This window comes from Mauremys reevesii, linkage group 3 (assembly GCF_016161935.1).
Source record: "Mauremys reevesii isolate NIE-2019 linkage group 3, ASM1616193v1, whole genome shotgun sequence".
NCBI classification, from domain to species: Eukaryota; Metazoa; Chordata; order Testudines; family Geoemydidae; genus Mauremys; species Mauremys reevesii.
In genome coordinates, this window is record NC_052625.1 from 53152943 (window position 1) to 53262748 (window position 109806).

The following is a 109806-nucleotide window of genomic DNA, read 5'->3' on the forward strand; positions in this document are numbered from 1 at the left end:
CGGGGCTATATATGATGACGTCATCAAGATAGGCAGCCGCGTACTTTCCATGGGGTCGTAACAGTTTGTCCATTAGCCGTTGGAAAGTAGCAGTGGCCCCATGGAGTCCAAAGGGGAGAACAGTGTACTGATATAGTCCCTCTGGAGTTGCAAAGGCCGTCTTCTCCTTGTCGACCTTAGCCAGGGGGATCTGCCAATAGCCCTTAGTAAGGTCAAGGGTAGACATAAACTGGGCCTTTCCCAGTCTGTCAATCAGTTCATCTATTCTGGGTATAGGGTATGCATCAAATCGGGACACCTCATTCAGCTTGCGGAAGTCATTGCAGAACCTCATACTGCCATCCGACTTAGGCACTAAAACCACGGGACTGGACCATTGACTATGAGATTCTTTGATGACTCCTAAGGCCAGCATCTTCCTGACCTCTTTCCTAATCTCCTCTCTCTTGGCCTCCGGGATCCAGTATGGCTTGACGTTCACCTTCACCCCAGGATCTGTGAAGATGTGATGGTGAACCTCAGTCGTCCTGCCTGGCTTTTCCGAGAACACATCCAGGTTGCGTTCGATCAGGCTGATCACTTCTGATCGTTGTTCCGGAGTCAACTCCGGGGATATTCCCACCAGGTTGGGCTGATTGCTTTTAGGGGATGGTGCCCCCAGTGCAACCACCGGAGCTTCTCTATCCTGCCAAGGTTTCAGCAGATTTATATGGTAGATCTGCTCCAGCTTTTGGCGACCTGGCTGCCGGACCTTATAGTCGACTTCTCCTATAGCTTCCATTACCTCATATGGCCCCTGCCACCTGGCCAGGAGCTTGCTCTCTGCTGTGGGTATGAGCACCATCACCCGGTCTCCTACCTGGAACTTCCGGGTCATCGCTTGACGATTGTAGTACGTCCGTTGTGCCCCTTGGGCCTTCTCCATGTGTTCGCGCACAAGGGGGGTGACTCGGGCTATTCGGTCTTTCATCTGCAGCACATGTTCCACAACGTTTCTCCCCGGGTTCGGCTGTTCTTCCCAGTCTTCTTTAGCCAGGTCCAGTATGCCCCTGGGGTGTCGACCATATAACAGCTCGAAGGGGGAGAATCCAGTGGAAGCCTGAGGAACTTCCCGTACGGCAAACAGTACATAAGGCAGCAGGACGTCCCAGTCTTTCCCGTCACGACTAATCACCTTCCGTAACATGTTTTTCAATGTCCTATTAAAACGTTCGACGAGGCCATCAGTCTGGGGATGGTAGACCGATGTTCTAAGGGTCCGTATGTGGAGCATGGTACATAAGTCCTTCATCAGTTTAGACACAAAGGGGGTCCCTTGGTCCGTCAGGATCTCCTTAGGTATTCCTACTCTGGAAAAAATCTGGACTAATTCTTTGGCTATGGTCTTGGACATGGTATTCCGTAGGGGAATGGCCTCAGGGTATCGAGTGGCGTAATCTAGCACTACTAGGATGTACTGATGGCCCCGGGCTGACTTCTCCAATGGCCCTACTATGTCCATAGCTATTCGCTCAAACGGAACCTCAATAATAGGCAGCGGTACCAGAGGGGCCCTTAAGTATGGTCGGGGCCCATGTATTTGGCATTCCGGACAGGAGGTACAATATCGCCGGACGGCCGCATAAATGCCTGGCCAAAAAAACCTCTGTAGAATCCGATCGAGGGTCTTATCTACCCCTAGATGGGCCCCGAAGAGATGACTGTGGGCCAGATCCATTACCGCTCTTTGATGCTTCTGGGGGACCAAGAGTTGTTCTATGACTTGCTTTTGGATGCGGACTACTCTATATAGCAGATCCTTTTTAATCATATAATATGGCCCTGGGCCCTTAGCTCTCCCCTCCACTGGGACCCCATTTACCTCAACTACTTCCTTATAAATATTGTGATATAGGGGATCATTGGCCTGATCCTGCCCAAAATTCCCACGTGCAGTCCCTATTTGTCCAAATTCGGGGGGGTCTACCTCCATCTCCCCCTCAGGGAAAGCCCCTGGGGGACCAGGTCCAACCATGGGGTTGTTGTTGGCCGACCCAGTCCCGCTGTCCGCTGAGCCCCTTCTTTCTCCTGCCAGCGTAGACTTCAGGTACTGGGTCAGGATCCTCGTCCCTCTCCTTTTATCCGCCCTCCGTTCCTTCCGAGTTTTCCTGGACTTCCCCGGCGGGGAGAACAAATTCTGGCTAAACTCATGGAAGGCGGGGGGACAGTCACCTATCTGGGCCACCCCTTGGGCCCCAGGGTCATTACTTTCTTCTACCTCATCCCCGGGAAGTAGGCCATCAAACCCTGGGAAGTCTCGTCCGATAAGGACAGGGTAGGGGAGTTTCGGAACTACTCCCACCGTCAACTTAGTGGGGTTTCCGAGCACCTCTATGCTTATGGGGATGGTCGGATAATAGTTGACATCCCCATGCACACAGGATATTCCCGAGCGTTTGGTCCGGGATAGTTGGCCTGGCCTGACCAGCTTCCCTGAGACTAATGTGATTGCACTTCCCGAGTCTATTAATGCTGTGGTCTCTATACTGTTCATCTTAACGGGCCTAGTGTATCTATGAGGGACCATCGCAACCCCGACTAGACTTATTAGTTCACATGGTCCCCCTATATCTCCCAGTTCACATTGCATAGGCTCTCCTAGGTTTGGGCATTGGGCAGCAATATGCCCCAGTTCGCCACAGGCATAACATCGGTACCCCGCCCGGGGCAGCCCCCTATTTCTCGGGCTGCTGGGATTTATCCCCCGAGTCTTTCTCCTCCAGTCCTCCAGTCTCTCAGGGACTGCTGGCTGCTCTTCCGCCTCCTTCCTCCCCTCCACTGTCCGGCCTGGCGCTAGGGCAGACCGGGGCCTCGGCACAGAGACTGGTCTCCGATTCTGGCGCCTTCCTTCCCCGGTGCCCCGAGAAAGTTCTTGGGCTGCTAAGTGTCTCTCTACGAGAGCAACCAGTTCATCATAAGAGGAGGAATCATTTTGGCGGACCCATCCTCGTATGTCCGGCGGCAACCCCCTCATGTACCTGTCCAATACCAGGATTTCCACTACCTTCTCTGGCCCATGGGTCTCGGGGCAGAGCCACGTCCGAGCGAGGTGTATCAAGTCAAATAGCTGGGACCTTGGTGCTTTGTCATCCCAGTACTTCCACTCGTTGAAGCGCTGGGCCCTTATGGCTGGCATCACGCCTGTCCTCGCCAAGATTTCCACCTTCAGCTGGGAGTAATCCATAGCTGCTTCTGTGGTCATGTCAAAGTAGGCCTTCTGGGCCTCCCCGCACAGGAATGGAGCCAGGAGACCTGCCCACTGGTCTTGGGGCCAGGCCTCCCGCAGTGCCGTCCTCTCAAATGCAAGGAGATATGCCTCTATAGCATCGTCTGTTGTCATCTTCTGTAAATAGTTGCTCGCCCGTAGCAGCCAGGTCCCTTGGGCCCCATGTGTCAGCGTGGCCAGGGCTTTCAATTGGTTCACTACCTCATTCAGGGTGGCTCGGTCTTGGGCCACCTGGCTCATCAGCAGCTGATTTGTCTCCTGCTGGACACGTACTGACTCTTGCTGGGCTGCCACCTGTACTCTGGTAGCCTCCTGCTGAGCCGCAGTGGCTTGTATCAATGCCTTCACTACGTCCTCCATTTTTTTTTTAACCTTGCCCTGAGATGGCTTGCCACAGAGCCTCACTCACTATGACATCCCACCCCTGACACCACGTGTGGCAAAGTACCTGCTTCTCCTTGGCTGGCTCGGTCCCTTTTTGCCTTGGAGACAGGCTTGGGCAAGGTAAAGTCCTTCCCGGTCACACAGGGTCTGACTGATCCTTTTCTCAGTCAGTCCCCTGCTGTTTTTCTCCCCTTCTGGGGACAGAGTGCAGTCTTCCTTGCTGGAAGAGAGTAGAGTCTTGCTGCACCTACTCACTGGCAGTTTCTCTGCTTCTCACTCCCCGCCTGCTTCCCTGCCAGGAAGGGTTTAAAAAGGTCTCCAGCAATTGGGGCCAGCTGAACCTAATTAGTTCCCTGGTAACCCCTGTTCCAGCTGAACCTAATTTCTCCTTGGCTATATCTCCCCACTGGATAGGGAGAGGCCTTTTAACCCCTCTGGGACTAATTACTACCCCTCCCTTGGTAGCTATTTGTCCTGGGTTTGCCACAAATGAGAATCTCTGCAGAGATCCAGGCCAGGAGAAAGCTTCAGAGGCTCTGAAAACTATACTCCATCAGCAGGAAAAGAAGTCACTTCTCCCTGCCCTCCAGCTAACAATCTACTCTGGGTAAAGAATGGATTCTCACTGCACTGGTCAAGGCTTTAAACATGGCCTAAAACTGGTACTTTACATGTAAATCCCTGGGCATGGGAGAGAAGAATATTAGCGTACATCACCACCTTCCTTTCCAAAATTGACCTACCTCCTCAAAGCTGTTTGCAATAAACAGTCATTTTGAAAACCAACCTAGAGGTGGTCAAACCTTGTAGTGTGAATTTCAAGTGTGACATGGATCATTAGTTATAAAAAAGGGATGATCTTCACCACTGTAAGAGGAGAAGCTGCACTAATACACAGAAAGTCTGTCTGACTTCTGCTACTTTCTAGTGTAGCATTATCCACCACCAGTCTAAAGTTTGCCTGTGTCGTGGAAAAATTGACCACGCCTTTGATTTTGGGTCAGACACACTGAGGCACTTTTATTATAGTACAAGCATGCATGCAGGGAGAGGGTTAAAACTCCTCTGCCTGTTACAAATTTTTTTTGAGCTTATAAAGTTTAAAACGCAAATTAGCATTTACTTAAAAATACCCTTATTTGGGAGTATCAGTTGTGAGCATGCAAGCTACTTCAGTTTTTTCATACATGGTGTTTTTTTTTTATTTGTTTCTGGGCAGTTTTAGTGGTAGTCTGCCTGCCCTGCTCCTTCTCCTTTGCATTGTTGATTGGCTCAAGGCTCAGCATTCTAGCTGAGCTTCTCTCAGTTCCCCTTTTCTCTGGTTTCTTCATCCCCCCCATGCCCAGACAAGAAATTGAGAATTGCAGAAGTTAACTATTGTTTCTATATTAAAGATTGACCTGGGCCTGAAAGGGGGGGTTAGGGGCAGTTTGTTATGATGTTTGCTGGGGGTGACCCTATGGGTGGGTGTTAATAATTGTTAATTACAACTTTGTTTTGCAATTGCCCAATACCAATACTTCTGCACAAATGCACCCCCTCCCAAACCCCCTACCGCCCACCTCCCACAGCTACATTGTAACAATTGCTATTATTAATTTTCTTGCTTTTGCTTATATATATATACTAGGCCATGTTTCACAATTGTATCACATTGTTTCCCTTTCTCCCTTTGGCTTTCTTATGATTTATGCATATCAGCTATCCTATGTCTTAATATCAAAATAAAACCCTATAATGGCTATGCTGCTCTTATGGCTCATATGGGGCAACATGCACAAGCGGGACAGTGTGGGGGGGAAAATCCCTAATCCCCCTAATTCCTTGATGCCTTGATGCCAAATGAATCAAAATCAAATCAATGATATTAATTTGGGTGAATAAAAAAAAAGGCCTGGACCTCAAAACTTGTCCTCCATTTTTTCAGGGTGCAGGGGGGGTTTTTCCAGAACAAGGAACAATTTCAAGGAACAAACAAAGCATAAAAATAAGCAAATATAAACAAGGGACAAATACAAAACAACAACAGCAACAACAACAAAAACAAAAAACAAATACACCCACTATATGTACCTAGAGGTATGGAGACTAGAGGGTTTTGATAATGTAATGTAGGTTTTGATAATGGTGGCTTGATTTCCCAAATGTCTTGGCTTGATCCCAATTGTCTTGGCTTCACAATCTCATATGCATGCTTCATGCTCCCCTGGCAGGGGTAGTATGTGAATGCCGGAAGGTTTTTCTGGTAACTGAGTTTATGCGGAGACTGAACCCTGTGAATGCACAGAAGAGAATTTTCCACAGATGCCTTCATTGACCCTGAGTGAAGACCTGACTCTGATGTACTCCTGAGATGTGCAGCCCGCCGTGGGCCAAGCCTGGTGCTGGTCACTCAGTGGCTGGGCCAGTAGCTGGTCACCCATGCCAGATCACTTCCTCCCAGATCAGTGATTTAATACCACACCTCTACCTTTTTTGGTCATAGAACCTAAGGGCTGAAAATGGCCAATCCACATCCACCCTGCCCTGCTCTGAACTAACCCATTCCTGCCAATAATACTGGGTACTGTATTTTTCTCCAGTTACTTCAATTTACTGCTGTTGGTTTTCACAAATACTTGACAAATAAAAGTTGAGAAAATCTGGAAAAGTAGTAAGTAAAACCTGATAGTTCCTAACATTAAGTAATTTGAATTTTAATGTCCCTTTTCTCTCTTTACAATAAGGGCTATACCACAGCTATTGGATATATATATATACAATACTGCCTGTGGTCTCTGGGTATGAAGTACGCAAGAGAAGAATGCTGGGTGCAGGTGATGTTAGGGAGAATACTGAGATGCAGGAAAGGAGAGGAAAACAGACTATTCCATGCAGATCCAGAAAGATCCATTTTATTTTAGTTGTCATAGAATTCATAGAATGCATATCATATATCTACCTTTGTCACACTTTTCCTTTTCCAGTTTGTTTAGTCCCTCTTTTCCTTCTCCACTCCTGTCCCAAGTTCCCTTGAGCAGTGTGTATGTGCTGCAATACTCATGGTGGAGCATGTCTGCTATGCTGCTGATCCTGTAAGTCTGATATACTTGCTTCACTGTCTATGAAACAAAAAGGAGAAAATTTCAAAAATCTAAAGAAACAAATCCTATGCACATGGAGGCAGCCTCATCTGAACAAGGCAAGGCTCCAATCCATCAGCAGCCCCAAGATAAGCATCTATATATCCAGCAACCGCAGATACTGGGCAACATTCACAATCCAGAGCGAACAGACAGGCCTCTCGAAGTCAGGCAGTAGCAGACCAGCCAGGTCCGGACTGGCTTACCACTATTACGTACTTCTTGTCGTGACACCAGTGTAATCATCCACCTTTGCATCCACTGAAAACCATCCCATTCTGACTGAGGGGCAAGCAAACAAAAAAAGCGCCAGCCATGCTATCCCAAGCCACCATCCAGCTCCATCATCCCACCCCCATCCACCACTAAGTTCATTAAGGAGGAGAGTTTGAGTTCATTCAGGGGTGGCTGCCATTTTGTAGTTTTGGCTAGCTTCATCTTTTATTAGTCAAGATTCAAGGGGCGTTGATTCTTTAAGGCAGCAAGGAGAGCAGCAAGGAGCAGGCAGAGAGCAAGGTGGCTTTGCTTATTTGAGTACTGGGCTTGAAAGGTTGTGTCAGTGTCAAGGTTCAAAGGTCAGTGGCTAGGTCAGCAGACAAATCCAAAGGCCTGGATCTTTGCCCTGTTTACCCACGAACTTGGCCCTGTGTAGGAAGTCCACAAACCCACGATGAGAAACCATTGCATCAGTAACCAGTAGAGTGAGATCAGTCAGTTGTCGGGGTAGGACAGTTTAGTGTTCTCGGCACTCACAGGAGGTAGGTTAAGAATTTGATTGTAGGTACTTTCAAGTAGTAGGCCGGTTCTGGTTCTCTTGTGAAGACTTCAGAGTAGAAAAGCCCTAACACATTTCCATTTATATATATAAAATTATACACATTTCATTTTACACATTTCATTAGTCTCTGAAAGTTATTTATTATTTCATTAGTCTCTGCAATAATTAAGCAGCTAGCATAGTTGTATTAAACACTGTATCTGGCTGGTCAAAATTGGCATAAATAAAAAAATAAAACCATCTGGCCTTTCAAAGTTAGTGGCTGTTAAGGCATTTTTCAGTACATTAAGTTCATAATTGCACAACTTACTCAATAATTTTCAGCAGTTTAAGTTCATAATCACTGTTGCTACTCACAGTTTTTACAGCATTTTTGGCATTTGTTTTTCACAAGAATTATTTTTTAAAACTAACACATACTTACAATTTTCACATTCAAAAAAATTATAACTTATAAATAATTTTTTACTGATTGCAGGCAAAAATTAATTAATTTACTTATTTTACTCCCATATTTTTGTATTTGTTCTATTCTGTATGTCAGGTTTTAATTTTTTTTTTTTTAACTTTTCTCTTTTTATTTGATTTTTTTTTTTTTAAATGGAAAATAACTTTGGCTTTTTTTTGACAATTTAAATTTGATGTTTATTGCAGCCACCTTAAATTTTAGTGTGGGGTTTTACTACATTTTTATTTACTTATTTTTTACCATTACAACATTAAAAACAAACAATAAATATCCATTACATTATATTAATCTTTATTACCATAATTTAATCAAATTTTATTTACCTGTATTAATACTAGTTTCTTTTGTTTTTTTTACAAACACCAAACAATTATAATTTTATTATTAAACCCTTTTAACCTTATTATATATTTATTTTCTTATTCAATTATTTTATTATTGTCAAATTATTCTATATTTTTAATAACTTTTATCTTCCTTTTAACTACTCTTATTGCTTAATTTGTTTCCCTCTTGCTTTTTTTAACTTTTTTTTTTGCTTTTTTTTTTCCATTCTTTTTTCTGTTTACATTTTTAATTTTTTTTTTTTTCATTTTTTATTTTTTATTTTCATGCACTCTCTATTTTTCTTTACAAGGCATTTTGATAGGGCGCCCATCTATTTTTTTTATCTCCACATTATTTACATACACACAGCACATAATTATTAATATTATTTTTTTTTGAAAACTTCTACTACACTTAGTTTGTAAATTCCTCTCTCAGTTTACAAAACAAGAAGGGTTTCAGCACCACAGCAAAGTGCAGTCTGCAGCTTTTGAAAGGTCTTCAGCCAGGGTTTTGGGAAGTGGTCCTGCTGGGGGTTGGAAATTCAGCTCCAGCTTTTTGGGGAGCTCAGCCCAAGGGGCCCATACAATGACCTCAGAACTCATGGTGGGAGGGCAGACAAGCTTCAGGGAGGGATGTTCTGCTCCTTCCAGGAGCTTGCACAGTTAGGATCAGACCAGTCTCATCTCGCCAGGACAAGGGCTGAAAAGTGGATTTTCCTTCATATCGAGCACATGATTTTTTCCAGTACAACAGATTGCACATTTAATTCACAAAAGCAAACAGATCTATTTCACATTCAAGAAGGCTTACTTTAATCTTCCCTTCTTGGGGCATTGCCAACACCTGGGATGCCGTATATATCTGTTTTGAGTGATCTTCTACTGTATAGGGGGACTAGACCTAGCATTTACCAGCCCCTTACGGATATAGGACCAGACATGCCCCCTATCCCAGCTGCAGGCAGACAAAACTAACAAACACTTAACACGCTCAGCACACAAGCCACACATACATGCACTACAGCCACAGAACAACACTGGAACTCTCACATCACAAGTGGGCTACCAATTACCAACAGCCTCACCATTCACTGCCAGTCTGGGGCATTCACAATTCACTGCACAGCCTCTCTAGGCCCCTCTCTAATTACTGACTACTACATTGGCTGATCACCTAAGCCTAGCTCTTTCTTCACAAGGCTTGGCCAACCTTATTCTAGTGGGTTCAGTAGGTAAGCCACTTCACCTACAAAAATCAACCCTCAGGTTCAAACAAACCCAAACCTATAGAGGACCACCCGTTAATTCAGTTTTTCTAAATATTTAATTCAACGCAGTTCACCCTGAGTATTCTTTGGATCAAGCACAAAATAACCTTTTCCATACAGGCATATGATTTACAACGTTCTGCTCACCATAGCCATTTTTCTAAATATTTACACGTCGACGACCTATAATTACAGTTTTGGAACTAGCAGGCATATACAATCTCCCAGGCCTCAATGCAGCACACTTCACTCAAGCCAATCACTCCATTTAGGAGCCTTTAATGGCAGGGTTGGCAGAACTACACAGAGGCAGCCGGCTTGGCCCTCAAACCAGGCACAGGAAGCCAACAAAAGGGTTCCAAGCACCTTTCACTGCAGCAGCTGTGCAGAACTGGGGTCAGTGACAAAACTGAACAACTCAGGTCAAGTTCCCTCCGGCTGAGGGGTCCAAGGCCCTGAAGCTTACAGGCTCCTGCAGAGCGGGAGCTGAGCCCTGGGCCTGGGAGGGCTCTCCTCTCAGGAAGGGACAGAGCAATGGCACTGGGGGAGGTGACTGCTGGAGCCTGCGCTCCGGAGGAGTGCCCTCGTCTCTGTGGCTCTGGGGGAGGTATCTGGGGGGGGGGACACTCAGGACAGCACGCCGCACACACAGGCACCACACCAAACACACCCACTGTTGCCAACGGGATTCAAGCAGCAAGCCTGGGAACCAGGGTTTCAAGCCTCACAACCGAGGGCGGTTGCAGACCTGCACAACAATCAAGCGACGCCAATCTCTTCACACTAACCACAGACAGCCAGCCACACCTCTCCACTTGCTGAAACTACCCCTGGTCCTCCCAACTCTAACACGCAGGCACTCCCCCTCCGCCAGGCCTTAAGGTGCCAGCTCCAACACTGGCCCTAACTATCTCGGGACCATTCTCTTCCCTCCAAAGCTCTAACGCCTCCCGGCGGCCACTCCCCCAAATTCTCCCCCTGCCGGGCCACAGTCTCTCAGCTCGACTGAGACAACTACACTCCTGCCCAGACTGAGACTATAACTCCTGCTGACTTTAACCGCTCAGAGCCTGACCCCAAGTGACCTCAGCCTGATTCATCTCTATCCTCTCTGGATGTTACCTCCTCCCCCTCCGAGGCAGTCTGTCACTGAGCCCAGGGACGTCTAAGTATATGTCGGAGTCCAGCCCAGCTTGTGTAGGAAGATTCATCCTCTCAGATGGCATCTGAGCCCTCCAGAAGGTTGAGAGATCCTTGATCCAAGACCAGGCCCTCCAGATGTGAAAAAAGGTAAAACACCCTCAAATGGGCCAATCTTAAATTGTTTTTTTTTTAAATCAGCATTTACTTAAAACAGTGATATTTTGCACAGCACCCACAGACATTGCATCAAAAAATTTTTAAGCACTACAGCTCTGGGTCAGATAAACTTTAGGCAACTTATTTGATTTACTTGCCTTATATTTTGCATTGAGAGAGTTAAAACTTTGCCTGTTAAAAATTTTTTTATTTTTATCATATTTTATTTTTTTTCTTAGTGTATTTTAGCTGCCAGCTTTATTTGTTTTTATCAGTTGTGACATTTGCAAGCTACTTCAGTTTTTTGTTGCATTCTCAAAGCTCTTTAGCTGGTTCTCTGGCTGCCTTTCCTTGGTTGGTATGGATGATACTCCCCTCCACTGATGTTTTTGACAGTTCTCCTCTATCTTGCTGATTGTCTTAGTTCCTTAGCCTGATCTCTGGTTTCTTCCCCACCATGCCCCCCTATGGACATGCAATCATTGCTGCAGTTAAACTTGGACTTTATATAAAATTGGGGGTTATGTTTACTTGGGGCCTTGAAGCTGTGGTTAGGATGCAGTGCCCTTTAAGCTGCATATGGCCTTCGATTATGCTTTACCACTCAGCTACTACTTTAATTTAAGAATATTGCCAATACTACATGTTCCACATGCTTTCACAGTAGGCCATGTTTCTACACCTGGTTTATCAGAGACTACAGTAATTAATTTCTCATTACTTTCCTGTAAGGAAGGATTAGCCTATTTAAGGACCTGAGGGAAGAGTTCCATCTGCAAGGAGGAGAGAAAAATGTATCAAGCATTGCCCCAGAGACAATACCAAGAAAGCTGCTTACAGAATCTGTGAACTGATATTTCCTGGGAAGTGCACATGAAATCCAGGGAGGAAAGAAGAATTACTGCATGATGTCTTTAATTTCCTAGAATCATAAGCTTGAATCTTAAATACTATACTCAGAGCAAAAATTTAAGGTTCCATGTCCCTCAGAACAACTTTTACCACTGTCCAGGAAGCATTAAAAAAGGAGACTGAATTTATATTAAAAACGGTCAGGAAATTATCCACCAAGGTGAAACCAGGCCAAGGTGTGCATGCGTGAGCCTTGTATAAGGGGCCCACTCTTTGCAAAAAGTTTGGCTGTGATGAAAAGGAAAACTGCAGTGGGGAAGGATTATGTCCCTATGTATCATTGAAGTGACCCACTTGTTTCTGAAGAAGAAAACACCACAGAAGATCTCTATAAAGATGCCAACAGTGGCATCACACCTTTCAACCTCTCCTTTTCCAGGCTTTTCTACTAACATATAGTAGAAGTTTCAGATGGATCTGGAAGTGTTTTGCCCCCTGTGAAAAATGGACAAACTATATTGTTGAAGGATATGTTTGATTGGGAAATAGTTCTACAAACTCTCAATCTATTTATTGAGAGACATAATAGTCCCCTGGACCTTGGTTTTGCTAGGTTAAACAAGCCGCACTCTTTTAGTCTCCTCTGATAAGATAGGGTCTCCATTCCCCTGATCATCCTAGTAGATGTTCTCCATGCCTGGTCTAGTTTGAATTCAGTTCTGGTCACCCATGTTTAAGAAAGATATACACAGTATTCCACATGAGTTCTTACCAGTGCCTTGTACAATGCATTAATACTTTCCTATCTCTACTGGAAATGCCTCATCTGATGCCTTTTTTGCTTCCACATCACACTGGCAGCTCATGGTCATCTTCTAATTGACTAATACATCCAGGTCTTCAGTCTCTTGTGTTTCCAATTGATGACTCCCCCACCTTATAGCTGAAATTCTTGTTATTCACCCCTAAGGGCATGGTCTTGCACTTTGTATTATTGAATTTCATCCAGTTTCTGTTACTCCTGTCCTCAAGGACATCAAATTCTTCCAGTGTAATATTCCCACCCTCCACTGCATTGGTGATGCCCCCCAATTTATTTTCTGTCAAAATATGTACAACTAAATCTCCTGGCCCAGGACACGCATCACTTTATAAATAGACTAGCCAGAGCCACTGAGATCCAGTTAAGTGAACAAGAAGATCATTATTGCAGACATCTAACTACAGGGATAATTGAGTGATGAGCAATGGTATTTTTCATTCCTTTTCACTGCAGAAAAACCCAGCCTATCACTCCGTAATATACTTTACTTTGCACTTACATAATGAACTTGCGTTTTCTTTAGTGCAGTCCCTAAACAGCAGGCAAACACAGCTCAACTGAACAGACTCTGCTGAATCATAAAGACCCTAAACTTGAAGAGGCAGAAATCTAATTATCCCCGGGCCCTCACCACAGATCAAGTCTCTCTGAGTAAAGGTTGATGAGCATGACTAAATGAATATAGAAATCTTTGCTATTCCAATACCTCTAGCTAGTTGCTGCCCAGGGGAGCAAATAATGGACCCAAGCTGCATATTTTACACAGCCTCCGGCGATTTCATAGGAAACAGAGGTGATCCTAATAAGTGGTCATTATATATTGCAGCACCACACAGCTTGTCTACTTAATTCCAGAAACTTGTAACTACCTGGAAGGATGTACTTAAAAATAATTCATCTGTATAACAGTGCTGATAGTCACTCTTGCCCCTTCCTGACGTTGCTCCCTGTTCAGGAGAGAGGCACCTTCCAGTCTGGGAGCTGACGTGGAACTAAAATCTCAGGGGCAGGTTTGGCTCCAGATATTTGGTTCCAACCCCCTCTGCCTGGTAATTTGGAACAGAGGAATTAACGTAGGAAAATGTTAAAATTCTCAAACCCAAGAGCCTGTGGTTGGTGTGCCTTGAAAATGTGGACACAGGCAGTTTTAAGTCAACATTATGCTTCCTGATCTATGGGCCATCTGGCCACTCTGCCACTCTCTGGCCTGGTGTAAAGTAGAGAAGTCTCAGAACTGCTCTTTATTACACCAGCTGTCCATGACCCCAAAGGGAGTTTGCAGCTGGGGATCACTGGGGCACAGAAATGACCTGGACATGCTCTGGTTTCCTCAGGACACACCACCTCTGCTGATGGCCTGGAAGGGAGTGGTGTATGGACTATTATAGTTAGTCTGTACCATCTGGGGTTTCCCCTGTGCATGGGAACTGCTCCACCTGCAGCTAAATTGGCTTTGAGGATGCTTTGTACTGCCAGTAGCACAAAACAGCCTTGCTGGAACCAGGGATCTAGCCCTCCGACTCTGTTTTGCCTCTTGGCGGACCACCCACTAACTTGGACATGTCAGAGTAACTGCAGCAATCCCTAAAAGCACATTCACTTCAGTTTATGCTGCAGCTGCCAGACTGCTCTGATTCAGTGGGGGCCTGAAAAACTGAGAGGGAACTGTACATACTGTGTGAAAGTACAAAGAAGGGCAGCAACTGCTCCATAGAAACACATCTGTATCCCGAGATAATTATGTGGTATGATGCAAGACAACATGGGGTCAACCCAGTCTGCTCCTCCTCTCCAGCCCATCTATTATAAACATACTGGCCTCAGCTAAAATGCCAGTTCCCCCTCACCCCCAAACAAGAACCCTGGGACAACCTACTAATTGTATACCATGCATGTCCATGGAAATACTCTAGTGTGCTGCTTTGGAAGGCTCCTGAGCATATGGGAATTCACAAATAAATCAGATGTCAGCAGAGTTCAAGGAATACAAAAACTTCCTTGTAGGGAAATAGATTCAATTAGTGTAATATATGCCATCATGTGCCAGCAATGCCCCTCTGCCATGTACAAGTGGGAGAGCACTTCAACCTCTCTAACCACTCAGTGGCAGACTTGAAGGTGGCAATTTTGCAACAAAAAAAACTTCAAAAACAGACTCTAAAGAGAGACTGCTGAACTCGAATTAATAAGCAAATTAGATACAACTAACTTAGGTTTAAACAGAGACTGGGAATGGTTGGGTCATTACACTAATTGAATCTATTTCCCTATGTTAAGTTCTCCTCACACCTTCTATGGTCATCTCAATTATCACTTCAAAAGTTCCCCCCCCCTCCTGCTGATGATAGCTCATCTCAATTGATTAGACTCTGCCTGTTGGTATGCATACTTCCACCTTTTCATGTTCTCTGTATGTATAAATATCTCCTGTCTGTGTGTTCCATTCTATGCATCCGAAGAAGTGAGCTGTAGCCCACAAAAGCTCATGCTGAAATAAATGTGTTAGTCTCTAAGGTGCCACAAGTACTCTTGTTCTTTTTGCAGCTTTTATTAGTTGGTTAATTTTATATGAGCATCCTGGAGGAAATGGGCCTGGCGAAGGTATCTGAAGGAATTTATGGAGAGGGCATTCCAAGTGTAAAAGATTGTGTGGAAAGAAGTGCGACAATGGTTGAGGAAGAAGCAGACAAACAAGACATCAAGGCTGGAATATTCAGATAAAAATCTAATGATTAAAAACCCAGCTCTAGACAAAGGCAGCAGCTGGCACACAGGCCTCTGTATATGATTTCCCAGGAGACACAGGATGCCTATCATTTCACCAAGTTTGCTTGACCTTTCACAGCATCCTGGCTCCTAAAGGTCAGTGACCATTTGTTAAACTTCACTGCACATCCATCTGTCACTCCATGTCTCCCCAGCCTTGCCTCCCAGAGGAGCAAGCAGCAGCAGATATTTGCAGGGCAGACAGGCCTTAGCTGCGACATTCAGGATCCCAAACACTCTAAAGTCTGGAGATGGGGGGAGGGGGGTTTGGATTGGTGGTTTGGTTTGGCCCGGCCCATCACAGAGAAAGGGACCTTTAGTGAAATTCAGATGTAGGTCCAGACTCTGACCTAGGATTGGGTGTTGGGAGCCTGTGGAAACTGACTCTGCTACTAAAGTGATTGCTACATGGGTAATGACCAAGGGTAACTGAGGGAGAACAGAGGATCCCCTGTGGTGGAATGTCTGGGATGGGAAGCTGAGTCACTCCATGTGGTGATGTCCCTGGCCCTTCTTGACAACCACTAATTGCTCCAGCTAATGTATCCTCCCTGGCCAGCAAAATGGCTAGAGCCACTCTTCCTCCTGCATTGCAATCTGAGCCAGTGTTAGAACTCCCTCTGTGACCTCAAGCCAGTTTCTGAACATCTCTGAGCCTCAGATGCCTCATTTGTAAGAGTGAGTAGAGGTGCTGTGTGGATTAGTTTATGAATATTTATAAAGTGCTTTGAAGCGGCTTTACAGAGAGTCCTATACCTCAGGACTAAAATAGCCTCTGGAGCACTACAACTCTTCACACAGACACAGGTCACTGGCTAGCAGATATGAATAGGGGTGGATCAGTGCGTGAGCCCCATCACCTCTACAGAGAGGCACAGCTTTGCCATGTTCCTGACGTGGCACCTCACCCCATACAGCAGAACCATGGTGCATCTAGGCAGACAGGTATCTCTGTACCCGCAGGAGAGCGGAAAATTTAGGCTGAATGCAGAAAAATCCAGTTCTTTCACTGTTTTGTACAACATCCCAGCACTTGCATCTAGTTCTGTTTGGTAAGAGATCTCAGGATGAGAATATTCCATATATCATCTCACCAACAACCAACTATAGCATCTAAACAAATCTGTAGGTCTTTAGGTGATCAGATGGGCTGGGAGTAATTTCAGGAGAAGAGAGTTAATTAGTTCAGAGTAAACCTAACAGGGGTCTAATTACTCAGGGCTTGGCTACACTTGCAGCTGTGCAGCACTGGGAGTTACAGCTGTCTTCGGACAGCTGTGTAGGGAAAGCGCTGGAGTGTGGCCACACTGACAGCTACCAGCGCTGCAGTGTGGCCACATTTGCAGCGGTGTTGGGAGTGGTGCATTATGGGCAGCTATCCCAGCGTTCAAGTGGCTGCAACATGCTTTTCAAAAGAGGAGGGTGGGGTGGGGTGGAGTGTGACAGGGAGTGTGGGGGAGAGAGAGAGAGTGGATTTTTGGAGCCGACACTGTCAGCTCCCTGCCTTGCAAATTCCGACCACTTCCCCGACCCCTCATTCACTCTTAAATGCAAATAGCCTTCAGACCAGATAAGCAGCTGCTCTGAGGGACTCCCTTCCCCCCCCCTCCACCCTCCCTCCTCTGCCGTGCTGTTTCGCTCCTCAAGCAAACACTAGCTGTGGACATTCATCCCCCTGCCTGCCTCATTCACAGCAAACAGTAGCTGTGTTTGTTTTTTAGATAAGCAGCTCCGGGAGCCCCGAGTTCACAACAAAAACAAAGAGAGGCATCATAACAAAACAAAGAGAGTTCTTTAGTTAAAAGCATTATGGGGAAATTCTGGAGGTCAGTTACAGCGTAGTAAGATTAATCACTGTTTACACTGGCACTCCAGTGCTGCAGCACCAGCGCTGCAGTCGTTATTCCCCAGGCAGAGGTGGAATACAGCCAGCGCTGTAGCCAGGGAGATACAGTGCTGTATGTGCTTGGCAAGTGTGGACGGTGAGTGAGTTGCAGCGCTGCAACTCTCCAGTGTAGCCAAGCCCTCAGATTGCTGATAGCCAGTTGTTTCTAGAGCACAACTATAGGGCATTACAAAGCTAAGAAAAACAGTCCCCATAACACTCCAGCACATGAGCTGTTGTCACAAAAAAAACACATCGAGTTGTAACAATAAAAAAAAAGCAATTTCTGACCAGTATGTGCAGTGATAATCAGCTATTCATGACGAGGCATGTGTCAGCAGGCTATGCTGCAGCAGAGATTCTCAGTAAGGAAGATGCTAGTAACCCATTAACCCTGGAATTGCCTTCCCTATGGAGTCCAGCTACCCCTCCCCACTGGTAGTCCAACTACCATAAAAGCAAGATCAGTTCAGAACTTTCAATTTCCCCCTCTTCTGTCTGGCAGCAAAGATGCTGTAGCATATATAGATAGAATACTAATATCTCTGTTTTACATATATTGAATTTTAAAAGTTCTAAGAACTCTGCCTGCCATTTTGTTCTCAGAGGTACTGCAGCCTGGTACAGAAGAGGCACACTCTCATAACGATTTAACTTGTTATTGGTTTCCTAAATCTAAAACCACCAACTAAACAAATATCTAGCCATTCAGATTCAAAGTATGTAGTTGTTCTTCGTGTAGGAAGAGATATGTCCAGAGCAAATTCCCTGCTCAGCTCCCGCTTTCTAGTACTGTAAGAGGTGGATCTTATTTCAGCATCTGCATTTTACTAGGGTCGCCCGTGATTAAAATTACTGCTGTATGTGATCAATGTGAAGGCGAATTCATCATTGTGCTGCAGCCACTTTGGTTATTTTTAGGGTTTTCTGTTAGTGTTGCTTTATAATCCAGGTGAGCTAGGATGGTGCTATGCAGGGCTGGCTCTACCATTTTTGCCGCCCCAAGGAAAAAAAGCCTCTCAGACTGTGCCACCCCAAAAATGGGTGGAATGCTGCCCCTTAGCATGTGCCACCCCAGGCACGTGCTTTCTCCGCTGGTGCCTGGAGCCAGCCCTGGTGCTATGAAGGGCTGTTTTCTATGGATTCCAAAATTTAGGGACAAAAATGTATCCATCCTTACTCATACAGAGTTCTCAGAGTTCAGTGTGAAGCTTGCCTGAGTATGGACTGTTGCATTGGGTCCTGATTAACAAGTGTAGATGGCAGATGAGCGGGACTCGGAGTAAATATGCAGCTATAGAATTGTTTCCATTATCAAACAGCATTGGTTTTATAAGGCCAAATCCTGCTCTTAGCTACACCATTGGAGTCAATGGTTTTGCATTAGTGTAACAGAGCAGAATTTAGCCCATATATTAAACATTGAGTTACATGAAACCCATTTCTTAAACAGAACACACTGAATAATTTACATATCATTTGCATAAAGTTTAGGACTACTCAAGCCCCGAAGAGCTCTGAGTAACTTGAAAGCTTGTTTCTCTCACCAACAGAACTTGGTCCAATAAAAGATATTACCTCACCCACCTTATCTTTCTCCTCTCAGTGCTGGTAAGTCAAACATGTGATCTAGACACAGTACCATGTGTGGACTGAATTGCAGCTGCTGCATGCAGTAACGCCCTGCTGAGCCTGTCCGTTCTTTTCTTTTAAGCAGACAGTCTATGAAAATTGACAGGAATCCTACAAGAATCCTATGGTTTGAATCCTGACATTCCCATTCCATCATACACAGTGCTGATGGTTCACAAGAGTGGAGCAGATGGGCATAACAGGAGAAAAGCTTTTTGGTTTAGAGATAAGAAAGTAAGCCCCACAGTTTATGGTTTCAGTGTTACTGTGTGAAATAAAATATGAAGCTTTGAAAGCCTTGAAATATTGCTTTAAAGTGCCAGAGATGATTGCTGCATCACACAGAGACCATTGTGTAACACATTAAATGTGAGCCAAGAACATTCATACAAAGTGACATTGTTATGTAATTTATAGAGGAAGAACTGCATCCCTGTGAAGATGCCAGCATGAGGTATGTGCATCACTTACATCCAGACCTAGTTAAACCCAAGGTAAGTGGAACTTGCATAGGCCTTGAGCTGATCTTTTGGATAAATGTACTGCTTAAAGGGGGGGTGGGGCAGAATCTGCAAAGGGATTGCAGACCCAGCACAAACAAAAATGTTAAAAAACCAAGCAGGGTTGGCAAGGAGCCCAATTTAATCACTGTCTTACCAAAACTGCTGCTCTCAGATTGTGATAGATCCTACTTTTTTCAGATCACTTGAAGCACAATTTAAGAGTGAATTGTATTTATATTAAATTATATAAATCCAGTATATTTAGAGAGTATGAATCATGGATCAGAACATCCCATACTTTACAGGTGATAGGAATGGAGCCACAGTTTGCAAATAGCCCCTTCTTTATAATGGGCCTTCCCAGAACCAAATAACTAGCATTTTGGGGTGTTCAAACTATGGATGCAAATTGCAGCTTGAGCCCACCTCCAACATAATTAGACGCTGGGCTACTGGGACTCAGACTTTTTGTATCTTGTCTGGTTCCTCCTACTCCCAAGTGTGACACAGAGGCCATTGGTACCAGCCAGCAAAGGGCTTACCAAGAACTAAGTTCAGGAAGGATAGGTCCATCAATGGCTATTAGCCAGGATGGGCAGGGATGTTGTCCCTAGCCTTTGTTTGCCAGAAGCTGGGAACGGATCACTTGATGATTACCTGTTCCATTCATTCCCTCTGGGGCACCTGGCATCGGCCACTGTTGGAAGACAGGATACTGGGCTAGATGGACCTTTGGTCTGACCCAGTATGACCATTCTTATGTTCTTAACAAAGAACTCCTGTCTCAGACCTGACAAACTCACTACACCTACTATCGCTTTCATGGTTTTTATCCATGAAGGGTAGCATATGAGGTCTCTACTGAACACTTGTAACTTATCAATACTCAGTCATTGTGAGATGTGTGTATGGGTAATATTTAAGGAATAATGTAACTATACTGGAAATTATGCCTTATGAGTAAAAGTGAGTCACCTGACTCATATGTCTTGAGTGGGAAGGAGTTGTCATCCCTTCCTGGTTGGCCAGTGCTGAAATGTAAGGTTCAGAACAGTCAATGGAAAACCACCAAAGACAACTGCAAACAATCAAAACCACTTGGAAATAAAAAGGAAGATTATAACAGACAGGGGAATTGCCCTGTTTGTGAATCATCACAAAAGACACTCTGCATCCATTTGCTGAGAAGCCAGCTTGTGGAGCAGGGGAGTTTCCCTAAAGACTGGATCCTGGTTCCCGTGAAGCCAGCCAGCTCTGAAAAAGACCAAACTTTTGGGGAAAACCTACTTTATTAGAGAGGAAAGGGTAACCATTGATAAAGTGGAGGCTGTAGTTCACATTTTATTATTTTGTTTTGTATCGTAACCATTTGTTTCCATCACTTTCTCCTGTTTCTAACTGCATCTCTAGTCTTAAATAGATTTTCTTTTATTATAGGTGCTCATAAGTGCTGTACATTATACAGGAGCAGTGAAGGAAGGTAAAACTAGGGCACACTGCTCGTTTGGGGTCAAAGTACCTGGGATTTCTGTGAGCACCAGTGTCAGGGGCTGGACAACATAGTGGAATGCTTCAGGGGAACTCTAGGACTGGGATGCACCTCTTGTTAACCTGCTAGGCAAAGACAGGACTGGCATAGCCCAAAGGAGAGTGCCTAACAAGCTGGTGCCATCAGGGAGCGAACACCAAACTAACACAAGCAAGACTCCCTCATGCTGGAGGCAGAAGATAAGATGACGTGCAGTCCTGGCTACCTCAAGAACCATCCCACAAGGTCACTGTTATTGCTCTATACTGTAGCAAGTCTGGACATTGGAGACTGTTCTTTGGCCTCCCTTTACAAAAGGTGTTTGGCATGCGGGATTTTCACTGAAAATCCTTGCAGGTTAGGACAGTGGAGCCTGAGTGCAGCCTCTGAAGTGAAGATAGAAGTATCTGAATTTGATGGAGAGAAGAATGACTTACAGAGAGCAATGGCCTTCTCCTCTGCGTCCTCCCCCCTCATGAAAGGGCTGCTGCTAATGTCCACTGCCTCTCCCCCTGCTCCACCCACATGACCACTCCTTTGAGCCCCTTCACTGACACCTTCATTTCTTACTTGATCAAATTCAAGAACCTCATGCTTACTTTCAGAGGCCTGCATAGACTTTGTCGCTGCCACGTTTCTCCTCTCATTCCCTCCCACACTCTCTCTAGATTGCACCCAGTTTGCCCTCCTTACCGCTTGCTCTTTGCATTAGTCTTCCATCCAGTCTCAGCAATGACACCGTCATTCATACGTTTGCTTCCCCCTATGCCTGGGACTGTCTCCCACTTCTTTTCTGTCAAGCCCCTCCGAATCTTCCTTTTCTGTCAAGCTGCTTTCCAGCCAAAAAATCCTTCCTGTATCAGTAACCTCAGTCTTGGGGCCCAGCTCTCCACCGCCCTAAACCTACTGGTGTCATTTGCATCAAGGCAATTTGGGTGTGAAATATTAACCAGTCAGAACGCTGGCTTTTTGCACTGTGTCATGATGTAAGTGACTGCATGAGGTGTGGAGTGATGGAGAATCAAGCCCCCCAGCTCTCAGCGTCCTCACAGCTGTTGTCCTGTCTTTCGTCTTGTTTAGATTTGATTGTAAGATCCTGGGGGCAGAGAGACCACATGACATTTACAGCACTAGATCTTCATTTCTCATCCCCAGCATGTAACAGTTAAGATAGACATGCTGCACCCAGTCCTGTTCTGAGGGGGATTTTTTTGGTTCTCTTTTTAAATGAGGTTTCCACAGCTGAGTCATTCTGTACACACCATGAACCAAATCCTCCTCCTGCTGCTGCTTGCAGCCCCATTGAAATCAGCAGGGGGTTGCATCACTATAGTAGAAGAGAATGTGACCTCATTCTTTCTGGGACTAGTGTTCCCAGCAGCTATTTAACCACAGAGTCACCTTTCCAGGCCAAATACAGGTCCAAAGCACCTGCCCAGGTCATAAGCTTTTCATAGAATATCAGGGTTGGAAGGGACCTCAGGATGTCATCTAGTCCAACCCCCTGCTCAAAGCAGGACCAATCCGCAGACAGATTTTTACCCCAGTTCCCTAAATGGAATGCTTCTCTGCTTGGCTTTTTTTTTTTTAATTCTCCAAGACCATGAATGTGACCATGACAGGAATCATTTAACAAGCCATGCAAACTCTGCCCTCATTAGTCTAAATATGGGAGAAGCAGCAGGTACATGCAGAGTGGCTATTTCTTAACAACATGAACTTAAGAATGTAGGGCTGGTTGCCAGCTAAAGAATCCCTTCAACCAAGCACAAATTAAGTGTACAGCATGTGAGTTCTGGCATATTGCAGTAATGAGTCCCCCTGGACTTTTCAATTTGGACTTTTCATGAAATATCTGATCTGGATCTAAATTTTGAACACCCCCAAATCTGGAGGTGCTTGGGCTTGGAATGTTCGTTTAGCCCATTATAAAGATAGGCGTCATTAACAAAATTTGGATTCAAGCTGGCTTCAGATTTTGAACCCCATCCCCACTCAAAGTTTGGGGGCATCCAGTTCTAGGCTATGGCCCCATCTCTATACTTCATAGAGCCTGTGAAATGCTGTGAAAAACCAATTTCTCTTGCCTTGTCCCAGCATCTCCCAGGATAAGAAGTAGAAGACTTGGACCTTGATTCCAAGAGAATTTTTTTTAATCAAATCAGTGTTGCCTTTCTCCTCTTCTGCAACAAAGTGAAGATAAAGGAGTAAGCTAAGAGGTGCAGACCTAACACCAAGATTTTCAAAAGTAACTAGTGATTTTGGGTGACCAGCTGGAGACATCTTAAATGGGCCTGATTTTCAGATGTTGCTCAGTATTCACTCTTGAAATCAGACCTATTTAAATACTCTGCAATATCTGAAAATCAGGCTTCTTTCAGATGCCTCCAGCTGGTCACCCAAAAATCACTAGTTACTTTTGAAAAATCTTGTCCTAAGCCCATAAGAACCCATAAACATGTGGATGAATAGTGTAAGTCCGCTCTTAGCTACTATGACAACAGGTGTCTAAGATACCTAGATACGATACGCGAGTTAGAAACAGAGGGATAAAGACACATAGGCAAAGAAAAAATTTGGAACTGGAACCAGGTCCAATTTCTTCAAAGCATCAAGGGTTTGCTTTTGGCCCATCTCTTGCTTTGGATGGTCATTTTTAGGCTTGTATCCTGAAAAGGTTGCTTGATTGTAAGTATTATGAATGGTCCTGGTATGCAATTCCCAATGCTCCAAGCAAGGACAGAAGAACCCTTTGCAGTCATTGTGGATGTCACCTCTGTGTTTGCTGGAAACTAGGCATTGCACCATGGCTCTTGGAAAGTACCTCTAACAGAAGCCTAATTTATTGAGTTAGCCAATGTAGGGGAGAATGTTGCCCAAGAAATAATTTCATTAAATATTTTAGGAGACTGAAATGATGATCACTATGACTAGATCTCTTTAATATTCTGGTCCAAGACCTAATAATTCTGGGTCATCGTTTCTTTGCAGTTATACTGGGCCAATATAATGGAATTCTCATGCCTTGATGAGTAAGAGAGAGTAGACTTTCCCCCTCTGTGTTAACATTTTGTTCCTTTTGCTGGGGGGAAGGAATAAAATTGCTAGCTCAACAAACAAACAAAAAAAAAAGTGGTTTGAGTCTGGCTGAAGGGGACGAAGTGCCCATTCAGTGCCTAAATTTAACTCACTGCTGAGGTGATCAATATGACTTCATTGAAAAAACTTTTAGAAAACAAATATATCTATGATACTTATATCTGATCACCTCACAGTCTAATGAATTTATCCTCTTGACATCCCTGTGAAGTAGGAAGTGCTATTATCCCCATTTTACAGATGGGGGAAATGGAGGCATAGAGAGATTGTGACTTGATCAAGATCACACCAGAATTCTGTGGCAGAAGAGTACTTTGGTTACCTCTTTTTATTCTTTATATTAGCAAAGACATTGCTTGAAAACAGAATAATTCCTGTGACCTTAAACAGGGTGCCGTACTTGAGGGCACTGAAGTAGCTATCCCTTTAAGGATTTCAATTCCTGATTGTTATTCCTTACACTTTCCCCTTTCTCTTCAATTTTCTCCACTGCCATTTATTCATTACACTCCCCTTCTCTGTACTACAAAAACATCTCCCAGGAATAATGCTGCCACGCTATGGTCCTCTGGGGTTTAGGAGCACATGTCTGCACTAATCTCACCACAATTACCTCTCCATATTACAAGATGCAAGTCCAGTCACTATTTTTAGACAAGCTCATGAGGCCTCAGAGGGTGAATACAGCCCTTTGTACTAAGCCATTAAAATAACCAGCTTCTTCCTACTGTGTATTGTTTTGCTTGCAACTAGGTTGTCATAATCTGTCTGGTACACAAGGCATTGGGACCTATCATAAACCCTTCCAGACTACCAATCCCTTTAGGAATGAATGAGGCTAGCTAGAGCTATTCTACACAGTAGTTCAGTGCCTGGCACATGCACACACTAACTTTACTGGGGGAAAAACTCCAAAGATACAGGGCATTATTTCTAAAGAGCTTTGTGTTCTTCTGATTAAGAGCACTATACACCTGCAAAGTATTATTAGATTACTTGCTTCCCATTATAGGCCTCCAATCTACAGGCAGTAATCCAGAGAGGAAGCTATTGCACAAGACTTTGGTTTTCAGTTCTTCACAAGACCGTTGAGACCTGAATCCAGATCCAAGCTATGTGACTCACACCTGTGTAATTATCACTGTGCATCCATTGCATCCTAGGATGATTATCAAAGGCATGGGAAGAATTCCATCTGGGGAGAGAGTAAGAACATTTGTACCATTCAGTTTAGTGAGGAGATGAGCAATGTTATTACTAACAAGGTTTCCTGCCCTCCCTGCCCTTCTGTGGAATGAATGACTGCCTGAGGTCAAGCTTAAAATCTATGGGTCAAATTCATGGCTGCCCTGAAGCCCCTTTCCACCAGCCACAAAGCATCAGCTCTCTTCTGAATTCCCCGTGCAAAGGAAACCCTTTGTGCAGGAGGCATTCCAGGACCGTGTTGGGAATTAGAGGGGAGTAGTGAGATCTGTGGACCTGGCATCTCTACATCCCAACTATTATGCAGCTGCATAAGGCCCATGGGACCTTGTCCATGAGGCACAAGTTAAGGCAGCTCTGAGGACTTCTCTATCTTCTGCCAGGGACTGAACTGGCCTGAGCTGCCCCAGAATCAGGGTGACATTTGTGACATAGGCTTAAGTACCTGAGAATTCACCCTGGCCTGCTTTAGAGTTCTACTAGCCTAGCCACAGTGCCACATAGCTTGAGGGCTGTGATAAAAGTACAGCACCTTGGAAATCCTCCTCCAACCCTCTTTCACGGCATCACCACCATAAGAGTCTTTATTAGTGCATGTGGGTTTAGCCAGCCCTAGAACTTCTCCCTGTCTGTGCCTCACAGCTAAGATAACACAGAGATGTGAAATGTGACAGTTAATGGGAAGTGTAACAGGTGCCTTACCTGGAGGAGACCAGTTATACCATAAAGGTCCAGTGTCTAGACATCCTATTGCCATAAAGGGCATTATGCATCTCTCAATTATGTGTGTCTGTGTAAGGAATACACGTTTCCATACTTGGGCTGGGCAATAAAGGTAGAGTAATTTAATTCAAGTGGAGCATGCGACTACCTTTTCATATTGTAACTAGCCCTCGCACTCTTCAGCTCTTTTAGCTGTCTCCATGCCCACACTGACCACAAACAGTTTTCCTCTGGGGAGGAATTGCACTCCCTTTCCTTTGACTGGTCACACAAGTCCCCATAACTCACTCCTGCTTCCTTCCACCTACCTTGAAGTCAGTTTAAATCTCTCTTGAGCACTGGGTGGTGATTACCCAATGCGGTAGTCAGTCTAGATTGCCTTAAATAGAAGCAAATCTTATTGAAGTCAATAAAAAATCATTAGGTCAACATTATTTCCAATAGACCCCTCCTAAGCCAACAGTGGAAAAACTAGGTGGGCAATAAGCTTACATTCCTAAGTATGAAAATGATACCTATGGGAGGACACAAATGGTCCCCCTACCCCCACCTCAAGAATCCCACCATGTGTATCACAAGCTCCATTGCTCCCCTACTTATCTTAGGAGGGCCTGTCTACGCTAGAAAAAGGACAATGGGTGTCAGCACCCGGTTTTCCTGGGCCACCTCAAGAGTGGTGTTAACCATATGAAGGGAGAAAACCACCTTCAACATTGTTCCAGGGAATATCAGGTGAAAATTCCAAAAAAACAAACAAACAAACAAACAAAAAACCACGCACCATCAACCCAAAGCTCCTTCCTCAGTTCCCTTCCTTTTATCACTCTGGAGTCCACTCTCACATGGTCATTTTTCCTCTCTCATGGTTGCTCTCCTGTCCTACAGCATACGAGCCTGATCCTGTGCCCACTGAAGTCCCGGCCATTAGTTTAAGTGGAATGAGGATCGGGCCCATTGGTATTCCTCCTGTTAGCATTCTATTCCTTTGTAAGCCACTCAAACAGAGTATTAGTGTGGAGGGGGTAACTAAATAGATCACTCTTTTACCTCCATATCCTATACTTGGCTTCTCACCCTTTGCAGTCCACTTTACAAACTAATGAAGTTATGTTTCTCCTCCATCCCACACACCACATACCACACATCCACTCTCCCTGCTTCCCATCTGTATAGCCATGCTTCTGTTTCTCATACAGAGAAACCACATCTGCTCTTTGCACACCCTGCAGAAATACAATTCCTTTTACATCTCATCAGCCCAGCGGTGTGTTTGTTTTGCAAAGAGCATGCTGACAGAGCACCAATTTCATATGCAAAGAAAAGGTCCTTTTGGGAAGAAGTGTGCCTCAAAGAATTCTTGAATCTGTTAAAAAAAAAAAAAAAAGGAGGCTGAACACTTTGCTATGACCCTTCGTACCCATCTGGGGTTTCCCCCCCATTTCTGTTCAACTATTAGAACATTCTGCCTTTTCATAATCTGCATTTATAAAGCGTTTCCAAATATCACGATAACTCTCTGCACTTCCATGGCACCTCCCAAGGATCACAGCGCACTTCACAAACATTAAGTCGCTTAGCCTCACCACTTAGTGAGAAACAAGAACCATTAGGATATTTTCAAAATTTTCAGCCAGCAGAATGAGGAGGCCCAGCTGCTCTCACCACTAGAGCAGAGAGGCAGTATGTCTAGTAGTTGGAACCCATCAGTAAAAGATTCAGGAGGTCCTGGAGCAAGATTCTATGTTGTACCACTTTGAGGGACGGGGCAGTAGGACTAAGAGCTTTAAACCATTATTGTGTTCTCCCAATTCTGCATTGCTCCAGGGCCTAAGCTGACTTCCCTGCCACAAGCATAACTGATAATATATTATGCAACCTGTTATGGCAATCACTTCCTGGCTGTCCTGGGGCAGCAGTGCTGCCCAGAATCTCTATATCACACACACACTTTCATCCCCAGCCTCATCCCCAACATGCCCCTGCTCTGGGACTTGTAGCTGGCTTCTGAGAACCCCCTCATAAGAAGTAGGGAACCAAAGCAGAGGTGAGATTCCCTGGGCTCTAGTCCTGACCCAGCCACAGACTTGTTGTGCAACCTTGGGACAGTCACTTCATCTCTCTTTGTTTCAATTTCTGTGTATGTAAATTGGGAGCAATGATAATTGCCCAGTTTGTAAAGCACGTTGAGATATTTAAATGGCAAGTGCTATAGAACAGCTAAACGTTACTACCATTATCTTCAACCACTGCGGACCTTTTTCAGGTTGCCCTGGACACCTGGAACAGCCTCCCAATTAATGTGTGCTAAGCTCTCCTCTCTTCCTCCCTGTCTTACATACTCTTGAAAAACTGAACACCTGCATGAATTCCAGCTATTATTTGTATTACAGACATGCCTAGAGGCCATTTGGGGTATAGCGCGGGCCATACATGTAGGAAGAGACAGTCCCTGTTCTGCAGAGCTTACAAACTAAACGAAAAGAAAGGGAAGAGTGAGTTGTTGTGGAAAATTTACCACATGGTTGATTTTAGATCAGACAGCCTGAGGCGCCTTTATTTTCATACAAGCATGCATGCAGGGAGAAACAGCATGTCCTCATACAAGGTGTTAACAGCTCCTGCCAATTACAAATTTCATCAAGCTTATAAAGGCTAAAACCACAAAATATCACTCAATATATTTTGCCTTATTTGGAATTAAGGTGTGCAAAACAAGCAAGCTATCCTAATGTTTTCCATATTAGGTTTTTCCTGTTACTGTTCTTTGGCAGTTATGTTGGTGGTCTGCCTGTTTTAAGACCCCTCCTTTGCGGCTGCATTGGATAAGGCTCTTGCCGCATTCTGGCTGAGCTGGCACATATGGGCCCTCTTTGTTCCTTTCCTCAGTTCCCCTTTCTCTGGTCTCTTCCCCCCCTCCCCTCGGTGCCCCTTGTACAGATAAACAAGTTTTGCAGAAGTTCCAACCTTTGCTCTTACATAGCAATTGTTTAGCTATAGGCCTTAGGCCTAGCAGGGCAAGGAGTTAATTTCACTACTTAAACTTTAAGCTTATAAGCAAGGGCTCTTAAACTCTAAGCATATAAGCAAAGGCTGAACATATAAGTGGAAGGGTGGGTAGTTCCTTATCAGAGTGAAAGGAATTATTGCCATCTTACTGAGGGGGCTCACAGATTAAGGCCCAGATTTGACTGTCAATGGGATTGTCCCCTAAGTGACTAAATCTCTTTTGAAAAAAGAGACAGGCTCCTAAATCCATTAAGTGTCGAAACACTGAGAACAGTGACACCTAAATAGCTTTAAAAATCTGGGCCCAAGTGACCTGGCCAGACTCACATACAAAGCTGGTGGCAAAGAGGAGAACTGAACCTAAACCTCCTAACTGCTACATCTTGACACCTAGTCCACTGCCTAAATCCAAGGCCATCTTTCTCTCCATGACTGGTCTATATATAGTGCATTGAGTGCTAGTGTTCTCACTCAGGCCTTTAGACTTGTGAGCTCTTCAGAGAGGGATCTCGTTAGGCACAGTTCCTATCATACTGCATTAATAATCTTCTCCCATTAAACCCACCGATAATCACAACATCCAAAATGTTTTACTCTTTAGCAGCATTCCCCCTCCTTTGCTAAAATTTACTAACGTAGCTGGAGTTCAAGATGCATCTTTGTGGACAAGGTCTGTTTTTCTCTCCCCTCCCCTGCTGGCTCAGCGTTTAAACACCTTCCCACCCCCACTCCCCCAAAAGGACAGGGAGTAAGGACAAGAAAGTAGGGCTCAGTTAGGCAGGACAGATTCCCCAGGAGAATATTCCAAAGGGAAATGCTGCCGTCTGTAACAGCTGAAGTGGAGAGGAGACCATTCAAGCACATCAGGTCTGGTGTTTGTCTCTGCAACATTCCAAGTTCCACAGCAACTCCCATGGAGAAAAGCTGCAAGTATTTCTTTCAGCCATAGCAGTGCTTGCACCATATAGCTACAGGGTAAAAGAACAAATCTGTGCTCAGCATGCCTCTGCTCAGCAGTTTCTCACTATTGTTTAGAGTAGAGGTGCCCAACCTTGAACAGCTGCTGGGCCATTTCATCACTGAACATGCTTGCAGAGAGACATGGAGTAGTTGCAGAAAGGTGTTCTGACTCTGCATCACCTTGACTCAATGTCATAATCTACTGATGCAACATAACAAAGCCATCACCCAGCAGAACTGGAATACTAGGTGGAGGTTGGTTTGGGACCCTCTGAAACTCCATTCAGTACATTTCTTCTCTGCGTCTTGTTCCTTTCAAGGATTCATAGGGTGAGGCATCGCTCCCCTCCACCCCTCTCTTCTTGGATGGAAGCCTTAGCCAAAGGCCATCCAATTTGCTTTGCATTCTCACATATTTCAGGGAGCTCTGCAGTGATTGATGTCCTGGTATTCTTCTGGGCAGAGAGAGAAGAACTCTGATCAGACCAATGGATGCCACAATAGACACATTTAGGGTCTTGGACAGTCACATGTGACTCTATAGCTCTGAAGTACAAATGGCTGATTTAGAGTTAACTTGCCATTTGCAGCACACTGGTTGGGGAAGGCTTGGTGCCTTCCAAGATCTGTTTCTGCTATCTCCATGTCCACCCCTTTAACCTACTTCCAGCCTCAGCACTGTGTCCTCCTCCCTCTGGAGCCATTCTTCCCCCCAGCGAGCATGGGCTGCTCAGACATGATGCAAGAGACCCCAGACTTCTCACAGGGGCTGAGTACACCTACCCATAGAAGAGGTACGTAGCAAGCTCTGGAACTGTATTTGGATTATGCTGCCTCTAGGTCATCCTTCAGACCTCTAAATAAACTGTCATCATTGCCTGGATTTCAGCCAGTTTAAAGCCCTGGCACCTCTGCAAATTCTCTCCACTCTCTGGGCTATAGATGCTGCACTTTGCAGCATGACACACTGGTATCGTATGCACACAGACTCAGTATTCATCCATTTCCTATCCTCGTTATATGCTGCACATCTGCAAGCCGGCACAAGGTTTGAACTACTGTATTCAACCCTGACATCATCTAAGAGGAGTAAAGAGTCAACCAGAGCTAATCTTACTAGAGTGCAATATAATTAATTTCAAATGACTTATTTAGTGAAGTTGTAATGATCAGTGTTGTGTTATCTCCCCTGTTGACAGGCCTATTAGTTTTCTGTTGCCTCGGGGTGTGAGACAGAAGAGGACTGTAGTTAAATAGCAGGCATGTGTAAGCCAAATGTGACATTAATAGTATCTCCCTCCTTCCCCACTCCTTTGTTACTTGCTCACTTGGCTTCTGCCACATACAGAAAAAACTATTGGTGATCAAAGGTCAGCTCAGTCACTTATTACCAGCTGTGAACAGTATTAATCAAAGTTATATTTCAGCTGCTGGAACACAGTAGAAGACTTTTTCAGCCCCTCAGAATGCCATTAAAATTATACCAAACCCAGTCTTGAGGAGTTTGGGTCAGAGTCCACTCAGTGTGTAATAACAAAACAAACAAAACACACCCTAAGAAGTTGCGAGTGTATAAAATGCTGGACTTGTAGGGCTCAAGTCACTGATTAGGAGACTTCTGTTTATTTTTCAGGATAAACATTTTTCCATCATAACATTCAGATGTGTATAGAGACAGATCCAGAGCATTTACTCAGGGCTGGACATGTCCTAGGCAACTTTCTCACATGGTGCTTCCCCTCCCCATGCAAAGGAGAGGAAGGAAAGCTGTTTCTACAACAGTGGCTCTCTGTACTCTGTATTAACTTTCTGTTGAGCCACTCCACTCTGTAGTTTTTCAGGCAGATCCATTGGGTGGGCATTGTCTAGGAAGCTCCTGGAAGCACAGCTACAGTGGACAGGAACTGCCAGGAAGCTGGGGGATGGTGTCACAGCAGGCCCAGAGGGCAGGCAAGGGGCTGGCCTCCTGCTCCCTGAAGTCTGCTGGGGTTGTAGGCTAAATCCATTTTCTTCCTCAGGGTGTGGTGCGGTGTGCTTCCTCTGGATGTGGTGCAGAGTGCTTTCTCCTGAAGCATACATCCTCTGGGACTTCTCATGTGAGGTCAACCCTCCACCTCATTGACAAGGAGAGCAGTCACCAGTTCACCCTGGGGTGTTATTCCGGCCCTACTCTTGCTGACTTCTATTGATGGCCTGACTTGAGTCCAATCTCAGAAAGATCTTCGGGATCTCTCTCAAACTGAATTACACCTTCTGCAGAGAAGCCCATTCTGAACAATCCTGATCTCAACCTCAGACTGCTATTGAAAACAGGGCCTATTTCCTCCTTCAGCTGAATATGAGCCAATTATTTGTCCAGAAGCCCCATCAGTATCATAGCTCATGGCCCTTTAGCCCAATCTCCATTCTGAGCCAGGCTGTGCGCTGAATTATCCATGTATTGTAATTGCTCTAGTTATCCACTTTTACATCTAAGCAAAATGCTTCTCTCTTTCATCTAGCCTCACAACAACCTCGCTGAGTAGAGCTAAAAGCACGCTTCTATTCTGAAATGGAAAATGGCACCATCTAACCTAACAGATCGGCGGCTTGTATTCAAGCCCTATAGCTGACTTTAGTGACAAAAGTGAGCTTTTGCTGCTTTTTACTCCCGTGAGCCCTGCAGGGCCAGCTAAGCAACAGTGAGCCACCATCTATTCCTTCTAGCAGCAGAACCATTTAATAAACTCCAAATCATTTGCATTTGAAGGTGTCTTGAGGCAAAGTCACCATGCCTCTCACCTCCAGAGCACCTCCCCGTGCCTGGGTATGGCATTGCCAGGCTTTTTCTGGTCAAGTACCCATAGGCATCAACTTCCCCTCTTTTCCCCTTCGGCCCTCTCTCTGGAGCTGGGGTTCATATCTCTGGCCTCTTGCCTTAGAGGAGTCACCCGCAAGGCTTTTACCAGCTTCCTTCCACTGACCCCCATTCCCAATTAGCTTTCCAATCTGGAGGATTCAGCAGGCCAGTCTTCTCCTGGCAGTGTCTGTGCGCCGTGAGGGAGGAGGAAGGCAGCCTTATGCTGCTCCCCTTCTCCAAACTCTTTCCCATTGGGTTGGATGAGAGGGGAGCCTCACCCTGCCTCCTCTAAGGTTTCAGGCCTTAAAAGGTACAGTCTCTAGATTCCTTTCCCAGTTCCCAGGATCCTTAGGTTTCTACCAGCCCTTTAAGAGTTCAGAAGAGTCCAAGCCAGGTGGTAGGATGGGCTCACCACTAGGCACTATTGCCATCAGTGGCACACTACCCCATCACAGGGTATAATGTGAAGACAATGGGGTTGCACAGGTGTAACTCACGGCCTGGTGGATCCTTTATTAATGGTGATGGAGAAAAAACCCAGCCTTGCTCTCAGATACCAGGATGTGTTTGCAGCACTGGTAGTGATAAAGTTAACACATCCTGTTACTTGCAAACTGAGCACATTTCATATGGATATCACCGAGAAGCAACAAATGTGGGACCCCACCACCCCGTTGTTACAAGATTCACTTTAAGAGCAGAACTTCATTTTCTCCAGCAATGTTTGGGAGGCTCTTTCACCCCCTTGGATGGAAAGAACATCAGTCTTTGCTTTTCATTTGTATTACGGTAGCACTTAGAGGCGCCTCCCACACTCAGGGCCCCATTGGGCTAGACACTGTAGAAATACATCATAAGAGACCCTTCCTGCCTACAATTTAAATAGACAAGACAAACACACTGGGAAGAAAGGGAGTATTATCCCCATTTCACATATAGGGAATGGAGTGAAGTTCTGGAACAGCCTTCCAAGGGGAGCAGTGTGGTGACAAGAAAACTAACTTGTTAAGTTTATGGAGGGGGTGGTATGATAAGATTGCCTAGAGTGGCACATGGACCATCTGCGACTGCTATTAGCAAATATCTCCAGCAGCTGGAGATGGACACTGGATGGGGAGGGCTCTCAGTTACTACACAGAATTCTTTCCCAGGTGTCTTGCCCACATCTACAGGGTCTAACTGATTGCCATAGTTGGGGTCAGGAAGGAATTTATCCCCAGGGCAGATTGGCAGAGAGACCCTGGGGAGGTTGTGCCCTCCTCAACTGCCTGGGGCATGGGTCACTTGCTGGTTTGAAGCAGAGTAAATGGTAGAGTCTCTGTAACATTAAGTCTTTAAATCAAGATTTGCAGACTTCAGTAATGCAGCCAGAGGTTATGGGCCTATCACAGAGGTGGGTGGTGAGGTTATGTGACCTGTGCTGTGCAGGAGGTCAGACCAGATGATCGTGATGGTCCCTTCTGGCCTGAAAGTCTATGCCAAAGGACATGCACAGGGAGTTTGTGACACAGCTGGGAACTGAACCCAGAGCCATACAAATCTAAATCCAATACCCAGCTATACAACAATCCTTCCTGTTTCCCATCCATGCTGTTAGAATGGTGTAATAGGACCTAATGCATTCTCATCACCACCATATAGAAGGAGACATACAGGGCAAACAAGAAGTGGTTTGGGGGGGCTCAGATGGAGCCTGCTACCATTTCACACAAGTTATAATCATCCTGTACAGAAGGCAATTCTGATCTTTTATTGCTTGTGCAGTACCCCAGCTGTAGCACCTGGGGCACATCACATTCAATTTGAAAGCAAACACATCTAACACACACTAGTCACTGAAATGGATGATGCAAATAAGCGCTTGCACTGAAGCCAGGCCTTGCTGTGATAATACTGTCATTAAGGGGGGGAATGAAAGGGAAGCCTAGGACCAAAACCTGAACCACCACCATCTCTAATTAATACATGGTTAAAGCAAAAGGGCTTTGTCCCTTTGGGTGCCCAGCCACTTTCCCATTCCGGACTGAGCTCTATTGGGATCTGTACTTAAAATTCCAAAGGGCTTTTGTTCATGTCACTTTAGATAGTGATGCACCTGCCTATAAAAGACTTTAGCTAAGAACACTAAAGACAGGTGCACTCTAGGGAAAGGATTGTTAGAATGATCTGGGAACTATAGTCATCGTTGTCATCAGGGGACCTGGAGCTTACATAAAGAGATTCTTTGTGTGCCGAGCTCTTTGAGGGCATATCTGAGGAAGAGGTCGGAAACTCATGGAGTGTTGTCACAATTGGAAGAGGCTGGGGTTACGTGAAGCACTTTAATATACATCTCTACCCCAATATAACGTGACCCGGTATAACACGAATTCAGATATAATGCGGTAAAGCAGTGCTCCGGGGGAGGATGCACGCCAGCAGATCAAAGATAGTTCAATATAATGTGGTTTCACCTATAATGCGGTACGATTTTTCTGGCTCCTGAGGACAGCGTTACATCGGGGTCAGGGCCAGCTCCAGGGTTTTTGCCACCCAAAGAAAAAAAAAGAGCCGTGATTGCGATCTGTGGGAGCTCTATTGTCACTGCTTCAGTCTTCAGTGGCAATTTGGCGGCTGGTCCTTTGCTACGAGAGGGACGGAGGGACCCACCGCCGAATTGCCGCCAAAGAGCCGGATGTGCTGCCCCTTCTCCTTGGCTGCCCCAAACAGCTCCTTGCCAGGCTGGTGGCTGGAGCCAGTCCTGATCAGGGTAGAGATGTATCTTAGTGTCCATGGCCCCACACATTGTAAATTGTAGGTGATTTTCCTGTTTTGCAGTGATTGCTACTGATCGGGCATATTTCAGCCAGTAATTGCCCTGAATTGTGCTTTGTGAATTCCTTTAACAATCTCCACTGCTATGCACATCCAGAAACAAAGAGCAAACCTATGTACTTTCCACTCTGAATGGCTTTTATTTTAGCTGAAGGAAAAGCAGCAAAAAGGAGGAAGACAAGTAAAGTCTCCATGAGAGACCACGGTACATCTCTCTTCTGTAAGATGCTGCATGCTCTCTGCCCAACAAGTAGAGCCCTGCGCAGATACAAAATTTATGTCTGCAGATGCAGATAGCCACAGATATCAACTGGATTTGCGGTAGCCAGTGCCCAGCATCTCCTGTCTGGGAGCATGCAAGCCACTTGCACACACTAACACGACCAGGGACAGCTGATGGTCGGTCTGGTGCCTGCCCCAGTGGGCAGGGCTGGGGGGCAGTACAGCCACTCTGGAGGACCTGCCCAGGCTGAGCACTGGCTCCTGCAAGCGGCGGCCTGACATGCTGCTGCTTTTGCTGCTGCAGTTCCTGGTAGAGTCCTGCAGCTCCACGGATACCTGCTTTATATCCATGGATATTGCATCTGTGGATATAAATTTAGTATCTGTGCCAGGCTCTACAACAGGGTCTCCAAACTTTTTATGCCCAAGATAACTTTTTGAATCCAAGAGCAACCCAGGATCTACCCCACCCCTTCCCCAAAGCCTCCCCCCTCCATCCTCCGCCCCCCCCCCATCACTTGCTCTCCCCCACTGTCACTTTCACTGGGCTGGGGGAGGGGGTTGGGAAGGTGGTGCAGGCTCTGGGCTGGGACCGAGGGGTTCACAGTGTGGGAGGAGGCTCTAGACTGAACCTGGGACAGGGTATTGGAGTGCAGGAGGAGGTGAGGGGTGTAAGCTCTGGAAGGGAGTTTGGGTGCAGGAGGGAGCTCTGGGCTGGGGCAGAATGTTGCAGTGCAGGAGGGGTTATGAGGTGCTGACTCTGGATGGGGGTGGGGGGGTGCAGGCTCCCACCAGGCAGCACTTATCTCCTCAGCCAGCTCCCAGTCAGTGGTGCAGTGAGGCTAAGGCAGGCTCCCTGCCTGCCCCGGCCCCATGCTGCTCCCGAAAGGGAGCAACACTCCCCTGCAGCCCCTGGGGGGGGTGTCATGTGGCTCCGTGCGCTGCCCATCTCTGCAGGCACCACCCTCACAGCTCCCATTGACCACAGTTCCCCCTTCCTGGACAATGGGAGCTGCAGGGGCAGTGCTTGCAGGCAGGAGCAGCGCACAGAGACCCCTGCTCAATCCCAGGGCCACGGGGGCGTGCTGGACACTTCCGGGAGTGGCGTGGGGCTGGGACAGGCAGGGAGCCTGCCTTAGCAGCAGCCCCACTGGACTAGAGATCGTGATCGACCAGTTGGTGACCACTGTTCTACAAGATGGCAGCTGCCCTCTGCAGACAGCAGGCTCCTAGAAATATAAAGGCGCAGTAACGACCAAAAATTCAAAGTGCTAAATCATAACTAGCCTAGCACAGTAGGGTCCTGGTGCATGACAAGGGCTCCTTGCTGCTACAGTAATTCAAATATGTTATAATAAACAGATAAACTTAAGACCACACACAAGCTTTGCCATATTGTGTCAGACCAGTGGTCCATCCAGTCCACTATCCTGCCTCAGATAATGACCAGCACCTGATACCTCAGAGGAAAGTGCAAGAACATTTGCACCAGGCTGATATGGGATAATCTGCCCCTCATCCTAATCCCTATTATTTAGTGATTGGTTTAAGACCTGAATCATGAAATTTAATATTTGTTAGAAGTCTCTGAATATTTCTCATCCATATAAATGTCCATCTTGCTAAATTCTTGGCCTCAACAAGATGTTGGGGTACGAGTGCCACAGTCTAATTATGCACTGGTGAAACTTCCCCCCCCCCCCCGTATCAATTTTTACTTTAAAAGCAACAAAGAATCCTGTGGCACCTTATAGACTAACAGACGTTTTGCAGCATGAGCTTTCGTGGGTGAATACCCACTTCTTCGGATGCAAGTGGTGGAAATTTCCAGGGGCAGGTTTATATATGCAAGCAAGAAGCAAGCTAGAGATAACGAGGTTAGTTCAATCAGGGAGGATGAGGCCCTGTTCTAGCAGTTGAGGTGTGAAAACCACCTTTCACCTTTATCTTTATCACCTTTCAATTTCATTCAATTTCTGGGATGGCCAAAACCTGGTGCATTTCTTTAAGAGAGACTAGCAAAGGAGTGTAAGCTGAAGAGTTAGGTTTTTGTAAAAATGAAAACGAAGGGGGGGGAGATTTTGGTTCAGTTTCAATTTTAATTTTTTTTTTTGCATATTTAAGTTAACTATCGCCCACCAGTGTTGTGAACTCAGGCGCACCAGCACTGATTTAATGCACAAAGCACTTGCTGCTGAAGCAAGGGCCGGGATTTCACTCCATGGGTATGTCTACATGGTATAAACCCCCCCACAGGAGCAAGTACCCCACCTTTGCCCCAGTCCATGACCCTCACCATACCCTAGAGCTGGGGCCAGGAGTAGGGCTGTGGAGGGGAATGCAGACAGGGTAAGGCAGCAAAGGATGGGGCCACAGATAGGGGCAGGTGCAGAGCCAGCGGCCGGGACCTTGCATGCAGGGCTAGCAGCTGGGCAGGACTCCTGGGGCTGGCAGTGGAGCATGGGGCCAGCGGCCAGGCAGGACCCCACATGCAGGGCTGGCAGCTGGGGCCAGCAACTGGGACACTGGGCACAAAACCTGGGGGTGCTCAAGCAACCCCGCACCTCTACTTCCCGTGCTTATGAAACTAATAATGTGGCACAGTTGCTGAGTTTTGTAGGACCAATAAAACTTGTGCACTATAAATGGCTTACTCATTACATGAGCTCTTAACAACACTCTTACTCATACTGAGTGGCATCTGCAAGTTGTCCCATTGATTTCAGTGGCACTACTCAAGGGGTAAAGTGATCCTCAGTGTGAACAAGGGTCTCCTAATCCGTCGCTTGCAGTTTTAGCTTTCCATCGGTTGAAGGATTTGCCAAACAGCTTGTACTCACTTACATAAAGTTAGAGGCCAGGAGAGTTGGCTGCTAGAGAGCTAAGAAAAAAGCTATTAAAAAAAAAGTCATTACAACTCGAGTGTTTCCCTGCTGTAATTAGGAAGTACACTGTAATGCAGTTAAGAAAAGTAATTAGAAGTAAATGTTTAGGGAGTATAGGTTAAAGGCAAGCTACAGCACAATTTTGTCTGGCATCTGTATTATTTAAAGGTCTACTGGTGGTTTCAGATTGGTTTTATAGTGTCTCTAGATGACCTTTATCCCCAGCCTTCTCCAGGAAGCACTCCAGTTGCAGTTCTCAAGTCCCTACATACACTTGATCACTTTAGCTTATCAAAAGCTGCAGCAAAATATGCAACACATTCTCAGCCTAATACAGAGACTCCAAAGGGCTCTACTCAAGGTTCATTAGGACCCTCACTAATCAAATGATTCTAAAGGAGGCACCCGTTTTGTTCCAGTCTTCTATGTCCATCCATTCCTTATACCTCACTCACTGATTCTAAATTTGGGTATGGAACCTCTTGTTTTTAGGCCCCATAACATAGCCTCAGGCTGGGTAATCAGTGACATTTGAAGGAAATCAGATAACTGAATGAAGAGTACTTGACAAAGCATGTTTAAATGGATCCCAATTGACAGCATTTTTTTCAGTGCTAAATCAGACATCTGTATGACAACGTGTGATCTTTCACTCAGAAAGCACAGATAAAAATACGTTTTCAAGCCATAGTCATGTGGCTAATAAATTTCATGGGATTATGGCTTGAAAACATACTTGGACTGTTTGCCATACTGTTACCTGATCAAATGCTTGTAAGTAAATCCTTATTGGATATCAAACACTAAAGAAGAAAGGCCTTTCAAATCAAGGTCTTGCTAATAGTGTTTATGAACAGGACCCCACCATATTCCCGCTACTTCCCAGGATGCCTGGAGGCCCAACAGAACCAAATCATGGCGAGTGGCATATAGACACCCTCCTTCCCACTCCCAGCAGCCTTTTAGCCTCCTTCCACCTGAAAGCATGGACCATGCTCAGTTCTCCAGCATCTCACACATTCTCTATCTTTGACATGAAAGGGACACTGTCAAGTTAAAAAAAACAATCCACAATCAAAATTACAATTCCAAAAGTCCTCACTGAGTCAGACTTATTATTTATATTACAGTAGCACCTCCAGATTGCAACCAAGATTGTGGCCCCACAGTGCTAGCCACTGTATATACTGTAACAGCATGTCACCTACCTCTCCCAAGCACCCCTTCTGGTCAGGTGTGGCTGCAGTCTTTAAACAGTCCCTGCCTTGGTAGCAGGCTGTAACGCAGGACTTCTTCCCTGGAGGCAATGGTTTTGCCCTAGACCCAGCTGGGCCACTAGGTAGTTCAGGTCCCCTGCTGGGGGGCTTATTGCTGTCCAGTTGTAGGCCACTTCTCCAGGCCCACCCACTACTCCAGGCCCCAGCCCAGGGTCCCTAAGAATAGCTGCCACATACACCCCACATCCCTTTAACAAAACTGCTTTCAGTTCTCTAGGCCAGGGGTCCCCAACCCCCGGGCCGCGGACCGATACCAGTCCGCGGCCTGTTAGGAACCGGTCCGCGAACCGACCCCTAGCACATCAAGCGGCACATCTCCGGTGGGGCCCCTGAGCCCCGCCCCGCCCAGAGCCGCGTGGTGAGGGGGCAGGGCTGCGAGCTCCGGGCTGAGCTCAGCTGCCTCCACTCGGCGTGGAGCTCCCAGCCCCGCCCCCTCACCATGCGACTCTGAGCAGGACGGAGCTCAGGCCCCGCCGGAGACATGCTGCAGCTGTTGGGCGAGGCGCTGAGGCTCCGGGTGAGGCGGGAGCCGGGGGTAAGAGGCTGGGCCCAGCGGGGTTGGCTAAGGGGCAGGGAGTCCTGGGGACAGTCAGGGCACAGAGTGGGGGCGGAGGTTGGGGGGGCGGTCAGGGGCAGGGAATGGGGGTTGGATTGTGGGTGTTCCAGGGGTCTGTCAGGACTCAGCAGGGCGGGATAGGGGTTGGGGCAGTCAGGGGACAGGGAGCAGGGTGGGGTCCCAGGATGGTGGGGGTCTCTGGGGGATGGTGAGGGGACAAGGAGCAGGATGGGTCGGGGATTCTGAGGGGGGCGGGCAGTCGGGGGGATAGGAAGTGGGTGGGGGTCAGATAGGGGGCAGAGCTCCCACTAATTCTGCATTATGGTCAGTTGTATAATTATTTCATTATATATTACAATAATAATAGGAATAAATGTAATGCACTTGAATCATCCCAAAAACATCCCACAGGTCCACGGAAATTTTTTTTTCTACGAAACCGGTCCCTGGTGCCAAAAAGGTTGGGGACCGCTGCTCTAGGCCACTTCCCCAGCCATCACCAAAGCTTCACTCCTACCTCAGGGCTCCTCTATGTTCAGGTCCAGCCAACCAGCAAGAAGCTCTTTCTCACTCCCTGTCGGTACTGAGCTGTCCATGGTGCTGCAGTTCCCTTTGGCCAGCCAGGAGCACCAGTAATACTCCTCTGACTCCAGCAAAGAACTGAGTGGGGTTGGCACTGCAGCTCCTTTTATACTAGCCTGCAACAACTCTGATTGGCTAGCCCCCTGCTGCCTCCCCCTGATTGGCTGCTTCCTGTGCAGTCTCTGTAGGCTGCTTGGAGGATTTAGCTCTACTGCTTCTTTCTTGGGAGGAGTGTGGCAGGACCCTGAAGTCTTCAGCAGGGGGCCTCTGGGCCTACTCCACCCCATCATGCATACACATAAAAGGCCTCAAGAAGCCTACAGTCTCAATGGGGGAAAAAACAGATAAAAGGTAGGAGAAAGGAGATGTTATTAACTCCACTTTATAGATGGGGAACTGAGGCACCAAAAGATTGAATGAAGGATATTCTCCCCTTTTTTAATCAGATGGGGAAACAGGGACACACAGAGAGTAAGTGACTTGCCCAAGGGCACACAGAAAGTTAGTGATGGAGCAGGGAATTGAACCACAATCTTCTGACCCCAATCTATTGCCTAAGGCACAAGATAACCCTTCCTTTTTTTTACTCAAAGACCTCCAATTTGGCTCATCTAATTAAAAATAATCAAAGTCTCTTATTATCCAAGTTAGCAATAATACCACAGAGTGGTATGAATTGTGAATTTCCTATTCTGTTCCACCTATACAGTTTATTTACTTACCTTTTGCATGTCTCCCAGCATGGACAATGGAACTTGCCTAGTCAGCTCTTCTTTCAGGTTCTCATGCACTCACCAACTGTTACAAAGTTTGGGGTGCAGATGGTTTGGAGGGGGATGTACAAAAGCAATCTACAGCGAAAAACCTGTTGAACTGAAATTAAGATCGAAGAAGGTGGGAACACTTTATTACTATTGGGATTGACCACACCCTCACTATTATTGGGTCATCATCTCTGGGGGCTCATCTCAAAGGATTTTGGCTAATGGTGTTTACAGATTAAAGAGATAATTGGTTCTTTATCATTTTCTTTTGTTTTCCTCTTCTCTTCCTCTCCTTTTCCCTGTTTAATTTACTCCATGTTCCCTCTGAAATCACATATATTTTTCTAATCTCCATTTCTACTGACACTTCACTTCTTACTGAGCAAGGTTTTCACAGTGGAAAGGTGTCGCCTAATGAACAGCATAATGTCCTTCTGGGCCTTTACTGGCAGCCTAAAACCAACAATATTAAAGCAGGACCAGCTAGTCCTGGCTGAAGTAACAGTTACTACTGCCCTCTAGCAGGAACATGTGTGGTGCTACAACAAACTACTCTTGGCCTGAGGGTGCACTAAGGTAGTAAAATTAAAGAATAATGCTCACATGTGAGTAATCCCTGGTTCAGTGCTAATCACGTTTTCTGATTCCTCGCTAGCTCCACTGAAAATTAATGAACAAGTATTATGTGTAATTAAATAGTAACAAAAGGGAATATGCTGTAAGCTATACTGGACCCAGCTGGTCATTGTGGTTCTTAAACCTCTAATGATCACATCAGCTTTTGTACCCACTTCACCTCTAATCTCTCAGACACCTCCAATTTGAAATGGCTTCTTGAAAGATGATCAGGTAAAGCAACCAAAGTAAAGAGGAACGGTCTCTCTCTCTCTCTCGCACCCTCTCTCTGTTTGCTGCCAACATAGGGATTTCAAACCAAAATTGAGGTGGATGTCTCTAACATTCAGGTATTTGAGGTGGGAGTGGTGGTCCTAGGACACTGCCCCACTGGGGAACTAAAGTGGGCAATCCCCTTCTCCTACAGGTGAAGGAGTTTTGCCTGAAGAAGTGAAGGACTCCTGGAAGCCCCAATTCTGCTGCTATCTGCAGCTGGACTATTCCAAAAGAGGTTTAGTTCCTTATCAAAATAAATAAATAAAGGTGGACCTTTATGATTTTATAACCATATAGTGTTGTGCTTCCCTCCCCCATTTCTGCGCTTTCCTTTCTTTAAAGACTTCAGCCAACGTTTTTAAACCTGGGTGCACAAAAATAAGTGGCCTGGTTTTTCAGAGGTGTTGACTGCAATGGGACCTGTGGATGCCTAATGAAAACTCAGCGTAGGTATCTAGCTGTAGGCACTCAATAGGCTCCAAAGCATATTAACTTATCTTTGACTTGGAGATCACAGCATTGTGTTGCCTGGGCTGCTTACTGGACCTGTGTGCTCTGTGATGCTGTTGCCCTACCAGATTAGACAGGGAAGTGTACTAATGCAAACCTGCCAAGTGAAGCTGAAAGATACTTATGCTGCTTTCTGTACCTCCTAGTGGTTTCACTGGTGATCCAGCACTCAAGTCTCTGAGCCGCTGCTGAAAGTGCAGCCTGGGGGACAAGCCAGGCAGCTGATCACATGGCTACATCTCTGTCTTGACAGGCTTGTGAATACTTGTGAGTGGTGCTTCTGCCATCCTTTGTTCACAGTGCTCTGGAAGACTGAGAGATTAATGTCTGGCTGACCTCACACCACAGGTCATGAGGTTAAAGCAGTTATAATGTTAGAAGGAGATTCTACAACACGAACAAGGGAAACGATGAGACAGTCCCTTTGCATGAGGGGGAAACAGTTTCACAACCATACCTGCTGAAGAAGCTAAAAGGAGCCAGACTAGCCTAGCTTGGGTAAACACAAGAGATCCTGCTGAGATCGAGAGCAAATGGGTGCATCTCCCACTGAGATCAACAGAAATTGCACCTATTTCTGGCAGGACTGGATTTGGAGCACATTGTCTCACAAAGATGCACTACTGTAGAAAAGGGTAATATCCCAGAACACTGCAGTGTCACTTGGAAGTTAATAATAATAGGAGATATGCCTATCTCCTAGAACTGGAAGGGACCTTGAAAAGTCATCAAGTCCAGCCCCCTGACTTCAATAGCAGGGCCAAGTACTGATTTTTGCCCCAGATCCCTAAGTGGCCCTCTCAAGGATTGAACTCACAACCCTGAATTTAAGCAGGCAAATGCTCAAACCACTGAGCTATCCCTCCCCCTGATAAAGTTACATCGTTTGGAAGCACTGCTGTCCAATCCAGGTACACAGTGTAGTTGTAGTCATGTCAGTCCCAAGATATGAGAGAGGTAAAGAGGGTGAGGAAACATCATTAGTAGTGGGGAAACGTCAAATGTGTGGGACACATAAACCAAGGTCTTTAGTCTGAGGTGATAGGAATGATGAAGGAGAAGTCCAATAATTCCCCATGGAAAAACTCTCCCGCCCTATGCAAGCAATCACTTTATAGTGTGGGGTCTTTGACTGCTAAGGCAGAAGCTGAGGCAGAAGCTGAGGCAGCTATTTGCACTTGCTGGGCCTGATTCTCCTGCCGATTACACCCGTGGGACAAACCATCCTTATTCAGGGCCTGATTCTCCACAGCTTTGTACCTCACACCATCATTTAGTCTTGTGCAAAGTTGATATAAAATGCTTCTTTGGTAGGAATTACTGCCATTTGAACGAATATGACTACCCAGATGTAAGGCAAGCTGTCCACAAGTGAGTACGGTCCTCTGGACCTTGGCCAATATTTATAATACTCTACCACAGCAGCACAGTGAGAGATTTTGGCTTTGCAATGCACCATGATGCATGGTCTTCAGCACAGTCAATGGAAACACTGCAAAGTGTGGGCAGGAAGGGAACGGTTAGACTAGCCCACTGCATTGCTCCCATGGGCAAGCTCTTCTTTGCCATCCTACATGCGAAGCGCTAGGAATACCAACCAGGCACAGTCAGGTTTTCCTACTAATACTGCGCATATTACAGACATGAATTAGTGAGCTCTTGCAACACTCCTGCCCTATGATACCCATTATACAGCGAGAAAAACTGACATGAAGCGATTAAGGCACTCAAGTCACATGGCAGCTACGGGTGCTTGACAACTCTGAAGCCATGGCCACACAACAAGGGATGAGAACTCAGGAGTTCCTAACTCCTAGCCCCACGCTCAATCCACCCCCCTCCCCACCCCATCCTGCATTCCCCCTAATAGCAGCTGCAGGCATTTTAGTCAACAAGCAATTAGGGCCAAGGGAGAAGGATTGATGCGCACAGACACTTGTTTGGCTTGTCGCATGAGGAAGAGAAACAAGATGACCTTATTCATCTTTTTGCAGATGCAGCCAAGTGGCAAGGAGAAGTGTATCCAATGACAAGGCTTACTTTTAAGCAGTTGTCTGAAGACCAGATACCAAGTGCTGTGCTCAAAGAACAAAGAAAAGAGGAAGTGGCTCCTCTAGAACTACCTACAGATAAAGGAGGACGGAGTATAGCACTCTGCCCAGCCTGGAAAGGGGAGCGAGAGCCACAGAGAGCCACTGCAATACGTAGGAGGTGTATTGAAATAGAGGCATATGTTACAGACCCCTTAATTGCCAAAGGGACTGCTGGGTAGCTACAGTGTATAACACATTGCAATTAATAGAGAGGAACTGTCACGGACTCACAGATCATGCCCACTCATGGCCCCGTGTGGTCCGTGGGGGGTGCCCCTTTCAGTGAGATAGCCCTTCTCGGGGGTCCACTCTCTCTTGGGGTCAGGCCCCTCCATCTCCTGGAGCTGCACTTCTCTGAGCCTTAGCACGTCTGTCTCTCGCCGTGGGCCCCCTCAGGGAGTCCACGCACTCTGGACCCCCCCGGGCCTCCTCACCCCCGAAGGGGTTGATGCAACCCTGTTCTCTAGACCGGAGCGACTCTCAGCCAGCATAAAACAGGAGGGTTTATTGAGAGTTGAACACAGCACAGGAAATGCTCAGGGCCTCAGGCCTGGCCTCCTTCAGCACAGCATATCCCAGTCCCCCTGCATCCAGGTGGGCCCTGCCCAGTGGTGAGCTGGAGCCGATTCCCACAGGTTCCCAAGAACTGGTTGCTAAAATTAGACCTCCGTGGAGAACCGGTTGTTAAAGGGCCAGGGGGTGGGCAAAGAACTCCAGTCCGCAGGCCGAATCATCCTGTTGCTCCCAGGATTCCCAGCTGGGGAGGCTGAGGCTCCCCGGGCCCCTCCCCCACTTCCCCCCAGCTGCAGGGGCCCCCAGCCCCACGAGTATGTCTCCCCCCGCCCAGGCCCCTCCCCCGCTCCCTCCCCCCTTAAATCAGAACTTTTTATAGGGAACCGGTTGTTAAGATTTTGGCAGCTCATCACTGGCCCTGCCTGCTCCCCCTCTCCAGCCTAGAGCCCCCCTGCTGGGCCTCCGATATCCCCAGCCCCAAGCCCCGCTTCTGTCCATTGTCTTCTCTCCAGGTAAACAGGGTTGTAAACAGGAAGGCCTCCTCTGGCCCACCTCCGGCTGGTCAGGTCACCGGGGTCCTCTCTTCGCAGCCCATTGTCCTCCCACTGGCCAGAACCGGCTGTGACTCCTGAGCTCTGTCTCCAGGTCACCAGGTCACCAATTGCTGGGGTCTCCATCCTCCAGGCTATTGGCCAGGGTCCCAAGTTCCCTCTCCGGTCCTATGTAACAACAAACTCCCTCTCCCCTCACCTCGTTAAACCAGTAACACCCGGGGACACTGAGTTCCCCTCCCTCTGCATGCAACCCACTGGAAAACACAGAAAAACCAAGAAAAACCCCCACTTCGTCACAGGAACTCTCCTGAGGACAGAGATTTTACTGGGCCTTAGGGAAGATGCCCACCCTTCCCAGCTGACCCTTAGCACAGGTTTCACTGTACATCACAGTTTTCATCCGCAAGGATCCTACAGCATTTTATAACCCAAAGGTAAAATATTCCATTCTTACATACCAAGCAGCTCACTAAATGCTAATTTTGCCCTTATTGTGAGAATGGTGTTCCCGTGTCAAACAACTCCTAAATATTGCAGACAGCAGAGATCCCCACTTCAGTGAGAGAGAAGAATTTTGCCCTGTGCCTACTGTATAGAGTTCATTCACATCACTAAAACACAGCCACCTCTGGGATGGAGCATGGCAGCTGTTCTGTGCTAGCAATGCTATAGATTAGATTTATTAGTGTGATGACAGTTAAGAAGGGGAATGGAAAATAACTTTTCCAAATGAAGCTGCAGAATAGTCAGGCAGAATGTAGTTATTCAAACTAGAACTTGTCCAGGACGCTGGAGCTTTGAGAGGATCTTTAATTTAGTGACCAAGAGCCAAACTCAAACAGTTCTAAGCAGAAGCAACTCCACTGATTCTAAAGAAGCTGCATCCTCTGTCACTGTGGTGCATTTGCTTGTGTGTGGGTTGCAGGCCTCAGTTTCAAAAACTGGCTCCTCCAGTGATTCCATGTTTGGAAACTTTACCTCCAGCTGAAGTTGCAAACCAACCTGCAGGCTCTTTCAGGTTTCTAGTGTGATGAGCTAATAGGACTCCTTCCCAGGCTGCACACTCCCCTTTTCTACCTATTAAATGTAAATATTTGGTTTTGGGCCTGCATGTGGATCACTGACAAGGTTTGTTATCAACCAATGTGCCTACTGAGAGCACAAATCACATCTTTCCTTACCACCTTGCCCTCTCCTTCTCCTACTTGAAAACATGCAAAAGAGCCATAAAAAGGGCCTTCAGATTCCCTCCTCCTTCTCCTGCTCACTAAAACTCAGATGACAGATGCTATCCTCCTTGATTATTCTCAATCTGGAAGGCACTCAGGTGTTATAAAGAGCAGTGGGCGCTGTCTGGGGTTCTCTGCTCGGTGTCCCCCGTCAGGCTCCCTTCTTATGACCCTTTGACCGCACTCCTGTCCCTGTTCTTTTATTAGTTGTCCCCCGCAATTAGTGGGTTTCTGAGGCCCTGTGGAACCTCCCCTTAGGCTGAGGGGGGGTTCCGTTAGCATGGGGCGGGCTTCCGCCCGCCCCGTTTCCTGGAAACCCAATAGATACTATAAGAACCTAAATGGAATAGACTAAACCAGGTCACTAAACAAAGTCCTTAGAGATGGGCCCAAATCAAACTCCTAGATTCAAATTCAGGATATGGGTGGATTCTTCAGAATCTGATACAAATTTTGTAGCTGACCCTTTCTATCCCTTTCTGTCCAGACCAGCTGTTTGGATCTGAACACTGCTGAATCTTGGAGTGGAGCTGGAATCTGAATCTAAGTTCTGCCCTTTGGGCCCATCTGTGGTAATTGTAATTCATGACATTTCAGCATGACACAAAAATACTCCCCAGGCAGAAAAAAGAAAAGGTTTTTTTGTTTGTTTGTTTTTTAAAGTATCATTGCAGTGTTTGTTTTCCAAACGGCAGGGAATCATTTTATTTTCATTTTGGCTTGAAATAAGTTGCCGGTGATTAAAACAGGATTTTTTTCTCCCTGTAAGAGGAGAGCAGCAGATTGAGAGTCACTCAGATACACAGGAAATAAATATCTTCCAAGTTTCCAGGCATATGAAAATCATAACATGTTTGCAAGAGTCACGGGGATCTGTACTCAATTCAGATGCAAGAGCTCAAACCATTGCACAGCATAGCCACTGTGGGAGGAAGAGAAAAAAGGAGTTAGACTGTCTGGAAGGTCTATTAAATGTCTTTAGTGGAACTACATATAGGCCCTGAAAGGAAACTATGGATCCAAACACCACCGGACTTTGGGGAAGATTGGATCGGCATCTAATCTCTTTTATGGGGTAAACCAAAACCCACAGATCCAATCACTCTTGAACTTTGGAGAAGTTCAGAGCTGGGAGCTGGCTTCAAACTTTGCAAAAATCAGGACAAGAGAATGCTACAAAAAGAGATGCATGATCTTTTAAAAAAATCTTGGAGCCAAATTCCTCCCACATCTTAACAGGATATGATGAACTGCCACTGGAATCACAGTGGGGGACTCTCATTTATCCCTCCATTTGGATTTTCCCTGCAGAGGAAGGACTGGGCCTCATTACTTTTGCACAACTTTGATTTGAACAATGAAAACCCTCATAAAAAAAAAAAAGACATGAAATCTTAGTTCACCTTCTGCCTGTGCAAGAATTGTTCCCTGCTGTGCATTTTCTAGTGCTTTGCTCCACTTTGAAAGAAGAGAATGAAAATACCCATAAGGATATCATCTCCTAGACAAATGGAGTCATTTTGAATAAATTCTCTCTTGCTGTATGTGTGATAAGTGTTCATTCTCTGGAAGAACAACTATTGGCTTAGGAAGGATTTTAGTAAGAGCTTTTTGTCTGAAAATCTCTCTTCCACTATGGCATCTTCAGCAAGTCTCCTGTTTGGATCTTTATTACATTTGTTTATAAAGCTGATAATGGATTTCCTGAGGAAATATGTTTTAATTGTGACCAGTCATTGCAACAGTTTAACCATAGAGAAGTTTGATGTAATTAGCCTTACCTCAGCCAAAGAGAGCTGGATGACTCCATTCTTGTCTTTGTCTAGGAGCTGGAACATTTCTGAAGAACAAAAGAAGGGAAGAAATAAAATATAAGTAACACAGTGTCTGACAAAATATGGAGGCCTCCCACCGTGGCCTATTCAAATCTGGATTCAGGGGCAAATTCTGAGTCACAATTGGGTAGGAGCATTACAAACCATTTCCCTCCCTTCCTCTGAAGTATCATTCATAAGCCACTGCATGGGATAGCATATCAGGCAGGACCCACTATGACACATTCTGTGTTCAGAACAGGACAGCCACAAAGCACTGGCCATTTTACATGATATGCAGGGATGCATCCATGAATGTGAGATCTGACCCAGGCCTAGATAAAGTAAACTAGTGTGAGATGTTTAGTGTGGGGGCAGAGCACTGGAAACATAGTGCATGTGATCATAAGTCATAGGAGGGTTAAGAAAAGCGTTTCACCATCTTGGAAGAATCCCCAATGGTCAGTCAAATGGAACAGTTAACATTAGCCTGCATTCATTCAAAAGAGTAAATGAGTTCTCCACTTTTGTCAGCCCATCTCTATTAGCAATCCACAAAAGAATCAGACTGTCCTTGATCTATTATTATACTGGGTGTTTCTTCAGAATTTACAAACGAAGGTTAGATGGCTACTCCTTTTCCTCTTTCCCATAATCCTATAGTACAACAGCTTCTTAAGTGGCTGATTTTGTATCTAATCTGATTTTATAGCCATACAAACCCATGAAACTCCTTCACTGCCCCCAAACAAAAGCATATTCTAGATTTCCACCGTCTTCTCAATGTGAAACATTGATTTTATTTTTAATGAACCAAGCCTCGGTACCAGAGAATAATCTGCATCCTTGACCCTTTTACAGACAAAGAGCTTTGAACTGGTGCTGGGCAAACCTTAAAAGGGTTCAGAGGTTCATTTGAGATAAATGATTTCTGGGTGCCATTTAACAAGTTAGAGAAGTTGGTTTGGTTTTGGTTTGACTTTCAGGTGAAGATTTGGGCCACTTATTTTTATCAGAACAGATTTCATCTTCTCCATTTTGAAGCTCTGCCATTCTCAGAGCTCATTGGAGTTGCTAGATACAGTGTGGACTAGAGAACTGAGGAAAGGGAAGGCCATGGTGGAAAGCCTCCAGTCTGGATACATTTGGTTAGCTGAGCTAGGGATTCCTAACTCCTATTCCCAGTTCTGCCCAGTGGCTTGCTGGTTGGGTTGAGGCAAGTCTCTTAACCTCTCCATGCCTTCCTTTCTTCACTTCTGAAATAGGGCTAATGGGGGTGCTGTGAAGATTAAAGAGTTATGGCTTGCAAAGGTCAGAGGGACAAATTTTTAAAGATATAAAGTGCCTAAAGATGCAGATAGGTGCCTAGTGAGATTTTCAAGACAGCCTAGGCACCTTACTCCCATTGAAAACCCCACTAGGCACCCATCTACATCTTTAAGGACCTAGTACCTTTAAAAATGTGTCTGTAAGTGCTAATTTATGGCTAGATTGCACAAGCCTTACTCATGTGGTTGAGTATTTACTAACACAAATAGTCTCATTGAAGCCAGTGACCTACTTGCATAAGTAGGAGATTCTTCCAGGGTGAGTAAGTGCTCCACAATCTAGTCCATGACTATTGTCTAGAAGAAGGATGATTAAAGTTTGGATCTGGACTGAATTCCCCCAGCTTTTGTCTGGGGCCTTCTCTATTGGTTTGCGAAGCAGAGCCAGTTGTGCTGGCTCCCTTACACTTCCACACAGTGCTCTGCACTCAGCACTCCGATGTAAACAATCCTCCCCCCGCCAATGCTCAGCAGTTCTGCTCAGCGGCTGCGAAAGAAGGAACTTACTGAAGAGGGTCTCTAGGCGGATCATACAGGCCACAAAGCCGTCAAAGTCAATGGTCATCTTGCTGCAGGCATAGCGGAGAGCAATGATGTTTTGCACCTTATTGTTGAGAGTGAAACCTGAAAGCACAGAAATCACTCAAGCAGCAGTTACATACACGCTTTAACGCAGGTTGCACATGGAATTTTGCAGCTGCAGAAAGACGTGGCTGAAGGATCATGGGCTATTCCCCCTAGAAGGGTTGTTGGTCTCCATTATCTCTACTGTGTATTCTCCTTTCTATAGCCCATTATGCTATGGTGGAGAGAGGCATCATTCTCCTTCCCAAAGCCTTGACAAACTGCATATGTTCCACTTGTTCTGCAGAGTTCCTTAGCCCTATATTCCCGAGATAAGCACCTAATTAATAAGACTTACTGCACTCCTGGGGCCCCAGCCAAACAGCAGCAATTGCAGCAGAGTCCATTTCCTGCATAACATGCTGGCATTGAGTTTTAGGGCTTGATTTAGGCTCATGTTAATGAGACGTCTGCTGGCCTAATCCAAAGCGCAGGGACCCAACCACAGAAAGTCCACCAAGAAAGAGTTTGCAGAGATACAAATCATCCACAGAAAACCTGCTCCTGCAGGGGGTCCAGAGCTGGCCAGCACCACCCCAGAAGTGGATAGTATTGCCAAAGAGGAGGCGTGGCCAGGGTATATATATATATATACATATATGGGGATCAGGAGGAGAAAGGCAAGTCAATGATGTCACCATGATTATGAGGCTAGGAGGCAGGAGGGATAGTGGACTAGTCAGAATGCCTCAATATTTTCATTTTTTTTAAATACGGAATACCACATTAGGGCATCCTTTCTACACAGGATATTTACCTGCTTCCTTGAAGGCATTTCGCATCTCATGAGCATCTATGGTACCAGAATAGTCTGTATCCACTTTCTTATAGATCTCCTGCAGCAGAAGAAAGAGGAAGTATGGAGTCTGCCTTTAGCCTGTTAGGAGCCCTATCTGATTGGCTGGAAGATGCATTGCTACTGCCTGCCAATGCATCTTTTCTCTGAAAGTGTTAATGACTGAAGGAAAATTTTCAATTAGCTAATGGCAAACTGTGCCCTGGGAAACCATTCCCAGAGGTCTGGCAGCTTGCCCATAGACATGTTGTGCTGTGGCAAATAGGCCCTTGAGGAATATCCCTCTCACTCAGCAAACACTGTAATATACAACTTCCATTTCGGTTAGCACTTCAAAAGAAACAACAGGCCGTTCTCACAGCCAGTTGATCCGCTAGCCAGCTCTAGCTGAGTAATTAGAAACTATTCTGGCCATCAGCTCAGAGGGGAAACTGCACTTGGGGCATGTTTTAATTTACGCAGGCCATCTAATCATTGCATGCTGGTGACCAGAATGTATCCAACCTGTGAGGATCTGAGCACCTCCTCCTTGGCTTCAGTGGGAAAGGAGGGAGCTGTGCCCTTCACAGGAGGAGGCCTGTAATGTGTACCATCCCAAAAGTTTATCTTAAAGGGGCATTGTCAAGTAGATTAGGTTCAAACTTTGGCCCTCTTTAAACGGACTTTGCAGAAAATCCTCTGGATATTAAATTCTCTATAAGAAAAAAAATGCAATTTCATGGAGACTGTGACACTGCACCCCATATTTGTCATAGTAATATTATTATGATACAATTATGGCATAATTATGATGCATTTTGTACAAGATAAGTTATGTGAGGTGTGATTGGAACAGTTATGATTTGCTGAATATTATTACCCTATATGTATGCATGTATCATTTTTGTATCTGAAGTTATGAATACAGTAACTCCTCACTTAAAGTTGGCTTGGTTAACATAGTTTTGTTGTTACATTGCTGATCAATTAGAGAACATGCTTGTTTAAAGTTGTGCAATGCTTCCTTCTAACATCATTTGGCAGCCGCCTGCTTTGTCCACTGCTTGCAGAAAGCAGCCCATTGGAGCTAGCTGATTGGGGGCCTGGAACCAGGGGGGACCGGCAGCCCCCCATCAGCTCCCCGCTCCCCTAAGCTCCCTGTGCAGCAGCTGCCCAGCAGGCTAGCAATTGCCCGGCAGTTCAGCTGTCCCTCCCCCCACTGCCATGTGCTGCTCCTGCCCTCTGCCTTGGAGCTGCTTCTTGGAGCCTCCTGCTTGCTGTGCAGAGGTGGGAGGGGGGGAAGAGGGGTGCTAATGTCAAGGTGTCCCCCTCCTCCTGCTCCTGCCTCCCCCAGCTCTACCCCATCTCCACAGAGCTGGGGGGGGACACAAAAGGGCTCAGGAGAGAGGGAGCTTGCTGGCAGCAGCTGCTGTTTCAACTTGCTGATCTACTTTAAAAGGCAGTGTACTTAGAGTGGGTCAGCGTACTTAAAGGGGCAATGCCCATCTCTCTCTCTCACACACACAGGGTGTGTGTCTCTGTCTCTCTCTTCCATGCTGTCTCCCCTCCCTACATTCATTCTGCCTTGTAGAGTGTGAGGCTACATTAACAACGTGTTAACCCTTCAGGGCTCAACCAAGTGCTAGTTCATCATTTAGCAGTAAGGCATTCCCTGGGAAATACCCCATCCTCTGCCACCCTCTGACTTCACCACCTCAACCAAGCTTCACAATCATCGTTGTGTACAGTATTAAACTGTCTGTTTAAAACTTATACTGTGTATGTGTGTGTGTGTGTGTGTGTATATATATATATATATATAACATAGTCTTTTGTCTGGAGAAAAAAATTTCCCTGGAACCTAACCTAACCTTATGGGGAAATTGGATTTGCTTAACATCGTTTCGCTTAAAATAGCATTTTTCAGGAACATAACTACAACTTTAAGTGAGGAGTTACTGTATTGACTATGTACCTGTATTTCAAATGTAGTTACACCAGGGTGACACCCAGTAGGCAAGATGCTTTCAGTCTAGATAGTGGGTGGGGAAGGGCCTATTCAGGTAATGGGCCATTAGGAAAAAATAATAAGCCTTAGGAGAAGCTTATCCATTACTTGGTGAGCCTCCCTGAGAACGCTTCAGACAGCCTGTAAGTAATGGCAGCTATGACTCAGCAAGGTATGCAAGGGCCTGTGACCAGGCCATGTGACTCTGGACTCCAGCTTGGGATGTCCGTGTTTTTCCACAAACTGGTCTGGGAACAAACTTTGAAACAAAGAGTTCCCACCATATGCTAAAGCTATATAAGGCAGGGAGTGACATCATCAGTTGTTCTTCACTCCCCACACAAGAGGACTCCTGGAAACAACTGGAGAACAAAGACTGAACTGGGGGAAGTGCTGGATCCAGGCTAAAGGGATTTCTAGCCTGTGTATGGAAACCTAAGAAACCCAAGCTGCAAAGCAAATGCAGCTTGTACCTTGAGAATCTGCCAGACTGCTAGTAGAATCAGTCAGGGTGAGAAACTGCTAATTCATAATCAATCTAACTAATGTGTTAACAAATAAACAAAAAAGCAAACTAAGTTTAAGTAAACTGCTTTGATCTGTTTGCTATCCCTTATAACCACTTTAAATCCATCTTTTGTAGTTAATACATTTATTTTATGTTTTAATCTAAACCAGTGAGTTTGGAGTGAAGCGCTTGGGCATCTTCGCTCAGAGGGGCTGTTGCGTTTCCTCTCCGCATTATTGGGGAGGCAAACAGGAAAATACATTCAGACTGGTTGGGGTTTGGACCAGGGCAGGACAGTACAGCTCTGGTGCCCTAGGCTGGGAAGCTGGTGGTTATTTTGGCTGTAGCCTCTCTATTGTTGGTTCATGCAGTGGCTGGTCAGAGAGCCTGCATGTAACTGCAGCTCGGTGTGTCCATACCTGTGCGTATGCTGGTGGAAGTGTAAGACCGGGAATGTGTGTGCAGCTTGTCACAGCAGCACAGTGAGAGCGGGAACCCAGGCTGGTAGGTCAGAGGGCTCAGTGGTGCCCCAGTTCCAGGTGGCACCCTGGGGGGAACCCTTCACAGAGACATTTACCAAAAAACCCAAACAATACCTATTTTGGTCAGCCCTGCAAAAACAGAAGTGCCTTGTATTCTGCTGCAGCAGTTAACTAACAAACTCTATTCCAAAGCAGGTACTCGTGACCTTGGTGCACAATAATTATGTTACACAGCAAAACAACAGAGCCATGTTCATTTCAGCTGTATTAAAATATAAGCGGTGGGGATGAATCCATGTTTGCCTAGCAGGTAGGAATGAAATCACCAAGCAAAGCGAGTTGTTCAAGCTTCTGAGAAAGTGTTATAAAATATAGAGTGGTGGGCTGAATTGGAAGAATTGACTGTCTCTCTTTAAATCAGAAATGCATCTGAACTAGAGCCCTGATCAAAATTCCAAACATAAGGGGAAATTGGGACCTGTTTCTGACCTTGGTGGCTTGGACACATCTCTGTTTAAATCTGTATTTCACAGAGCTAGCTGGGGGCAGGGAGACAATGGAATAAGTCAGTTACCAAATATTTTTGAATCTTCAGCCAAAGTATCTTGAATTCTACAAGTCCCAAGGTGCCAGTCCCGTCGGTCTGGGTATGTTAAGGCTCAGTTCAAATTCAGAACGGGTCAATTTCTACCCATATCAAAGAGGAAGAATAACCAGCACTGATAACAAATAAATGACCCATTGCAATGTAGTGTACATTTGTAGTGTACATAGTAGTTTCCATTTGTAATCCACCCATTGGAGAGACACCTGCAGGTTTAAGTTTGCTTAGCTAAGGGTGTGCCAAGAATTCCTGGGCTATCTGCAGTACTGTATTGAATTGTTAGAAGGTACCACACCTATTAGATTACACTCCCATTTCATACACAGAGGAGTAACCCAATACTTAAAGCCCTTTTTTAATAGCCAAAATGATTGACTTTACATTGGACACTCAGAGTCTGCCCATGTCTATGCTGATTACACCTGTGCTGAGCCAAGAACTTCTGACTGCTAAAAAGAACAAAGAGGTTTCAAATAATAAGAGATTCTGAATTAAATTAAAGTTTGTAGGTGACACAAAAATTGGGGCAGTGGTAAATAATGAAGAGGACTGGTCACTGATTCAGAGCAATCTGGATCACTTGGTAAATTGGGCATAAGCAAACAATATGTGTTTTAATACCACTAAATGTAAAATTATACATCTAGAAACAAAGGGTGGTGGCCTTATTTACAGGATGGGGGACTCCATCCTGAGAAGCAGGGATTGTGAAAATGGTTTTGGGGTTGTGATGGGTTCAGCTAACATGAACACCCAGTATGATGCTGTGGCCAAAAGAACTAACAAGATTGTGGGTTGCATAAATAGGAGACTTTCCAGTTGGAGTAAAGAGGTTACCGTATTTTTCCGTGTATAAGACTATACTTTTTCCTAAAATAGTTAGACTAAAAATTGAGGGTTGTCTTATACATGGAAGTAAGCCAAGGAGAGAACCGCGGGAATGGGAAACTGCCCATACCCAGTGATGAGCTGCCAAAATCCCAACCCCTATCCACCCCCCACCCCACCCCTGAACTCCCCTGCCCTCTCTCTGGGCGGCCGGGGACAGGGCTGGAACCGGGCGGCCGGGGAAGTCGGGCCGGGCGGCCAGGGAAGTGGGGACGGGGACCCGGAGCTGGGCGGCCGGGAAAGCGGGACCGGCGGCCGGGAAAGTGGGGCCGGGCGGCCGGGGAAGCGGGGCCGGGGAAGCGGGACCGGGCGGCCAGGGAAGCGGAGCCCGGCGGCCGTGCCGGGCGGCCAGGGAAGCGGGACCGGGAGGCCAGGGAAGCGGAGCCTGGCGGCCGCCGGGCAGCCAGGGAAGCGGGACCGGGCGGCCGGGGAAGCGGACCGGGCGGCCAGGGAAGCGGAGCCCGCGGCGTGCCGGGCGGCCCGGGAAGCGGGGCCGGGGAAGCGGGACCGGGCGGCCAGGGAAGCGGAGCCCGTGCCGGGCGGCCAGGAAGCGGAGCCGGGAAGCAGGACCGGGCGGCCAGGAAGTGGAGCCAGCGGCCGTGCCGGGCGGCCAGGGAAGCGGACCGGGCGGCCGGGAAGCGGAGCCCGGCGGCCGTGCCGGGCGGCCAGGGAAGCGGAGCCGGGGAAGCGGGACTGGGCGGCCAGGGGAGCGGGCGGCCAGGGAAGCGGGGCCGGGGAGCGGGCGGCCGGGGACGCGGGGAGCCGGGGAGTGGGCGGCCGGGGACGCGGGGAGCTGGGGAGCCGGACGGGCAGCAGGAGTCGGGCGGCCGGGGAGGGATGCGGCAGGAGCCGGGCAGGGCCGCCGCCGGAGACCAGCTGGGGTGCATGGCCCTCCTCGTCCTCTCTACCCCTACCTCCACGTCCTCTTCCTCGGACTGAGCGGCAAAGTCGGGGGGGACAGCTGCAGCGCGGCTGGAGGGCAAAGAAAACAAAACAAAAAAACTTGTGGCATGGTCGGAACGGCAAAGCAGGAGGGAAAAAAAACAATCAAACCTGCGGCGCAGCCGGAGCAGCGGGGGGAGGGACCTGCAGCGTGGCTGGAGGGGCTAAGCAGGGAAAGAAAACAAAACAAAACAAAAAAAACCTGGGGCATGGCCAGAGCGGCAAAGCAGGAGGGGGGAAAAAACCAAAACAAAACAAAAAACCTGAATTTGGGGTTAGAAAAGTAGGGGGCGTCTTATACATGGGGGCGTCTTATACATGGAAAAATATGGTATTTTACCTCTGTATTTGGCACTAGTGTGACCCCTGCTGGAACATTTTGTCCAGTTCTGGCCCCCATAATTCAAGAAGGATGTTGGTAAATTGGAGAGGCTTCAGAGAAGCGCCATGAGAACGATTAAAGGATTAGACAACCTGCTTTCTAGCAATAGACTCAGGTTGCTCAATCTGTTTATCTTAAAGTGAAGGTTAAAGGGTAACTTGATTACAGTCTACTTGGTTCCTCAATCTAGCAGAGAAAGGTATAACACAGGGGTCAGCAACCTTTCAGAAGCAGTGTGCCAAGTCTCCATTTATTCACTCTAATTTAAGGTTTCACGTGCCAGTAATACATTTTAATGTTTTTAGAAGGTCTCTCTCTATAAGTCTATATATTATATAACTAAACTATTGTTGTATTATAAAATAAACAAGGTTTTCAAAATGTTTAAGAAGCTTCATTTAAAATTAAATTAAAATGTTGATCTTATGCCACTGCCCCGCTCAGCCCGCTGCTGGTCTGGGGTTCTGTTCACCTAGGCCGGCAGCGGGCTGAGAGGGGCCTGCAGCCAGGATCCCAGCTGGCAAGGGTCCGGCAGCCAGAACCCCGGACCGGCAGCCAAAACCCCAGACTGGCAACGGGCTGTGCGGGGCTGGTGGCCAGAACCTCAGACTGGCAACGGGCTGTGCGGGGCCGGCGGCCGGGACCCCAGAGTGGCAATGGGCTGAGCGGCTCAGCCTGCTGCCGCTCAGGGGTTTCATCTGCCGGCTCCTGCCAGCCGGGATCCCGGCTGCCAGACCTGCTCAGCTCACTGCCGATCTGGGGTCCCGGCCCTGCCCACATCCAGTGGGTACCTACCTTCTCTCTGGTTCTGGCCATTCTCTTCCTCTCTCTGCACTGAGCTGAGGGTGGGAGTGCACTGAGCACAGGGCTGGGGGTGAAGGGTCGGGCCAGGAGCTAAAATGAGGGAAGGGGCTCAGGGTTGGGGCAGGAGGTTTGGGTGTGGAGTGCTTACCTGGGCAGCTCCCATTTGGTGCAAGGGGTGCAGGTGGGAATGTGGGGGTGGGGTGCAGGAGCTCCCGTTTGGTGCTCAGGGTGGGGATGTGGGGGATGCAAGAGTCAGGATGTGGGGGGCCTGGGTATGTGTGGGGGTACCAGAATCAGGGCTGGGTCATGTGGGGGTGTGAAGGAGTCAAGCAGAGGGCTGGGTGTGTGTGAGGGGGTACAGGGCTCAGGGCAGGGGCCTGGGGGGGGTGCAGGGCTCAGGGGGTGTGTGGGGCTGCAGGGCTCAGGGAAGAGAGCTGGGAGTGTGTGTGTGTGGGGGGTCAGGGCAGAGGGCTGGGGTGTGGGCTGGGGTCATGGGGTGCTCACAGCAAGGAGCTGGAGGGGATATGCCCCTATTCCACCACCCCCTTCCCCAAGGCCCTGCCCCCACTTCTTCTCTGTCTCCGCCAGGAGCAGCGAGCACGCTGACTCCACTCCTCCCCAGCCCCTCCCTCACTATTGCTCACAAAGCCTGTATGGTGGGGGTCTAGCTCTTCAAATTCTTTCTTGAGATCATCCCACAAATATTCCACCTGTACAATTTCCAGCTCTCCTCCATAGCAAGAAAGACCAGGTAACTTGGGCCTTTGGTCCCACAGTGCTATGGCACTAAGACAGGGGTGGCCAACCTGAGATTTCGCTCACACACTGTCCGCCAGTATGTCAGAATCACAGCTGAGCTTTTTAGAACACAGCCTGAAGTTATTGTCAGCTGTTTAGCCCGCAGGGAGGGAGGGATGGAGAGGAGGAGGAGGGGCAGGAACCCAGCACACTGTGGGAAGAGGCAGGGGAGTCAGCAGGACCAAGCTTCTGCCCCCTGCCCCCGCAGGAGGCGTCGGGGGGTGGAGGGGGGAGAAGAGTGGGCCAGGCCGGGCCGGGCAGGATTTTTAATGGCACATTGCTGCCTGTCGGGACTCTGGCAGGCAGTACGGTGCCATTAAAAATCAGCTCGCGCGCCGTCTTTGGCACGCATTCTGTAGGTTGCCGACCCCTGGTATAACACAATCCAATGGCTGGAAGTTGAAGCCAGACAAATTCAGACTGGAATAAGGTGTACATTTTTAACAGTGACAGTAATTAACCACTGGAACAATTTACCAAGTGTTGTGGTGGATTCTCCATCACTGACCATTTTTAAATCAAATTTTTAAATCGCGCAGCTCCCTTTGGCCGGGAACAGCAATCTGCGGCCACTGGGAGCTGCGGGTGGCCGTGCCTGCGGACAGTAAACAAACTGTCTCGCGGCCTGCCAGCAGATCACCCTGACAGGCCGTGTGCAGCCCGTGGGCCACAGGTTGCCCACCACTGTCCTAACCCTAGTCCTCTGACCATGTGAAGCTCATCTCCCACAGGGGGCATGCCATGGGACAGGGGTATACAAAGCCTTTCCCCATCACATAGTTCCTCTGATCTTTCTCTGCACCTTTAGGGCTACACTGTGTAAAGGGAGAAGATCATTTGGCCCTGCAGAAGGAAGTTCACATTGTGCATAACAACCATTGCACAGCTCCCAAGCACACTGAGCGTGTCTATCCTGAGCTCCCGTTGCTGCACTAGGTGTATTCAGGCAGAATGCCCTTGCTGTGCTGCAGAGCAGACCAGCTATGTCTAAAGAAAACATTAACAGATGAGAGCCGCAAAGCAGGGGTGGCGAAGGTCTGGTCACGAAAGGGTTAACATCTTTGCCACACTGTGCTGACAGAGCTACTTTTCTGAGTTTATGCCTACAGCAAGTGAAGACAGATGCACTGGGAAAATGGGAAGTGTAAATCTAGCCTTATCTAGTCAAAATTCTTCGCCAGGGAGATCTAGGAACTTCAGAGAACAGTGAAGTGGCATTTAAAGGATACATCTAAGAGACTGATCATCTCTCTGCAGGTGTTTATGTTGAATCCATCACTTTTAATGTCTGCCCCTGAACAAAAAACAGTCAGAAATACTTTAGACAAATATTTTCTGCAGCCCATAGAAACAGGGGCGGCTCCAGGACCCAGCACGCCAAGCACGTGCTTGGGGCGGCATGCCGCGGGGGGCACTCTGCCGGTCGCCAGGAGGGCGGCAGGCAGGCTGCCTTTGGCAGCATGCCTGCAGAGGGTCTGCTGGTCCCGCGGCTCCGGTGAACCTCCCGCAGGCGTGCCTGTGGAGGGTCCGCTGGTCCCGCAGCAGGTCCACCGAAGCCGCGGGACCAGCGGACCCTCCGCAGGCACGCCTGCAGGAGGTCCACCGGAGCCGCGGGACCGGCGACCGGCAGAGTGCCCCCCGCGGCATGCCGCCGTGCTTGGGGCGGAGAAATGTCTAGAGCCGCCCCTGCACAGAAATACAGTCCACCCACAGTCAGCATCTGCTATTAGGGCAAATACACTTCCATTGCTACTAACATTTCTTCTATGCACCCCCTCTCCTAATTTATTTAAAAAACAAAGTGAATATTTAGTACAGGAAAAAGGGTTTGAATTAAAAATACCGGAGAAGAAAGGCCCGTTTATCCATAGAACATATACAGTATGGGCAGTTGCAGTACATACTTTTCCCAGACTGCCCTGCCAAGGATCTATGCTGCATCCATTTAAAGAAAGAGAGAGCTTCTGTGTTTGCACTGAACAAAACTGATCCTTTTGTAATCAATGTAGATTACACAGAATACGCTATAGTGAACTGGGTAGGGTGTATGTGCAGATGCCCTCTCCTGGTAGAATTGGAGTTGCACATTCTGTCATAAATCCTGTACTGCTAATAGAGATTCTCCTTAGCTCATGTGGTAGAGGATTGTGCTTTTGGAGCAGGAGGACCTGAGTTACGTCTTTGCTGTCAATATAAGGTTCCAGGAGGCCATGGTGTGCCACACAGCAACACCTCTGGAGTCCTCCATAGGCATGGATTTCAGACAAGTACCTGTACAGTTTGTTAGGCTGGATCCAAATGTAGAAACACACAGTGAGCAAGACCCAGTCACTTCTCCCAGGGTGAGCCCTGACCTCTCTATTCGAACGTCACATTCCAGTCCCATTATTTTGAAGTGACAGTTATCTTATAGAAACATTCAGTACCCCAAACTGATCCCAGCAGTTTTCCTTTAACATTATTACTTGTTCACGTGCTATCAGAAATGACCACGGCACAGAAATTCATTGTGAACCAAAGAGAGATCCTGTATGTCTTACTTGAAGCATCTGCCTACCAGCCTTGCTCAGTGTGAAACTTCTAATGTCACTTACTCTTTGCTAACACCCTATTCAGAACAGTTTGAAGTTCATTTGCAGTCATTTCACAGTCCTGGAAACAGAAAACAAAGGTATTTCAGGTGATAACATGATAAACGTTTGGAACAAACCAACTGTGCATTCATTCACTGCAATACCCCTACAGACAACTCCACTTCTAATCCTTATCTTAAGGCATGCGACTCTAATGCATGGTCTACACTACAGACCTGACAGCAACACAGCTGTACCGCTGCAGCTGCGCCACTATAAGGTCTCCCGTGTAGCCGCTCTATACCAACAAAAGTTTTGTCGACAAAAGTGCTAATGTAGACAAAGCCTGAGACACCTCACAGATATTTCCTTATACCTAGAATGCGAAGTGCATGGTATCTCAGGTACCACAGTGTGGTAACCCACTAAATGTGACATGTCTACCAGCAACCACTGACTCAGTTCCTCGACTAAAGAGATTCAGAAATGTATCCAGACTTACGGAAACTGAAAGGGAAGCAACTGAAATTCACCCATCACAACTCAAACAAGCTTCTGTGGCTAAAAATGATGCTTTCACACTTCAAATTGGCCCCAGGTATTTGCTCCTTAAAAGCAAATCCAATGTGACAGCTACAAGCTAGTTTGTGCAGCAGAATCCTGCAGATGCTAAGGTCTCCTATGCAGTAATTAGGAGATGGTGCAACACTACCCTCCAGCTAACAGACTCCTGAGTCCAGCAACTTCTAACCAACAACAAGGAATATAGTCCTAATAGCCATTAGTGCAACACTCCGAATTATGCACCAGCCCAGGTAGCTGACTCCCCAGATAATTTATATCACCACATAGTAACATCACTCACTTCCACCATTCTTAAAGGGATGCTACACCTAGAGAGAATCACATTCTGCACCAATAAGAGGAATAACATAGTACAACTGTTCTGTTGTAAGGTACATTAAATTGGACCAAAATGGTAGCTGTGAGTTAATAAAAGGGGAAATCTATTCTATTCTTCAGAAGACTAGATAAACAAGAGACTTGGTACTCAAGATAGTTTTCTAACTTTGTACTTAGATTTCACTGTCTTTTTCCTCTCTCTTTAAACCACTCACCTCTCCAGAAAGCTTCTGAAACAGGCTCTTGAACTCCTTATCTATGCCCTTGTCATCGACATGAGGCTAAAGGGAAGAGATAACCAATAAAGTGGTTTATTATACTAGACACGGGTGCCAGGAAATGGGTGAGTGTGTTTTAAATTGCCAAACAAAATAATTTCCTAAATAAATGGTTTAATTCAATTTGGAAGACGAGCAGGGTCCCAGAGCTCGGGTTCAAGTCCGAGCCTGAATGTCTACACAGCAATTTTATAGCCCCGCAGCCAGGGGCGGCTCTAGCTTTTTTGCCGCCCCAAGCACAGCAGTCAGGCTGCCTTCGGCGGCGCGCCTGTGGGAGGTCCCCAGTCCCGCAGATTCGGTGTACCCACCACCGAATCTGCGGGACTGGTGGATCTCCCACAGGCAAGCTGCCAAAGGCAGCCTGACTTCTGCCCTCAAAGCGACCGGCAGGCCAACCCCCGCCCCAGCTTGCCGCCCCAGGCACGCGCTTGGAGCACTGGTGCCTGGAGCTGCCGCTGCCCGCAGCCTGACCCAAGTCAGCTGACTTGAGCCAGCTGCTGATATTGAACTGCTGTGTAGTAAGACTCTGATTGGAAAGGACTCTTGTGTTATCAAATTAGGATCACAAAATAGATGTGGAGAAAATTGTGTTGAGACTGTCTATAGCAATTATACAGTTCCTTGGAGGTTTGCTTTTGAGATGTATTTTGAGATTATTATTCTTTATGGAAAGGATCACACTATACCAGGGGTCAGCAACCTTTCAGAAGTGGTGTGCCGAGTCTTCATTTATTCACTCTAATTTAAGGTTTTGCGCGCCAGTAATACATTTTAACGTTTTTAGAAGGTCTCTTTCTATAAGTCTATATTATATAACTAAACTATCGTTGTATGTAAAGTAAACAAGGTTTTCAAAATGTTTAAGAAGCTTCAGTTAAAATTAAATTAAAATGCTGATCTTATGCCGTCAGCCTGCTCAGCTCGCTGCCAGCCTGGGGTTCTGTTCACCTTGGCCGGCAGCAGGCTGAGCGGGGCCTGTGGCCGGGACCCCAGACCTGGAGGGGGTTCAAGGCAGAAGGCTGGGGTGTGGGGGCGTTCAGGAATCAAGGCAGAGGGCTGGGAGGTGTGGGGGGTGGAGGGCAGAGGCCTGGGTGTGTGGGGTTCAAGGGGCGCTGAGTGTGGGGGGGTCAGGTCAGAGGGATGGGGCTGTGGGGGGTGCAGGGCAGAAGGCTGGGTGTGGGGGGTGGTTCAGGGGTCAGGGCAGAGGGATGGGGGCTGTGGGGGTGCAGGGCAGAAGGTTGGGTGTGTGTTGGGGTGTGGGGGGTTCAGGGCAGAGGGATGGGCTGTGGGGGGTGCAGGGCAGAAGGCTGGGGGGGTGGGAGGGGTCAGGGCAGAGGGCTGGGGTGTTCGGCTCATTGGGATTGCTCCCAGCCCCCTGCCCTGAGCGGCTCATGGCAGGGGGCTGGAAGGGATGTGCCTTGTTCCACCCCCTTCCCCACAGCTCCGTCCCTACCTCCCTCTGCCTCCCCTACGGAGCTGCGAGCAGGCTGCCGCTCTTCCCCCTCCCCCTCGCAAGGGCCATCAGCTGATTGGGGCAGGGAAGCAGAGGGGGAGGGGCAGGAAAGCACCACGCTGGGGGAAGAAGCAGGAGAGGGGGGAAGCTTGGCTGCCGCAGGACCAAGCTTCTGCCTCCTGCCCCCGCAGGGGAGAGCGGTGGGCGCGGGGGCTGAGTGGGGCTGGGGGCCGGGACCACAGCAGGCAGCTGCGTGCCACTCAAAATCGGCTTGCGTGCTGTGTTTGGCATGCGTGCCATAGGTTGCTGACCCCTGCACTATACCATGGTATTATATTGTCCTTGCGTATATGTATTCTGAACTGATGCACTACGGCTCAGTTACAGAATTGCATGGGCAAAATTTTGCACCAGAAATGCACATGGAACCTGTAAGCCAGATTGATAGGAAAAGGAGGTTTTCAATTACAGGGCTTCTTTACATGAATATGGTTAGATACTCTGATTTCAGCTCAAGCCAGCAGCAACAAAATCCCAAATCAAATGTCTGCTTGCCCAAGAAGCTGTTCATTTAGACCTAACTATGGCATTTACCTCATATGGTTTTGCAGCCACTACATCACCAATTTCCCTGAGGAAAAAAAAATAAAGACATGACAGTCTAGCATTGGCCTATAAAATACTTTACAAAGCAATGGATTCTTGTATAGCACTGCGGTCTCTAACATGATAACTTGAGCTTTTCTGTCTGCAATAATCCTACCTCAGCACACATAACATCCCTACATTTTTAAATCCAGCACTGCTTCCATGTACACCAGATGACCTGTTCTCTTGCCGTGTATTCAGCCTCTCCAGCCTTTTCCTTCTATTGGCCACTTTGTATGACAAATACCCACACTTCTGATCCTTTCTCTGAAAACATCTGCTCAATGTGCAATGGCAGTCAAAAAAGCTAACAGAATATTAGGAGCCATTAAGAAAGGGATAGATAATAAAACAGAAAATATCATAATGCCACTACATAAATCCACGGTACACCCACACCTTGAATACTGTGTGTAGTTCTTATCACCCCATCTGAAAAAAGATATATTGGAACTGGAAAAGGTGGAGAAGGACAATAAAAGTGATTAAGGGTATGGAACAGCTTCCGTATAAAGAAAGATTAAAAAGATTGGGACTTTTCAGCTTGGAAAAGAGACAACTAATCGGGGATATGATAGAGGTCTATAAAATTGTTATTTACTTTCTCCACACCACTCATGAAGTGTTATTTACTCCTTCACATAACATAGAAACCAGGGTTACCCAATGAAATTAATAGGCAGCAGGTTTAAAACAAACAAAAGGAAGTACTTCTTCACACAACACACAGTCAACCTGTGGAACTCCTTGCCACAGGATGTTGTGAAGGCCAAGACTATAACAGGGCTCAAAAAAGAATAAGTTCATGGAGGATAGGTCTATCAATGGCTATTAGCCAAGATGATCAGGGATGCAACTCCATGCTCTGTGTGTCCCTAACCTCTGATTGCCAGAAGCTGGGAGTGGATGACCGGGACTGGATCACTCGATAATTGCCTACTCTGTTCATTCCCTCTGGGGCACCTGGCATTGGCCACTGTTGGAAGACAGGATACTGGACTAGATGGACCTTTGATCTGACATAATATAGCTGTTCTTATGTTTCCCAGGGTGCTTTTTGACAAAGAACTTTTACTCTTTCAACCGCAGGTGGTGTTCAGATACTACAGTAGTGGTGCACGAGAACACAGTTGATGACCCATTGCTCTATAATGTGGGATGGAGCACCCACAGAAAAAAAATAGTGGGTTCTCAGCACCCACCGGCGGGCCCTGCCAATCAGCTCCTCCCCCCCAACACCTCCCACCCACTGTGGATCAGCTGTTCAGCAGCAGGCAGGAGGCACTGGGGGAAGGGGGTGGAACAGAGTGGGAAGAAGCGGGGTAGGTGGGACCTTGGGGGAGGGGGTGGACTGGGGGTCAGGCCTGGGGCAGAGCGGGGGTCAAGCATCCCCAGAGAAATGAGAGAGTCGGCACCTGTGTGTGGATGTATTGACTTTGTGACACAAGTAGCCGTTGAGTTGGGGGCCTTCATGGTTCAACTCTCAAGACTTTCATGTAGTGTGGAACTTTCCACCTTGTTCCTTGCATGCCTCACCTTGAGCAAAGAGAGAATTATGAAGATACATACTGAGCTTTAGCCTGTTTCTCAGAGAAAACTCGAAGGCAGAACTCTCCATCTTTGAAAGGCTCGAATGTGGATGGCACAATGAGGTACTCTCCTTGGGGCAGTTTGAGACGGCCGGAGACTTCGCGCAGGTTAACGTAGGTGTCAGACCGGGCTACTGGTCGGTGGGTTGTGAAGAAATCTCGGCTCAGATGGATATCTGTGTGATTTTGCAGCTGGCAAAAATAATATTCTATTAAAAATCAACTGGATAAAGTCACCAGAAAGCCTAATTTCCCAGGTTCTATTTCATTGTTTAAAAGCCATCCCCAGAACTTTACGCTAGCTGGAAGCAATATAACCTCCGAGTGAGGGTGAGGGAGACAAGCACGAATGTTCTGCCATATCAATATAATAAACAAACCCAGCACAACAGGCTGAACAACAGAAAGGGGACGGTGCTTAGCTCTAGCAGGATCAAACTTTTTATGTGTCTCTATAAGATCTGTGAGACAATAGCAAATAGTACCATGTTAATGTGGACTCAGAGCTAAACAAATTATTTGTTGTGAATAAATTGTTCAATGAATTTAGCACTTTTTCTTTTCATGAATTGTTCGTGAAAAGACTTTGATTTTTACAAATGTATTCAGCCTATGGGGTGTTTGCAAACTGTTCACTTTGACTATTCACAACATGTGATTGGTCACATAGGGCTGCCAGCCCTCCAGGATTGGCCTGGAGTCTCCAGGAATTAAAGATGAATCTTTAATTAAAGATTATGTCATGTGATGAAATCTCCAGGAATATGTCCAACCAAACTTGGCAACCCTAAAGTCACATGCCATTGTTTCTGCTCCCTGATTGGATGACTGAAATTTTTTAATCAGGAAAAGAGTGAATAGCAAACACTCATGTTGTCATATGACTGTGGCATTTATGAGCACAAAATATTCAAGAGGACAAAACCCCAGCCATGAGAGTATTCATGTATAGCAACAAGGGACACAAATATGAACAAACCAAATGGCCATTCAGAATTCACACAGATGTTTGTTAGCATTGCAGCTCTAGCAGCCATATAGCGTGGTTAACTCTCCGATTTCTTCAGTCACCAGTTTCACCAGCCTCACAACCCTATCATCTATTCCTTGCTTCTGACAGTATCCATAACCCAAAACTGTGAATGGATGCAGGTTGTCCTTCAGCAACACTACACAAAGAATATTCTTTTTATTGGCTATGTTATGTGAGCTATGAGCTGCTGCAATGGAAACTTCAAGCACCTTCTACCTCTAACAGTAGGTATAAGAATAACATGGCTTGAGGTTTTCAGTGGGAAATGTGTGACTAATCCCCTAGTTGTTTTGAAAATCCCACTCAACATTTCCATGACTGATAATCTGATTACATTTTACATAGTTTATAAAGCAAATCAGCGACTCATACATGAACATCAGAATGAAAACAAGATCCCAGTGCTAAATACACCTTCAGAAAGCCCATTCAATTTACCTTTACTCCACAAACTTTTCCTTTAAAATGTGTGACTCATCCAGGAAATGATACAAGAAAGGTGGAGAATGTTTGACAAGGGGTGTGCAGAATGCTTTACTGATAGCGTTTCTGGCTTGACTATAAAGCCAGGTCACAGAGTAAATGTGCTGAACTCATTTGGAAGGGTGATCAGTTGTAACTTCTTATATAAAAAATATTATATTTAACAATAATAACCCTAAACACTACAGTATCTCTGTTGTAAACTGTAGAATAATGTGGTGCCTTTTTTCTTTTTTAAAATAAGGATTGGATTTTGGTATAATCAACAATTCAAACAACTAGATCATTTCTCCCCGCCCAGTCTGAAGCTAAACTACAATGCAATGAAAAATTAAGAAATCAGATCCAGCATTTTTTCAATGTACATGTTCCATTTCCCTTTGTGTCTGAAGCTGTAAACAGAGAGCAGATAATTGGTACATAGCTGCACTTTATGTTATTGGACAAGAACAAAGGGGATGAAAAACACAGCAAAATTGGCAGCACAGAATGATAGTCTAGTAATGAATATGACTCTGTCTAGCTCCAAACACCCCTTTGTGGTCCTAATTTTAGAAATGGAAAGCCTCTTTATCTTAACATTGACACTTGATTGAGGATTAGGGAGGTAGAGTTGGATAAATTGATGACATTGTGCCTCTGCCCAGCAAAGAGAGAGGGACCCACAGAGTTTGATATTTCTTTAAATAATGTAAGCTAGGATTTCCTCTAAGCAGGAAAGGAAAATACAGTATGGACCCTGTTCTGCCAGAATCTTTACTAGACACATAGATCCAATTCTGATCTTAGTTATCTTAAGATCAATGGAAGTTAATGGAGTCGCTCCATATTTAGACTAGTGTAAATGAGATCTAAATCTGACTGGGATGAAACCTCATCCTACAATTCCTTTAAAATGGCTATTCAGAAGGTGGAGTATTTGTCTTCAAATATCAAAACACCCCAGTCAAAGGTCTCCTGAAGGTTTGTGGTCAGTGAAGAAGGCACCATGCTTTAAGCAGCGGTTGTATTAAACTCTCAACCCTAACAGGTGGTGGTCATCTGGAGGATGGAAGTCTCCAATAGAATGCACATACCTCTTTAGGGACCTGCAAAAGAGAGAAGTTAATGAAAGGAGGCTGCTTAGTATCTTCTGTAGTCAGCTGGGTGAAATGTAAACTAATGCCACATTTTATAGACTCAGATAGTTTGTCTTTCATTCCTATTTACAACCATTTAATGCAATTCTAGTCCATGCACAAAGTTCTTACTTGTGCTAGAACTGTTCCAAAGGAAAATTAGCAGAACATTTGGCCAAATCCTGAAATTCTTACTCAGAGTCAATGAGAGCTTAGCTCCAAATTGTTTTGAAAATTTATGAGAACAGGCATAAAATCCATTTACCCGCCATTACCATGATACTGATGAAAAATGTAATGATACTTTAATCACAAGTCAAAACAGATATTTGCCAGAAGGCAAATAGAGTTTTACAAAGCAGTTTTAATCTGTGTAATTTAGCCCTTGATGAGTTAATAAAATAGCTAAAAAGCACTGCTGTAATTTGCACTTGTGAATATAGGACATGATTTTCAAAAGCACCCAAGTGATTTGAGAGCACAGATTTCAATGGGACTTGTGCTCCCAAGTCACTTAAGTGCTTTTGAAAAATTCACCCATAGCCTCTTATAGAATGTCTTTTATGTATATAGTTTAGATAGGAGTGCATTGGTTGGAGAATCATACCATATAAGAATATAAGCCTGTGCACTCAGTTGTAGGAGTTATTACTACTGTAATTGTCTTTCAGTTAGCTTCAGTTACATGACTTATATAAGATTTTACCAGGCAGGTAAGCTTCAGTATGCACATTCTCTTTTCTTGTTATACACATATCTGCTCAGTGTTTTCCTGACTAGAGTAGGTCTTCCTTGGCCATAGTCTCAGCTGGAATAGGGGAAAGAACCAGTGGCAGCTTGTATCATGGATGAGTGTCAAGGTTAGAGGATTTAGCAGCCATTCCTTTCAAGATATATAGAGTTCATTTGTTAAGGGTTACTAAATCTACCCTAACAAGTCAAAGATTATGAAGTGGGCAGGTGAGTGAGATATCTCCCAAGATAGGAATACACTAAGGCAGAAGGATGGTGTTTTGGCCTGTCTATGCTCATAGATATGTATAGACAGCCATTCTTTAATTTGCAAATTCTAGAATGAAAATGGATTGGGTTGCCTGGCATCAAACGGATGGCATAGCAAACACTGAGAGCTAGCTGTGTGCACAAACACTTTGGCACCAGGGAAAACCCTTGCTAGTTTTGTACCATTGCCATATTTTCAGCCCTGAAGAAAAACTATCCCACACATGCAGGAGATAAGGGAAGCAAAACGCACAAACTACATTAGCAAAAGTTAATCATTCCCATTAATGACCTTTGCCCATGGGAGTCTATGCTACACTTCATGACATCATATCTGCAGAAAAGCAATGAATGATGGTATCAGTTGGAATTTCAGACTTTTTGTTTTGTTTCCATGGCATCAGAGAAGTTAGAGATGGAAAAGTCCTAGTCCCATCTCCTGCCTCTGCAGGATTGTTCCCTACAGTATATTATCCAACTGTTTACACAGACACAAGTGTTATATAAAACCAGAAACCGACAGAACAATACTATGGTAGGTAGTGAAGCTAACACAATTTGCATATTCAAAGAAAAATAATTCAAGCGAACAGCAGGAACTAGCGATGGGCCTAAAACTGAACCATTTATCTGGAATTTCCTTCCATCATGAACCAGCATTGTTTAGGCTTTGTGAGAGAAAAGACCTGAATGAGATTTTTGCTAAATTATCCACCTGCACTTTTGCAACGCTCTCTGTTAGAAACAGAATGGTACAAACCCCGAACCATTTTTCTGAACACTCCCATGCTATGGGGGTCAGATCGAATGAGAGAAGGATTTGAACCATCTCACAGAACCAAAACCTGACTGAGAAGATGCTAAAAAGTCAAAAGCCTCCCTGAGCCTTGCCCATCTCTTGAGGAGAGAACAGCACTGAGTAGCCCCTTAAAAGGAACTTACTTTACCTGATAGAAAGAATAGCCAATACTGAGTAGAGCTTCCCCCATCTTATTTTCTCTTCTGCGGTTCTTCTGCATCAGGCCCACCAGCACAGTGCATCCTTCATCACCATCATCTGGCTCATCCAGCTTGATTTTAAACTGAGGATTGGTCCAGTACGTCACTAAAAAAATCCCGAGGGAAAATGAAAGGAAAGAGTGTTTGCTTTCACTGCAGCTGAGGTCATTCTCATGAGAGGTACAGAAATAGCACTTCGGAGAGACCTTTGGGGTTCAGTCAAACCTTTCCATTATATTAGATGGTTCCATGTTTTCCCAGCTGTGCTGTATATTTATTTATACAATAACAAATTACAGAGACATCTCCTGGAAAGTAATGACCAGCTGGGAGGAGCCGATGCCATTAACACCAACCAGTCATTTAGGCCCAGAAAATGTCCTCTGCTAACACTGTTGTTGTTATAGGGCCAAATCCCAGAGAGCTTCTCTTCAGGTTTGACCTGAAAATGAATGCCAAATTACAATGCTTTTTGTCTTTGCAGTGTTGAATGGTGACTGTATTGTGGTTTTAAATGGTTTTACAAACGGCCAGTAGGTGGAGGCAGAAGCCTCACGTACACAGTACCCTGAACTTTTGAACTAGCCTTTCTCTTCTGCCTCAAAGCAGAGAAATCTTGCTCCAAGCCAGTTTTCACTGACCAGATAACGGTTTCATGGGGTCTGGCAACTACCAATCAAGTGTTAACACAGCACGTCTTTGTCTAAATGTGTATAAAGGATCTGTAAAACTTGTGTCAGGCAGAGCCTTCTGTATCTATTACAGAGCTCTCCTTTCTTCTGCAGAATAAAGCATTTTTCCTTATCCCTGTCAGGCTGTTATTGGCTCTCAGCTAGACGGACCCGATATTTTGGTAACAAATGGTGACTGTATTGTGGTTTCCACAATCCACTGGAGATTAGTCCAGTCAGAAGCATGACTAGTACAGGCAAGGAAGGTGCATAAAGAAAAGAGACTGTGCAGTGAATTAATCGCTCAAGTGAGAAAAGAAACCCTGATGAGAAAATGAGTCTGAATCAGGTTTTGATTTAGACCACATAGGTTTGGGTTAATATAAACATGTGTGGAAAATAGGTTAAAAAAAACCTAGAGAAGGAACTTCAGATCCAAACCCTTCTGGTTCTTAACTCATTTCAAAGTTTCTGGTTCCAAATTAGAGAGAAAAGGACCTATTTTCTGAATCAGACACTGATGCAGCTCAAGATGGCAGAAATCTCATGAAAATGACTGATCTCACAAGATTCCCAACCAGTCCCGATAATGGAAATCTCTTAATACCAGCTGATCTCATGAGATTTCTGCCATTTTTGGCTGAAATCTCATGAGAGCACTTGCAAGATTTCAACTTTATCAAACCCAAACAGATGGCCCTGATTCAGCCTTGAGCCTAGACCCTGGACTAAACCCATCTAGATCTTTCCTTCACCTCTTTGATCTAACTATAAAAACAGCAGAACAACCCCCCACGAAACAACCCACATTGATGCTGCAACAGTGATATAACATGGAACCTGTGTTGGAAGAAATTGTATCTATTTCTTCACCACGCATACAAGTTTCACCTGGGTCTTTACCTGGATAGTTCTGGCAGCCACCAGCAGTAGAACCCCGTCTCCACAGACCATTGAATAAGGTCAGACCCCATTTATGGACCTTGTCACTCGTCAGGGTGTCAGGAGTCAAGTTGCAGATCTCAAGCCGTGTAAACTGTCTTTGAAAATCTGAGAATGCCATCCTGACATCAAAGAACGCAAAGAGTCCACGGTGAATTCATGAACTTGGAACATGGTCAGATCCACTGTGAATTGATCCCTTTTCTAATGAGGCAGCAAATGGCATAACCACAGGAGAATTACCTGAAATTCAGTCTAACTGAACTTTGAAACTAAAGTTGGCTTCTAGGAACCCCAACCACCCCTTTAAGGCAACAGTTCTCAACGGCCAATATTCATTAAGGGCTCAACAGTGCCACCTTTGCTCATGCTGAGTCATACCTTAGTACCCAAATAATTTCACTGAAATCAGCTACATGCTGCTATGTGGGGAATGAGATACTACTCAGTGTAAGGGTAACACAATAGGGCCCTGTGAAAGAGCCATACTTCCAAATAGTCCCAGAGATTTTTTTAAAAATTAGCTATACTTCCATTGTTGCTGTTTCTTCCCCGTCTCTGATAGCTCAGCCTGGGTAACAGTCACCTTATTCTTACATTAGAGATAATCAGGTCATGTTGCCAGCTGCCCAAGAGAGCAGGACACACTTTCAACAGATGGTCAAGCACTCTCTTGGGGACCGATACCATTCCTTGCACTCAGAGACTGATTCTGATTTCACTTCCACTGGCATAAGTCAGGTGTAACTCCATCAATGTCAGTGGAATTAACACTGAATAAATCCACAGCAAAGAAAATCTGAATTAGATCCTGGACACACAGCTTTGTCACTGATTTTCCACTGCCTTGTGCCTTGTGTAGCTATTTACAGTTGTGCAAAGAGGACAACTGCCATTCTAATCAAGGGTAGAGTTCTGCAAAGATCAATTCAATATTTACTCATGTAACCAAATACTGGGCTGGATTTTCCACTCACTCCCAGTAAATAGATGCTACCTGAGGTATAAAGCTAAACTTCCTCACTACTATTCAGGCAAAATCCAAGCCTCAAAATATTGAGCATCTGAGCTACATCTTTGCCACCTCATCATGCTATAGAAACCCTAATATAAAGGTAACATTTGAATGGGAAGGGAGATAACCAACAGGCTAATAACTCTCACACATCATGGCTGGGTTAGTAACCCTTTGGATAGTGGTATTTTCTCAGCCACCATCCAAAGCAATGCTTACCAGGACATCTCCATGTACAGTTTCCAAAGGATTAATCCCACTAAATGATTCTTACCAAAACTCTCCATCATCTGCTTGCTTATCCAGAGCCTGTTTTTGTTTGGGATCAATATAATTCCATTCTGGAGCACTACAGACAAAACACAAAAGGCAGTAAGTATAGTAGTTACATTTTACTTCATAACAACTTCAGGGAGTTGGAATCTTTCTATAGTTACAGCTGATAAAAGTACATATTTCCTTCAATGACTGGATCCTTTACTCATCCCAAGGGCTGTGCAAAATGCATATTGACTCTATATACCAGGGGTCGGCAACCTTTCAGGAGTGGTGTGCCGAGTTTTCATTTATGCACTCTCATATAAGGTTTCGCGTGCCAGTAATACATTTTAATGTTTTTAGAAGGTCTCTTTCTAAAAGTTTATAATATAACTAAACTATTGTTGTATGTAAAGTAAATAAGGTTTATAAAATGTTTAAGAAGTTTCATTTAAAATTCAATTAAAACGCAGAGACCCCCCGGACCAGTGGTCAGGACCCATGCAGTGTGAGTGCCATTGAAAATTAGCTCGTGTGCCGCCTTCAGCATGCGTGCCATAGGTTGCCTACCCCTGCTATATACAGTTGGAAATTATTTAGACAATCTGGTCAAAGAATCAGGCTTTACATTTAACTGTATTTGCGGCAAATGAACCTTAAATTTAATCATAACTACAAGATGCGAGAATGCACAGATATGACTAGGACTAACTGGATGAAATTAAGAAAAGACTATCAGGAAATGTTTCAGTGTGAGATCTATTCTAATGTCTAATAGTCTCCCAAGCAGAGTGGTGAAACCTCCATTATTTGGGACATTTTAAAACAAGAATGGAGAAAGAGAGACTAGAAAATATACTGCAGGGAACAATCCTGCACTGCTCACAGGGAAGGACTAGGTATCCAATGCTTCTATTCCATCTCTATCATACTATTGTACAGTGGGCCAGATTCTGATCAGATCCAATGAAATTCTGGAGTAATTCCATTGATTTCACTGGAGATGATCCACATTAAAACAGGTATAACTGAGATCAGAATATGGCCCTGTAAGTTTATATGAAGCATACTACTTTTAGGGTGAGCAAACCAGGTCCAACAAAAACAAGATTCACCCTAAAGCTTTGCTCAAGTTGCACACAAACACAATGCTCTAATTTCAGCCTGCCAGGATGAGAAGCAGATATATCAAAATATTGCGTGAGAAATTTTTTTCCTGGTATTTCCAACCTGACCAAACCCAAGAAAATCTTAAAAACATTGTGACCATAGTTCTCATGAGATTCCAAGCCCAGCTTCCAGCTCAGAGCGGTTCAGATGAGTATTCAAACCTTTGGGTGCTTAGCTGAACCCAGTCAGAGCCTTTTGAGCTTCTCCAGCAGCTGTCAAACATTGCCCTTTCTTAGGCCTTGTCGTCCCATCAATGTCGATGGAGTTGCTCAGCAATTTGGCCCTATGAGGTTTTCTAGCCATGGAAATTGATTGAATACTACACTGGTATCTCACCAGCATCAGTCGGATACAGGCATGAGGAGAGTCACCTTGCGGAATTACATGGGTCTGACTTCCTTGGCCCTGTTCACAGCAAGAACTACAGACTACTCTCCATAAATAAAGCACCCTGCCTGGGGTGAGGAGGTAAATCCCATGATGAGAACAGATCCGTATCCAGCACTGCTCATTGATTAATAATGTTTAATTTCTGACTAGTTTCAACTGATTTAACACCTTTTCCAAATGTGCTGTATGGCTTATTAACTGCAGATATTACCAATTTAATTTTTAAAAGATATTGGAACACAGTGATGAGAGAGATGCTACAGTATATAACAACCTACTTATCGCTCCAGGCTCCGGTCCACTCCACTTCACCCCAGGGATTTCTAATCCTGACTAGCTTCTCTGGGCGCCCACGGTAGTTTACCTGTAGGATCCACAACAAGCAGAGTCTGAGCATTTTGTTAATTTACTCATTATCCTGTGGTATTTGATTTTACATCTAGAGAAAAACACAATTTTCACTCTAGTGGGATGGTCAGAGATAAAGAACCACCAAATGTCTCCCACCCCCACCATCAATTTATTCTCCCCTTCAACACCAACCCAGCTCTACAAAAATAGCATTACTTACAGGCCTAATGGTGAGTCATACAATATATGGGTAACATGCAAGGATGAGCATCAGCTACAACACAGCACAAGAGCTGCATTCTCCACAGTATGTGGCATTTCAGAAGACAGTGCAGCAGCATAAATGGTACAAAGTTATTTAGCAGAATCATCTCTATAATCACGATAGCTTGTGATATGTAGGGAAAGTTTGTGAAATGTAAGGTTCAAGTGAGTTTATAATATAGTCTGTTAGTACAATGCAGGTTGCAGGCTGTGCTAATTCGCTGAGGAAAACTGGTTGGAATAAAGTCTCTGAGAGGTTATGGCCAAGGGGAGAGATTTCAGGCTAAAGAACTTTTACAGTCAATCTCTGTCTCTGAGGCTGTGAAGATATTAGCAACATTTTCATATAGGTCAAACATGGAGAGTCATCAGCAAGTTGTCAAAGGCAGTGTAGTATCGCAAACCCAAAAGTATCTTGTGTGTTACACTGGTAAATCATTCTGTGTGATGGTAAGTTTCATCAACATTGTATAGGTCAGGTTTATCCATAGGAAACCTAATAGGTTTAGCCATTCGTATGAGCTTACCTCTTCTGCTCCAGTGAGAGAGTAAGCATGTCCCTTTACCAATTTCTTACTTGTGATAGCCTCAGTTTCAGCTGCACTGGTGATCTAGGACAATAAAAATGCTGTTATATATTGCACACACACACAGTTTTAAAGACCAAATTAACACAGTTGCAGATATCTAAATGGTATCATAAAATATAAAAAATTCAACAATACAAACTGTGTTAAACAGAAATGGATCCAAACCCTGGAGTTCAACTTTGTATCTCCAGAACACCCCAGTTCCAAACACATCTGTGACTTTGGGGGCGCTGAAATCTGAATCCAAATCCAAACTTTCCCAACTTCAAATATTCAGGTCCAGTCCATTATAGAGAGAAGTTGCAGTTATAAACTTTTATGTGAGCTCAGATCCAGAGCTCAGATCTGTTGTTTTGGTCAGAATCCAATAGGTCAATAATAAACGCAGCCTCTAGTGAATATAAAAGGCTCAGTATGCCAAGATATAACACTGACCTTTTTCACTGTGCAACTTACAAAAAAAAAAAAAAAAAAAAAAAAAGGTTGAGGGACAGGAGGAAGAAATGAATTTGAAAGATGTGGGCTTCTATCTAATGTTTTCTATAACTGCTGAGACTGCCTGTTACAGGTGTCAGTGATTTATAGGATTGAGAAATGGAGCCAACTCCAGGTTGTGTGTGGGGAAAAGGGCAAGTGTGGGTCTCAAATGATTGACCTAGAGTACCTCATAATAAAGCATACTTGAAAGGCACCACAGAGTGAATGTAAGACATTCTCAAAGGGTTTGTGCCTGTCTCCTTCTCCCCACTTGGGTGTCTGGGGCTGTAGGCAGGCAGCATTTGAATCCTAACAGTAGTTAGAATTGCATTTTAGAAGCTGGATGACCCAGGCACATTATTCGTTTCTCTTCCAATGTCAAAGGAATGTGGTCAGAGCGGAAATATCGTGGAGGAGTCTGAGCTGACATGCTGTCACTAGGTAAATCAGGCTTGGGGCAGACTGCCACAACTCTGTGAGGGACTCATGCCATCACCAGTACACATGAGGCTGTGTCAGACATCAGGGCTGAATAGATAGTCAGGGAGTCAACATTAACCTAATATTTTTCAAGAAGTTTGTGCTGATAATAGCACTTTATACATCTCTAGCTCTTTTAATCCAATAGCCCCAAATTAATAAAACCTCACACAATTTGGTTACCTGTGAGATAGGTTAGCATAGCTATGCCTATTTTACAGATGAGTAAAATGAAGTGGCAATCAGAGGCAGTCAGGAATAGAACCCGGCAATATGATTCCTAGTCCCCAGCTCTAATGATTAGGCTCTTTCCTGAGCAGGGAGACACGATGGGTGGTTGCCCATTTAGGAGCTGAACCAAAGCCCACTGAAATCAGTAGAAAGTTTCCACTGACTTCAGTGGGTGTTGAAACAGGCCTTTCCATAGTAACAATGCCTGCTGCTGACACAGATCAGAGTTCTGATGGTGAAAGAGTAAAATACTGGCAGTATCTCACATCAATGGAGCAGCCAAGCAATGACCCAGCTTGCAGGGCCTTCTGGATGATCTGATATAGGTTTGGTGGGGCCTTCCTCAGATCATAAGACTCAGCGATGCCACCCGTGAAATCCTCAAACCCTTCTGTAGTGGAGCCTCCTGTGAGAGCCTCATATGAGCCATTCAATCTATGGGGAAGAAAATAAGATAACAAACATGCAATAAGGAATATCCGGCCAGTTTCCACACATACATCACATTTGCATTACAGAAATAACAGTTTCACGGGTGTTACTTGTGAAACTAGCAGATAAAACATTTTGAGGCAGAAGGTTGGCAGTGCTCCCTGAAGTGTTTGTGGGAAACAAGAAATGGTGTGGAGAGGGGAAGGAGGAGGAATAAGAGACTAACACTAGGGCAGAATGTGTTTGGGCCTGGCACTGGCATGGGTTGAGACCGTCACATTCCTTGCACTTATTATGGCCTCCCTCAGAATTAGCTCCACTTACTTAGCGTAGGCCTTCTCCAGCAGGGCGCTCCAGAACTCATTGCCTTCCTCCGAGTGAAGGAAGAGCAGCTGCCCGTTTTTGGTGGGCAACCTGTCATCAACAACAACATCCACCCACTCCCCAAACTGCCAGAACTAAGGAAAGAAAGAAAGGGTGGTTAGAGCTGTGTGCTACAGTTACCTCCCTGCTAAAAATCCTCCCGCCACTCTCTGCTTCTCACTGCCCCCTATGCTATGGAACAGTCTCCCACTTCTTGTTGGCCATTCATCTTCTCTTCTCCATCTTCACATCCCTCATGAAAACCCACTTTGAGGAATCCTTCCTACACTGGACTCCTCCCCACTGATTTCTCCTCAGTCTCCCATATGTGAACTGTTGTCTACGTTTTGTCCCATCCATATTACGCTGCACATCATTTGGGACAGAGACCAATGTTTTTTCTATTCTCTGCTTTACTATATTCTTTAAGGCTTTGGTACATTTACAAGCACTGTGTGAAGGTTTATTAATCAGTAATATTAATGCTGCCTTGGATGGAACATCTAGAACATTCTCATAGTGTGGTCCATGGAGTACTTTTGGTGTCCACAAAGAGCTGGCTAGCAGCTGGGATGCATTAAGTCCTAAATTTTCAAAAGTACTTTAGGATGCCCAACTTGAGGCACTCTGAAGAGGCTTCATTTTCAGAAAGTGCTGTGCACCCACCCACAGACAAAATAAGGCCCCCTTAAAAGGTACTTCAAGTTGGGGCACCCAAAAACACTAGTCACTTTTGGAAATGTAACCCTGCGTACTTAGCTAATATTAATTCTCTGTGTAAGCAACTGCTGAAGTTGCCACCAGGATGTTATGTGGTCACAAATGAGAGGGGAGATGGACAACCTGACAAAGATTGGGAGGCAGGCAAATCCACAGGACAATCTCCCTGCTGAGATGAAATGTGGCCTACACTGTGAAAAAGTTGGCACCTGATCTAGAAGATTCTGCTCTCACAGTGGTATTAATCTGGAGTGACTTTCTTGCCACCATTGGCGCAGCACTGGGTTTATGCAGCTGTAAGAGAGCAGAATTCTAGTCCACTGAGTATGTATAATTGCATTTTGTTATAGTCTCCTCCATTCTCCACCTCCCTGTCTATCTCACTTGCACACCTTAATTGCTGAATATCTAACTTGTCATCAGCAATGAGACAAGCTACATTTACCTAAACATTGGATCTTTCTTTTGTTCCTCGCATCTTGAGCCTGATTGATGGATTAGCAAGAGTTACCTGGAAATGAAAGATCCCAGCGTAGTTCTTCTGGAAGCTCTGATCTTTGGGAACAATTCGATGCAGGATTTCTTGATCCAAGGTAAGAGATGCAATGGCTGCTAGGAGCCAGCAGTCACCTGGGAACATGCAAGTCTCAAGATAGAAATGTGTATCAATAAAATAGGGCCTTGCGGTTTCCTCATTTTGCCCTACACCACTACTTGAAATACCCTTTGAATAAAATGCCAAAGTAGAGTTCCCTGTGAGATCCTATTGGAAGTCTAGTTGCTGGGTTGTTTTGTTTGTTTGTTTTTAAATACATCTGTTCTGCTTATTTTTCCCGGGGGGGGGGGAGGCGGGGGCTTTTGTATTTTTAATACAATTAGGCCCAAATCTTGATTTAAATTCTGCCAAAGTTTCCAGGGCTGATGACAGTGGTGGATTTAGTGTTCCATTTCAAGTTTTATTTGTGTTTAGACCATATTTTACATGCTTTTTAATGCCTTCAGGGAGCAATTTATGTGGCTGAAGCAATGCAAGATCTGGGCTTCCCACAGCAGTTTAATTTCTGGATGATGGAAATACCATGGCGGGGGGGGGGGGGAAACAGACTTCATGTTCTTTCATGGCCTCAAATGGCTCCCTGAGGCATTAGAGAAAGATCAGGTTAACAAATACTACTTCTGAGATATTTGGGTTTAACCCAGCCTTTGTTTCTTCATGTGGACACACACAGCAATATCATCAGTCGGTGTAAATCAGCAGCTGAGGATCTGGCCCAAATGGTCTAAACTGGCGTGTGCTTTAACATCAGAGGGCAGCAGTTAACTTCTTAAAAATTAGATAAGTGTATTCACTGTAGTAGAAGGTCCAACCCAGTCCTGCGAGATGCTGGGAGCTGCATGCCCTCAACTGTCACTAGCTTGAGGTTAACCTTGAATGGGAATGAAGGTGCCCAGCACCTCACAGTATCAGAAGCCTAATTAGGAAACTGCTGATGGTTAAACTGCCCCCCAGAAAATTCTGAGACTCGTTTGTATCAGTTCCCATAGAAGTGCCTATCATTTAGCAAAATGTAACTCTCAAACTAAAACATGCATAGCTCTCCCAGCATTGTAGTTTGTGTTTTAAGACCTGGCTCTTTAAAAAAAAAAAAAAAAAGTTAGCTGACATGAGAGGAGAAAAGAAAGATATCTCGTCCCCCTCCTCCCCCCCTCCCCATACATACACAATGCTGGTCCAAAGGGCAAGGAAATGCCATACTGGTGGCACCATGTTTCCAGGATACCAGCATGAGCATATTTCAGTACCGCTTTGCATACATGCAGGGTCCATACATGTTGCTAGCACTGAGCTCTAGTATCACACATGTTTTGCCCCACATGAGCACTGTTGAAGAAGCAGAATTAATCATAGTCCTTGTGGTAGCAGGGGGATGTGGTAGAGGAGGGGCTCCTGATGTGGAGAGGAAACCAACAGCTTTTGAAGTGGGGATTTAAATCCTCATCTTTCAATGTATCCCTGCTACTTGCTCCCCTGCCTCCCAGTTCCTCAGCTGCTGCTGGCCTGCTCTGAAGCACCCAGTGCTATCTTTGAGGAGATGGTGGGGCAGCTCTTCTGGAATTCCTGCTACAACAACAGCATCCAGCAGAGAACAGACACAGCCAATTGGTAAGGAGGAGGTAGAGTTCTCCCCATATGTGATATCTGGAAATGCCTCCTCTGTGTTACAGGCCAGGCTGTTGCAACTATTGAAATAGAGCCTGTGCCATTAACTACTGAGTGTCAGCAGCTGGAATTTGCTTAACCTCAAGGATGGCCACCTTGGGAATGTTTAGTCAGCACAAAACTATATAGACTCTTCAATTAAATGAGAAGCCTTCCCTGTGCTAGTTCTGAGTCTTAGGGTACGTCTACACTATGGGATTATTCCGAATTTGCATAAACCGGTTTTGTAAAACAGAATTTATAAAATCGGGTGGAGCGCGGCCATACTAAGCACATTAAATCGGTGGTGTGCGTCCATGGTCTGTGGCTAGCGTCGATTTCTGGAGCATTGCACTGTGGGTAGCTATTCCATAGCTATCCCATAGTTCCCGCAGCCCTCCCCCCCTTGAAAACTCCGTTGAGATCCCAGTGCCTGATGGGGCAAAATCCTCTGGGTAAATGTCGTCAGTCACTCCTTCGTCTGGGAAACAACGGCAGACAAGCATTTTTTTTTTTTTTCCTGGATTGCCCTGGCAGATGCCATAGCATGGCAATCATGGAGCTTGTTTTGCCGCTTGTGACTCTCACCGTATGTGTACTAGATGCGCCCACAGAGGCGATTCAGCAGCGCAGACACAATGCTTTTTTTTTTTTTTGACATGAGAGCAGATGTTACTAGTCATATTGCACCATCCAAACCTTTCCATAAATTGGAACTGAGGATGATCATGGCTACCAGTCTTTTGTACCATTTGCTGCTAGTGCCCTGGCCGATCAGCCAGGGGCGCAAGCCAAGATTGGTTACTAGCCATATTGCACCTTCCATCGCTTTGTACCATTTGCTGTTGTTAATAAGTGCCCTGCCGATCAGCCAGGGCGCAAAGCAAAATGGGGAATGACTCCTGAGTCAATCCCTCCCTTTTTCTATCTAAAAATAGAATCAGTGCTGCCTAATATAGGCAAGTGTACTAGAGAACCACCGTATCATAGAACCAGAGAGCACAGCTGCTCTGTGTCAGAGCCTGCAGAAATTATGATCTGTATGCTATTCACAGGGGTGCTCCCCTGTTGATTCCGTTCTTCCCCAGCTTTTCTTTGGCTACTGTAGCATTCCCCCCACTTGTGTGATGAATTAATAAAGAATGCAGGAATAAGACACACTGACTTGTTAGTGAGAAATGAGTGGAAGGCAGCCTCCAGCTGCTATGATAGTCCAGACAGGACATTAAGCAGTGTGTAGGAGAGAAGCCCAGCATCCCACTGCTAGTCCAGGGGCAACTGAATCTTTTCTTTACACATGAAGGGTGGGGGATGGAGGGAGCCCCCCCCTGCTATGATGAGAGGATGGTTAACCATCCATCCACCAGAAAAATTAGGCCAGTCTTTTTGTACCATCAGCTGGGCTGATGATGAGGATGGATTTCCATCTTTTGTACCATCAGCCACCCATGGCGGGGGAGCAAGATTGTTGGTGTTGAGTGCTGCACATCTGCAGCATTCAGTAAAGATAGGGTGACATGTAAAAAGTCAGAGGATTGTTTTACCTTTTCGCTCTGGGGGGTGGGGGTGGGTGAGTAGATTGCCAAGCTATGCCCTGACCCATGACACACTGTGTTTGACCTAGAAGCATTTGGAGCTCAGCCAAGAATGCAAACACTTTTTTCGCTGCAGGGACTGGATAGCTATAGTCCTCCAGTCCATGAGCATCCATTTGATTCTTTGGCTTTCGTTACTTGTCACGCCACTGCAGTGCGCTGAGTCCCTGCTATGGCGTCTGTCTGGAGATTTTAAAAAGGATTCTGAATTTCATCTTCTGTAACGGAGCGCTGATAGAACGGATTTGCCTGCCCTTAGCGCGATCACATCCGCATGGTCCATGCGGAGCTCTTTTTTTTTTTTTTTTTCGCGCGCCGCGCGCCCTGCGTCGGCTGGCGCTGCTGGGCAAACAGGAAATATTCAAAAGTTCGCGGGCTTTTTCTGTTTACCTGACCACTGCATCCGAGTTCAGATTGCGGTCCAGAGCGGTCACTGGTGCACTGTGGGATAGCTCCTGAGGCCAATACCCGATCATCAGCCACTACTAACCCTAAATCGATATGTTAATACCGATATTAGCTGCCTCTCGTTCGTTAGAGGAGTACAGAAACCGTTTAAAGAGCCAAAAAAATCGATATAAGGTGCCTCCTGGTGTGATTTGTTTTTTAAAAAATTTTTTTTTACTCTAAAAAATTTTAAAAACGCCTAGTGTAGACCAGGCTTTATTATAGTAATGTAAGGTCCTGTTCCCCTAGGACAGCACGCGTGCCCACAAAGTGAAGTCCTTCACAAGAATTCCCCATGGGAAATCTCTCTCTGTCCTGGCATTTAGGCGAATGCCAGCAAATTCCATCACTCAATCATTTCTACTTCCTTCAAAAGAGGCTGGATCAGAAAAATATGGGGTCTTACACATTATTCCAGTTAGGAGGAAAATTTGGTGATGGAGTCCGGGACCTTTTAATGCATCTTGTTTATTTACAAGGAGTGTTCAAAATCCTGTTTCTCTGAACAGAGGAGGAACCAAACTATAGTTTCCTTGCTCACAGCACTAAACCTCTTTTAGCCAGCGCCAGACCCATAACCCCTCTTTCTAGGCTTCTCTCAGGGCCACACATCATTCTTGTCCAGATTGTGTATGGAGCTTCAGTCTCTGTCTGTATGTGTGCTTTTCTGCTTCTTCCCACACACACACACACAACAATACCAGCAAAGCCTTCTGCCCACATAGTACAAATTCCTGAGTAGCCTTTGATGAGCCTTTGTTTTAAGCAGTGCCATGTGCCTGTGCTTTGATTTAGAGACCACTATTCTTTTATAACAAAACTTAACTGTTTCTGCTATCTTAAATGAAGGGCAGCAGTTACACCCACCAGTGTGCGTCATGAGCTTTAATCCAAACTATAACTATATTTTAGATAAACATTGAGGGCTGGCGTATCCACCCAGAACTCCCACCAAAAGAACTACATTGCTTTTAAGTGGTACCATTTGTTATTTTGGCACAAGTCTATATGTGGATATTCTTATTTCAGAAGAGAACTATCCTATTTAAAATGAAACTGTATGATATCCACGCACACCTGGCACTGAAATAACAAAAATGTGACTCAAACCCCATTTCGTTATTTTGGCACAAGTTTGTGGATAGATCAGCCCTCAGTCAGGTATTCTCAAATAAGGAATCATGATTCAACACTGACCTCAGTGCTGCACGTCAGACCCTTCTCACCGTGTAGGGCCTTATAGACTTGAATGTGGCTCAGTGAAGGTGCTGGAATTAGCCATGTCAAAGCATTTTCAGGATTGGGTTACTTAGGTCAAAGAGCTAGGCTTACTTACAAGGTAAGCTCTGGGGGCAGGGCCCATCTCTCTTTGTACAGTGCCTACACAATAGAGCCCTGATCCTGACTGGGGCTGTTACGCACCACTGCAATAACAATAACAATACATGGATAGTTATCAAAATCTCACTAATTAAAATGTGAGTGTTCTGTTTTTAGAGAGACTGACAAAGCCATGTTTCTAATCCTACTCGATGGCAATTTTCACAGCTTTCTGTTGCTCCTAGCAGCATGTGCCCATGATATAGTTCAGAGCTCAGACACCTCTCTTTGAAACCTAAACAAATACCTATGCAGCACCACCAAAGCCTGCCAAGGCAAGGTGTTCAGGGATATTGTTGCTGATTAGAAATCAGCTTTCAAATACTGAGGGAAATTTGGCTTCAGTTTCCTAGAAAGTGAATTTAGTAAATCCAAAGAGAAAAAAGGACCCATCGAGAACACATACTTGACTGAAATACAGTTGAAGTGCAGTCGTAGTCAGAAAAGTGCCTATGTTAAAATATCTGTATAAAACCTATCTGCTCACCATGTGCCTTCAGGTCACATCTGTTTAGTTTACAGATGCAAGGAAGTTTTCACTACTGTGAGCCTTGCAGAGCTAACCTAGCATGAGCTGGATTCTATCTGTCTCATACATCCCAAGCATGCCCCTGTGGCCTGAGGTCGCCCTGAAAGCACCCTGCCTCAGTTTCCCATACACTCAGGCTTCTCAATAACTCCACAAAGGCCAATAACAATGTCCCTTCGTGGGGTCTGGTTTATTAACATAAAATAAACTCGAAATAACATCTCTTCCCCCGCCCTGTCTCACACTGGGCACTGCCCCTCCTCCCTGAGGTTTGTCTGTCTTTAAGTTTGTAAGTTGGAGCTTTTTGACCTACCCCAGTCTCTCTGCTCAGCCTCTCCCCTCAGCCTCTCCCCGGATCCTTTAAACACTCCCTGCTCTTTTCTGAGCCTTCCTACCTGGAGTCTTCTCACAGCAGCTCTTCCCAGGCTTCTCTTCTGGTTTGGGTTCTCAGCCATTCCTAGCTTGACCTTCTTCCTGGACAAAGGTCTCCTGCAGGACCCTCCTGCTCGCTGCTGTTCTGCTCTAGCCTCTACCCCAACTTCCTCTTCCCTTCTGGCTCTTTACAGAGAACAGTTACCCTCTATCTACAAAGACAAGTGCCAGTACAGGCAGGGGCGGCTCCAGGCACCCACACAGCAAGCGCGTGCCTGGGGCGGCAAGTCACGGGGCGTGGCCTATCAGTGGCTGTGAGGGCGGCAGTGAGGCAGCCTTCGGCAGCGTTTCTGCGGGAGGTCCGCCGGTCCCGCTGTTTCGGCAGTGGGTATGCTGAAGGCGCGGGACTGGCAGACCTCCCACAGAACCACCGCTGAATCTGTGTGACTGGGGCTGACCTCCCACAGAAACACCGCTGAAGGCTGCCTGACTGCCGTGCTTGGGGCGGCAAAAAACATAGAGCCACCTCTGAGTACAGGACCTTTACTATCAACGATAAATGCGCCCGAAAGATTTCAGCTTGACTCTCAGATCCTAGGTTGAGTTTGTGATGCAGGCAATATGCATTTTTTTTTACTTGTTAAGTGAGCAAATTGATCTGGAGTTTGCAAGAACAAATAAACATGAAATCCCACCATGTCACTTTTAGAATTACTTTATTGACTACACCCTACATTTAAATCAAATTGTTCCTTCTTCACGACTGTACCATAGTAACTGATGTTCTCTTAGAGCAATGCTGTCAGCTTCCTGATTTGTTAAAATAATCTCATTGAATGCTAAATCTGTGGTAAGCTTGGAACTCTGACTCAGATTCCTGTATAATTATATATTTGCTCACCTGCACTGCACTCATGGTGACTATAAAATAAAATCCACACAGAGGCTTCTTTCACTAATGCTAAAAGTGTCTAAACTGGTAAGAATTTAATTCTCTAGTCAATGATCTAGTCAAGCAGAGATGGACCCAAACTGAAAACCCAGATTGGAGGTGGGGGGGAGAGAGAGAGAAAAGAAACCCCAAATTTAGAGTTTTTGAGCCCTCAGATCTGAATTTTGCAGCTCAGAGGCATCTCTGCATTAAACATTTCCTGCTATTTCAGCAAGCCCTTAAGCTCAGACTAGATCCCAGGCAAAATGCTCTCATCCTCTTAGTTCCCAGCTTGTGATCCTTTCCTTCAACATCTTCCCTCTACCCAGACTTGACTCTCGGTTCTACCCTTCACTGCCAGCACCTGCCACGAAGCTCACAGCACACAGACTAGACTACCTGACTTCTGCAGTGCAGTGGAATACAATAGATTAGGTCAACAAGTTTGCTACTTTTAAAGGAGGCCTCTTGAAGTTTTGTACTAAAATGAGTTAAACACTACAATTGTGTGTTAAATGCTGCAAATAGAAGCGGTGCAAAGGGACATTCAACAGAGAAATAGACTTTTACGTTCCTCAAAGACTATCTAGTTGGCCTCAGATCCCCTGATCCCCAGAATGCATCAGTCTGTGATATAGCAGCTATCAGAAACCCCACAGCCTATGGAGATGGGCTTTCTGAGGGTAAACATATTATACAAGGAAACCAGTCACAGAAACCACTAGTATTAAGCAAACTCCTGTGTTAAGAGGCCAAAAAGAAACCCCAAATATACTGAGTACAGTTCAGATCCAGCTTTACTAGAAGACATCTCTCACAGCTAGGTTTTTGCCTGAATGGGCACTTTAGCTATGCATATATAATTGTTACACATACAGACAGTGTGTGTATGGGACAGATCTTCTACTGGTGTAAATAGACATAGCTCCATTGGCTTCAATGAAACTATATCCGTGTACACGGGCAGAGGCTCTGGCCCTCTGTTTCTAAAGTGTGTACAGTGCTTCAGGAGCCTTCAAGATAAATAGCACTTTATAAATGCAAATGGCACGGATCTGGAAAGCTACTTTAAGTGTATTTTTTATCCCAGTGGATGTAAAATAATGTTTATTAAAAAAAAATAATCTCTGCCACTTGCTATTTGAGGCCTTCACCAAATAATTTTGGGGTTAACTTATTTGGAGTGCTGTAAGGAAACTTCACAGGTCACCTTTAAATAATAGACTGTGTGTGACTCTGCATTTTAAGTTGTAACGAGGCCATCAAAAAGAAATGGTTCAAAGAGAGCATTTAAAATATTTCCAGTCTTTCAAGTTCCCATCAAACTCGCCACGTTGATTTTCATCTAACTTACGCTGTTGTCAAAGAAATAAAGTTTAATGGAGTGAGACTGTAACTCTGAATTTCCTGTTTTTGTTCCTATAAGCCCAGACCTGTGGTGTTCTTTTTAAAAGCAAAACATGTCACAAAGAAGTATAAAAAATGGGGTTTATTCCCCTAAGGGACTAGTCAGTGGGTCACAGAGTTGACTTATGTAAATATGTAACCAGGGTTTGTTTCAATAAAAGCGTTTTACATGCAGGGCTTAATAATCAGCACTTTGATATTCAAGCTATTAGATTAAATAACAAAAAGGCCCAGCGGTGTTAAGCAACTACCACCTGCACATTAAAAGATATGCTCCCTGGTTATGCTCCTAACTCAAGTTGATTTTATTTACAGTAACGCCTCACTTAACGTTGTAGTTACGTTCCTGAAAAATGCAACTTTAAGTGAAATGATGTTTAGCGAATCCAATTTCCCCAGAAGAATGAATGTAAATGGGGGGTTAGGTTCCAGGGAATTTTTTTTTTTTGCCAGACAAAAGGCATTATATACTTTTTAAACAAGCAATTTAATACAAGTATAAGTTTTAAACAATTTTAAAGAAACAATTTTATGCTGCAATTATCACTGCTGAGTCTGAAGCTTGAGGTGGTGGAGTCAGAGAGTGGAAGAGGATGGATTGTCCGGCTGCTTCTCTTGCTGTTCGTGCAAGCACAGGCACTGACTTTGCCAGATGCAGGGGGCTCAACCCTCGGCCCATCCATTCCACCCCTTCCCCCAAACCCCCACCCTTGACTCGCCTCTTCTAACTCCCACCTCCTCCCCCTTTACTTCGCACACCGCATCCTTGCTCCTCCCCCCTCCCTTCTGAACGCCGCAAGCCAGCTGATTGCTGCGGGCAGGGGGCAGGGGAGGGAGGGGGAGGTGCACCGAGTCCTTGCTCCTCCTCCCTCCCGCCTGCCCTGGGCAATCAGCTGGCTTGCAGCATTTAGGAGGCAGGAGGGAGGGGGAGGAGCAAGGACTTGGCATGTAGGCTCTCCCCCTTCCCCCTCCCGCCTCCTGCCTGGGGCAATCAGCTGGTTTGCGGTGTTCAGGAGGCAGTGGAGGGAGGGGGAGCCTGCACGCCATGTCCTCGCTCCTCCCCCTCCCTCCTGAACTCCGCAAGCCAGCTGATTGCCACGGGCAGGAGGTGGGGGAGGAGGGGGAAGACGCTGATCTGCGGAGTCTGCCGGCAGGGTCTGCCAGCGGGCGGGAAGCGCTGGGGGGGGGGGGCATAGGGAGGCTGCCAGCTGTGGAGAAAGCAGGCAGCCAAACAACGTAATAGTGGAGCATTGCACAACTTTAAATGAGCACGTTCCCTAACTGATCAGCAACGTACAACGAAACGACGTTAACCGGGATGACTTTAAGTGAGGAGTTACTGTATGTATGCATGTATTTTTATGAAGGGACAGAGTACTGTGGAGCTGATAGAAGCGATTCTATTCAGAGATGCAAGCCAGCCATCATTATATTATCAGCCTGATTTTCTACCCTTCCCACAAGCCAAAAAGGATTGTTCTGAGAGATGGGCTCAAGCCAGACAATTCTGATTCCTATTTCAAGAACCTCCCCAAAAGTTATGGGGTGATCAGCTCCCGGGCTTTGGGGTTCTGCCCACAGGACTCTGCTAGGAAATCTCAGAAACATGCCCCACCCCCTAGTTTATTATTCCTGCTATATGATTTACTTTGGCATTAGTCCACGGTGAAAGTCTCTGTTTACAAAATGCCGCAAGGCTGTCAGACTTCCACGCGGGGGCTGAAATGAAGAAGCTAAAGAAGGAGCTGGAACAACTGGCCCTGAGGGAGCCTGCATTCTTTTTATGGCATTAACTAAAACGATGTTTGTTATGTTTGTATGTCAGACTAGACAAGGCTGGAAGTATGCTCCAGTCCCTTAGCTTGTGAGCTGCCATGGAAAAGAGGCTTGTATTCTGGGCATGTAAAAAAATCCACATCCATTACAGAAACTTCATAGACTGTGATGCTGACAAGAAATGGAGCCTTTACTATTCTTACTGAACAACCCTCTGAAAATGCAGTAAGTGATCTCCTACGCCCTGCTCCAGAGTTAAGTGAGTAAATATTCTGGCGCAAGTATATGATCGTGCCTCTTATTTTTAGCAGTTGGAACACACACACACAGGGATTTTCTAGGAATTGCTTTAATGGAGCTGTGTTTACTGGGGCAGCACTTGTGTCATTTACTGTCAATGACTTGCAGAAATGGCATGAATCTTATTTGCACAATTGATGAGACTGAGGTATGGTTAGAACTACTGCAGTAAGCACCTTGGAGGGGAGGGAGCTCAGATGCAATATAACTAATCTATCAAGTTCTTATTAAAGGGCTTTCAGAATTTCAGGCTGTGTGGACTGGCAGGAAAGCCTGTAATGCCGCTGCTGCTCCTGTTTTCCAGTGATGGATCTTACCAATTGGGTAGCAAAGAAAGAAGGCATGTGTTGGGTTAGAATAAGGCCTTAAAAAGGAATAAAAAAAAAGTTAAAGCCCCTATTAAAGTTCTATGTAAAGCAGCATTCAAAAAGCAGGTAAGGAAGAGTCAGCTTTGCTCTGATGGATGATAAAACGTCTTCCAAACATTAATCAATGTTGCTCTGCAATTCAAGGAGAAATGTTTGGAGCCACCTTGCCCTGCTATATTTAAACTGTGTGCCTCGTGTACAGTCTCCCCTTTCTTTCTCCATTATTTGCTCACTGTTCTGCACCAAATGCTGTAGAAATAGAATGTTCAACATGAAATTGGAACAAAGTACTTGTTAAGGATGACCCTGCTGATGTGCTCCATTAATTTCTGAACAACATGGTCAGCGTTCCTAACTCATGGCCATGACCAGATGGATTGTCCTGCCCCTATGTTGATATGGCAGATAGTGGCACTGACCATTGTTGTTAAGGTTGTAAAACAATTTCCATTTTAACCCCTTTTTCTCATACACTCAGACCTCCTGGAAATATTGAGCTTCTGGGACGAAATTGTCCATGCTCATTATCTACTCTAAGGTGAAATTATTTGGAAAGTCTGAATAAAATCCCCGAATTATTTTAAAGATATGACAGGGTTTTTAAAAAAGACCCAAACACATTTTTATTGTAAAGTTCTGACAGGGTTAAAAAAAATCCCACAAGCACATATTTTTCCCTAGTATAAAAAATTCTTACTTTTTTTTAAGTGATAACTCAAAACTAGCTGAACTTCAAACTTGCTATCTAAATAAGAATGAATGAGCATTATGTGCTGTTATGTGCATATATTTCTGAGTTTAGGGGGAAATGATATAAAAACCCCTCCTATGGATCATCAGCGGGGTTTGAACCTGAGACCTTCAGTACAGATTTCAATTATTTGATCCAAAAGAGTAATTCCATTAGCTTGTACAAGTAGTAGGTTCTTGCCCTTTTTCTTCTGTGTAGTGCAGAATGGAATATACTTAGCTAGTGTGTTACATGGCTTTTCAAATAACAAAAGGTATTTTCCTGTCTCTAAAACAAGCAAAATTCTGCTCAATTACTCTACTCACCCAGGATCCCTTGGCGAATGTCTGTCCGAGTGGCTCCTCCAACTATAAACTGAGGATTGGTACATAACTCCTGAAAATAATGTTGTTAAATTCATGTTATTCTTGGTGGTCTGACAAAAGTTGCAGTTTGTTTCTGACTCATATTATTTCAGTTCAAAATCCAGAAAAAGGAGCAATGTAAACATTTGCAATATATTTAAAAGATCAAGATTAAAAAACACACATTGGAAAAGTGTTCTTTGCCTGTGTTCTTAGCAACATATCAGGTTATGAAAACTCAGTGGAACTTTAAATGCTAATGTACTTTACACCCTCTGAGCCACATCGATGCCCTAACTCAGTCACTTCTGCCCTTGACGTCAATGAGAGTTTTGCCTGAATAGGGCGTGAGTACAAACTGAGAAGGAACTTCCGGGTTTGGCCCTTTTTGTTTACTCTGTAGTTCATTGGGCTCAGTCAATTGAACTAGGTTGGTCAGGTTCACTTCCTGGTACTCGGGCACTAGCTTCCTGCTGTTACTTGGGCTAGTGTTTGAACTTCCCACACCTATTTTCAATGAACTGACAGAATACACATGAAACATTTCTATTGCTATTAGCTTTTGTAATTCTCCCACTTCTTCAAATCTTATTTTGGGCCAGGCAAGGATTTTCAGTTAGAATGTCTTTTCTCTCCACTGCAAGTCTGAATGGCCCTCAAGTTACAATTAGGGATGAAATTGTCCAGACCCACTACTTGCTCAAAGGTGCAATTGTTTGGAAAGTCTGAATAAAATCTTCCAATTATTTTAAAGCGGGGACATGGTTTAAAGTCTCCCCACTCTCTCCAAGGACAAAAGTCTTCGCTTGCTCTGAGCACTTCACACGAGTTTCTAAATGAAGGCGATAAGCAGGGCTGGCCTTACCATGAGGCGAACTGAGGCAGCCGCCTCAGGTGCCAGATTGTGAGGGGGCGCCACTGGGACCGGAAGTATGAGAAAATGGTGTCTGCTGCTGGTGCATATGTATTCTCTCTGCTCTAGATGCACAGAGATGGTGGAGTGCTGCGCTGGAGGAAGAAGGGTACAAGAGACATAACAGGCAGGCAGGAGAAAGGTGAGAGGGAATAACAGAAAGCAGCAGGAGCTTCAGGGAGAGAGAGGAGGAGGAGGAGCCTCTTATGTACCTCTCTAGCATCCCCAGGAGCCTGGATTAATTAACACTAGCTTCTCAGGGAGCTTCCTGTTTCCTGCTGCTTCCCTGAACCCACCTGAGGAGAACAGGCATTTAACTGAAGTAGTCGGAGCCAGTTAGGCCCTAAGATGCTGATATCTTCTCTCACTCAGGCCCTGCTACCAGCCTGCTTATTTGTCCCCTTCCATTGAGTGTTGAGAGCCACTATAGCTGGCACAGAACAGCAGTCATGAGTGAAAGAAGAAAATGCCCCTCTGGGGCAGCCTTCAGAAAAAGAAAGAAAGCAAAGGAAGCTTTTCTATCTAAGCAGGAAGGAGCTCTCCTGAGATGCATAGACACAAATGTTCACGGTGAGCCTTCCGGCCCCAGTGAGGATGTGAGTAGTGAGGAAATGCCTGATCTTCCAGTTAGTCAAAGTGCAGGTGACCTGGCAGCTACTGCAGCATCCATATCTCCATCTCAAATGGATGTATCCATGCACATTCCTGAAGAAAAGTGTAGATCAGAGAAGAGTGTGGTGGAGGCACAAGAAACAGCTGCTGCTGAGTTTAGTTTCTTAAGTCGATGATCCAGGACTGTGGACCCACTTGAGCAGTAGCCTGAGGGACTTCCTTGTACTGCATGGGCCACAGCAAGTGAAAAACTTCACGTTCCCCAAAGACAATGAAAATAGAAGTTTCCATCCAATGCATTACTGGTGTGAAATCCCCAATGGTGACAAAGTGGAGAGGCCGTGGCTTATGTACTCAAAAACCCAGAATGCTGCATACTGTTTTTTTGCAAACTCTTCCAGTCTAATGTTCCAGCCACATTGGGTTCCACAGGAACAAAGGACTGGAAAAATCTGGCTAGAAATCTGGCATGCCATGAGAAGGCAGCAAATCACCAGAGAGCATTCCATAGGTGGAAAGAGCTTGAGATGAGACTAAGGTTAAAGGTCACCATAGATGATCAGCATCAAGAGAAGATTGCATCAGAGTCTCTTTACTGACAAAACGTTCTGGAAAGGCTCATTGCCATTGTGAGAATGCTTGCTACCCAAAACCTAGCACTGCGTGGCACTTCAGATCAGCTGTATGTGCCAAACAATGGAAATGTCCTTAAAATTGTGGAGCTGATGGCTGACTTTGATGCTGTATTCCAGGAACATCTAAGAGTCACACCCAAGAAATGTACACACACCACTACCTTGGAAAAACACTTCAAAATGAGATCATACAATTACTGGCAACAAAAGTCAAACAAAAAATTGTGGCAGATCTCAAATCAACAAGATATTACTCTGTTATTCTGGACTGCACACCTGACATCAGCCATACAGAACAAATTACTTTAATGGTGTGTTTTGTAACAACAGAACCTAATGAAAATGTCCCTGCAATGGTGAATGTCAGAGAGCATCTTCTAGAATTTATTGACATTGATGATACTACAGGAGCTGGTATGACAAATGTGCTTCTTAGCCCTGGTCTACACTATGAGTTTAGGTCAAATTTAGCAGCGTTAGATCGATTTAACCCTGCACCCGTCCACATGACAAGCCATTTTTGGCGACTTAAAGGGCTCTTAAAATCGATTTCAGTACTCCTCCCCGACGAGGGGATTAGCGCTGAAATCGACATCGCCGGAACGAATTTGGGGGTAGTGTGGATGCAATTCGACGGTATTGGCCATCGCTTCTCTGATGCGCAGCATGCCCTGTAGTGCTCTTCTAACCGCCCTGGTGTCAGGCTGCACGTAATCAGCTGCCAGGTGATTTGCCTCAACCTTCTACCCTGCCATAAACATCTCTCCCTTACTCTCACAGATATTGTGACACACACAGCAAGCACTAATAACGATGGGAATATTGGTTTCGCTGAGGTCTAACCAAGTCAGTAAACTGCACCAGCGCGCTTTTAAATGTCCAAATGCACATTCTACCACCATTCTGCACTTGCTCAGCCTATAGTTGAACAGTTCCTGACTACTGTCCAGGGTGCCTATGTATGGCTTCATGAGCCATGGCATTAAGGGGTAGGCTGGGTCCCCAAGGATAACTATAGGAATTTCAACATCCTTAATGGTTATTTTCTGGTCTGGAAAGTAAGTCCCTTGCTGCAACCATTCAGACAGACCAGAGTTCCTGAAGATGCGAGCATCATGTACCTTTCCCGGCCATCCCAAGTTGATGTTGGTGAAACGTCCCTTGTGATCCACTAGTGCTTGCAGCACCATTGAAAAGAACCCCTTTCAGTTTATGTATTGGCTGCCTTGGTGCTCCAGTCCCAAGATAGGGATATGAGTTCCATCTATGCCCCACCACAGTTAGGGAATCCCATTGCAGCAAAGCCATCCACTATGACCTGCACATTTCCCAGAGTCACTACCCTTGATAGCAGCAGCTCAGTGACTGTGTTGGCTATTTGGATCACAGCAGCCCCCACAGTAGATTTGCCCACTCCAAATTGATGCCCGACTGACCAGTAGCTGTCTGGCGTTGCAAGCTTCCAGAGGGCTATCACCATTCACTTGTGAACTATGAAGGCTGCTCTCATCTTGGTATTTTTGCACTTCAGGGCAGGGGAAAGCAAGTCACAAAGTTCCATGAAAGTGCCCTTATGCATGTGAAAGTTTCGCAGCCACTGGGAATCATCCCAGACCTGCAACACTATGTGGTCCCACCAGTCTGTGCTTGTTTCCTGTTTCCAGAATCGGCATTCTGTGGCATGAACCTGCCCCATTACCACCAGGATGTGCACATTGCCGGGGCCCGTGCTTTGAGAGAAGTCTGTGTCCATGTCCTCATCACTCTTGTCACCGCACTGCTGTTGCCTCCTCACCTGCTTTTGCAGGTTCTGGTGCTGCATATACTGCAGAATAATGCATGAGGTGTTTACAGTGCTCATAACTGCCGCAGTGATCTGAGCGGGCTCCATGCTTGCTGTGGTATGGCGTGAGCAAGAGAGCAGAGAGGCAGCGGAAGCGTGATGATGGTTTTCAGCCCTATTGTACCATCAGCTGCCAGAGCACAGTGGCAGCAGAAGTGATGATGGTTTTCAACCCTATCGTACTGTCAGCTGCCAGAGTAGGAGAGCAGAGTGGCAGCGGAAGCATGACAATGGTTTGCAGCCCTATTATACCATCTGCTGCCAGCAGCACCCAGGACACAAAAGCAGCAGCTGAGCTGAGCGGGCTGCACGCTTGCCGTGGTATGGCGTCTGCGCAGAAAAAAGGCGCGAAACGATTGTCTGCCGTTGCTCTCACGGAGGGAGGGGCGACTGATAACATGTACCCAAAACCACCTGCGACAATGTTTTTGCCCCATCAGGCAATGGGAGCTCAACCCAGAATTCCAATGAGTGGCGAAGACTGCAGGAACTGTGGGATAGGTACCCATAGTGCAACGCTCTGAAAGTTGACGCTAGCCTTGGTACTGTGGACGCACTCCACCGACTTAATGCACTTAGTGGGGGGACACACAATCGCCTGTATAAAATCGCTTCCTAAAAAATCGACTTCTATAAATTCGACCTAATTCTGTAGTGTAGACATACCCTTAAAAAGCTGGAAGATACGGGAATTGCGATAGCTGACATGAGAGGTCAGGGCTATGATAATGGTGCCAACATGAGAGGAAAGAACAGAGGAGTGCAGACATGGATCTGAGTTAAACCCTTGAGCTCTTTTTGTCCCATGCAGTTCTAATTCATTTAACTTGGTGGTCAGTGATGCAGCATCAGCTTCTAGTGAGGCTGCTGAATTTTTTAATGTAATTCGAAGCATCTATGTACTTTTCTCTGCATCAACTCATTGATGGCAAATTTTGAAGCAACATCTGGAAACATCCTCTCTGACGCTCAAACCACTGAGTTCCACACTATGGGAAAGTCGAGTGGAGGCGATAAAGCCTATTAAACACCAAATTGGGAAGATAGATGATGCCATAGTTGCCATTATGGAGGATAATGCTATGACAGGAACTGTTCATGGGAGAACAGTGGCAGAGGGAAATGGAATCACCAGAAACATACATAACTTCAAATTCCTATATGGCTTAGTGTTGTGGCATGACATACTGTTTGAAATAAATGTTGTAAGCAAGAGACTCCAAGGTGTTGACCTTGACATATGTGGAGCAATGGAACAACTGGACAAAGCAAAGTCATACCTACAGTCCTACTGGTCAGATGAGGGATTTCAAAACGTTCTGAAGAGTGCACAGAAGTTGGCAGAGGAACTTCACACTGAAGCTATTTTCCCACCCATTCAAGAATACAAGAGTCACCGAAGAAGAAGACATTTTGATTACGAGGCATGGGATAATCCCATAAGAGACCCCAAACAACAATTCAAAGTTGAATTCTTTAACCAGGTGCTAGATTGTGGAATATAGTCAGTTGAAGAACGTTTCATGGAGCTCAAGGAACACAGCAGTATATTTGGGATGTTGTATGATATTCCAAAACTCCTCACTATACCTGAAGAAGACCTACACCAGCAATGCAGGGCACTAGAGACAGTGTTGACACATGACATGTGCGATATTGATATGAGTGATTTAGGTGATGAACTGAAAGCCCGTTCAAGATACATTTCAGCAGGATCAACTCCAAAGGCTGTTCTAGAATATATGTGCACAAATAAGATGACCACCCTCTTTCCAAATGCTTTTGTTGCTCTGCGCATACTTCTAACACTTCCTGTAACTGTTGCCAGTGGAGAACGCAGCTTCTCCAAGCTGAAGTTAATAAAAACACATCTACGCTCCACAATGACACAGGAGAAGCTGGTCGGCCTTGCAACCATCTCAATAGAGCATGAGCTGGCCCAGACTGTGGACCTTCAGGAAGCAGTTCAAATCTTTGCAACCAAGAAGGCACAGAAAGCACCACTTTGATTATTCAAACAGATAAAAATGCCAGTGTTTACTATGCAGACAAGAAAAGTTATGTTTGCTGTTCAGGTGTTTGAAAGTTAAGTATCAGAGGGGTAGCCGTGTTAGTCTGGTTCTGTAGAAGCAGCAAAGAATCCTGTGGCACCTTATAGACTAACAGACGCTTTGCAGCATGAGCTTTCGTGGGTGAATACCCACTTGCATCCGAAGAAGTGGGTATTCACCCACGAAAGCTCATGCTGCAAAACGTCTGTTAGTCTATAAGGTGCCACAGGATTCTTTGCTGCTTCTGAAAGTTAAGTGTTACTTAAAATTTTTGAAGAAGGCATTTTAAGTTGTTAGTTCTTCTTTACTGGGGTAGGTAGCAGAATAGTACCATGAGAGGAGCAGAACAGGAAGAAGGCACAACTGAGACCTTTCAAAGCAAGAGGGCATGGGGGCATCATTTGAGCTCCCTGCTTCAGGTGCCAAAATGTTGTGGGCCGGCCCTGGTGATAAGCAGCATACAGAAGAGTTATTGGGGTGTAGGTGTTAAGAGAGAAGCTGAGATTCTTTCCCAGTGGGAGCTGGGCCCTGTTGCCAGACAGCTTGCTTCAGAATACACATCTTTGGATGGTGTGGGAGCCAGGGTGGGCCTTATGATTTATGCTGCCCCAGCAAGAGAGGAGAACTAGTCCATGAGCTGGCTCTCCCTTTAGTCCCACTGCTGGAGAGGAAGGTGGGTCAGCTGGTGAGTCTAAGCTTGCATGAGATAAAGCTCTCTGAGGTGCTGCCTGCTTTGCTTATGCCTGCTTTTGGCCCATTGTCGAGCAACCTTCCCCGCCCACAGTATCCTGTTCTCTGGGTGGGTAGGGTGTAGGAAGGGGGCTGGGGCACTGAGCAGCCCCCGCCCAACTGCCCACATACTGTAGATCTCTGCTGCAGCAGCACCTGGTGACAAAAGAGCCCAGTGTGACTCATTTTCAGGGTATGTCTACACTGCAATTAAAAACCCACGGAGGCCAGTGCCAGCTGACTTGGGCTTGCAGGGCTCAGCTAAGGGGCTGTTTAATTGCCGTGTGGATGTTCAGGCTTGGGCTGGAGCCTGGGCTCTGCGAGGGGGACAGGTCCTGGAGCTCAGGCTTTCAATTTTTCATTCATTTGAAAATTTTTGCAACATTTTTTATTTTGAAATTTTTCTTTTTGAATTTTTTATCTTGGAGGAGGTTTGTGTTCAGTTTTACACTTTCACTTCCTGCCCCCCCCTTCTCTCTCTCACACACACACACATTCTTTTTTCCTTTTTACCAATTTTTCCTTTTGTCACTGAAGGAAAAAAGGAGAGGGAAACGGAGAGAAACAAAGGAAAAAAGGAAACCCAATAAACAAAAAACAAACAAAAAAAGCCCAAACCCCTACATTTTTCATTTTCATAGACAACACTAATTTTTTCATTAAAAAGCCCATTTTTTTAAATTAAAAATAAATTTCATTCAAAATATTTAAACCAGCACTTCAAATTATGGTGTTTTGGGGTTGGAATTTTTAAAACTTTTATTTTAGTACAAGCCTAATTATTCTGGAGTAATACTGGGAAACACATGATGCCAGTAATAAGCTTTAACTGGTGACAAGTAATTCCCAGGAGGTTTGAAGGTTCCATTTGGATAAGCATCAAAAGTTCAGATGCTTTTCTCAATCGTACTGAAACCTCTCATATCTGCAGAGTGCTGCTGGAAATCTTATGAGAACAGTCTCTCCCTCTACCTTTCTGGGGCTTCTCACATCCCAAAGGGCTTGAAATTGGACAGCAGCCTTTTTTATGATACTCCATTACTTTCACTTCTAGTTAAAACAGGGGAGATGAGGAAAGGTGGCAAAGAATGAAAGGAAAGGATAATCTATGCCTTTGCTAGACTTCAAGAAAGTTCCAGCTCAGATTCAGTTTGGATTTTGGAGTGAAAGTTCCGGTTGAATCTGATTTGATCTGAATCTAGTAAAACATGTAATGATAAAGCTCTCTTACCGTGGGTCGCTTCCAGACAATACCCTGCGTTTTAGGAGAATACGGCCCCAAGTCCCTATAACCCAGGGCCGAAGGACCGGCTGGGAATTCTTCATCCTTAAACAGAGTGCCAGACTGCAAGCACTGCTGCCTGAGAGCCTCATAATCCTGATTTAAATACTTCACTGCCTTCCCATTGGAGCCAAGCCCTTCTAATACAGCTCTCTCTTTGGACAACTTAGTTGCAACTCCTGCCATCACTGTTTGCCTCCAGCGGGGTGTTGTGTGAGGACAGGACAGCTCCTACCTCGGAACAAGAGGGGATGAATATAAGTGAGTGGCCAGGTCGGGTGGAGTGAGTGAACACATTACACAGTCCAGCACCTTTGGAGGGAGGAGGCACAATGCAAATGCAAATATGTACTCACGACAAGAGTAAGGAGAAGCTGGGAGGAGACAAAGAACCTGGGCTGATGACTCACTGTAGATTCTGGCTCTCATTATCTTCTCTATTTGTATAACAGCCTGGGAGTTCCCTCTCTCTATATATTTTAGCAGAGGGCAGGGAATAAGGGGGAAAGTGTTTTAATATTAAAGATGGCTCCGAGCCACATAATTCAGATCAGTTCTGAGCCTTGATGGGTGCTTGGATCCAGGGGTTTTGTTCAGCCTGTTATAGAGGACAGACCAGGATCACAGTTAGGATTCTGATACCCTGCTCCTCCTCCAAGGTCAGGGATGTTCCACTCTGTGGAACATTGTTAGAGAGATGGGGGCTAACCACAAAATCCAAGTCTGGATTTCCACCATCACCAAAGGATTGGGGTGCTCAGACACAGGGTCTCACTGAGGTTTACAGTGTTTTACGTTCAGAGAAATCTGCCCTAAGTGACATTTCAGGTCAGTTTGACTCAAATTGAAACATTGTGGCTTGTTGAACTGAACCAAAAGATTTTATTTTGAGTCAGTTTAACTGCATTCTCTAGATACTGCAGTGCTCCACGGCCCGATTCTCTGCACTTGGGTGGGTTCCTTAGCCAAACTACATCTTCCATGATGCACTGTAGTCAGGTCTCTGACCAAGCCATCTGATGCACCATGGGAATCCATGACTGCAGGTGCATCATGGGAAATGCAGTCTGGCTGGGGAGCAGGGCCGGCTCTGGCTTTTTTGTCGCCCCAAGCAAAAAAAAAGGGGGGGGGCGGGTCCACCGGAGCAGCAAAGGGGGAAGGAACACGGCGCAGCAGCAAAGTGGGGGGCGGAGGGGAACAACACAAAAACCGCGTGGCTGGAGCAGCAAAGCGGGGGGAGGAAACAATGGCGCAGCCGGCAAAGCAGGGGAAAAACAAAACAAAAAACCCTACAGGGTGGCTGGAGAAGGGGGAAAAAAACAAAAATAAACCAGCTGTGCTGCCCTAGGTTTGGGCGGAATGCCGCCCCCTTGAATCTGCCGCCCCAAGCAGGAGCTTGCTCAGCTGGTGCTTGGAGCCGGCCCTGCTGGGGAGTCCAGAATGAAGGCAAGAGGCATCCAAACTACAACTCCATTAAGGCACCACAGCACCAGGTGCAGTTTAGCGTCAAAATGATTCCAAGTGAATTGCTTTGATTTGGCTCAACAAATCGAAATGAAATATTTCAGTTCAGAAATGTTGAAACATTTTGCTTTGAATGAAAATGCAATCAACATATTCTGGAACTTTCCATTTTGTGAGTAATGTCAGTATTTCTTTTTTCATCCTGAATCGGGGCAAATATCAGAAGTTCTGATTTTCACTCAGCGCTAACTCTAAGAGAGCTCACTGTTAAATACTCTTCCTGATAATCAACATAAGAATTCCTTTGTTGCTTTCATCCCATTTCTCCTAATTGTGCAGTTCCAAATCATTCTGCTCCCTCCTTTGCATTTACACCCACCAAATACTTGGAGCTAAACAACCTGACTAGCTTTTAACAGGTTCCCTTATCTGAAAAGAGGTTTCCTCCCCTAGGAAAAAATCTTTGCCTTTTCAACCCTGCAGTGTAAACTTATTCATAACCTCTGTAAACAGAGCTGTTATTTACACGGGCCTGCACTGGTTCCAAAGCAAACTGTGCTTGGGAAAGCCTGATCAATCAAAGAGAAGGCAGGAGGGTGAAGTTATATCCAGTGAGGACTAGCCTCCAAAAAGTTGCAGACATTGCACAGAGAGGAAGCTGTGCATAGGTCAGCTCCAATTGTATTGGAGGAACCTGAGCTGCTACTTTCAAGCTCCAGTCTCTGATTTAAAGGGAGACTGCCAAGCCAGGGATATTTGTTCATAAAGGAACTAATATTTTGCATGTATAAAGCATCTTTTTTCCAAGGATCTCAAAGCATCATACAAATGTTAGTTGACTACACTTCACATAAGTAAAGTAAATGCTGTTATCCCTGGTTTACAGGTGGGGAAACTGAGGCACATAGCACTTAAGTGATTTTTCCCTGGTCACACAGTGAATCAGTGGCAGAGCAGAGACAGAACCCTGGAGTACTCATTACTGGTCTGTCTTAGATTTGGCTGGTAAGCACAAGACGCTGCCTCCCAAGACTCTCATTAATCTGTAGCTTGCTGTTTGTAACATGTAGGCAAGTGTGTTTTCCTGTGCCATACCTCCCAATATTTCCAATGGCTAAAGCTGGCTGCAGCACCACTCAGATTTGGCCTGTTCCTCTCTGTCTGGAGGAGTAGAGGGGCCAAATCTGAAGTGTCGTTGCAACCCTGCTGAGCAGGTCATAACGCTACTCGGTTTGGGAGCCCTCTCAAATAGGAGGCCCAGGGCAAACTCACTTCAAACAGGACAGGAGGCTTTGGAGGGTCAAAGTGGGACAGTTCCATAAAACCTGGGACTGCTGGGAGGTCTGCTGTGCTGGGTATAGCACTGCCCTGTACTGGACAGAATGTCAAAGGACCTTAGTCTCCAGCGCTGTCAGTGCACACCTTCTATTGGCACTAAATTAATTCACACACGCGTTTCTAAAAATCACTGAATCTCATTAGAGCAACCCCGCTAAAAGCCAGAGACTGTGTTATCATAATTAGAGATGGGTGCAAATTAAATAGCAGTTCCCCACACCCTTAAACTCTGGGGGAAGGAGGGGCTGGGGTCTGATTCTCAGTTTGCAGGTGGCCTTTCTCTGTGTAACGGATCACATCAAAACCCTGGCTCTATACACCTTCACATTTTGAAGTGTCTGAGTCCCAGCTCTGATCACAGTGCATACCCTTTCCTTGGTATGCTGTGGGTACGTCTACTCAGGACTCGTGCTGTGGTTCTAAAAACAACTGTGTAGGTGTTCCAGGTCAGGCTCTGAAGACTAGGGTAGGGGTAGGCTGCAGAGCCCAAGCTCCAGCCCACGCTGCAACACCTACACAGCGGGTTTTAGTGCTGTAGTGCAAGCCTGAGGCTGTTGACCCGGGGTCCGAGACTCGCTGCTGCAGGCTGTGTGGACATAGCCTATGGTTCCCAAGCTGAGAACTTGTCTACAGGCTATATAGATTCTCTAGTCTTACATTCAGTTTTGGGGGGTATTGGCAGCTCCTTGGTAGTTCCAGGCTACAGATCTCAACTGCACTGTTCATTGAAATGCAGTGTTCTCTGGGATGTGTGAATCATCATTTAGGCTGAGAGACTGTCACTTCCTATATGTTCTTTGGCGAGCAGGCAGCTCCACACTGCACATTCTGGATTTCACACCAGTAATGTGTTGGATGGAAACTTCTATTTTCATTGTCTTTGGGGAACATGACGTTTTTCACTTGCTGTGGCCCATGCAGTACAAGGAAGTCCCTCAGGCTACTGCTCAAGTGGGTCCACAGTCCTGGATCATCTAGACTTAAGGAACTAAACTCAGCAGCAGCTGTTTCTTGCGCCTCCACCACACTCTTCTCTGATCTACACTTTTCTTCAGGAATGTGCATGGTTACATCCATTTGAGATGGAGATATGGATGCTGCAGTAGCTGCCAGGTCACCTGCTCTCTGACTAACTGGAAGATCAGGCATCTGCTCACTACTCACATCCTCACTGGGGCTGGAAGGTTCACCGTGAACATTTGTGTCTATGTATCTCAGGAGAGCTCCTTCCTGCTTAGATAGAAAAGCTTCCTTTGCTTTCTTTCTTTTTCTGAATGCTGCCCCAGAGGGGCATTTTCTTCTTTCACTCATGACTGCTGTTCTGTGCCAGCTATAGTGGCTCTCAACACTCAGTTGAAGGGGACAAATAAGCAGACTGGTAGCAGGGCCTGAGTGAGGGAAGATATCAGCATCTCAAGGACCTAACTGGCTCCGACTACTTCAGTTGACAGCCTGTTCTCCTCAGGTGGGTTCAGGGAAGCAGCAGGAAACAGGAAGCTCCCTGAGAAGCTGGTGTTAATCAGTCCAGGCTCCTGGAGGTGCTAGAGAGGTACATAAGAGGCTTCTCCTCCTCTCTCTCCCTGAAGCTCCTGCTGCTTTCTGTTATTCCCTCTCACCTTTTCTCCTGCCTGCCTGTTATGTCTCTTGTGCCCTCCTTCCTCCAGCACAGCACTCCACCATCTCTGTGCATCTAGAGCAGAGAGAATACATATGCACCAGCAGCAGACACCATTTTCTAATACTTCCGGTCCTAGTGGCGTCCCCTCACAATCTGGCACCTGAGGCGGCCGCCTCAGTTCGCCTCATGGTAAGGCCAGCCCTGCTTATCGCCTTCATTTAGAAACTCGTGTGAAGTGCTCAGAGCAAGCGAAGACTTTTGTCCTTGGAGAGAGCGGGGAGACTTTAAACCATGTCCTCGCTTTAAAATAATTGGAAGATTTTATTCAGACTTTCCAAACAATTGCACCTTTGAGCAAGTAGTGGGTATGGACAATTTCATCCCTAATTGTAACTTGAGGGCCATTCAGACTTGCAGTGGAGAGAAAAGACATTCTAACTGAAAATCCTTGCCTGGCCCAAAATAAGATTTGAAGAAGTGGGAGAATTACAAAAGCTAATAGCAATAGAAATGATGGCATGTGTATTCTGTCAGTTCATTGAAAATAGGTGTGGGAAGTTCAAACATTAGCCCAAGTAACAGCAGGAAGCTAGTGCCCGAGTACCAGGAACTGAACCTGACCAACCTAGTTCAATTGACTGAGCCCAATAAACTACAGAGTAAACAAAAAGGGCCAAACCCGGAAGTTCCTTCTCAGTTTGTACTCACGCCCTATTCAGGCAAAACTCTCATTGACGTCAAGGGCAGAAGTGACTGAGTTAGGGCATCGATGTGGCTCAGAGGGTGTAAAGTACATTAGCATTTAAAGTTCTGCTGAGTTTTCATAACCTGAGATGTTGCTAAGAACACAGGCAAAGAACACTTTTCCAATGTGTGTTTTTTAATCTTGATCTTTTAAATATATTGCAAATGTTTACATTGCTCCTTTTTCTGGATTTTGAACTGAAATAATATGAGTCAGAAACAAACTGCAGCTTTTGTCAGACCACCAAGAATAACATGAATTTAACAACATTATTTTCGGGAGTTATGTACCAATCCTCAGTTTATAGTGCGGAGATATAGGAAGAAGGGGACACACATCAGGGCCCAAATGGGGCTTTGGGTGATCACTATTTCCCACCACCCAACACAGATGTAATGAGGTTAAGTGGTGTCCATATAAAGAAATGAAAACTACTGATTATTCCTCAAGAAAGGCTTTTAATGATTTACGGCTATAAATGCAACACGGACAGAATAGCAAAAGAAAAATTAAAGACCAGCATTGAATAAGGATTAATATAAATGACAAATTATATTGCAAACAAGCACAAGTACAGTTATGCATTAGCTACTTATTACTATAAAAGCATGTTTTTGACATTGCCAATTTTTACTGATGCAAAGCTATTATTACTTAGTAACAAGTTTTATTTCTGCCCTTACTAACTATACATACAAAGATACTATAAATTGATTAACAACTTTTTACTATTTTCTAAACAATTTAACACTAGTAGTAAACTTTTACTACTATTTTTAATACAGCAGTACTAATATAATCTGAGATTAAATTATCCCAAAACTACCATTCTTAATACTATAGTGTCAGTACAATTTGAGATCAAAACAGCTCGAGCAACCCAGACTTCTTTACTCCGTTACCTTATTTTGCATGCAGCCAGACTTTTTTACTTTAAAACCTTACCCTATCGAGAATATATCACCTTCTAGTCGACCGCTTTTTGCATTGGCCAGGTGCAGATAGTCAGTGCAGTTCAGGTTTTCTCGGGTCAGGGGGTGCGGGTCAGACCGATCAAAGAGAATAACTTCTTAGACCAAGACACACGCACACATACACCTGAGAGTCTACAGATTTAATCTCATCTGCCCGCCGTGCTTTTAAGCAGGTCAACCAATTAGGTTAGGCCAAATTTAGTGTTATCACTTTGGCTGTATAATTCATGCTTACTTATGTTTTTGTAGCCAATTATTATTTTAGTTTATAAAAGTTATGCTCAAGGACAGGGCCGGCTCCAGACCCCAGCGCGGCAAGCACGCGCGTGGGGCGGCCCTTTCCCGGGGGAGCGGCAGATTGGGCCGGCGGACCTGCCGCAGTCATGCCTGCGGGAGGTCCACCTGAGCCCCGGGAGGATCGGACCTGCCGCAGGCATGACTGCGGAGGGTTCGCTGGTCCCGCGGCTCGGCTGGACCTCCCGCAGGCATGACTGCGGCAGCTCAAGCGGAGCCACCGGACCTGCGAACCGTCCGCAGCTGCGGGAGGTCCAGCCGAGCCGTGCGACCAGCGGACCCTCTGCAGTCATGCCCGCGGGAGGTCCGCTGCTCCCGCGGCTCCGGGGCGCCTCCCGTGCATGACTGCTTGGGGCGGCCAAAAAGGTAGAGCCGCCCCTGCTCAAGGAGATAGCTTACTTCTATATAGCCCACTGTCTCGACTGTGGGTTTTTTTAGTTTTCTAGGTAACTTCCCTCTAAATGGGTTATTGGCTTGATTGTGGGTGAGGTTATCTTGATGACCTATGCCTAAAGGCCTAGCTCATCAAACCCACATAGGAATTTGTTTTTTGGCTGCAGCATCCCTTAACCACAAGTTCCAAAGGTGGTTTCAATAAGCATGACCTATTATACCATATAGGAGTCAACATAAAAGCTTGTCCGGTTGTAGGCATCTTTTGACCACAAGTTGCAGCTTAATTTTGCAAAGTTTGCTTTTTAAAGATAATTTTGTAAAGCTTATTTTATAAAGCATCCAGAAGTCTTAGGTCTAACACTGGCAATATTGTTGTTCATCTTAAGCTTGACAACACTTTTGTTCAAATTAATCACATATAGTTGGAGGAGCCACTCAGACAGACATTCGCCAAGGGATCCTGGGTGAGTAGAGTAATTGAGCAGAATTTTGCTTGTTTTAGAGACAGGAAAATACCTGTTGTTATTTGAAAAGCCATGTAACACACTAGCTAAGTGTATTCCATTCTGCACTACACAGAAGAAAAAGGGCAAGAACGTACTACTTCTACCAGCTAATGGAATTACTCTTTTAGATCAAATAATTGAAATCTGTGCTGAAGGTCTCAGGTTCAAACCCGCTGATGATCCACAGGAGGGGTTTTTATATCATTTCCCCCTAATCTCACACATATATGCACATAACAACACATAATGCTCATTCATTCTTATTTACATAGCAAGTTTGAAGTTCAGCTATTTTTGAGTTATCACTTTAAAAAAAGTACGAATTTTTTATACTAGGGAAAAATATATGCTGGTGGGATTTTTTTTAACCCTGTTATATCTTTAAAATAAGTGGGGGATTTTATTCAGACTTTCCAAATAATTTCACCTTAGAGTAGATAATGAGCATGGACAATTTCATCCCAGAAGCTCAATATTTCCAGAAGGTCTGAGTGTATGAGATAAAGGGGTTAAAATGGAAATTGTTTTACAACCTTAACAACAGTGGTCAGTGCTACTATCTACCATATCAACATATGGGCAGGACAATCCATCTGGTCATGGCCATGAGTTAGGAACGCTGACCACATCGTTCAGAAATTAATGGAGCACATCAGCTCAGCAGGGTCATCCTTAACGAGTACTTTGTTCCAATTTCATGTTGAACATTCTATTTCTACAGCATTTGGTGCAGAACAGTGAGCAAATAATGGAGAAAGAAAGGGGAGACTGTACACCAGGCACACAGTTTAAATATAGCAGGGCAAGGTGACACCAAACATTTCTCCTTGAATTACAGAGCAACATTGATTAATGTTTGGAAGACGTTTTATCATCCATCAGAGCAAAGCTGACTCTTCCTTACCTGCTTTTTGAATGCTGCTTTACATAGAACTTTAATAGGGGCTTTAACTTTTTTTTATTCCTTTTTAAGTCCTTATTCTAACCCAACACATGCCTTCTTTCTTTGCTACCCAATTGGTAAGATCCATCCTTGGAAAACAGGAGCAGCAGCGGCATTACAAGCTTTCCTGCCAGTCCACACAGCCTGAAATTCTGAAAGCCCTGTAATAAGAACTTGATAGATTAGTTACATTGCATCTGAGCTCCCTCCCCTCCAAGGTGCTTACTGCAGTAGTTCTAACCATACCTCAGTCTCATCAATTGTGCAAATAAGATTCATGCCATTTCTGCAAGTCATTGACAGTAAATGACACAAGTGCTGCCCCAGTAAACACAGCTCCATTAAAGCAATTGCTAGAAAATCCCTGTGTGTGTGTGTGTTCCAATTGCTAAAAATAAGAGGCACGATCATATACTAGCACCAGAATATTGACTCACTTAACGCTGGAGCAGGGCGTAGGAGATCACTTACTGCATTTTCAGAGGGTTGTTCAGTAAGAATAGTAAAGGCTCCATTTCTTGTCAGCATCACAGTCTATGAAGTTTCTGTAATGGATGTGGATTTTTTTACATGCCCAGAATACAAGCCTCTTTTCCATGGCAGCTTACAAGCTAAGGGACTGGAGCATACTTCCAGCCTTGTCTAGTCTGACATACAAACATAACAAACATCATTTTAGTTAATGCCATAAAAAGAATGCAGGCTCCCTCAGGGCCAGTTGTTCCAGGGGCAGCAGGGCACGTACATTTTCCAATATTTTGTTTTAAAAAGTATTGTAACAAACCTATGGGATTTCCTGGTTGTGTGACCATACAGCACACCATGACCCCTTAGAACTTCATGGAGGCAGCAGGGATAGAACGCAGATCGTCCTACAGCCAGAAGCCCTCCCTCTACTGCTTCAACAAAAGGAGAATCTCTACAATCAATTATCAATCTATGAAATAGTTGAGGAGTTTTCATTCCAGGGGAGGGATAGCTCAGTGGTTTGAGCATTGGCCTGCTAAACCCAGGGTTGTGAGTTTAATCCTTGAGGAGGCCACTTAGGGA

General features: G+C 45.6%; 1 protein-coding gene across 1 annotated transcript; it reads right to left on the minus strand.

Annotated features, from left to right (window-relative positions):
* Nucleotides 1-48299: 48299 nt before the first annotated feature.
* On the minus strand, nucleotides 48300-100715 carry CAPN8 (calpain 8). Its single transcript, XM_039532303.1, has 21 exons — nucleotides 100428-100715; nucleotides 92375-92444; nucleotides 80525-80643; nucleotides 79255-79388; nucleotides 78765-78933; nucleotides 77248-77331; nucleotides 76384-76469; nucleotides 74562-74636; nucleotides 73234-73394; nucleotides 71608-71765; nucleotides 69617-69628; nucleotides 67005-67216; nucleotides 65382-65418; nucleotides 63272-63337; nucleotides 62175-62232; nucleotides 60810-60874; nucleotides 55737-55805; nucleotides 52147-52225; nucleotides 51273-51389; nucleotides 49405-49463; nucleotides 48300-48545 (listed from the first exon to the last, which is right to left on the minus strand). Exons 1-21 carry the CDS (start codon nucleotides 100662-100664, stop codon nucleotides 48522-48524), a joined length of 2091 nt encoding a protein of 696 aa, XP_039388237.1. The 5' UTR covers nucleotides 100665-100715; the 3' UTR covers nucleotides 48300-48521.
* Nucleotides 100716-109806: the final 9091 nt, after the last annotated feature.

Coding starts and splice junctions, on each gene's coding strand:
- CAPN8 (XM_039532303.1), bottom strand. CDS start 100,664: ATGGCAGGAGTTGCAACTAAGTTGTCCAAAGAGAGAGCTGTATTAGAA. Junction 63,338..65,381: donor TGGCTGCAAAACCATATGAG/GTAAATGCCATA, acceptor TCTTCCCTTTAG/CCTCATGTCGATGACAAGGG. Junction 49,464..51,272: donor CCGCCTAGAGACCCTCTTCA/GTAAGTTCCTTC, acceptor TTTGTTCTTCAG/AAATGTTCCAGCTCCTAGAC.